Source organism: Rattus norvegicus, chromosome 7 (genome assembly GCF_036323735.1).
Source record: "Rattus norvegicus strain BN/NHsdMcwi chromosome 7, GRCr8, whole genome shotgun sequence".
Taxonomy (NCBI): Eukaryota; Metazoa; Chordata; class Mammalia; order Rodentia; family Muridae; genus Rattus; species Rattus norvegicus.
Genome location: NC_086025.1, coordinates 54015939 through 54160117, shown reverse-complemented (window position 1 = coordinate 54160117; position 144179 = coordinate 54015939). Strand labels below are relative to the sequence as shown.

The window sequence follows — 144179 nt, the reverse complement described above, 5'->3', positions numbered from 1 at the left end:
CATTAGTAGAACTCTTCTTAAAAAAAAAAAAAAAGAGCAAAAAGGTTACAACATCTGTCCCCTGCCTCAACCCCTAAGTCTGCCTTACTTTTCCAGGTAAAACATGAACATGTTATTAGCACTTAGACTTTTGCTGTCTACCCTATGGAAACATTTAGACATTTCAGGTATGAGATGATTAGCATCAGGAAGGAGAGACGGGAGAGTAGTGAGGTTTTGTGACGACCATGAAATCACAGCACGTATGTGGAAGGGCTAGAAAGTGCACACTCCCTCCAAAGCATCGTTTTACTGAGTGTCTGTGTAAGTTTTTCACAGACGTGTCATGTTACACACACTCATCCCTTCATCCTGCCTTGTGTTTCTCCCCTCCCACGGATCTCTTTCTCCCTGTCGATCACTGTACCGGTACAGAAGGATTTGTAAATGATCCGTGTTGTTATCTTGCTTCGTTTCATTTTACTCTTTGCAGTTTTTGAGTCATCATGCAAATAAGTTGACTGGCCCTGCTGGAGAAGGAGCTAGAACCCAACTGTTCCAGCCACGCGGCGAAGGCACTGAATATGGAAATTCAGATATTTTAGATCCTCCAGCAGCACAAAGTCCGACATTGTAGACACAGGAGAGAGAAGCCAGTGTGCCCAAATTGCAGTGTATGAACAAACAAATTACTGGTTTTGTTATTTATGCCCTTATATTTAAATTACTAGTTTCGTTCTTGTGCTCCTATATTTTGAGGCAGGTGTTTGGTTCCTGCACTAACTGGGACCAAGCCTACGGTCTGCAGTGAACGCTCCTGTGTGTAGTTTATCTTTGACAATAACCTAGGGGCTAAGGCTCTATCTCAGTGACAGAGTGTATTCCAGCATATAGGACGCCCTCCCTGCTTATAAACCCCAGCACCCAAATCAACATCAAACTGAAATCCTGGCAATCTAATAAAGCTAAACACGCACCCAAAAGAACGTCCCAGAAATCTCTTTTCTAATCTAAGCAAAACAAAGACCCATTCACTCAAAGACTTATATGCCAATGCTTAAAATAGCTTTATTCATAATTGACAAAAAATAGGACCGTTTGTCTTGGTCCATTTTATACTGCTATAACAGAATACCATAGACTGTATAAATTACAAACCACAGAAGTTCATTGTCTCATGAGATGCCCAAGATCGAGGCATCTTGATCGGTCATAACACAGCAGAAGGGGAGGCAAACATATGTGAGACAGACCAAAAAAACAGATTTGAGCTCATCTTTCTAGTAAGAGCCATGTCCCACAGTAACTAATCTGTTCCTGTGGTAATGGTCCTAATCTATTCAGAGCAGAGCACCCCAGTAACTTAGTGACCTCATAACCTACCCCTTTAAAGTCCCACCCCTTAATGCTGTTGCAGTAGCAATTACATTGCAGCATACTGGAAAGAATATGAAAACCACGGCATGGTCCAAAAACTCATCAACTTAAGCGCTGTGGTTTATCTATGCAACCGCAGATGCATACAGCAGCACAGAAGAGTCTGAAAAACAATACATTGATTGCAGACACAAAAATCTACATACTCTTTGATGACATTAGACACCATACCCTATGATGACACGATACACTTAGATGACATTTTGAAAACCATAAAACTATAAAGACAAAACTCAAGTCACATCTGGGAGTGTGAGGAATGGTCCTGACCACAAAGAGTGCCAGAGAACCGAGTGTGTCGGCGGTGAAGGGCGTAGTATCATTTGTGTGACTGCACCCATCTGATGAAGCTCATGGGATTGTACACCTTTAAGAGTTAATTTTACTATAATCATACCTCCATGATCTTGACAAACGATATAACAAATAAAATTTTCCCACAGGTATCAAACTACCAAAGTGTTCCTCTCGGTGCTTCTTTTCTTCCACTAGACTTAACTTCCAGGTTCTCTCCCCCAATATCTTTGGGTGGTAAAGGCTAGAAATCATTGTCCAGAGCTATTGAAAACCCAAGAGTCATCCCTAGAAGTTGTGGGCTATTAAACAAGAACTTCAGTGTTGGGGTGAGATACTTCCTTAGGCATTTGGTCAGGGGAGCCCAAAGGTCCCCAATAGTATGAGCTCCTGTCATTCCTATTAGGGCTGCTCAGTAGAACTAGGGTCTCGGGAAGGGGAGTGATTTTGCCAGCTATAGATAGTTGGTTTTTTTGTTTTTTTGTTTTTGTTTGTTTTTTCAAGTTTGTAATGTTTGGAATTCTGGGAACTTTTCAGAGGCTATGTAAATGCTAGAGCCCTGCTAGGGGGTGCTGTTTGGCTACTGATGGTTGGGTGCAGTTTGTTGCAGTTGTCAAGTGTGTTGAACAAAGAGACAGGAAGAAATTAGAATCCCTGCCAGGGAAGATCAAAATTGCCCCAAGGAACTCGAAGCCCTTAATCAGCAGGTAGTGGTCCAACGTTATTGACGCTCCCTTTCTCCTCTAACTTTCTTTCTCTTCTACCTGGTGTTGGGGGCTTGGAAGAGAGAAGGGTGGAGAAGGGTGGTAGAAATAGCAACCCATAGAGTAGACAAAAAACCATGCTGACTAGATTTGAGGCCCACGGTCTCATGAGGGCCCCGTGGCAGGGGAAGACGAAGGCCCTAGAGGAAAGTTTACATTGTTACATTGACACAGCCTCAAATTGATGTCCTCTCCGTCTCAGTCAGAGAAGTCTCTTTCCCCACAGTGAATGCTGATGAGAGCAGAGACTCATCCCTGTACAAGATGTGGAAAACAGATGGCGTGAGTATTCAGTCCTGAAGAAGAATATCCCCCTCTAAGGCTCCGGAAACATGGCGGAAGGGGAAATGGAGAAACGTAAGAGCACGGCCACTGCAATCACGGATGCACAGCAACAGATGCTGGGACTGGGTCCCACGAGATGGGCCTGTTGACAGGCAAGGCTGGAGGAGGGCTCAGGGAACCTTACACCCCATTGCTGAGCTATCTGCTGGTTACAGATTCAAGAAGAGAGGGGTTGTTGCCGTCAGTTGTGTATCCACGGGGGACCCTATCAGGCTCCCCTGGATAGTCCCAATCCAGTGTTACACAGACGCGCTGGTTAAGCTAAAAGGGCTACAGAAGAAAACCCAAACCCACGATCTAGGAAGTGAATTAGTAGGGAAGAAGGGGATTAACAGGATTGGACAGTAAGAGAGGGTGAGAAAGAGCTCATCAGAATGCATTATGTTCATGTATGAAAGTGTCTGGAATTAATTATTCAAGAACTCAAGCCTTTTATGTGTACAACATGGATGAGTCATATAACAAATTCTAGGGCCTTTCCTTTTAAAGCGTCTATCTGGGGTTTAGAGAGATGGCGCTGTGGTTAAGAGCACTTTCTGCTCTTGCCAAGGACCGGAGGTCATTTCCCAGCACTCACATGGTGGCCCACCGCTTTCTTTAACTCTAGCTCCAGGGGATCTTATGCCTTTTCTGGCCTCCTTGAGTAACAGGCACATACATACGTACATACATACATACATACATACATACATACATACATACATACATACATACATACATTCAGTCAAACAACATACACATAAAAACAGAAACAAATCAACTGTGTCTGGATTACCATGTGCTTTGGCATCTGCCCCTATCACAGCAGGTATTACTGTGCTAATACTGTTTTGCATGCTTTTGTGCACATTATTGTGAAGTGATCTTATGTATAGAAACTTGTCTATTCTGGTGTGAGTCTCTAGGAAAGAAACTCCCAGCCACAACGTTAACACTTGAGAAGTCCTTCCTTTTCTAAATACCTGGATCACCACCTGTTGCCATGGTTCATCTGCAAAAGAGCTTACTTAGCATTTTTCCACAGTGCAATTTGCTGGGATTGAATTAATTCTCTTGGTTTTCTTTGATATGAAAATGTGCTTTTGCCTTTATCTTGAAGGATATATTTTTGCAGTTTATGGTTTGGGGTGTTATTTTCTTTTCTCTCTCTTATTTTTTTCTTCTTTTTTTTGGAGCTGGGGACCGAATCCAGGGCCTTGCGCTTGCTAATCGCTCTACCACTGAGCTAAATCCCCAGCCCCGGGGTATTGTTTTCTTTCAGTCATTAAGGATATTCTGTTTTGTGGTTTGTTGTTGTTGATGGTGATGGTGGTGGTGGTGGTGGTGATGGTGGTGGTGGTGATGGTGGTGGTAGTGGTGGTGGTGGTGGTGGTGATGGTGGTGGTGGTGGTGGTGGTGTGTGTGTGTGTGTGTGTGTTTTAATGTCACTGTTACTGAGGAGACAAGAGTCACTTGTTTTGTTGCCTTGTATACAATGCCATTGTCTTCAGGTTTCTTTCAAGACTTTCTAGGTGTCTGGTGGAGAAGTCACTGTGACTAGTTTTGTTGTTTCTTTGCCTACCCTAATCAGGGCTTTCAGAAATCTGTGATGATATACGTTTCTTTCTTCCATCAAACTGAGGAAAAGTTCAGCCATTATTTCTTTAAATACTTGTTTTGGTCCTTTCCTTAAAAATAATTTTCCCTTTTTAGAAGTTATATTAGTCAATAGGCTTCTGATATTATGCTTCAGACCCTTGAAGGTGTATTCAGGATTTCTACTTCAGCTTAGATAATTTCTATGTCTCTATCTTTGAAATATGTTCCTATGCTGTTATGTATATTCTGTACCAATCATATTTGATGAATATTTTATTTCCACTGTTATATGTTTTTTTCTTTCTTTCTTTTTTTTCCGGAGCTGGGGACCGAACCCAGGGCCTTGCGCTTGCTAGGCAAGCGCTCTACCACTGAGCTAAATCCCCAACCCCCACTGTTATATTTTTAATTCTACAAACTTTATACTATTTCTCAGCTGCGATTTCCTATCTTTTCACTCATCATGAACATATTTTTTCATTACATCTTCGAATGCATCTTTTAAAATCTGTTTGAAGATCATTGTCTTCTAGTCCCCAAATCTGGATCTTCTCGGAGGTTGTGGTCTATTAATTGTCCTTTCTCTGAGTCCAATTTCTTCATCCAGTTACCACCCACTGAACTATGACATACTGTAGTAGAGTTATTTTAGATTCATTTATAATTCTCAAAAACACTGATTGGTTTAGAGTTGGGCTTGACTCAAACTATAAACATTCTCCCCATTGAGAGAAAACAACCTTCCTCTAAATATTGTGATTTCAATTTTAATTGACTTGTTGGTGTTGGCTCCCCCACAGGGCTGGCTGGAAGTTTCAGTAAAAATATGTCTGGAGCATTTTGTTCTTTCTGTTTCACTATCCCTCCCTCCATCTCCTACTCCTTACCAGTATGTAGCCAAGGGTAGCTCTGTATTTGTGATCCTATCTCAGCCTCTTGGGTACTGGACTTACAAGTGTGGGTTGTTAGCTTCCCTCTCAATCCCTGGTCTCCTTTCTAGTTTCTCCCTCAGTTTCTAGTGGATGTGTTTGCCCTAAACTCTGTCCTCAGACTTTTCAGCCAGCCAAACTGCAGGCTTTATATTGTTTTTTCTGTCTTTCTATCTTGTGCAGCATGGCAACTGCTCTCTGTCTCCACACTAGAATGATGGAAAATTCACCAATGCTGTTTCTTGCATTCACCCCATAATCCTCTATATCTTCTGCTATAGATAATTGAACGGTTCTTTCAAAGGATTGACTTTTATGTTTTATCAGAAGTCTATAGTTGTTATTTATTATATGAGAGTTTTTTGCAATAAACACTACTCAGCCACACCAAAGCTGAAAAGAATTGATAAAGGGAACAAAATATCAATTCAAATATTGGATTTCCCCACAATATACACATTCACAATCTGCACAGGGGCAGCCTCCTTTTCATCATTTTAGGGAGGAAGGAAAGAAGGGGATAAAGGAGGGAAGGAAGAAGAGAGGGAAGAAGAGAGAGAGGGAGGAAGGGAGGGAGGGAGAGAGGGAAGGAGGGACAGATGGAGGGAAGGAGCTGTCTTTTACAAAGGCTGGAAAGTCAAAAAGCTGAGCGTCCCATCTGGAGAGACCATTCTTTCTGTTAGCCCATGGGTAGAGAAAGTAGTAGTGAGGGCTTTTCCTTTCAAATTTCTTGGTTCTCAAACACCATTACTTATAACTTTGTGGATTAGCTCTTAACACATGAAATTTGGGGAAGACATCCATTATATGCTTACCTTGTTCAACTCTTTCCCGCTCAGCAACATTAAAATAAACAAGCTGTAAATATGAATAAGAAGTAATCTGTTATTTCACCACAACAGGACATTATTAATCTCTGTTGATATAGAGATGTGCTTAAACAATGGAAGTCAGGGTAAAAATACTTTGTGATAAATTATAAGGCCACTTAATTATAGACCAAGAGCTTATTTAATTCAATTTACTCATGAATACACTTCCTCCATTTATGTCTAATAAACCCTGATTATTTCATTTGTAGACACATACGTTTCAGATATTATTAAAAAAAAAAGAAAGAAAGAAAAACCCAAACAGTTTACTGAGAGAGTAGATCCCACAATGGTTTTTAAATTTCTAAAACTTTTGTTATACTCACATTTCATCTAATAATTTATTGTAAATTTGTTTGATTAATAAATGTCTATTCTTACATCTAAAATAAAAATAAAAAAAAAAAGAAGTAATCTGTTGCCTTCGGGACTCCTAAAGTATAAATTTACCCAGTATCATACAATGGAGAATATTTTTAATAGGACAAAAATGAACACTGTGTACTTCTCAAGCCAGCATATTCACATACAACACTGTTTCAGGCAAAAGTTAAATCTATGGCTATAAGACAACCAATCAAGTATTCTAACTTTCACACTTCAGATTTCCTAATGTCTTTGACCTGATATTGCAATAGTTAAAAAACAAGGGCAAAGAACCAATGTCAATGTATACACACGGTGTATTTTTATATGATGCACGTTACAATGTGTGAAAACTGGACTGTGGAGCAGATGGGGAAACAGAGTTAGAGCATCATACACCCTGGGTGTTGAATGTTCACCTTAGAAAATGGTACTCTTATGCCAACTGTCCAGAAATAATGAAGATACTATCCGAAGATTTGTTTTCCAAATTTAAATATGCCGTATATTAGTCAGTGTTCTCAGGAAGAAACAGAGAATAAAATGAATACGCATCTATGAGAGCGAATATACTAGGCTGGCCTGCATCATCAGAGGCTGACTCCACCCACGATGGTCATCTGCGTAGCTGGAAGTCCAGGGAGATGAGTGGCTGCTCAGTCCCTGAAGCCAGAATCCCCAGACCGAGCAGAGGCAATGATGTAGTCCTAGAGCCCTTTGGAGAATGGCTTGTTTTAGTGAACAGTGAACTGGTGAACATTAAAAAGCTGAGCTATCGGGGCTGGAGAGATGGCTCAGCGGTTGAGAGCGCTGACTGCTCTTCCAGAGGTTCTGAGTTCAATCCCCAGCAACCACATGGTGGCTCACAACCATCTGTGATGAGATCTGATGCCCTCTTCTGGTGTGTCTGAGGACAGCTACAATGTACTTATAATAGATACATAAATCTTTAAAAAAAAAAAAAAAAAAAAAAGCTGAGCTATCTGGAGCCCGGGTCACCAGGTGACTGACAAAGCAAAAACTTACTCAAAAAGAGCTGAGCATCCTTGTCGATGAACCTCCCTCTTCCACATTCTCACTGCGCCTGGTCTCCCACCCAGCATATTGAGTGGAGCTGCCCACATTCAGTGAACATCTCTCACTGACACACCCAGGAAGGGCTTTATCAGTTTATGGAGTTGGTTTTTTCCTTCAACCTTTACTCAGGTTCCGGGTTCGAAATCAGACTGTGCTGTGCTTTGAATATGCTTGGCCTAGGGAGTGGCTCTATTAGGAGGTGTGGCCTTGTTAGAGGAAGTGTGTCACTGGGGGAGGGCAATGAGACTCTCCTCCTGACCACATGGGAGCCCAGTCAGCTCCTGGAGGCCTTCAGATGAAGATGATGAACTCTCAGCTCCTCCTGCACCAGACCTGCCTGGATGCTGCCATGCTCCTGCCTTGATGATAATGGACTTAACCTCTGACCCTGTAAGCCAGCCCCAATTAAATGTTGTCCTTGTAAGAGATCCTTGGTCACGGTGTCTGTAAAACCCTAACTAAGACAGGCTGTCAGGCTGTGCAAGCAAACCTTTGCCTGCTGGACCGTCTCATTGACCCTTGTAACGATACTTTTAAAACCAGAAGCTTTGAGATCATTTGAGATGCAATTGACTATTTCTGCTCTAAATTGATCAAGACTCTATCGATTTGAAGTGTCCCCCGCCCCAACTTTGACATTCTTTGAAAGAAGCCAATCTTAGTAATTATTTTACAGTCTTCATCTAACATTAGCTCTGTGCTAAAGATGCAGGCGATGCATTGATCATCCCAGACGACCACAAGTGATCAGGAAAACAAAGTACTGAGACCAGTTTGATTTCATTAGGCTTCATCTTAACAGCCATTGCCGTGTTTCTGCAGAGACATTTAGAGTGGGCGTGTGGACCAGATATATCACCTCTGCTTTGCCAAATTGCAGCAGCTTCCTTACAAGCTGTATTTTTTATACCTACAGTTACTTCTGGGAATAAAACTCAGTGCCCAAAGAAGCTGCTTTCACTCTCGAAATAAATGAAATATAATCCCTTAAATTATTAATGGATAAATCTGTAGCACATTGGGCAGACGTAAGGGGCGGGGGAAAGGGGTTTCTTTTCCCTGAATTCCATCACACTTCTGGACCTTTCTTGGAATTTATAACATAGATACCTTAGATGTTGCTTATACTGGGGAATTGGACACATTGTTTATTATTCAAACTAGATATATTGCTACATGTCCTTATTTGCTAGTTTTTATTTATATTCTGCTTCTACAAAGGAATTGCATGGTTATATTTTAGTGTATGTGGTACAATACTGTGTCAACACTTTTTACATTATAGTAAACACTAAGAAATCATGTGGATGTACCCACCTCTGTGTGTGTGTGTGTGTGTGTGTGTGTGTGTGTGTGTGTGTGTGTGCGTGCACATGCATTCATATAGAGGCCAGAGGTGGACATTTAATCTTTCTTGATTGCTTTCAACCTTACTTTTTGACACAGGGTCTCTCTTTAGACCTGGAACTCACCAGTTCAGCTAGCAGAGTAGAAGCAAGCTTCAGGGATCCTCCTGTCTCTGCTGGCCAGGGCTGGGATTATCACCAGCACATACTGTCATGCATGGCTTTTTACACTAACACCAGGGATCTGAGGCTTGCCAGGTCTTTATGCTTGCACACTTACTTTATCAATGGAGCCTGCTCCCCAGCACACTGAACAATCACAATCGTAGTAGATACAGAGGTAAAGCCATGTTTGGCCATAGATGGTTGCATTTTGTTTTATTTGTTTATTTATTTATTTAGTGTGTATAGTGTGCATGTACATGCACACATGTGTGCATATACGTGTGCATTTATGTGTGTGTATCAGAGAATAATTTCCTAAACTCATCTGTCTCCTATTATTTAGGTCACACTTAGAGAGTGCATTTTCCCACTGAACCATCTTGCTGGCTCCATCAGTGAATGTATTTTAAACATTGTTGCTAAAAAACAAAACAAAACAAAAACAAAAAAGCAACCTAATATGCAGGATAATTGAATGCTAATAGGCAATGTCATTAACAATATCAGCTAAGAAGCACAATGAAGGATGAGGATGAAGATTACCCAGAAATTTGTTCGGTACTTTCTCAAGTTTGCTTCTCAGAACATAATGTTGTTATAGGAAGTGAATTTCATCGTGACACACTGTTGGCGACTTCAAGGGTAATGTTAATAGCTACTGGAAATGATTATATAAAAAGGTAGGTATGGGGACAAATAAAGGATTCATGGGTATTTTCTCTCCATCCATGCGTAAGTTTAATCAACCTTCACAATCCCCCAAAGAAATGTGGAATCTTAGTTTTCCATTATTTCCTGTGTGAACCTTGCTTCAGCATCTTCTCTCAAAGGGAGTTTGCTCCCTCGAGTGCTTCAGATACAGGAATTCTGGAGTCGTGGCCAGTAGTCTATAACAATATGGGCTCAAATAAATCAGCCTTATTTCAAATACTTATTTGCTGCTGGATTTATTTTTAAAAATAACTACAAGACTCCAAGGCTAAAAACCACAGAGCCCCACTAATCCACATGCAGCAGGAGCAGAGCTTATTCAACTTCTCATACTGGCCAGCATAAATCATAAGGAAGGGATGTGAACTTAATATAGATCAAACTATAGACATTTAAGCGAGCTAAATATCATTAATGCCTTTCAAAAAACAAAGTCACGGTTGAAGTCATTTTCTGAGTAACCATGTTGCTGGTATTCTTGTGGTCTCAGTCTGTGTCCCAACAAAGTTCAAAGTCCAACGTTCAAAGTCTCTTCTGAGAGTCATCTAATCACTTAACTGTAATCCCCAAAGCAGGTCAGGAAACCAGCTGGGCAAACTCCAAACTCTGCATCTCCATGTCTGATGTCAAAGCTGTCTTCAGATCTCCATCTCCTTTTCATCTTTGTTGACTGCAACAAACTTCTTTCTCCTGGGCTGGTTCTACTCCCTGTTAGCAGCTTTCCTCAGCAAGTATCCCACAGCTCTGGTATCTTTAACGTCTTTGGGAATCCAAGTCAACTTCAACTTTACAGCCTTTTGTTCCAATGTCTGGGATTCACACATGATCTTCTGGGCTCCTCCAAAGGGCTTGGGTCACATCTCTAGTTCTATAGTCTGTAACACTCTAGGCTCTGGTTGACTCTACTCCACTGCTGCTGCTGTTCTTGGTGGTCAGCCCATGGTACTGGCATCTCCAACATGCTGGAGTTTTCTGCTGCAACTAGGCTTCACCAATAGCCTCTCATAGGCTCTCTTCATGGTGCCAAGCCTTAACTTCTTTACATGACCCCTTTACTCCTGGGCCGTCAGCTGAAATTGAGGCTGTACCTGCACCAGTGGCCTTCCGTGGCCTCCCATAGTGCCAAGCCTCAGCTGTTCTTCATGACTCCTTCATGTATGTCTTCAGAAGCACTACCACCTGGGTGACTCTCAAACATTACCAAGTCCAGCTGCAGCACAGATACAACCTTGGCTCTCTCTGGAATGCAGGTTCTTTGTGCTCTCAGGAAACACTTCCCAGAAGGTTTCACATCAGTGATGCTGGTTTCTTCTTGATCATTGCTAATCTCTTAGCTCCAGCTCTAACCAGCATCAATTATTCCAGAAGTCCCTTCTGTTCTTGACTCTAAAGCCAGAGCCACATGGCCAAAGGTGAGTTCTGCTGCTTGCTGGGGCTGGAACATGGTCCCCCTTATTCTATGACCAGCTTTCTGTTTCCCAATTCCCTTACTGCCTAAGCTTGGGTGCCCTGGAACTTGCTTTGTAGGTTGATCTTGAACTCAGAGATCTTCGTGGCTCTGTCTCCTGGGATTAAAGGCATGTACTGCCATGTCTGAACTTAAATTTAACTGTGTTGGATCTTGCCCCAAGGTCACCACTCCCTTAATTCAATTTAATATCCTTGAACACAGGACTCAGCTCCATTTTACTCCCTTTAATACTCAAACCATATATTTTAAAATTTTCCTTTCTAAACTTGTTGTGCTTATTCAAAATACTCTTCATGAGACTTAACCAGAGAACAAAGTCTATGATGGGCATTTCTGAGACTTACTTTGTCAATGCATTTAATCTCTTCACAATAGCTTCAGGCAGACTCTTCAGACAAGCCCAAAAGGCAGCCATGTTCTTCACCAAAATACAACAAAAACAGTCTCTAGGCCACATACTGAAATTCTCCACTGAAACCTCTTGGACCAGATCTCCACACAGCTCAAATCACTCACTGCAACAGTCTTCCATATTCCTACTAGGATGGCTCATTAAGACCCATTTAAAGCATTCCACTGCTTTCCAAATCCAAAGTCCCCAAATCTACATTCTTCCAAACAAAAGCAAAGTCAGGCCTATCACAGCAATATCCCAGTCCCTGATACCAACTTTTGTCTTAGATAGGGTTTTACTGCTGTGAACAGACATCATGACCCTGGCAACTCTTACAAGATTAACATTTAATTGGGGCTGGCTTACAGGTTCTGAGGTTCAGTTTAGTATCATTAAGGTAGGAGCATGGCAGGCATGGTGCAGCAGGAGCTGAGAATTCTACATCTCCATTCAAAGGCAAACAGGAAAAGACTGGCTTCCAGGCAGCTAGGAAGAGGGTCTTGAAGCTCACGCTTATGGTGCCACACCTACCCCAAGCCTACATCTCCAAATAGTGCCACTCCCTGGGCCAAACATATTCCAACCACTACAATAAGTAAGCCCCCAAAATGCTGATTGAATCAGAAACAGGTTTCTGTCAACCATAACCACTGCTATGAAGGTCTTTCAATACAAAGCCCACCCCGGCTATGACGGCTGTGTATCTGCACTCAGTGAATCCTTTGTGATCACAGTGTGCTACCACAGACCCTGGCACCCTGACACTACATGTGATCTTATTCCATAAATCTCAACAGCCTAGTATTTCATTGAGTTTCCTTTTAAGTTAAATCTTTCAGATACATAGAATTCAGTGGGTAGAGGGAAGAAGATGTGGTTAAAGATGTCCCTGGTTTGGTTCATAAAAGGACAGAGTGAAGTAAATTAATGCTGACATGGCGCCCTCTGTCACAACAGCCTGCTGCTCGACTAAAACGGTCACAGGCAGCATATGTGCCGGAGGGAGTAGTGCAGAGGGGTCCAGATGGCCGTGCCATTTGATTTTTAAACAGTTAGAAGGGAGGAAGAAGAAAAAAAAAGTCTGTATCCAGGTCATCCCAAACAACTCTCCTGGGATAACAACTAACGTTGCTGCTCCTAAGCTTTCAGGAATGTGGCTGGCAAACACTGCTCCGTGGCCTGGCAGAGCATCCCTGAAAACTGGTAAGGAGGATGTTTGAGAAAGGCCACCCTGAGCTGCTTTTTCCTCCTACCACTTGGGTTTCCTTTCGCGTAGCATACGCTGCATGTTCTGCTGTACTTTGCCAAGCACATAATAAACACAACCTACCTTTGATCTAGTTAGGGCCTGAGCCTTTGGGTCTTTCCGTATTAAACAGCCTTCAATTTAAATGACTCGGAATTCCTAGTGGGCAACTATGAAATTGAAATGTCTGCTGCAGGGGCATCTCAATTACTCTATCCACTTGAACAGATGGGGGCCAATGTTATCCAGGAAGGTGCGATTTCTAACATAGTTGCTAAACTTCATTATGTCATTACTTACAAAAGGAAAAACAACCCCAGAATTACAAAAGGATGAGGCAAATTGAATCATGATGGTTCTGGGCTACTAGGACAGCAAGTGTGTCCCCAGGGGCGCAGAAGAAGTCTTAGCTGACTATCTGGCTCTGGGTGTTGCAGCATAGATGGGTCTCTGAGCCAACACCTCAAATGTTCATCTCGTCAACATAATAACAGTCTCTCAGTAGGTCCCCTTATACTCAGGCTCTTACAATCTTCCTGCCCCCTCTACTGTGGGGTTCCCAGAGCCTTAGGTGTAGGGATTATGGTGTAGGTGTACTATTTGGAGCTGGGCACGGCACAGTCAGCTGTCCTCTGCATTTGGACTAAATGCAAAAAGACATGTCTTTGATGGAGAGCTGGGAGCTCCAGGATAGTAGCAGGGGACGTAAGGATGAGCATTTGGAATGCAGTTAGAAACGATACTGTTGGAAAAGTTATGGTGGTGGGTTCTCCAGGCTCATCAGGCATGGGCTATTAGCTAAGTACCAGGAGCGAGTGAGCCTTTAATCTCAGTAGACAGCTGTTGGTTTCTCTCAAGATATAAGTGCTACTATGGCACATCTGCAGATATTTTGACCTGCCTGTCATTGTGTGTTTCATGCCCATCATAGCTGCATAAGATTATTGGTGATTTTCTCCATGGAGAGACAGCTTTTCCATCAGCTCCCAGTATTGTGAGAGCTAGTCCTCAGGGGTGAAGCTTCCAGGCCATTTACTCCAAGTCCTGTATATGAGGTGTGCTGTAGCCCTGGGGAAAAGGACTTATCTCCAAATTCTAGGAGACAAGCAAGAGCAACAATATATCTTGTTTTGGGGTCTCTTTAATTTCCCTGATCAATGTCTTGAAAGGACATGTCTCATCCCTGATGCCACGGGTTTTGTTAGATAGACTATGGTGGCTCTTGCAGGGAGAATTATTACCCTCATTCATTAAAAATATTATTAATTATATAATTATAGGGATAATTGTATAATTATACAATATATTTTCAAATATATTTAATTTTTACAAATATATAATATAATTATATAACTTCATTAAATTATACACACACACACACACACACACACACACACACACACACATCCTGGTTTGCTTTCTACTGGTGTGATAAAGAACATGACCAAAAGCAACTTGTGGGGGAAAGGGTTTAATTTGGCCTATACAACTCTATCCCAGTTCACCATTGAAGGATGCCAAGGAAGGAACTCGAGCAGGGAAAGCCTGGAGGCAGGAATTGAAGCAGAAGGCACGGAGAAGTGCTGCTTGCTGACCTGCTCCCCATAGTGTTCTTAGATTACTTTTATAACTCAGGACTTGCTCAGGTATCACACCACCCACATTGGGCTGGGCCTTTCTTTATCAATCATTAGTCAAAATGTCCCACAGCCTTATCTACAGGCAAATGTAATGGAGACACTTTCTCAATTGGGGCTCATTCTTCCCAGATGACCTATCTTGTATCAGGTTGTCAAAAAACCTAACCAATATCATTGGCCCTTTATCAAACTGGAACACAAATACATCACTATTAAACTATAGACTTTCCCTTTCTGTTTGTCTGAAAGGTCATGTCAGTGTCATGATATAAAACATAGAATAAATAAAAGTCCTGTAGTCTTTTATTAAAGATGGTTTGTTTTGTTTTGTTTTTTATGTGCATAGGTGTTTTGACTGCATGTATGTGGTGTGAAGGTGCTGGACCCCTTGGAACTGGAGTTATGGACAGTTGTGAGCAGCCATGTGGGTGCTGGGAATTGAACCTGAGTCCTCTGGAGGAACAGACAGTGCTCTTAAACTGTTCCATGTCTCCAACAACTAAAGACCCATAGACTTAAAAATTCAAATACTTTGAAAGCTTGGTCTCTTGACAATATGTCGTGTCTCAACTGTGGACTCCTGTAATATAAAAATAAGTCACATGCTTTCTAATACAAGAGGGGAGACCCAGGGCACACAATTAGATCAAACAGAAACAAAAGCCAACAGTGCAAATGCCTCAGTGTCCTAAGTCTACAACTCATAGTCTTTCGGGCTCCAAAAGCCGTGGGCAGCTCTAGTTCTCTGGCTCTGCTGTCCACAACGGCATGGGTAGCTTGTATTTCAGGTTTAGGGTAACTCTACTCCACAACTGGTGTTGTCCTTGGTGGCTAACACACAGTCCTGGGGTCTCCACTGTCACCGAGGCTGCACCTTTGCTAGTGGCTTCTCCTGGCCTCTTAAGAGGGCCAATCTTCAGCTGCTCTTCAACGAGTCCTTCAATCCTTCCACTCTCCACCAAAACCCAAACCAGTAGCATGTGGGAGACTCTAACACACAAGTTTGGCTGCCGGCTGAAGATGTATCTTTGGGCTCCTCTGGCCTTCTGTATCCTGACCCTGAAGAAATGCTTCCCTGAAGATTTAACCTCAATGCTGCAGATCTCTCCTTGGTCATGGTTGATTTCTCAGCCCTAACTAACCAGCACTGGTTGTCTCAGGAAAGCCAAAGTTTCACTGCAGTGGTGCTGGTCTTTTTTATTGCAGCTGATTCTTCAACCCCAACTGACCAGAAACCACAGAATCTTGCATATGAGATATCACAAAAACAGCCCTAGTAGTCTTTGAGGGGCTCTCAACTTCACTCTGAGACTGTGAGATAGGCATCCATTGTCTCCATTGCTCCAAGCATTCTTATTTTCCAAGATCTTCCAAAAGTGATCTACTAAGCTTTGATCACTGATGGCTTTTCCAGCTCACAGCTCCAAACATTGCACAGTCTTTCCCCCAAAACATGGCCAGGTCTGTCAGGGCAATAGCTCAGTCTCTGGTATCAATCTCTGTCCTGGTTTGCTTTTTCTACTGCTAGGATAAAGACCATAGGCAAACCGAGTTGGGGAGGAGAACTTGAATTGGCTCACATGTCTTGATCACAGTCCATCGTTGAGGGAAGCCAAGAAAGAAGGAGAGGAACCTGAAGGCAGGAGCCGAGCAGAACAGGGGAGGGTGCTGCTCACTGGCTCTCCCCATGGCTTGCTCAGCCTGCTTTTTTATGCCACTCAGGACCACCCGTCCAGATGTGACACTACCTACAGGGCCCTTCTGCATCAATCATTAATCAAGAAAACATCCAGTGTAATGAGACACTTTCTCAGTTGAGATTCATTCTTCCCAGATGATCCTAGCTTGTATCAGGTTGACAAATGGACAAACAAACAAAAACCCCAACAACTAACCAGCACACAGATGCAGAAATCAAACCGAGAAATTGTATGCATCTTGGTTAGGGTTTCTGTTGCTGCACCAAAACACCATGATGAAAAGAAGGTGGAGAAGGAAAGGCTTACACATTTATAGCACTGATCATCACTGAAGGAAGTCAGGACAGAAACTCAAGCAGGGCAGGAACCTGGAGGCAGCAGCTGATGCAGAGGCCATGGAGGGGTGCTGCTTACTGGCTTGCTCCACATGGCTTGTTCAGCCTGCTTTCTTATAGAATCCAGGAGCACCAGCCCAGAGATGGCCCCACCCACAGAATGGGCTAGGCCCCACCCCATCAATCATTAAGAAAATGACTTACTGCTGGGTCTTATGGAGTTACCTTCTCAATTGAGGCTCCTTCCTCTCAGAGGACTCTAGCTTATGTCAAGTTGACAGAAGACCATCCAGCAGAGTGGTAATTTTACTTTCAGTTTCCTGGGAGAACCTCTATGATGTTTTCCATAATGGCCACCCAGTCTAAATCCTCATTAGCAATGTACCAAGATTTGTACTTCTCTCATCTCCTGGACAACAGTTATCTTTCGTTTTGTTGGGAAAAAAAAATCATTTTGACGTGTGAAGAGTTAGCTTAAATTACCAGTTCCCTAACGATTAGTGGTGGTGAGCATTTTTTCACATAATCTTCTCCTGAGAAATGACTGGTATGTGTATGTATGTGTGTCTTTGTGTGTGTAATGTATGTGTGTCTGTGTGTGAGTCTGTGTCTGTGTCTGTCTGTGTGTATGTCATGTATGAGTGTGTCTGTGAGTCTGTGTGTGTGTGTAATGTTATGAGTGTGTCTGTGTGTGAGTCTGTGTGTGTGTGTAATGTATGAGTGTGTCTGTGTGTGAGTCTGTATCTGTGTATGTGTGTGTATGTAATGTATGAGTGTGTCTGTGTGTGAGTCTGTATCTGTGTATGTTTGTGTATGTAATGTATGAGTGTGTCTGTGTGTGAGTCTGTGTGTGTGTGTAATGTATGAGTGTGTCTGTGTGTGAGTCTGTATCTGTGTATGTGTGTGTATGTAATGTATGAGTGTGTCTGTGTGTGAGTCTGTATCTGTGTGAGTGTGTGTGTGTGTGTGTGTAATGTATGGATGTCTGTGTATTTGTGTGAGTGTGTGTGTATGTTTGGGTGTGTCTGTGTATCTGTGTGTGAGTCTGTGTGTCTGTATGAGGTATGTGTCTGTGTGTAATGTATGGGGGTATGTGTGTGTCTGTGTGTAGTATGGTTGTGTCTGTCTGTGAGTCTGTGTGTGTGATGTATGGTGTGTCTGTGTATGTGTGAGTCTATATGTGTGTGTGTGTGTGTGTGTGTGTGTGTGTGTGTGTGATGTATGATTGTACACAGGCATGTGGATTGGAGGCCAGAGGACAACTTCAGATTGTTCCTGAGGGGGTTGGGGATTTAGCTCAGTGGTAGAGGTAGAGCACTTGCCTAGCAAGTGCAAGGCCCTGGGTTCGGTCCCCAGCTCCAAAAAAAAAAAAAAAAAAAAAAAGAAAAGAAAAAAAATAATAAGGGCAATTTAATATTATTCATTCTTCCAGTCATTGAACTTGGAATATCTTTTTGTGTGTCTTTTTCAAATCCTTCCATTGGTGTTTTTAGTGCACATATCTGTCTTCTGGTTAGATTTGTTTTGATGCCATTTATTTTGGCTGTTATAAATAAGATTGTTTCCTTAAATTCCTTTAGTAGTAATTCATTGATACTATACAGAAACACAACCCTCTTATGTATCATGCAACTTTATTGGGTTTATTGGTTCTGGCAGTTTTGTTTGAGAGTTGTTATGGCTTGAGTCAGGAATGTGTCTCATAGGTCCCTGTTTTGTGAGCTTTTTTGGCCAGCTGATGGCTTTATTCAGGAGGATGACTGTGGGTTTCACCTTTGAATTTACAGCCCAGACCTGCTCCAATTTAGCTACTTCTTGTCCGTACTGTGAGCACTCAGTACCACAAACTCCTGCCTACGAGAGACTAAGCTGCTCCTGTGGCCATGTTTTCCCTGCCATGATGGACTGAAGTGGAGCGCTTTGGGGACCCTTCTAGAAACATGGCAAGAATGTGACATTAGGCCAGGACAAGGAAGTAGACTCAGATAAGAATATTTACATTTGGGTTAATACAAAGCTCAAGGTAAACTCAGCAGAGGAATGTGTGGCATTCCTTTTATCTTGGACATCCTGATAAGCTCCCAGAAACAGTGATCATGGGACTTTGTTTATTGCCTTGCTTGTTCCTTGACCTAGAACTGACCTTGTTCTTCACATGTACTTAGAATGGTATAAAAGCAGGCTGGAGAAAAAAAAAACCTGCTTCAGCCTCAGCACTGGCTGGAGCCATGTTATAATGTTGTCTAATTATCTTTGTTCCAGTCTTGCTCCCTCCCTTGAGACCCAGTTGACTGACTGAGCTGGCTTGGTCAGAATGAGAGCCTAGAAACTGTAAGCCAAAGTAAATCTTTCTTCTCTTACCTTGTTCTTCATGCATTTTGTTACAGTGATTTGAAAATTATCTAAAAAAAAAAAAAAGAAAAGAAAAGAAAGAAAATTATCTAATGCAAGAATCTTCAGGTTTTCATATAGATAAGGCCATATCATCTACAACCAAATGGGTTTTATGGTCCAGGTTCTGCGAAGGTGTAGCCTTATACCTAGTTATGTCATGAGTTCTTATCAAAAAGAATGATGGAGTTTATCAAGTGTCTGTTCTGCATCTGTTGAGACGGACATACAGTGTACCACATTTATTGATTTGTATAGTTTACATCCCTATGCAAAAGAATGAAAATGGCCCCTTGAATCACACTGCATAAAACATCAAGTCAAAGGAATTAAATACTTGACTGTATGACCAGACACTACAATATATATATATATGGCGTTGTATCCCACAGACAAATCCTACCGGATCATGGTATTTGGTCATTTTAATGAACACTTGAATTAGATCTATTAACATTATTAAACATAAAAAATGTTCATCATAAATATCTTCCTACTCAATAGTCTATTTTTAGATATTGGGTACTAATGACTTCATAAGATTAACTTTTTAAGTAGCCTAATTTTTGGAATAGTTAAAAAAAATTAGCATGGATTCTTCATTAAATATTAGGTAAAACTCTCCTGTGAAACCATCAGATCTTTTATTTCTCTCTTTTGGTGGGGTGGAATGGGCAAGGCCATTATCAAGACTTTTTGTTTTATTTGTATGTAATCATAATTTAGTCTTGGTAAATTGCATATTTCTTGGAATTTATTTCTTCTAGATTTTACAACTTTTAGCAAAGAACTAACCATAGTCTTCTTCCCCCTTTTCCTCCTCCTCCTCCTCTTCTCACATCTGTGGTATCAGTTACAATGTCTTCTTTTTGAGTTGTAATTGTTTTACTTTAACTAAGTCTGTTTATTTTGTTAATATTTTTGAGAAACCAATTTTTATATCCTTTACTCATTTCCATAGCTTTTTTTCTTTTTCAGCTCAGTCAGATTTTTATCATTTCCCTCTTTTTTTAAAAAAATACATTTTTTATGGCTTAGATTTTTTTCACAATTTATTTAAATTAAGATAATGTACAACTTACTTTTCCAATAAGATGAACTATAGAGTCACAATAAAAAAAAACCCAAATATGGGCACAAGAAGGTATTGTTTCTTAGCCCTAGTTAAGAAACTTGTCTAACACTGAGATTTGAAATTATCTTTTACATATAGTCAAGATAAAATTTTCTAAGTATTACTCCAGGCACTAAAATCATATTTGATTTTACTATGCTCTTTTTGCAATAATAATAAAAATAAAATAATAATAATGCTTATTGAGAATTTACTATATTCTAAGCAAGCTTATAAATTTATTTCACACACAGACATATGTCTGATTGCACAAAATAATATTGTTTCTCATATTTTACAGCAGGAAACAGGTGCAGTGAAGTCAATATTCAGTAGCTGGAGAATTGAGTAAGAATTCAGGGCTGGGCTGGAGAGATGGTGAAAGAACCTAGCTCGAGTCTCAGGATGGCGCGCCCCAGGAAACACCGATCCCGGACGAGCCCCCAAATGAAAGATCCCCGAAGAGAGACCCTTACTCAAGTCTTGGGAAATTGCGGACCCCAGACACAGAGAGACCATTTTGGATGTAATAAGCAAAGGCGAGGTTTATTACGGAGATCTATTACGGGGATCTCCGGGCCGACACGTATCCCCCTCAGGAGACAGAGGTGTCGACCAGACTTTTAGAAGCAAGGGGCTTTTATAGGGTGAGGAACAGGGGGTTGGGGAGAGTCGGCATGGCTATAAGTGATTGGCTCATTCAAACATAGCAGTGAGATTACAGCACAGCAGAAGAGTACGTGCTGACTGGGGCGTTCAGGATTTTAGGAGCTAGGGGCTTATCAGGGTTTGAAGGACATCTGGTTAAGGTGTGACTCTGAGTAAGCTGGGGGAGGTGTCCTTCTGCCAGATGGTTTACAAATCAATCCCAATAACTTGGGCTGGTTCCTGCATTCCTTTTCTTTATCTTTATGGTCTGTTAGTCCTAGCGGCAGGGCGGGGCTGCCTGGACTTGCTTTTCACAGTGTTTAGCCCTGAGTCTGTGAATTTTGAAACTTATTCTTTTAACTTCATATTTTTAAACCTTAAATCTGTATAATTTTCCTTTCAATGGCTCAGTGGTTAAGAGCACTGGCTGCTCTTCCAGAGGTCGTGAGTTCAATTCCCAGCAACCACATGATGGCTCACAACCATCTGTAATGTGATCTGATGTCCTCTTCTGGTATGTGTGAAGACAGCTACAGTGTATTCACATACATAAAATAAATAAAAATCTTAAAAAAGAATTCAGGGCTTTCTGACTTCATGGTCACATGTTCTACCTATGTCACACAGCAAACATGTATTAACTTTAATTTTCCTGTAATTAAAAACATTCTTATCCAAACAAACACTTCATCTGATACAAGTTATTTTATCTTAAAAATGGAAATTGTTAATGTCCCAAATATTTAAAAATATTAAGTTCCATCTTTTTTTAATTTTATTTTTTTACTTATTTAATTTACATCCTGCTCTCTGCCCCCCTCCCTTTCAATCCCTCCCACAGTCCTTCCCCCATCCCATTCTCCCCTTCTCCTCTGAGCAGGTGTGGGACCCCCTTGGGTATTCACCCACTCTTGCACTTCAAGTCTCTCTGAGGCTAAGCACATCTTCTCCTACTGAGGCCAAACAAGGCAGTCAGCCCCGCTAGAAGAACATATCCCATGTACAGGCAACAGCTTTTGGGATAGGCCCCATTCCAGTTGTTCGGGACCCGCATGAAGACTGAGCTGCACATCTGTTACATGCGAGGAGAGGCCTAGGTCCAGCCCATGTATATTCTTTGGTTGGTGGTTCAGTCTCTGAGAGCTCCAAGGGCCCAGGCTAGTTGATTCTGTTGGTCTTCCTGTGGCGTTCCTATCCCCTTATTAGTTGTCCATTCACTGTGTGGCTGCATCTGTCTGAGTCAGCGGCTGGGTGGAGCCTCTCAGAGGACAGCCATGCTAGACTCCTGTCTGCAAGCATACTGGAGTATCGTTGATAGTGTCAGGGACTGGTGCTTGGGTCCTGGGATGGGTCTCATTTCCCTCTTTCTGCCAATGTTGGGCTTAGTTCATCAGCCTGTCTCTGGTTCCTTGACGTGTGGAGGTTATGCTTCTTTGAGACTTCCCCCTAGTGCAGCCATTCACTTCTTCAGCCTTCCACCTTAGAACTGTTGTTGCTGTATCTGATATGTTATTGGATCTTCATTTCCATGGGTCTGATGGTTTGGGGGTACAGTGTATTTTCATTTCCATTTGTCTAATGATTTTTGTTAATTCTCACACATTTATGAACTGTCCAATCTCTCTAGTACTAACCGTATAACCTTTCACAACACAGAAGTATAACAACTCAGAGGATTATGGCTGGAAGGTACTCAATATAGTTTCAGTCGTTTTAAGTCCACATGTCTGATCCATTCTGGAGAATGTCTGTGTGCCCTTGAAGAGAACATGTACTCTTGTAACCACTGAATGAAAAGTTCATTTATATATGCTAGTTCCATTTGACTTATATATTTTAAGTTCAAGGTTTTCTTGTAAACTTTGTTTCTGTGACCTATCAGTTTTTAATGTGAGGTGCTGAGATCTCTTAGTATTATTCTATTTGTCTCTTGAGTGCCATTATTGTTTGCTATATTGATTTTGTTATTTCATTGTTGATTGCCTATCTGGTTATAATTATTGAACCCTTCTGATGACCCTTTTATTATAATATTGATATGATGACCTTTGTTTCCTGTGAGAGTTTTTTGACTTAAACGTATTTTGCTGGACATAAGTGCAGCTCCTCCTGTGCTCCTGGTTACTATTCACATAGAAATACCTTTTCACTTCCCTTCATATCAGCCCATGGGTCCCCCCAATGCTGCAGTCTCACATAGGCAGCATGTAATAGAATTTTGGTTATTTCTCTAACAAATTCTGTTCAGCTCCTATGTATGTGTGTTTATATTTAAAGCAATCATTGTTAGGAAGGATTTACATTTCATTTCATTTGCTATATTCTGTTTTATATTTCCTTTACTCCAGACATTAACTTCCCTTTCATTTTGGTGATTTTTCAGTGCTGTTCTCTGCTTCCTTTACTGTATGCCTGTTGTCCACAACAAAGGTCCCCTTTCCTTTGGAGCTGCTGTGAGGCTTACATAAGCACTTTCCAGTCTTTATATTCTACTTTGAAACTATAATACTTAACGTGACCATGTATTAAAACTTCATTTTCGTGCTGGAGAAATGGCTTAGTGACTAAAGTACAGATTGCTTTTATAGAGCGCCTGAGTTCAGGTCCCTGCACCCACAGCCGGTGGTTCACAACTGTCTACAACTCTAGCTCCTTGGTATCTGTCACATTCTTCTGAACTCCACGGTTACTTGTACTCATACGCACATATTACATATAGCACATATATACATAGATACACACATATATGCATAATTAAAACTATAAAAAACAAAACTGTGGTGTGGTGAAACATGATTTTAATTCCAGTCAAGTGGAGCCAGCCTCTGTGAGTTCAAGGCCAACCTGGTCTGCATAGCTAGTTCCAGGGCAGACGCACACACACACACACACACACACACACACACTCACACACACACACACACTCACACAAATGCACTCAAAGAACACAATCAAAGTCTGTTGGCAGATGTCAGAGAATTTGTATGGTTAAATTGTCACGTGCTGTTTGCACTTATTGAGAACCGACTTTGAGAGTAAGCAAGGGCCCCTTGTCTGAGTCCAGCATGTGAGTGTCTTCCAAGACTCTCCCTGCCGCAGGGAGGAAGGAGAACAACAAACAGCTGATGTATTTAAGACACTGTGCCCTTGAGAATATCTAGACTGTAAACCATTTCCAACAGAAGTCATTATTGTTTATCCCACCACATAGACACCTGTGGTGGGAACGGGAGGCCAGAAGCTCCTCTGTGGAGAGAAAGCTCTCTGTTTGGAGCGCCCAACTAGAAGGTCCAGCTGGACTGTTTTTAGCTGGGAAGCCCAGTTGTTTCTGCTGGATGTTGTAAAAGCCTCTTTTGATGGTTTTCTATCTGCACTTGCCATTTGTTTGTGCCCTTGAGCCCCACCCCCACCCCAGGGGAGATGCTCTGTTCTGCCCTGGACTGTCAGTCAGGAATTCCAACTGTCTGGCTTACTAGGGCTTCTCCAGTCATTTCTGATGTTATAAGTGCATAAGATAATGTTAGTTTTCTGCTACTTCCTATTTTTTAATTTTACCTTTGTTTGCCATATGCTTAAAAAACGCACTTATTTGGATCCAAAGTACAACTACTACAGATCATTTTCTGGACAGAATACAGCTGGGCCTGGGGTCTCAGGTCTGTAATCCCAGCTCTTGGGTTGAGGCTAGAGAATTAAAGGCCTGTCTGGTCTATACAGTGAATTTCAGGTTAACTTGAGTGTGTCGAGTAGCAGCATAGCAGGTGCAAGCCCTAGGTCCACCCTGTCACAGAGCAGATAAAGAAGCCAAACAAACCAATATCATTTCCTGATCCCTTTGCAGTATTTATATCATAATTTATATCTTTTGCATATTTTGTATCCATCAATGAATTGTTATAGCTACAGTTTTGGTTTGTTTATTTCTTGTTTCCTTTTGAGGTAAGAACTCACCATGTAGTCCAGGGTAACCTTGCATTTATGACCCTTCTCCTTCAGCCTCTCAAGCTTTAAAATGGTAATAGACATGCATCATCAGATATGTCCTATACATATATTTTACTTTAAAATTTTATTCTTACATTTTTAATTTTTGATTCTTTTTGAGATAAAGCTTCACTATGCTATCCAGGATGGTCTTGAACTTCTCAGCCCAAATGATCCCCTTGCCTCAGCCTTCTGAGTAGCTGGGACTACAGTCATGAACAAATACTACTTTTTAAGTTTTATACTAGAGTTAAAAATGGCTATTGCCATAATAAGAAGCTGTAGTGGCTTTTCCTGGTTGTCAACTTGACTATATCTGGAATGATCTACAATCCAGAATTGGAGGGCTCCCCTGTGATCCTGATCTTGAGGCTGGGAGATACAAGTTTCTGACCTGGATCTTGGCATGGAGATCTTGAGGCATAGTGGCTATGAATCCCAGGAGTCTAAGGCAAGGAGATCTCTGAGTTCAAGGTCATCTGGGACAAAGCAAGTCCAAGACCTAGGCCTGGTGGTACACACCTTTATTCTGGGCCACACCTTCTGCTGGAGACCTACATAAGGACATTGGAAGAAGGAAGATGCTCCCTCTTACTCCCCTGCCTGCCTTGTGGGACTGAGCAACTGCTAGATCCTTGGACTTCATTCACAGCCGCTGCTGACCGTTGTTGGGGAGTTGGACTACAGACTGCAAGTCATCAACAATTCCCTTATGATATAGAGACTACTCTAGAGAACCCTGACTAAGACAGAAGCCTTGGTGTCATGAATCTTATTTTTGTTATTTTAGAGATGGGGATCAAAACTGGTTCCTTATGCATGGTAGGCAAGCAATCTACTGCTTAATTGTCTCCAACATCTGCACTGAGTGTGTTCTTGTTTTATAATACATTTTATACTTTCCATGCTATTTCTGACATTTTGTTTCAACTGGAAGAACTTTCTTGAGTGGTTCATATACAGCAGATGTAAAATTTCCACAGCTCTTGGTTTCCTAGGAGAGCCTTTACCTCTTCTTTACTTCTGAAAGACAGCTTTGTCCGGCACTGCACTCTTGTTGGGCAGCTGTCTCTATCATCTGTCTGTCTGTCCGTCTGTCCATCCACCTACCATCTTTTCTTTTCCTTTTCTAACTAGCTGTCTGTCTGTCTGTCTGTCTGTCTGTCTGTCTGTCTGTCTGTCTGTCTGTCTCAGTACTCTGAATACATCATTCGCTGTGCACAGCCTACATCTCTGTTGAGTTATCCATTGGTCATCCCTGTGGATCCCACTGTATATAATAAGCCTTTTTAGTTGCTTTAAAGATTGTCTCTTTGCTTCTGAGAGTTTGATTATAAGACATTGTGTTGAGGATGTTTCTGCATTTGACTCAGGGTCCTCTGAGCTTTATGGATCTGGGCATTTGTTTTCTTCTGCAGAGTTGGGAAACTTTTTGTCATTTTTCATTGGCTTTCTTCACTCTGAGTAATTTCACACAACTGGCCTTCAACCTCAATGATCCTTTGTGTTGCTTGATCGAGTGTGCTATTGAAGCTATGTATGGATTTTTTTGCATGTGTTATTCAGCTACAGAAAACAATTACATGGTTTCTATCGTATTGATTTCTTTTTGTTCATGTACTGCTGTTCTGATACTTTTTAGTTTTGTTTTCTCTTGAACCTCATTGATCTCAAAGATGGCTGGTTCAAATTTCTTTTATCAGCAAGTTTATTGGTGTCCATTTTTTCATAATTTGTCACATAATTCTTTTGATGGAGTATTCATGGTCCTTGCGACCTTGTGTTAGTAACTACCCTCACGGTATTAACAGAGTGACTTTGGGAGGACAAATCTCCTGCCTGTTAGACTGCCCAGAAATTCTAAGATTGTCCAGAAAAAAATACTGGCAATTACAGTTTTAGAGTCCTCAGGAGGACTGGCCCAAGTGACAAGGTCTGCTTGGATGGATCTGACATGACACCATGGGGACAGCCTGGTCCAGAAGTCCACTGAGATGGCCCAAGTGATTGAAACTTTGTAGGGATGCCTAGGACTTACACCCAAAGGGAGCAGCATGAAGCCTGTCTAGACAAGTCCAGAAAGGGCTGTCGTTTAGAGTTTTAGTTAGGGTCACTCTTGCTGGGATGAACACCACAACCAAAAGCAACTTGAGGGTTTATTCCACTCACAGTTCCATGTGACAGATTCATCATCAAACTGGGAAGGCAGGAACTCGGAGGCAGGAGCTAGTGCAGAAGCCAGCGAGGGTGCTGCTTACTGGCTTGCTTCCCACGGCCTGCTCAGCTTGTTTCCTTATAGAATCCAGCAGCAGCAGCCCAGATTTGGCCCCCCCTATAATGAGCTAGGCCCTCCCAAATTAATCATTCCCTACAGGCTCATATACGGCTTGGTCTTAGGAAGGAAATTTCTCAATTGAGGCTCCCTCCTCTTTGATGACTCTAGCTTTTGTCAAGGTGACATAAAACTAGTCAGCACATTTAAGTTCACGGAATAGGATTGGCCCCAATTCCATGGGAACAGGGCTGTCTGAGTCATCAGAGGAAGGTCTTCAGTCTTGGGGATATGGAGTCTGGAAGTGTGTAAAGTGGCTCAATACTAGGTCTACTGGGGCTGGCCTGGGGTCTAGGTTGCAGGCTCCAGTTTGCATTAGGGCAGGCTTGACACTTGGAAAGGACAATAAAATGTCCTGGATTGAGTATTTTATAAAGAACAAATATTTATTTTCTTACATTTCTAGTGGTTGATAAGTCCAAGATAAGTGTAGTACCAGTAGTCTGGCAATGTTTAGTGCTGCCTTTTGCCTCCGAGGTAGCACGTTATGATTGTACTTTCTGGAAACAGGGAGAGGTATTTATCACATGGAAGGAAGGCGGCAGAAGGGCAAGCAAGATGAGCACTGGTCAAGACCTCTAGGCATCTTGCTATCTATTGCATAGAGAGCTCTTGGGACATACCCACTTCCTAAATGCCTCCTTGGGTTTGTATGCACACGCGTGTAGGTGCACAGGCATATGTGTACGCACGCATGTGAAAGCTAGAGGACAACCTTAAGTGCCATGTCTCTGAAGTGGAAACTTAAGGGCTCTTTGGAAAGTTGGTTGGGTAGTGTTTTGCTGTGAAGGAATGTTTTGCTGAGGAAAGACACAGGAGAGAAGATGTTCTGCTAAAGCAAGCACATGAAAGGACTTCTTTCATGATGCACATGATGAAGGATTCTTTGCTAACAACGCCCATGTATTGGTCCACCTTACATTGAATAGCTGTGCTCCATTTGTCAGGACTCCATAGAGAGAAGTGCACCAACAATCTTCTGGTGGTGTGCTGCAGTTTCTCGATGCTTCAGCAGACTCAGGCTGATTGGCTGAGTGATGTCAGCTGAGACAGATTCGTGTGCTGAGAAAAGACCTGTGGAGGCCAGGTGATGCTTGGAGAGAGTGTAAAAAGGACTCCATGGGCTTGAGCTTGGCTTCCTTATCGGGCTGGCTGTGCAAGGCTTGTGGGTCTCTCATCTTCACTGATCTTCGCTTCCCTGAGAGGCACAGCTGAGAACTTCTCCTGGTCCCTCCTGCTGACTCTTGCTGAGGCTGAGGCCTGGCTGTCTCTGCTAGGAAGTGCCACTGCTGCTGGTTCTCGTTTGCTATCCTGACTCTACCGAACTGGGCTGCTGGTGCATCCATGAAGTCTTTGCGAATGAATGGAGCTGCCGCTGCCTGCTGACCTGTGAACCGAACTGCCGATTTCCAGGCAACACAGAGAGGAGGTGCTTCAAAGAGCCTTTCTAAACAGGTCCACTTCCCCCCCCCCCCGTATCCTTTCTTTCTCCTGTGGTGGGTGGTGGGCTAAATGGGAGGTTAAAGTGTTTAAGAACCATCATTAAAAATAGGTTTTTAAAAACATCAAAGTTACCTTTTCAAATACCATCTACCTTTTGTTTGAGAGTCTCACTGGCTTGGAACTCACTCGGCTTCTTAGGATGGCGGAGTAGTGACCCCTAGGCATCTACCTGTGCTGCCTCTCCAGTGCTGGGATTACACGTGCACACTGCCACACTTGGGTTTCGTGTGAGTTCTGGGGCTCAAGTTTGGGTCCATGTGCTTGTAAGAGAGAAAAGTACTCTACCAACTAAGTTATCTCCGTATTTCCAACTCTTCATCTTAATACCTTTACATTAGCCAAATTCAACACTGAAACTTTGTGTGGACACATTTAAGTCATGGTCCACGAGTGACACAAACTGTCCTCCTCGTCCCTCCGATGCGCCACTCCTTACTTCCATGCTGCATTCATGACCTCTCACCCAGGTTTGTTTTGACCTTGGGAAAGCAGTTTGGAGTGGGGATAGTCATTTGGACTGACGTTTCTCTGAGGAGATGAGCTGTAAACTCTTATTGCACCAACTTGCTGATGTCAGTCTCCAACAATTTAAATATTCTAATCTAGCAACAATTTTTATTTCGTTTGTCAAATATTTGACTTAATTTACCAGTAGGTGGCACTCCAAAGTTAAGTTGAACATATTATGAGTACCCACCTTCAATCCCCTTCCCCGGGGTCTTGGTTAGCTAGACATGGTTCCGTGCTTTAGAGTGCTTGCTCTTCTTCTAGAAGACCCAGGTTTCATTTCCCAGCATCTACATGGCAGTTCACGACCATCTGTAACTCTAGTTACAGGGTACCCAAAACCTTATTCTAGCCTCCTTTGTAACTTACACATAGCCTTATTTCATATCCCATCTTGATAGTAACCATGTCAGACATTTTCGTGTCTATACACACTGTCTCAGAAAGCTTAGGTGGTTTATGTGTCTCGCTCACTGGCCAGCAGATCTTTGAGACAGTCGACCTCAGTGCTCATCGTCCTCCGTCATGCTGACCACCTAAACTCGCCAAGCTTCAGATTTACTCTGTTGTATCTTAATTGCAGTATAGGCAATATTTACAGCACATAATTACTGTTTTGGTTTGAATGTTTTGTTTACTGCAAAATTCATGATGAAACTCAATTCCCAGTGCCACAGCTTTGATGGAGGAGAATTACAGAGATGATTAAGTCCTGAGGGATCTGCCCTTATGAATGATTGGGATTAACACAGGAGAGTTCTGACACTTCAGTTGGATTTAGCAACAACTGAGATTAGAAAAGCACATCCCTGGATATGTCTGTGATGGTGTCTTCAGAAACAACTAGATCTTGTTTGTGTCTCTGACATTAGGAATGGATTAATCCCTTCATGATGTATGGTACAATGGCATTACCAAAACGTAGTATAGGAAGGGGAATATAGCTAATTAGGAGTATGTCATTGATGGCAGGCAATGGGGGGTGGTGGAGGGGTATACCTTGACCTGGCCCAAATTAATAAAATTGCAGATGAAAAGGGAGATGATTAGCCAAGCATGGTGACACTCCCTTTAATCCCAGCATGGGGGTGGGTGTGAGGGGATGGATAGAGAGGCAGGCAGATCTCTGAGTTCAAGACTAGCCTGAACTACAGAGGAAATTCCAGGACAGCCAGAGCTACACAAAGAAACCCTGTCTCAAACCCCCATTCCTCCCTTGGGTGGGTGTGGGTTGTCCCATTGGATTCCAAAAAAACGTAAAATATCACTCGCAAATATTTGAATTTTCATACTGAAAAGGATTGGATCTAGAAGAAATGGATAGTTTGTAGATCAATAACTCAAGGAAGAAATAGAGAAAAATGACTCCACGGAGTTCTCATCTGACCTCTACATATGCACAGTGGCATGTGAATCCCCCCAAAACAAGTCATAGCCAAGAAAAATACTTTAAAAGGCAAACAGTCATTTTTGATCTACAGATTCAATGTAACCTCTCATCAAAATCCCAATGACATTATTTACAGAATTAGAAAAACACGATCCTAGTTAGAGCAGAAGGACCCCAACTAAACAAAGTATTTCTAAGCAGGAAGATCAATGCTATAGGCACCATTATGCCTGACTTCTAGCCACCTGAGAGCCACAGTGGTAAAGATCTCATGGCACTGGCCCAGAACGAGACATGGAGTACAATGGAGTAGAAAGACCCCCCCCCCCAATAAATACACACTGCCACAGTTACATAATTTTTGAGGAAGGTACTTAAAAGAATCATAGGACAAAGGCATTTCAATAAATGATATGAAAGAAACTGGGTGTTCACATGTAGAAATAGAAGAATGAAAATGGATTCACCTCGATACACACAGACACACACAGACACACAGACACAGACACAGACACAGACACACACACACACAGACACACACACACACAATCAATCAGTCAATTAAAATGGATCAAATACTCTAATGTATGACCTGAAACTTTGAAACTGGTAAAGGAAATATGGGTAAAAGCAGTTCACTTCATGATATAGACATACAGAAGGACTACATTCAAAGAACTTTGACCTTACAGGAACTAACACTTCTTGGATACATGGGATTACATGACAGTAAAGGCTCACGAGGAAACTATCACCAGAGCGAAGAGTCATCCTGCAGAATGTAAAAATGTCTTTTTTAAAAAAATACATTGGGAGGTTAACATTAGAATATAGAGATGCACACAGAAACAAATCTTGCAGTTACATTTCTCAAAAGTGACGCAAGTGACCAATATTTGAAAAAGTGTTAAACATCCTTAGCCACTATGAAATGCAAATTAAAACTAATCTCAAGAGTATTCATCTCAATGCAGAGTGGCAAGAGGATCTTTGGGAGTTCAAGACCAGTCTGGTCCTCATAGTAAGTACCAGGCCAGGGCTACACAGTGAGACACCATCTTTAAAAAAAGGAGGGCAAATGAATGTGGGGAAGGAGAATCTCTTACACACTGCTGGTGAGAGAGAAATTAATGGAGCTGCTATGGATATCCACATTGACATATGAAGGTTTTTTGAATACCGGAAGTAGCGACTAGTATACAAACTACTTACTATATATTAGTCAAGGTTCTCTAAAGGACAGAATTTATAGTATGAATCTATGCTGTTTTTAAAAGGGGGGGCAGAGGTGCGCCGGTTGTCTTCCACCGTGATGGCTGTCGCCGCGGCTCCCTGTAACTCCTATGCTGGTGGCAAATACTGCTGTGGGTGCTGGGCCTTCCGGCCGCGGCCTGGAGGTTGCACAGGACAGTGGTCACTCGTGGCAGGAGGAGCGGCCGGTCCCAGCTCTCCAGGTTGGATCTGTGTACCTGAATGAAGAGGAGGCTGCACAGGGCCATCGGGGCCAGGCAAGAGTGGCGGAGCCCTCTGAGGCCTCTCTGGGTCCCCGCGGAGATCCCATGGTGGTGCTGTCGGTGATTCCCGGGGCAGCTGAGGACTTCCCGGGGCAGCTGAGGACCAACGGAGCACGGAGGCCCACGATGGCACCTGCAGTGCGCTAGGAGATGAAGACCCGCGCTGCGGCGGCCGAGAGAACCTCTTCGGCCTTCAGGGTGCAGGCAGCTCCAGGATCGGGAAGAGGAGTACTATGCTGAGCCTGGAGTGGCAGAAGCCAAGCCTGTAGCCACTGAGGATGCCAACAGCACCAACAGCCTCAAGTCCCCCAAGGTGAACTGTGAGGAGAGGAATGTGACCGGGCTAGAAAACTTAACTCTGAAGATTTTAAATATGTCCCAGAACCTCATGGATTTCCTAAACCCAAATGGTAGTGACTGTACGCTGGCCCTCTTCTATACCCCATGGTGCCGATTCTCTGCCAGCCTGGCTCCTCATTTTAACTCCCTGCCTTGCACCTTTCCAACACTCGGCTTTTTGGCCCTGGATGCATCTCAGCACAGCAGCCTTTCTACCAGATTTGGCACTGTAGCTGTCCCTAACATTTTGTTATTTCAAGGAGCCAAACCAATGGCGAGGTTTAACCATACAGATCGAACCTTGAAAACACTGAAAATCTTCATTTTCAATCAGACAGGTATAGAAGCCAAGAAAAATGTGGTGGTAATGCAGGCTGACCAAATGGGCCCTCTCCCCAGCATGTTGATAAAGACTGTGGATTGGCTGCTTGTGTTTTCCTTGTTCTTTTTAATTAGTTTCATTATGTATGCTACCATCGGCACTGAGAGTATCCGGTGGCTGATTCCAGGACAAGAGCAGGAACACGCAGAGTAGAGACGGAACTGAACCCGAACAAGAGGGGTCTTAGTCCTTCGTCTGCGGACTTAGCATTACAGCGGCTAACGTGTGGACTTGCAACGGAAGTCAGGTTCAAGAATCGTGTTCTTGTTGAACTACTGAAAGGCTGAAAAGATTTCATATAAATGTGTTTTTACTGAGACAATTAGCAGATGCAAAGTATCCACTAGAATTGACTGTTCTTGGTTTTTTGTTTTTTGTTTTTTTCCTTCTTTTTTTTTTTTTTTTTTTTGGAGCTGGGGACCGAACCCAGGGCCTTGCGCTTGCTAGGCAAGCGCTCTACCACTGAGCTAAATCCCCAACCCACTGTTCTTTTTAATACTTGAACATAACGAATGAATTTCTCTTCTAGTGTTGTTAAGCAGGAAAGTGCTGTATGAGAGGTGGAGCTTCCCCGGGAAGCATGGGCTAGGACAGGAAGTGTGGGACAGGATGGCGAAGTGTGCATCTACCACAGGACCAGGTGAAAAGTAAAGTCACTGAAAGAATTAAAAAAAGGGGGGGGGAGGGGCAGAAAGGGAGGGAAGTAGAGGGGCATGGGTAAGAATAAAGTATTAATGACATACTTAAGAAAATGCCATAAATTTTGCCAGCAGAGTGAAAAGGGAAAAATCACATTTAACAAAATTTATTTTCCCTTCGAAAATAAGTGAAGCTGCTAAACTCAATGGATTAGTTATGTCTAGAGCTCATGCATCTATATATCTATAATCTATATCTATCTGTTGGATTTATTAGCCTGGCATATAGGCTGTGGTCTGGCTGGCCCAACAACGGCTGCCCACCAACAGAAGATCCAGGAATCTGTAGTTGTTCAGTCTACAAGGCTGCATGTCTCAGCTGGTCTTCAGTATCCACTGGACTCCAGAAGAATTAGGCTGTAATATCAGTGAAGGAATGGACTTGCTAGCCAGAGCAAGCAGGCAGAACAAGCTTCTTTCTTCCGTGTCCTTTATATAAGCTGCCAGCAAAAGGTGTGGTCCTAATTACAGGAGGATCTTCCCACTTCAAAGGACCAGATTAGAACTGGCTCTTCTCACCTCAAATGACTTCATTAAGAAAAAAGTCCTTCATAGTTGCCCAGTTGTTTGTGTTTTAATTCACTTCAGATGTAGTCAGGTTGACCACCAGAATAGTCATCATAGTACCTAAAGGACTCTATATATTCTAATAATGAACTTGCTGAGAGCAAAAGAGGAAAAAGGTTCCACTCATAATCCTCAAAATATTTATTAAAAATACTCAGGAATAACCCTAACCAACATATTAAACACAATGAATTTATTATCTATTCAGATGTTCATCAATAAATGAGTAAAGAAAAAAATCAAATTTTTTCCAGATGTAAAGGAAAATAAAATCATGACCTTTGCAGGTACATAGATAAAGGCCATTCATTATGTTAGGTAAAATCAGCCAGACTCAGAAAATTTTCAAGCCACACATATCTGATTAACTCAGGGTCCATCACTATCTTACTTAGGGTTTACTGCTGTGAACAGACACCGTAAGCAAGGCAATTCTTATAAAGGACAATATTTAATTGGGGCTAGCTTATAGGGTTAGCTGTTCAGTCCATTATCATCAAGGCAGGAGCATGGCAGCATCCAGGCAGGCCTGGTGCAGGAGGAGCTGAGTTCTACATCTTCATCTGAAGGCTGCTAGCAGAATACTGACTTCCAGGCAGCTAGGGTGAGAGCCTAAGCCCATGCCCACAATGATACACCTACTCCAACAGGGCCACACTTTCAAATAGTGCCACTCCCTAGACATAGCATATTCAAACCATGATAACCACTTTTTAGTATTACTATATACTGGCACTCAAACCTGCTCCAGTGGGGCTGTTGCCTACACTGAGGGAGTTGGCACAGGTAGTGCTTGCTACGTTCAGCAGCCATTACCATTACCAATGCTACTATGGCTGTGAGGAGAGGACACATAGGGACAAAGGGAAGAGCTGCATTTTACAGATAGGGCTGGCATTGGTGGGCTATCACTAAGGAATCACATTGGAAGTTTGTGGGCAGAATGAACCCTTATTGTTCATAACCTGGTGCTTGAAAGTATATGCTCACTATGGGGAATGGTGACTCACACCTGTAATTCCAGGCCCGGGGAGGCTGAGGCAGGAGGATCATGATTTGGAAGCTAGCTTGAGCTTCAGAGTGAAAATGTCTTAAGATGAGAAAAAAAGTATAGGTTCTTGAATTTAGATTGTCTGAACTTAAATATAGGGTTTGACACTAGGTCAGGTTCTTTAAACTATATTTGGTAAGAGGAAATATTAATGTTTATGGCATATAAGTTTTTACAAAGGGCTTGGAGAAAGAGGAAATATTGTGACTTTTACAACCACTTCCCTGTTTCTTTGATAAGACATCATGACCGAAGACAGTTTATTTGGGCTGACAGTTCTGGAGGTCAGAGATCTTGGTAGTAGGATGAAGGCATCAGGCAGGCATGTTACCTGGAATGGGATGCTGAGAGCGCATAGCTTTTTCATGCGTGTGTGTGGTGTGTGTGTGTGTGTGTGTGTGTGTGTGTGTGTGTGTGTGTGTGTGTGTTTTGAGCTAGTCTTACTGTATAGTTCTAGACGGCCTGGAACTGACAAAGATTCACCTGTCTGCCTCCTGAGTGCTGGGATTAAAGGCTCACACTGCCATACCCAGTAAGAGCTCACGTCTTGAAACACAAATACAAAGCAGAGAACAAACTGGAAGTGGCGAGCTCAGAGCTCATCCCCAGTGATATACTTCCTCTAGCATGGCCACACCTCCTAAGCCTTCCCAAACAGCTACAGCAGGCAAGCAAAACACATTTTAACATTTAAAGTTATACTATCAACCAACTAATCCAGGTATAATATAGGCTCTTAAAATCACATTTTGCGGGCTGGAGAGATGGCTCAGAGGTTAAGAAACCCGACTGCTCTTCCAGAGGTCCTGAGTTCAATTCCCAGCAACCACATGGTGGCTCACAACCATCTGTAAAGAGATTCGATGCCCTCTTCTGGTGTGTCTGAAGACAGCTACAGTATACTTATATAAAATAAATAAATAAATCTTTAAAAAAAAAATCACGGGCTGGAGAGATGGCTCAGTGGTTAAGAGCACTGACTGCTCTTCCAGAGGTCCTGAGTTCAAATCCCAGCAACCACATGGTGGCTCACAACCATCTGTAACAGGGATCCGATGCCCTCTTCTGGTGTGTCTGAAGACAGCTACAGTGTATTCATATACATGAAATAAACAAAATCTTAAAAAAAACATTTAAAAAAAAATCACACTTTGCTTTCTACACACACTCAACAGAAGTTATTCTGAGTTGAGAAAGGTCTTTCTACAAGCATAATTCCAAGAAGTTATAATAAATATTGTTTATACTTAAAGAATATATTACCCATTTTGATTTGAATATGACCTTTTGGAATTGGAATGGATCCAAACAATGGGCAAAATGCCTGATAAACAGATGGATGTGCAAACTCAGTCCCAGCAGCCCATGGCCAAAGAGGCACAACATTACAGTAGCATGGTCTTGCTACTGGTTATCTGCTCCTTTAGTAATTAAGTCTATTAAAAATGGAAAGCGGATTCTGAAATCTATGTTTACTTTGTCTTCAACATGGATTTATAGATGTTCTATGTCCAAATAGTCTGGGTATCTTTTAAAATCAACCACTCTGCACCGGATGAGGAGCGTCTCTTTTTATACTAGTGCTAAGGGGCTTTGGCTGTAGCTCAGTGACAGAATACTTACAGAGCACACACAAGGCCGTGAGTTTATCCCCAGCACTGAAAAAAGAAAAGTTACTGATGAAAAGCAACTCTAGATGCTAGACTACATGATGGTTCTAGCTTCTAGTTTCTTCTCTCCAGGTCAAATTCAGAACTCAAATAATGCCCTTGTGCTAAGGGCCAAGCACATGGGGCTATTCTTGCTTCCTGGAGTTCTATTAAGATATAGATGCTCAGTGACTCGCATTCTTTTCTCCTTTGGGTTTCTAGTTAATCATCACATCACAGAAGACTCCTTTCACTGTCTTTAGTATTAAACATGCCACACTCTGATCTCCATCCTCTGCCTTGTCATTTTGCTGGTGATTAGCACATCTAATGTTCCAGAAGTCTACTTGCATTTTTTTTTCCTTTTCTGTTGCCTGCCTTAGTGTCTCCAGAGTTTAAGTCCACAAGGCAAGGTCTTTGCTGAGAGAGCTCTTCAGTTTTCACAGTATATTACTAGAATGAGGATCATATGAAATTTCATTCAGTGATCCAGTTTCTCAAGGTCAACAGTAAGTAGTAAAATACACGAGAGTAATTTAGGTGTGTTGAAAACTGACTTAGTCACTGTTCCATTGCTGGGTATAGATACCATGACCAAGGCCATTCTTATAAAAGGAAGCGTTTAATTGGGGCTGGCTCACTATTTCAGAGGCTCAGTCCATTATCGTCATGGAGAGGAGCATGGCAGCATGCATGTTGCTGGAGCAGTTACATCTTTCTACATGGGAGGGGAAGGGAGAGAAGCAGGTAGAGGGCCAGCCTGGCATGGGCTTTTGAAAACCTCAGAGCCCACCCTGTGACACACTTCCTTCACCAAGGCCACTTGTAATCCTAATACTTGTAATCCTTCCAAACAGCTCTGTTCCCGGATTACTAAGCATCCAGGTATATGAGTCACCAGGGGCCATTTCTATTCAAATCACATAGACACACAGACACACACACACACGCACACACACACAGCTCTATATTTACAGTATGTAGATATCTGCAACACTTATTTATTCATGCTACCATTAGAGAGTAGACTAAAGTTTTAAACCAGAAGCCGTCTAAAAGCTAAGCTAATTCGGCATCCCTCCAACCCCAAGTTTGAACAGTTTATCTGTATTTCAAAATGTAAACCCTAATGCCGACTACTCAGGATCCACTATGAGAAATGTTTCTCTAGGTTCAGCACCTGCTGCTTCTCCTGTGCCTTAAGAGAGTGTTTGCTGATCTAATAACTGAGTTTGGTGTTCTTAAACATTATACTTTTTTTCTTTTTTTTTTTTAAGAGGGAAGAGCTATTAATCTGCTATAATAGATTTGATTGAAAGGTTTCTGGTTAAATCCCACTTTCCAAATTATGAAAATGTAAACTGTACCAGCTTGGTTAAGCACATTGCAATTAAACTGCTGACCTTATCAGTTCTAAAGTCATCAGCGTGTATGACAAACATAAATTGTTTTAGTTACCTAATGATTATTGACAAGGGTAATAAAGTAATTCTTTGATATAGAACTAGAGTTCCTTCATTAAAATATAATTTTTTACTAATGAGGCCAAAAGAATGTTCTATGGAAACCATGACAAAGCCATGATAATGCTGGACCTACAGAAAAGAAGCCTTTAGACCTGCAGTCCTTAAACAGAATGGAAATGACTTTCTCCTTAGGAACTCTGAGTTTGTGTTTGTTGTTTATTAGGATGTAACAGACGGTGACCTCTGAATTTTTAACACAGCACTACAATTTTAATTTTAAGAAGGCATGCTAATAATTTTATAATTGTAGACATTATAATGCCAGTAAGTACTGTTGAGCTCTTGTAAGAGACAAATGAGAAGCTCTGGATGTTGAGGTGACAAACCTCTGGGACTATAACCTTACTGTCCTTAGCCATGTTTCCTTCCATGAATGCACACACTGTTTAGTAGGGAGGCCCCTGTGCTTCCGTCAACCACAGAATCAGATCAGTTTGATGAGTTTTTAAAACACTGATGACTTGACTTTAAGAAGGTCATGTACACTGGGGCTGGGGATTTAGCTCAGTGGTAGAGCGCTTACCTAGGAAGCACAAGGCCCTGGGTTCGGTCCCCAGCTCCGAAAAAAAGAACCAAAAAAAAAAAAAAAAAAGAAGGTTATGTACAGAACCAGTGCATTTTCCTGAAGAGTATGTGTAAGGAATGAGAAACGATCTGGCAGCAGACTATGTAGGGAAGCTGGAAATTAGTATGAACGGCTCCATCTTCCACATCTACAGTTTCAAACTAAAGTTCATATGAAGCTTTAGTTCTGCCCAGAGCTCATGGTTTGGTTATGTTCCCACCAGGAGAAACAGGATGAACACACTGTCCACTGCACTTCACTCACTGCACTGACGCCCAACTCAGTGACTCTCTCTTGACTGCTCTTAAATACTTTCAACTAAGTGCTTCTCAAGGACCTGGGCGGATCCCATCTGACTCATTCTGACAAATCTTTCTCTGATTCATCACTTTGTCTGCCTCTCAGTTAGACATTACTTTTAAACATGGCTGCTTCTTTCTACAAACTAATTTTACCTTAAGTATATGTGTACTAAGGGCGTGTCTATATTCCAGCAAGAGAGATTAAAGTGTCTGTGCACTTCAGACAGATCACACAGCCCTAGGACTTTAGATGTGATCTCTTCCCAGAGCAGAGGAATTAAAATTCCTTTATACACTGTTTTCCCCCAACCCATCTTAATTTAGAATTTAACATAAGTTGAGGAATAGCATTACTGCCTGCCATTGTGTCTTGTGACTATAACCAAACTCTTAGGAAGCTGAGGCAGAAGACTGTTATTTGAGGCCAGTCAGGGACTGAGTCCCGAGGCAGCTTGTGTGAGTCCAGATCTAGTCTCAAGCAACAATAATGACGACAATGTCAACCCCTTTAAAAGCTTATATTTATGTATATGTGTATGTGTGCACCTGAGCTTAAGCTTACCACCTGCATGTAGGAACCTGGAGAGGCCAAAAGGAGGGCACTAGATCCCTTGAAACTGGTGTCATACGACACTTTTGAGCTGCCATCTGGATGCCAGGAACAGAACCCAGGTCCTCTACAAAAGTGGTAAGCTCACTGAACCACTGAGGTATCTTTCCAACTCCCAGTTCTTTATCTTTAATAAGAGTGTAGTGTATTTGCTGTATTCAAGTATGCTGAACATTGCTAACAATGCTATTTCCAGTGCCTTTCAAGGTGCAGTTCCTAATAGTCTCACGATAAAAAAAAATTAAAATCACTTTTATCTATCTATCTATCTATCTATCTATCTATCTATCTATCTATCTACACACACTCATTTTGGCCATATTTTGGGCTTCTGTCTACACATTGTGTACACATACACACCCGCACGCGCGCGCGCGCGCACACACACACACACACACACACACACACACACACACCTGACATTTAAAAAAACACACCCTGCAACCATATATCCATGAATCCTGTTTCATTATAGAAAGCACTTGTCCAAGTCCCAGTATACTTGTTCAGATATAGGCTCTCAGTGGTTATCATCTTTTATGTCTGTGTGCTGACTAGTTTTTATGTCAACTTGATAGAAGCTAAAAGAGGATACCTCAATAGAGAAAATAGCTACATCACACTGGACTGTAGGCAAGTCTGTAGGGCATAATTTTGATTGATGATTGATGTGGGGGGGAATAATGCCACTGCGGGGCAGGTGGTCCTGGATCATATAAGAAAGCAGGTTAAGTATGCTATGAGAAACAGGCCAGTCAAAAGCATTTTGTGTCTTTCTCTCAGTTCCTGCCTCTCTGACTTCCCTTTATGATGGACTACAACTGTAAGCTGAAACAAACCCTTCCTCCCCAAGTAGCTTTTGGTTACGGTATTTACCACAGCAATAGAAATCCAACCAGGACAGTCTGATTGTCTACCTTTGCCCCTATAAAACAAATCATAGCATAACACTGTATGTTTTATCAACTCTATTTACCTGTGTAATCATGTCATAGGCAAGAATTTGTATATTTCAATCAGTGTTATATGGCAACAGCCAAGAGTGGAGCCTGTAATACAGGATCTGTTGAATGAATGAATGAATGATTGAATGAATAATACTAAAAACAGCCAACCAACTTGTATAGGGATATAAATATACAGTATGCTATTATTTTTTGTAAAGCCAAAACTAACCGTGTTAATTCTGTAAGGGGCATCGAATCAGTCACCTGACACCTAAGCTTCATATACATCAGCATGCTCTTGATTCTTGCAGATCTTTAGTTCAAATGTCACCTCCTCAGGGCTGTCACTAAGCACTGTAAAATCTACAAAAGCAACTTTCCTCCTTGACACTCTCCAGCTCGTTTCTTTTGCTGAATATTAAATATTTGTTTACTGTTTACATTCTGCACAAAACAGGGCTCCTATCTGCCTCCTACTTTCCTGTGCTTGTATAAATGCTGGGCACATGGTACAAATTTGTCAGCATGGATGCCCTGGGACTTTGTATGCATTCATGTTGTCCATCATAAAAAAGAATAGTCCAATTGTCTATGTCCAGATCTGAAGTTGGGAAGCAATCACCTGCTTTATTCTTTCACCAGTAAAACAGACAAAACAGTTTTTCATGCTTCTTTTCATGGTAATATAAGGTTGGTTTGCCTTCATATGTTAGGTATTATTGTATCAAATCAAATTCATAGAACTTAAAAGATTAATCTTAAGTTTTGCATCGTATGTATTGTGTCAGCACCTGCATGTCAGAGGAGGGCTTACAGGCGTCGGCCCTCTCTGCCCCGCACATGGGTGCAGTGGGTCATGCTGACAAGACCTTTATCAGCTGAGCCACCTCACTAGTCCTTACGATGTACTCCACCACACACAGTTCAGACCAGATAGCTCGGCTAGTAAGGGCACTTGCTGCCACTGCCAAGGCCGATGACTTGAGTTCGATCTCCATGACCCACATGATGAGAGAAAGCCCATTCCTGTTCACATTGAATGGAACACACCCCTCCACACACACTTCATGAACAATGGGATGAAACACAAAACTCATATCACCCATCTCTTCTGGGTGAAAATGTATTAATTTTATTTAACCAGTTTAAACGGATGTAACTTCTGTTAAATTCTTTAGCCAATGCTAAAACTACAAAGATAGTAGAAAATACTTTCAAATTTCAGAACTTTCTGCAGGTGAAGTAAAAACCTGAGTTTTGAAAGCACATTCCAAATGAAATATATAACTCCAGCATACATGTATTTAAGTACTTGCCTATTTTGCTAAAAATGTTTTGACTTATTGAGAATTTAAATAAGAAAAGTTTCCTTTCACTTTCCCCAATTCTAGGGTATTATTGTACCAAATATCAAATTGAATATTCACTTTTTTCAATGATGGCTCTTTTACTGATATTTTATATAGATTCTAAGATTTTCAGCAAATCAAGTTCTTAGAATAGACACAATAGAGAACCAGTCTTTAAAGCTTCATTCTGCAGCTCAACTGGAAGCTCTTGGGATCTTTTCCTTTCACCTACTGAGTGCAAGGGGCACTCCAGTCATTTGGAAACTGTGTGGGAGAAATCTGGCTTTCAGATGCCAATCTCTTGTTTGTGGTATAAGGAACAGAAAACCGGGCAAACATCTGATGAGGATGCCGTATTTACCAACTGTATGCATTGATTTTTCTGAGTGTTTCTGAGGATGTTTCATGATGGAGGCAGCATGGCTATGATGAAGTAGCCTCATCCTAAGGCTGTGATAACACACTCTGCCCAAAAGGAACTTGGGGAGGAAGGTCTTATTAGGCTTACACTTCCAGAGCTCTCTGTCCTCCATTGAAAGAAGTCAGGGCAGGAAGTTGAAGCAAAAGCTATGACAGTTGCTGCTTGCTGGCTCATGTTTAGTGTTCTTATGCAGCCTAGGACCACCTGCATAGGGATGGTGCTGCCCACAGTGGGCTGTACCCTCCTGGAAAATTAAAATAATCCTCTACAGATATGCCTAGAGGCCAGTTGGGCAATGTCTCAGTCAAGGTTTTCTTTCCTCTAAATGACACTAGGTGATGTCAAGTGGCCAAAGTTAAGTAGGACAGCTACCTTCCTAATGGTGGGCCTCTGGATTGTTCACCTCTTGTTCTTCTTGCTGCAGCCAGCCTTCATGCTAACTACACAGTTTAGTTTACACACCTCGCCTGGAGTTGCCACGCCATGGTAATCTCCCATCGTTGTCATATTAACTGATAGATGTATGGGCCATGTTCTTATTGTCCTGGCCTTTTTGAAGTCAATTTTTTCCTACTTAGCTCCAGTTCAAGCTGTGCCAAGCAAGTATCAACAGAGAAATGCATCCTTGTCTTACCGTCATTAAGGCGTCCCGATCTTTACAAGTCTATTCATCCCCCTCCCACACACCTCAACTGGATACTGGGGAGTCTCTGGCTACCACGCAGCATTGCTGCTTGTTTCTCTCTTGGGCCTGGCATATTTGACTAAAAGTGAGTAGAAGCTGAGCTGGTGCTAGCACTGCTTGACTTCCAAGTTGTTTAATTTAGGATGTAACGTGTTTGATGTAGTTTATACTCAGAGCAAGGGTACCAGCACAACTCTAGCCAGCATTACAGTATCAATTTATGCAGAAAAAGATTGGGCTATAACTATACTATAGTGATAATGCTGCCATACTATCTTTTTGGAGGTATTAGAAAAACTTACTCCCACAAGGATTAGAGAAATACCTCATCTAATCCTGTTCAAAGTGTCTTCTGTAATGATTCACACCTCATACTAAAATTAATGGTAGAAAATTCTCAATCTTGATATACAGGAACCCAGAATTAAACCTTTCAAATATAGTATCTTCAGCAAATAAAGATAGCTTATGGCTTTATGATTAACCAAATTTTCTATAAAAAATTAGCATAGTAAATAACACATTAAATATATTAAAGTTCTTGTAATGAGACTTATCCAGTATCTTATGAACCAATGTCCTGAGGGTCTGAGGGATGAAGTTCAAGTCCTTTCTTTCTATTCTCTATTGTTACCTTTCTGTTTCTACAAGGAACCACAGAGTCACAAGTTTTTGAAGTTAGACAGTGATTTGTATGCTATTTGTTCATTGTAAAACAGAACCAACCTCTTCCGCTATACTGCACTAGAGCTAAGAATGCACTTTCGCTGAGTTTCTCCTTTTAGCAGAAAGCAGGTTACACCATGGAGCAGGTCCTCACATTTCATAGTTCCATTTTATGATTTATTTTGTTTTGTTTAAAGATGTATTTATTATATATGCGTACATTGTCGCTGTCTTCAGACACACCAGAAGAGGGCGTCAGATCTCATTACAGGTGGTTGTGAGCCACCATGTGGTTGCTGGGAATTAGGACCTCTGGAAGAGCAGTCAGTGCTCTTAACCACTGAGCCATCTCGCCAGCCTGCCTTGTTTTATGATTTCTTATATATACCAGGAGCAGATGCCAGGTTTGTGCCTGATTACCACTTCTCTGGGGTTTTGTTTGGATATGGTTTGAGTGTCCCCCTCAAGAGTTCATGTGCTGGAAGAGTCACTCTCCTTACGGTGATGTCGGTGGGCAGCAGAACCTTTAGGAAGTGGAGCATCCTGAGGGGCTGTAAGGTCATGGGAATGCTGGCTTCTATATTGCTATATCTATACAATCATGATGCTATCTGTTGTAAAGCCCACCCTAGAGCCAGGCCAAGGCTCATATAATGTTCATGAACATTCAGAACTGTGGCTGAATAAACTTCATTTCTTGCATATTATCCAGTCTCAGGGACTTTTTCTCATAGCAATAGAAAAGAGGCCAGCACACGGATGCTTACAGAGACCCATTTCCCGGTTGTAGGCCATTTCATTTAAAAGGAAAGGTTTGGGGATGCCTGTCAAGTGTGTGGCAGGTTCAGCAAAATTTGTACACAGAGTTAATAGAAACTAATCTTTTACCAATACAGTGTTTGTAAAATTCTATTTTTTTTGTGTGTGTGTGGTTTAATTCTACTCTTTGCAAGAGTAGTAGCTAATTGTTTTGTAGGCAGTGCTTTTAAAACATTTTAATGGAGGCTATAGGTTTACTTCATATGACATGAAGTTGTATTGTCTAAGTGATGTGTGCGTGCATGTGTGTGTGTGTGTGTGTGTGTGTGTGTGTGTGTGTGTGGTGTATTGGTTCAGTAAGAGTGCTTGCCTGAGGAAGAGAATTCCGATTCCTTGTCTAGGTACATAAAAAGCCAGATGTGAGTACACATGAATGCCTGTAATCCAAATGCTGGGGCTGGGGTGGGCAGAGAAATGGATGTCCGGGGTTTGCCGACCAACTAGTTCAAAGATATGAGCCCCAGGTTCAATGAGAAACCCTTGCTCAAGAGAATAAGGCAGAGGGTGGCAGAGTAGGACATCAGACGGCCTTCTCTGGCCTTACCACATCCACACAGGCACATAAGCCCACAGATGGTGGACAAACACCATTTGCCACACAAGTGCACCTTCCTCCCACAGTGCTAGGTCTTTTAAAACCCTGTTAGTAATTGCAGATGAGATACCATCTCATAATCTGAAAAGCTGGCTTAACACATATATTAAGGTATTACAGTAGCAAAATTACATGATCACTAGCTGACACAGTAAGAGCCAATCATCAAGAATAGATACACTTCATTTTCTAGATGATTTTTATGTACCAACAGAAAACAGAATGTAGGAATTTACATCTGCTGTTTCTTCAGTGACTATGTTTAGGGTATTAATTCATTGCACTTACCTTTTCTGATGTCTCACTAGTTACTGCTATTCCTTTATTTAGTTAAGACTATGTGTGGTCTTTTATATAAAATATTGCTATTTTAACCATTTGCTGTTGAAGATTTACTTTGCTTCCCAATCAATAGATGCCATGCAACATTTTTACAACTCAAAATCATAGTACTGTTTTTATGTCGAATTTTCACATAGCTTTGGAGGCTAGGCACCCCCCACCCCCGTGTGTGTGTGTGTGTGTGTGTGTGTGATCATCCACCATGTTTCAACTTAAAGGTTTTAATCTTTGCTTTCCACATCTCTGCTGATATGCTAAGATATTCTTTAATAGCTAATTTTTAAAACAACTTTAATAAAAAAATTATTAAAAGATTATGGACCACAAGGAAGACAACTATGTAAGCGAATCATTTCTCTTGATTTGAATACTCATGGTTCTGTTTCATTAGAGTTGGAGAAAGCTATACAATGAAACTTATGTTGAATGGGTTGTTGGCAGTATTGCCATTGCTTGTGTCTGGATCAAAGTCTTAAAAATAATAAAACTGGTGGGAAAATTGAGCAATCAGCACTACAGATATTCCAGATTCAAGTAAACTTCAGACTTAGTTCCTGACACCCATCCCCCCACCCCCTTTTTTTAAGACAGGGTATCCCTACACAACTCTGACTGTCCTGGAAATCATTAGAGACACCAGATTGTCCTGGGACTCAGGGACCCACCTGCCTCTGCCATCTGCATGTTGGGATTAAACCTGTATGCCACCACACACAGCTGCTATCTGAATTTCTAAAGATTTGGGTTTACAAAAATCATAGGAATCACTATGAACTTAAAGCACCTTCACTTCAACTTTGCCCAATTCTGCCTTAACTAGATATACGGGAATGACCTCATCACGGGATTTTCTGCCTCTCCAGTGTTTTCTCTGCTGTGCAGCTCTTAATTTCTCACAATTCAATTTCTGACTCTTACTGTTTTTCTGTTCTACTGCAGTTGTTTTCAGAAAGCCCTGGCCTGTACTTTCAAGTGTTCCCTCTAGGAGTTAAGGTCTTTGACCCATTTTGTGAGAACAGTGTTCGTTAGGGTTTTATGGGTGTGGAGAGACACTGTGTGTGACCAAGGCAAACATTTAATTGGGACTGTCATACATACAGATCATCATCATTATGGCTGGAACCATGGCATCGTGCAGACATGGTGCTGGAGGAAACTATAGTTCTACACCTTGAACCAAAGGCAGCCAGGAGACTAGATTGGTTTCACTGAGTAGCTTGAGCATAGGAGCCTCAAAGCCCACCTCCACAGTGACACACTTCCCCAACAAGGCCACACATAATAGTGCCACTCCCTATGGGTCAAGCATTCAGTCTATGGGCCAAACCTATTCAAACCACCACAAATAGGAACCTAGTTTTCTTCTATAGCACTTGAACATCCAGTCTTCTGTACCATTCGCTGAAGAAGCTATCTTTTCTCCAATGTGTATTTTTTGGTATCAGTGGTGGTAATTACTAGCAGAATCTGAGAAAACCCCATTTGTATCTATATATGTTATAAATCACCCATTGCCATTGATACATTTCTATGTAGCAGATTTAATTACACATATATGTACTGTACACACACACACACACACACACACTCACTCACACTCACAGTTTGCTCTGGGTTTCTGGTCCATGACACAAAGCTCCTAAATCCCTTACAAATTCCCGGAAGACAGCGCAATGTTTTGTTCTAAGGAGGTTACTCTTGGTGGCTTTCCCAGTAGCTTCTGAATGGGTGCTGCTGCCTCTGGGGAGAAGACAGGCTAACAGTTGCATTGATTAGTCAACAATGATGGTATGGCGTTCATGTTCTGAAGCTTCCACAAAACCCTGTAGGACTGCAAGCTCCTGGAGGTAGCACACCTGAAGGGGCATGGACTCGACAGGTCTCTCCTTGCAGCTCTCCCTATGTATTGCCTCCATCTGGCTATTCATCAACATCCATTTAGCATTTTTTTTATAATAAATCAATGAATATAAGTGTTTCCTTGAGTTCTGCGATCAATTAGAGTAAATTAATTGAACCTGAGGGAGGAGCCTGGACTCTTGATTTATAGATATCAGTCAGGAAGGGCGGTAACAACTGCTGACTGGCAACTGGCATCTGAAGTGAGGAGCAGCAGTCTGTGGAACAGTCCTGACCCACGGGATGTGATGCTATCTCCAGGTACGTAATGCCAAAACTGAATCAGGGTTCATCAAACTGCACTGTCCTTTCCACCCTTTTGTTGCTAACTGAGCCAAGGGAGAGCAGTGACTAATTTAAACATTTGTATCAGCTCTTGCCTGGCATTTGCAGCACTCCAAACTTTCACTAGTTCCTCTAATTCTGGTCACTGGCTCACCATCTTTCCTGTTCTCCTGTGTATTATGGACCAAACCTTGCCACCGCTGAACATTCTAACTTTCATTTCTTCAGAAAGTGTATTGAAAATCAGTCTGTAAAGATGTAATTAAGGTCAAATGAGGTCACATGGGTGAATCCCAAGCACCTGATGTCTTTGTAAGCGTTAGTCGAGTTAAGCAGAGGGAGAAACATGTGTAGACACCTGAAACAAACAACTATAAGTCAAGAGGAGAGGTCAACATCATTTTTAATGGCTGAGTTCGTTCATTACATGGATGTTGCCTAGTGTAGTCAACAATGGAATACATCCTCAAGCAATCGTTCTGTTAGACACATTCTTATTCCCTTATAAGGCACTTCTGGAAGAGGGACTGAGCAAGGGCTCAAGGCTTTAATAGGCTACTCTAGAAACATGCTTCTAGTTTATACTCTCAGCAGAGTCAGAAGCCCTGTTCTCTGAACTGTCTTCAGCACTACTGTAATGTGTTAACATCTAAAGACTAAGACTGAGTTGGGCTTACTGTTAACCTTTTGTATGGGACACTTTGAGCTCAACAACTGAAGTTCAGTAATTTCTAAAATCAACCAGCTTCAGTGACAATTTCTGCCCTAAGCACACCAGTGTTGGGATTTGACCTGCTATAGTATGCAGTGTCATTTATCTTGCTCCCTTTCCTTTCTGCAGTAAGCTTACAGGTTTCCTGGGCATAGGGGAATCTGTCTTCATTACCAAGGTCTGAAAAGTCCAGATATCTCATCAGCTTACACTACTTTTTCCTAGCTTGGATTTTACACATTTTGCAATTACTCCTATAGAAGATAACATTAGAGAATAAACAAGAAGGGACCTACCTGAGGGAGGGTGGCCAAGAAAGGCCTGCCAGAGACAATATAACCCAGGATGACCTTTTCTTCCACAGTCTAGGTTACCCTCAAACACATAGTAATCCCTTTGATTCAGGTTCCCAAGTGTTGGGATTAGAGGCATGTGGCTCAGTGTCTAATTCTAAATAGTGGATTTGATAATTAAAAAAAAAAACCAATTTTTTCCTTAGAGCAAAACTTGAAAGGAATGTAGTGCAGATACCATGTTTGGCCCCACAAAGTCCCAATTCCTCTATGTATATGTTAAACTGGCAGGCAGAGCACAACACAGAAAGGAGCGAAGGGATGAAAGGCACTTGTTTTTATTCTAAGGGTTGTTCTGGAAGAATATCACATGATCAGGATTAGAGACAGAGGGAGAGATTGTAATCATCTGGTCGATCAGGGCTATCACGTGGCTAATGAAGTAGGCTAGAAAAAGTCTTTACTCCAGGTAGCCATGTGCCCACATTTACTACTCCGAAAGACAGGAATTTTGGGGGCAACTAATGATCTGTGCTACAGACTGTAAAGACTGTCATGTGGAACATGACAGAAAGGAAGCAAGAAGGATGAAAGCAGTACAGGAAGAGCTGGACTGTTAGTCTAGCCGGCCACCTGGGTTTATTGCATATATACATATGGAAGCTCGAGGAGGGTTTTAAAACACCAAGGAACATAATTGAATAAAAACATTCAAATGATGCTTCCGGCTGGTACACAGGAACAGTTGACAGGAGTTTGGGGAACCTACAGTGTAGATATTACTACATTCTAGAGAGGGAAGGTGGTAGCTCAGAGAGGGGGCTGGGAGCGGGCTGCTGAGAACATTTGTAGAGGGTTCCTGGTACACGCTGGTAAGATGGATGCAGAGAGAGAAGTTACAGAGACTTTCTAACTCTATGCCTAAGTTGGCAAACAGGTATTAATGGAACTCAGGGGGTGAGGGAGAAGTGAACCATTCTTTCTCAGGCAGTTAAATTTGAGATGCTTCTCCTTTTTATTCCTTGTCATAGCAAACATGCTAGCTAGTATTATATCCACATTTTTTTGGTTTGTTTTTTTTAAGGGAGGCCTTCCCTTCTGCAAATATATACAAACTCATTTTCTTTTCCTTAATAAAGCATTTCCCCTCAATCCAATTAAGAAAATTTTCTGTGAGGTGCACAAAAAAATTTAACGTATTTCAAAAATCACATAAATATACTTATCAGTAGGAACTATTTTTCAAGCAAAAGTAACAAAATTATTAAACCTGTTCAATACCAAAAATATTAAAAAAGCATATTGGTTAAGTATGATCATTATCAACAATTGTTATGAAGCTGCTTCATTGGAGACAGATCTTATGAATATGTTGCCCAGGCTAGCCTCAAACTGTGGTTGACTCTCAGGCCTCACTCTCCACAGTAGTAGGATTACAACAAATGTCACCACACCTGGCTTTGAAGATGAAGTCGTTTTGTTTTGACAAGGTCTCACTATATATATAGCCCTGCCTCACCTGTGACTAGCTATGCAGACCAGGCTGACCTAGAACTTAATTTCTTTTTTTTTTTTTTTTCCGGAGCTGGGGACCGAACCCAGGGCCTTGCGCTTCCTAGGCAAGCGCTCTACCACTGAGCCAAATCCCCAACCCCTGACCTAGAACTTAGAGATCTGCCTGTTTCTGCCTCCCATGTGCTAGATATAAAGACCTGTGAAATTATGCCCTGAAAAGAAGTTTTTGATGCAACAGGACAATTTAAGATTTTTCTTTTTTCTTTTTTCTTTCCGGAGCTAAGGACCGAACCCAGGGCCTTGCGCTTGCTAGGCAGGCGCTCTACCACTGAGCTAAATCCCCAACCCCAATTTAAGATTTTTATGAGTGCATACATCATGTTGAGCCATTAATACAAGTTCTTAGCAAATGTTAGGTCATTCATTGAATGCTTTCCTAGCATTCCAGTTCCACATATTAATTTGCTCCACACATTAATTAAGAAAATGTTATCTCACCTAGTAAAACCCAATCATAGTAAAACTCAGACCTTCTCCACTGAAAGCAATTTTTAAAACTTGGACAAAAATGTGTTAAGTTAATATAGGTAAGAAGAGTAATGAATTCAAATATTTAATGTTATTTAATGTGATAATGCTACTATATACACATAAAGGGCTCCAAATAATTAGTAGCCAGATTAAGGTGCTCTGTATTACATGCATTCATACACAAGAACTGTACGTGCCTAGAGGTATACTCAGTCTTTGAACACACTACCTTACAGCAGTAGATGTTAACTTGAGAGGAAGAGAAAGCAGAAGAGATAGGAAAGCACTCTTGGGGGAGGGGCCATATAGGACTGTGTAGTTCCTTCTTGAATTTCCCTGAAGTAAAACCAAAACAAAACACAAAAGGGTAAAATGGAGTATTTAATGAAAAACCCAGCAAAATAAACCTTTTCTATTTGGCTATACCAGTTCCTGTTGATATTTAAACAAATTTACATATCTACTGTTATGCATATTTGCTGATAAACCAAAATACCTTCAAAACCTTGACAAAAGTACTTTTAATTTCATCTTGGGTTTTATCTTCCTTTTTCTGGCCTTCAACTATGATAAACCGAAGTGATATATATTGGTTGATTGGGGTGGGGGATGGGGCTGGAAGAAGGTAATTTTAAAAAAATAAAACAGCAGAAATTTTATTTACTTCAAATTAGTAGTAATCCACATTAATAAGTTCTACCACTCAAACAGGAATAGCAATGCGTTATGAAACTAGTAACTTCAAAACACACAGAGGCTTTTTTCGCAAGTTTAGTAACCATAAAACACGAAGTTTATGGATGTTCAAAGGAGTAAAGTAAGAGTATTACAGCAATGAAAACGAATTTTACTTTCAGGGATTGCACTGTTTTGGAGAACAAAACCCTGGAAGTTCCCACCACAGCCACCGTATTTTCAAAAGGTTTAGTGGATGAGCCAGCTGATCACTAAGGTTTACAAAGGGCGCGCCGGGCGGGAACTAAGTAAAATGCCATAAACATCGGACGGTTAGATTAAGCCCTCCCCGTGGTGCTTTAAAAACACGTTCCCCTTACTTCCTCTCACCAGGTTTGAACCGAAAAAACATATGAAAAGGAAGAGGGGGGGCGGCGATCAGACGCCCAGGTTCCAGCGGAGGGGAACTCACTGCTCAGGGGGGTGCCGGCGGCGTGCGGCGGGTGTTTGGGGGTGCGCACCCGGGAAGCGCAGGCTGCGGAACGACGATTGGACCTGAGTACCGCTGCCACTGCGCCGGCAGGTAGTAGTAGCACTAGCCCGGGGACAGACTGCAGGAGGTGCTCGGGGGCGGGGTGTCCGACGAAAACACAAACACAAACACGCTGTGCGTCCCCAGGTGGGCGGACCCACGCTGCCTCAGCATTTCCCCGCCCCCGCCCCCGAGGCCGCTCTCGGACCCCAGGCCGCAGCTCCTGGTGTGGCGGTCTGGCTTGGGAAGCCCGGCGAGGCCTCGGAGGCCCCACTTTCCGTAATCGCCACAAGGCAGCGCCGCACCTCCGCGGGAGGTGGCGGGACGCCTGGCGGAAGCCCGGGAAGGCTCCTGAGGAGCGCCGTGCTTCTCACCGTCGACCGGCGTTCGGGAAACACTCTGTCCTTGAGGCGAGCATCGCTCGCCACCTTCTGCCGCCGCCTTAGAGCGAAGTCGGAGCGACGGGGGTCACGGCGGGGGTCAGAGGGTAAAGGTCTTGCTCCCAGCAGCCTCCGCGGTGGATACGTCGCCATCTTGGATCCGCGGGACAAGAAAATTCATGCGGTGAGTTTTTGGCAAATTTTCGGAAGTCTGGCAGCGGGGCGCGCGGCGGGGGAGGCGGATTGAGGGCCCCCTCAAGGCGGGGGAATGCCTCGGGGCTGGTCCGGTCGCGCCCGGGGTCCGCGGGTAGCGTCCCGGCCCGCCGCTTCCCGTTGCTTTTGTCTCGGCTCCAATCGAGAGAGGGAGAGCGGAGCGGGCGGGGAGGGGGGTGGCGGCGCTGGAGGAGGGAGGGGGTGTGTGGCGGGGTGGACAAGACGTAAAGCGTCGCCGTGCTCGGGCCGCCGCCGCCGCCGCCGCCGCCGCCGCAGCCGCTGCAGCTCCGGAGCCTAGGCCCGGTCCTGGCTGCCCGCGACGGGGCTTTCCCGGTACTCCGCTTCCCCGGCTCCCGCCGGCGCGGAGCAGCCACTGCCGCCGTGCTGCTTCCTGGGGTAGGAGAGAAGGCGGCAGCGGCAGCGGCAGCATCCGAGGAGCCCCGGCCGCTTTAGACGGCTCTGCCACGTTCCCAGCAGCTGCTGGTCCTTGAATCTTCCCATTCTGGCAATACACGCGCATCCTCCGCCACTTGTGTGTTTTTGTTTGTGTAAGATGGGGACATCGCACTGGCTAACGGGCCTCAGGAGCCTCCAGGCCCTGAGATACCGAAGGGCCTTGCAAGGTAGAGGGAGGAGAGCAACTTAAGATGCTGCTTCTGCCACCGTACCCGGAGAGGGAAGCTTCTCTTGTGGTGTAGACTTGAGTTCGGATGGTCCTGGGGCAGCGGAGGAGGAACCGGAGACACTCTGAAGTTGCAAGCCCTGGTTTCTACTTCCGCCGGGCCCTCTCTACCTTTTGCTGTTTTAGGTCTTCACTTCAAAGTTTCATAGAAGAAATAAGTTGGGTTAAAAGAAACCCGATAGTTCTTAATTGAGGTACTGTTTGCTTAGGAGAAAGCTTAGAATCCTTGTTATCTGTAGGCCCTTAGGGGAATCTAATTGTACTTTTCTTTTCGTAAAATTATTTCTAAGGTTTTGTTTTTTGCATTTACTTTAGACCCCATTAGTATGTTATTACTTCCAAAAATATCTTACACACTTTCTTGGAAATCCTAGGGGACATCTCCACTTTTCAGCATCTGGAAAAACAAGTGTTAAGAGTGTTTTGCTTCATTTTCATTAAATTCTTAGCCAAGAATTTCTCTTTAATCATCTGGACAGTTCCTAATAAAATATAGCAATATGATCCTTAGATTCTTGGCGAATGGTAGAAAGTATGATACTGAGTTAACCAAATCTGTTCACAAGGGAGACATTTGATGTTCAAAAACACATTTTTCTATTATTCTCCATAGTGAGAAATTTTAAGGAGATGGAATTGTGTTCTTATAGATTTCCCTTTCCAAACAAATAAGTGAGGGTAATTTATATGGAGCGAGTGGGATAGAAATTTAAACTTTCACAACAGTTTATGTTTGGAAATGCTTGGCATATTCAACACAGTTCCTTCTCAAAAGTCACCTTTGTAGTTTTATAAGGTATTTTATTCCAAGTTGGAAGTGTTGTTTAAAAATCCAGTACACTGAAATGACTGTCTACATTCACATATTGTCTGTGTTGAGGTTTTGTGTCTTTGATATGTTTTCTTAATGATCCAAGATCATTAACAAGGATCCTTATGCTCTCCTATCTAGTCTGTTGTTATCTTAAAGCTAAAGGAAAAGTTCAAAATGCACAATTTCTTTTACTTTTCACTTTTACTGACTTTGCAGGATCCTTATTTTTAAAATGGAACCTTTTCATTTTTTAAAAAGTGACTTTTTTCTAAGTATTTTATAACTCTAGACCAGAAATAAAAACTGTATTTAGCTTTTTTTTCTTTGCATTCCTGTTAATGCTTTACTAATATACAGAAGTTAAGGTAGTGCATGTGTTGACAGAGCACTTGGGTTCTAAGATACAGTCTAGAGATATCTGTAACCCTACCAGATGCTAGAGGCTGAGAGTCATCTGCACATCAGTAAATGCAGCCTTTGGAAAATTCTGTTTCTAAAGTGCTTTAAAATAAATTTGTTTGGTGGAAAATGAAGCAGATTGATGTCTGTGAGTGGTTTTTATCCCAGCCATCTGAGAACTCTTTGATTTGAAAATGAAATCAAGCTCCAAATGATATGCTCCCTAAAATAATAATCACCTTTATTTTCCCTATATAAAGGTGGGTGCTTTTTGGTTTTTCAGAGATGCCTTAGATTTATTAAAACTTCAAAAATAAATATTTTATACTGCTGGTAAATTAGAAATACCAGTAATCCTTCTCTGCTCATTTCTTTTCTTTTTTTTTTTTTTTCCCCCCGGAGCTGGGGACTGAACCCAGGGCCTTGCGCTTGCTAGGCAAGCTCTCTACCATTGAGCTTAATCCCCAACCCTTGCTCATTTCTGAAGTAGGTGCTAATATTAGCAAAACTTAAACTTTAATGAATCATTATAGAATTTTTTTACACTCTGTGGGATAGTATAAGTTTTTTTTAATGGACAAATTTGCTTGGTAAGAATGTTTGATTTTTGTGTGTAAATAGAGTTTGAGTAGATAGTAATACACTAGTAAAAATAACAGTATAATTTTGTAGTCTTTTGAAGTGATATTAACTAGTAGTATCTTTTGATTAAAATTTTAACTGTCAAATGTCATAGCTGACTGGATAAAGGCAGTTGTCAGTAAGCTTGATTACAAAGTTTGGTCTGAGAGACCCACATGATGGAACAAGAGAATCAACTCCCCTAAATTGTTTTCTCTTGGTATCCACACAAATAAATAGCCACATATAATAAAAAAATTTAAAAATGTACTAGAGTTCATTTTGGCATCACACATTTAAAAGCAGGCTGTAGATCGTGTATGTTTATTTGAGCATACATTGGAGGAAAGGAAAGGGTGATAGTAAAAGTAAGTATGACTTTCTTACCTGGACTTTAGTGGCATTTTTAAGAATTATGTGTAAGTTATGTGTAGGTGTGTGCTCACGTGTGGATAATGTGTATATGAGTGAAAGTGTCTACTGAGGGTTCAGAGTCTCCAAAGCTGGAGTTACACTTATGAACACTTATGAGCCTCCTAACCTGGAGGCTAGTAGAGGCTAGGAGCTGAACTCAGGTCCCCTGAAAGAGCAGCAAGTGCCATCTCTCCAGCCCCTCTAGTGGATTTTGTAACACAATACACAGAGTCAAGGTACTAGAGGTTGGGCAGTTTTAGAGGCAGAATTCATCAGAGTTGTACTGTAATTTGAGTGGATTTGCCAAGAGTGATGGATCAAAAGATCTAGTTCTAAGATAGTAGTTCTTGTTAGTTCAGGTGACTGTTCTTCCTGACCAAGAATGATTTCTACCTTTGATATTAGAAGGAATTGAATTTCATTGTAACATTTTCAATCTGGGAAAAAGCTGTGCTCAAGTTGGTATCTATTGTAGAAATTTACACTTAAGGAATTAAAAGGAAAATTTGGGTTTAAGGTTCTAAAAATTATTTTAAAACCTTTGCCTTGTATCAGTTTATTGAACTCTAAGTAGTATTACTATTTTTTTTCTTGAATCTATAGTCCTTCGATTTCTACTTAAAAACTTTTAACTTAGGATGGATCATGCTATAATCATGGATTATTATATAATATATAAAATATAATATAATAATCATGGATTATTCATCAGTATCATCAAGGATGTTCTAGAAATAGAATTTTTACTATGTTTTCTGACAGTTTTTTTTCTCTGAAATAAAGCTGCAGACACTTGGTTATATAACTTCAGGGAGGAATGCTGCATTATGAGGTGATAAAATGGTCCACATTGTCTAACCTTTGGGATGAGTGCATGGCTCATACAACATGCAAATGAAAAAACTGAACTGTGTAGAAAAATTTCAAAGTTTCCCTTTGCTAGACACATTTTTATAAGATCAAACTTAGGCATTTAGATTGAGTTAACTGTTTTGAACTCATTTGCTCCTTAACTCTAAATGTTTTTGTCTTTTCATTCATAAGCCAGTGTTTGCATGTGTAGCTCTGGGTATTGAGAGGGTAACGTGGCCCTCTCTCTGTTACTCCGTAAACTTATTCAGAACTGGACTCTCATCATTTTCTTCCTGAAATCTTTTCCTGACTTCCCCAGTCCTCTGCCTGATTATTACTGAGTATGTCACCATGGATCTTAACTCACATTTCGTTTCTCTTCCACCATGACCTCTACAGGGCTGAGCATGAGCCAGACAGGACTCCTGTCTTGGTTATTTTCCATGCTTTGTGTAATATATAGTAGTTAGATTCTCAAGAATACACTTCAAGCAAAACAGTTGCTGGCTTAGCTGTTTCTTGAATCTCTTTTTAGAGTTTTACTTTTTTCTTAATTTACTGCTTTACCCTTTTGGAAAATAGGTAACTAGCTTTTTGAGAACTGTCTTGTAGAGTCTGTGTGAAGCCTTGGGGAAGAATATTAGTAATACAGTGTTAATATTCTTTTGCTGTATTTCTAGCTGTACTTTGCACAGCCACAGGCATTAGTAGAAGGCAACTTGCAGTACTTAGAAGGTAATTGTATTTACAAAACTCAGCAACAACCTACTAGAGTTACACTATTTGATATTAGATTCTTTTTGTTTATTTTTCTTCTACCTACAGAGGTGGAATTCTCTAGTCTTTGTTTTATTTTTGATATGCTGAGAATCAAACCCAGGATTTTGGCAGGTACTGGGTAAGTGTTCTGTTTCTGAGCTACATTGATCATATAATCATCTATCTTGAATCTCATAGTTCTTAGGAAGTTAGGTAAGATCCTTTAATACATCTTTAAATCTGGTTTTTAAAGTATATCTGGCACATTTCAGCCATAATTGTTCTCTTGACCAAACATCTCACTGGAATTTTGTTATACTTGGATGTAAGAAAAGTTAGCATATGATATATTTGTTTTGTACTTTTGATACAAGATCTCACTATGTAACCCTGGTTGTCCTGTAACTTGCTTTGGATTACAGGCATGTGCCATCATGTCCTATTGAGGGGCTAAAATTTTGAGAACTAATTTAGCCTTTCTGGGTCTGAGTAAGAGACCCTTAAATTTGTGTGCCAGCTTTTTCTGGGTCCATTTTAGAGATACAGAAAACAAAAACAGCATAAATGATTTCCAGGGCAGCTCTGAGAGATCCTATGGTAGGTAGATAGGCTCTGAGCTTGGCTGTAATTTCATATTCTCAAAGTAGTGCTTTGAGGATGTAGTTTTTTAAAATGATTTTTGTATGAGTATGCATGTCTGGTGAGAAATTAAATAAGCTATAGCCATTCTGACCTATATTGTTTAGAAGTTCCAGACTTATTCTTGCATTTAGAGGAAATAATTTATAGAAATCCTTGTCTTGCTTAGTGTCTTCCAGAGACTTGAGTTACTAAAGACATATATATATATGAATTTGATCTAGTATGCAGGATGCTCGTTCTGTTTTTGCTAGATTGAAGAATTTTAATGTGAGAAGAATAGGGCTCCACTTAGCTGGGTGTGGTGATAACACCTTTGAGGCAAGCAGATCTCTGTAAATTTGAGGACAGTCTAGTCTACCCAGCAAATTCCAGACCAGCCAGCATTGAGACCATGTCTTAAAGGGAAAAGAAAAAGTAAGTTTCTACTCAATAAATCTTTCACTGTGCCAAGGAATGAATGATAAGCAAGCTTTTTTGTATATTTAGGCAGTTTGGGTAGCATTGAATAGACTTGCCTTTTCCTCACCAAACATCCTGACAAACCTTTTAGAAATATAGCTCCATTGTGTATAAGCATCTGGACAAAATGTAATGACTGATTATGTAATAGTGTGCTTGGGAGAGGAACATTTGGTTTTGTGTCATGTCTGCCAGGAAAGAGCTTTTATGTCTTTTTACATTATAAATGTTGATTCTCCTGAACACAGATTTTAGTTGGTTTTGGTGGGGTTAATTTACATTTTATGGCTCAGTAAGACAGTATCAGGCTTACCATGTCATTGGAAAAGATCTAATTTGTTTGGCTTCACTACTTCATATTTTAAAAATAACAGTTTGCAGAGCACTTTTACAGTATTTTAGTTCTGTATGGTCATCACCTTGGTGTTAAAGTTAAAAGGAGTTTAAATTTAACATTGGCGTTTTAGAGAAAGAACAGTTAGGCTATTTAGTATTAGAAATAAGGAACTACAAAAGTCTTTTCGGTCTGGACTCAAAAATCTCATTTTTTTCCCATTTATTTTAGTATTACTTTAAGAAAAGTGTGGTCTATCAAGTTATGTCCGTATAAGTGGAAAGTTTAGTTTTTATGTGATCATCTTGTATATTTAGGGTAAGAAGTTTGATAGTGGCAGCAAATTTCTGTTTCAAGTTGGATGCTCTGATAATATTCCGAAGCTGCTCATATTTAAAAAATTATAAACATGCATTGAGAAGCACTGAAGACTTATAAGTAGTAATATTAAAATGAGACTAGGCAGTAATCAGTCTTTGATGACACATTTTACACATTTCCCTAGTGTGCAGTTCTGAGAGATGATATGCTGGTAGGGAGATAGGTAGGCCTTGAGCTTGGCCCTAATTTTGTATTCACAAAGTAGTGCTTTGAGGGTGTAGTTTTTATGATTTTTGTATGAGTAAGCATGTATGTTGAGAAACTAAATAAGTTATAACCATTTAAGCTGTATTGTCTTAGAAGTTTGAGGCTTATTCTTAGGTATGCCAGACAAAAACTAAGGTCTACAGCAAAGCCAGTTAACTGTGCATCTGAGTTAACAGCTTCCAAAGTCTTCAAATTCAGCAGACATTTTGTATGTGTTCTCGTGTGTGTGTGTGTGTGTGTGTGTGTGTGTGTGTGTGTGTGTGTGTGCGCGTGCGAGAGAGAGAGAGAGAGAGAGAGAGAGAGAGAGAGAGAGAGAGATTTGATTGTTTGCTCCATGTTAGACATTAATTCTGGGTATATGTTAAGGATCTATATAAGTATCTACCTTTAAGCTAATGTTCTGATTAGCATTGGAAGAAAAAAATAAAACAAGTACTTTAGAATGTTAGAACTTTTGAAAATAAAGGAGGCTAGGGAACAATGCTGGCAGCTGTTGGTGAAATGGGACTAAGCAGTGTGGAGAGGATCTGGCCTGCTTTGTGTGGGATCCCTTGAACAGAAGTATGATAAGGAGGAGATGATCTAAGACACAGGTGAAGGATGCTCAAGGAAGACGGAGTAGAATGCCTTTAAGTGGGATCAAGTTGTTCATGCTTTGAAGAGAACAATAAATTTCATGAACAATAATGCTTTTTGCATAAATGAGGTGAATTCTCACCAGAAAAAAGAGTGACCAAGACATGATCTTGTCTAAGAGATGTAAGAGTAGATCCTGTAAGCTTAAATAAGTTTTAGCGGGATGTGTGAGGAGTGGGTAGTGTTTTTCATGAAGAATCCTTGAAAATAATGTCTAGGTTTGACAGAATTGGCATCAGTCTATATTAGAGAAAATTATATTGGAGGACAAATGTAAAATGACCTGATTTGCATCTTCTAAGAGAGATGAAAATATTTATTATTATATACAGGGTTTTAATTTTGTGGTTATTGTTAGGTCACTGGTGTTCCTTAAAACTTAGTGGTGTTTTCATGTTTAATGAGACCCCTTGGGTAGTAGTTCAGCAACTGTTACTGTGCCCTACCTTGCACTATTATGTTTGCACTGAATAATCTCTCAGCATTTGCAGGTTTTCTGTTACATGCTTTAGAAACACTGTAGAATGGAGAGAACTACCTTGCTTGTTACATTGGTTTCAGGGCCATAATGCTTGGTAGGCTCTGAAGGGTGAATTGTCTTTCATAAAATGGGGAGAATGATAGTGTAATCCTCTGTAGTTCTTTAAGGAATTTTGGGATCACATACAGGTTAGCTGAAGGTAAGGTATGATGTAGTCATCATGTAAGAGGCTTTTTCTTTTTTAAAATCTTCAACCTTAGAGCTTTGGACTTACAAACCATTTTTTAAATGGTCCCCACTCCTCCCCGCTTAAACAGTGGGAGTGATTAAATCTGTTTCAAGCAATTTTAGATTCTTCATCTGACAATTAAAATTACAAAATCCATAGTTTATTTGTCAGTCTTGAAGGATTATATTATTTCTATTGGACAAATATTTTGTGCTGATGTTAGCAAAGGTTTTGTTAAGGAGTTTTAAATTTGTAGTTATTATCTTTTGGAGAACTTACTGTGATACATACAAAGTAAAGACACAATTCAAACTTTTTATATAGATGGAAAGAACAGTTAAGTTTGGGGCACAAAATTTCAATGTTATTTGACATAACACTTTGAGTGGGTTTTCAAAAATCTCTAGAACTAGTCACTATTCTGACTTGGGTTATGTGACTGATCCTCTCCAAATCTCAGTTTTCTAATTTTTCAAATGAAGGTAAACAGCAGTAGTTAGCTACCTGAGAGTTGAAGAAAGGACTGAGAGTTCCTGTGCTGTTTGTTTGGGTTTGTTTTGTTTTGCTTTGCTTTTTTTTTTTTTTTTCCAGAGCTGGGGATGGAACCCAGGGGCTTGCGCTCTAACACTGAGCCAAATCCCCAACCCCTTGTTTTGCTTTGAAGTATTTGTTACATTGAAGATCTTCCTAAACCGATGAGAACTATATACAATTCCCTCAGATTGTAACTAAACTATTGAGTCCTCAGTAATAAGAATACAGTCTTACTTTTATGCTCTAGACATAACTTTTTTCCTGCTAGGAATTTTGTTTAGATGACACTAGATGAAGTTAGATGTGTGTTTGAGGAAATACACTTTAATTTTAGCATTGCTCTTTCTGAAGCACTTTGCACAATTCAGGGCATATAAAAGTCGTGAAGAAGTTTCTAATTGTTGTTGACTTGATTATATCTTGTGTGTCAGGAAATAGTATATATCTATTTGAAACGAAGGAATACTATTTGGAACTATTCCACATTTAGAAGGTGGGTTCTAGCCTTGGCTAAGTTTCATTAGCTATGGATTGGAGCACATCCATTAGTATTTGAGGAGCCACAGTGGGAGGGGATTGCTGATGGCTACTAAGAAAGGAAGGGAATTTGGTTAACATAAAGCATGTTGAAATATACTGTGCTGATGATTCCTGAGTGAGTTGTACCAAGACTAGCTTTCCTATGTGAGTGACCGTGTTATCACACGTGCTACTCAGTGTGGCTGTTGTATTCATTTAGTTTTACCATTCAAGAGTTTTGTTTATTGAATATCTGGCTGATGGACTTTGGGAGAGGGAAATTCAGAGATTATTGGAGAGGCAAAGCTATTTGGAAATATTCATCTAAGTAAGCCACTTGACAGTGTTTGTGTGACTTTGCATGTTAAAGTGCTGGTACTTTGTATTTGAATGTTACTTGACATAAGCCTTCTTTCTTGAGGAATACATATCCGGACTATTCTTTGGGTTATTCTCACTTTTTTTGTAACTGTATTTGTGTACCTTATTGTTGGGCACTTTTTTTTTGTGCTTGTTTTTTTTTTTTTTTCTTACCTCACCCTACAAAAGCCATCTTTTACAAATAGAGTATTAAGCCTCTCCGTGCAGTGGTTTGAAACTATTGTGTACATTCCTTGTGTGTATATGTAATATATATGAATAATTTATACTGACTTTTATTTTTAAATCTTGAAGGCTTCTTTTGGGTGCTGAAAGTTTTGGAGTATTACAAATAAATACCATATAAGGAAAACAGAATGGTACCAAATAGCTGTGGTAGCAAAGTAGGAGACTGAATCCTGAGAGTTGGGAGGAAGTCACTGCTCTCTCTCCTCGAGGTGAGAAGCTGGTTTTACATGCTCGTTAGGATTTCTGATTGTCTCATCTTACAGTGTTCTAAGAAATCCTGAACCTTCAGAAACTAAAATAGAAAAGAACACATAAGTTTTGTATTTATAAAACTTAGAAAGTATAATTTTACTTGTAGATTCTGGTCAAGATGTACCTTTTTATAATTTTGATAGTTGTGTCTACATTACCCCGTATTACTTGATCAGGCAGGAAAAATAAGACTATAGTACCCGTGCACACTTGCTGGTAACAGGCAATGCTTCGCCCACTAAAAAGATATCTAAGCTGACCCTTGGGAATGATCTTACTTTCCCTCTTTTCCTAATCCTTACCTTCTAACCTTCTCTATGAGAAACACTGCCATTATTAATTTTTACTCTCTGCCTTCAGCACTGACCTCAGTCTACTTACAGAGTGGAAAATTTTAAAAATGAATGCATAATAATTAAATTCACAATGAAGCAACAATACACCTGTGCCCACACCAAAAAAAAAACAAAAAACAAAAAAAACTTCTAAATTTATGAGACAGATAAACCATAAACTTCTCTTTAAAAGTAAACCACACAACTCCAAATCAGCATCCTCCAAGAGGATATATGTAAGAACACTTCAAACTGTCAACTTGAAAGCTTAAAATGAGGAAATTTATTCTTTTCCTGACTCACCTAAAACAATGATCAGAAAAGATACAATTTTAAAAATAGCATTTAGGGCTGTAGAGATGGCTCAGTGGTTAAGAGCACTGACTGCTCTTAAAAGACTTCTTAATTCATGGATGTTAACTAGGAATTAATTATGTGGATAGTTTAAGATCCACAGTATATTAATGAGGTTTAATTAATGAGGACAAATCTCTATGTTAAAGTGTCAAGACATTAAAAAAAATGTAGTGAATATACAAGCATTTTTGCTTTTCTGACAACCATAAATGCTACACTGCTCTTCCAGAGAGCCTGAGTTCAATTCCCAGCAACCACATGGTGGCTCACAACCATCTGTAGTGGGATCTGATGCCCTCTTCTGGTGTTGTCTGAATAGGGTGACAGTGTAGCATGTAACATTTCAGAGTCTGTACCTGACTTAAATTCCATACTGAGAAATTACAGGTTAGTAAAGAAACTAGGTGATTAAAATTTAAACTAAGAGTACCAAGTAATTAAGACAAAGCAATTTAGTGCTGATTTCTAAGACTTCATTCTAAAACTTTTTAAAAAGGAAGTTTATGTTATATAAGGATTTTAGTAAGATGTTTTTATACAAGTTTTTTTCTCTGTTCAAAACTCAATGCTTCTAACTCATAATCCTTAGGGACTGATGTTTTTAGTTTTATGTTAAATTTCTTAAGAGAGTTTACATATTACATCAAACACTATTTAAATGATCATACACATTTATATGCCTGTGTAAATATCACTGGGGCTCAAATACTGAACATTTCTGTCACATCTTGAGTAATTCTAGTCAGTATTCATTTATAACCTAGGGAATCACTAATTTGCTTCCTGTTGGTGGGAATTAGTTTTTTTTTTTTTTTAAAGAGGCTTCATATAGATGAAGTTGTAGCTGATAGATTCTTTCTTGTCTGACTTTTTGCTTAACGAACCTTTTTTAAAATTAATGTTACTCCATGCTTTTACTTACTCAGTGTTGGGTTGCATTTTGTTAGTACTGTTTTGACTGGTCCCTGAAATGCTTTTCAAATGAGTTTCTGTTTGGAACAGTAAATAAGCTCCCTTTTTCATGGCTGAGCTACTTTAAAAAAAAAGTCAATGTTAAAATATCTAGGCTTTGTGTTACTACACTTAACAGTTATGTGTCAGTTATGAGAAGGGGAGCCGTTAAGTTAAAGTGTACAAGGTTTATAGCATAGTTCTATTCACCCAAAAATAATTTTTCTTCCCACTTTATTATTTTGGCATCATTTTCTAAAATGAATTGAATATAAAGTTGAAGGTTTATATTAACCATCAATTCTATCATAATCTTATGCTAATATGTTTTGATTACATGCTACAAGTTTGAAAACTGAAACTGAAAATTCTCCAACTTTGCTCTTTTTCAAGATTGCTTTGGTCAGTCCTTTGAGTTTTCTTTTGACTCTGAGGATTAGCTTGTCCACTTTTGCTGAGAAGCCAGCTGGAATGATGCTGTGTAATTTGTAGGTCATTGGGGTGTATTGCTACTTCTCTTCTCATCTTCACATTTGGGCGATTTTCTGTTGATAGAGTTTTTCAATTTCTTTCTATCTTTTGCAGCTTTTAGAGTATAATTTTTGTGCATTAAGTTTAAGTATTTTAATTTCTGATGATTAGGAAATGGAATTGCTTTCTTAATTTCTTTTTGGGTTCAGTGTTTTTGCATGAAAATGCGATTTTTATATATTGGTATATATGCCTTGTACCCATTGAACTTCCTCATTTAAACCATTTGATAAGTAAAAGATTATGAAAATCCACACTGCTATGAAACTGCTATAAGAGTCATTATACTAGTGAGCGCCTTAGCATCTTCTGTAGATCCAATGCCATCTGCAGCTAGAGGCTATCACCTCCTCTCCAGACCTAAGCACTTGATATTTCATTTTGTTGCCTAATGATTCTGTCTAGGATCTTCAATACTGTGTCGATACAAGTGGCAAGAGTGGGCAGCTTTATTTCTTTCAGTCCCATTTTTAGGAGGAAAACATTCAGTATTTCACCATTCATTATGTGCCTGACTATGCTTTCTTTAAACCATAACTCTAAAGAGGCCCATTACATTTGCTTGCTTGTTGGGTGGGCCCTTCTATGCCCTCAGGCTCATGTGCAGGTTAGAAGACAACTTTGAAGGAATCCATTCTCCTGCCTTAGGGATCCTAAAAAGACTTGGTTCCTCCGGCTTTAGTGGTAAGCACTTCCTTCCCCCTGACCTATCTCTTTGTCTTTCTTTCATAAATACAGTTTACTGATTCCAGGATGTTCCTTTTGGATGGGAATATTTTGTTGTTGGCTTGGTTTTAGATCTTGTATCTTGCTGTATACACCCAGGATGTCCTTTTACCTGGCTCTCCTACTGCCTTTGCTTCGCAAGTGGTAGGATTAAAGTTCTATATCCTTTGATGATTGTATGAGTTCTGTCCTTTTTTAAAAAATGTACATTAAATTGCTTAATATTTATATGTTGGGCAAGTCTCGTTTGTGGGACAACCCCATCTAGTTTATTGCTTATATTGAGTCATAGTTGTAGTTCCCTTCCTTGTGGCTAGTAACGCTAGTGAGAAGTCTTTGGGTGGTCGTTTGTTTTGAAGTAATACTAATTTTTTTTATTCTGTTCTATCATTCAAGTCTTCTGGGCGTGTGCCTTCCCTGTTAAAAGCTTTCTGTTATTAATGTAGTCTCTTTACTTGTGATAGGTCTAGCTTTGAATGTCTCATTTCTTCTGTCAATTTTGATAGCCTGATATTTTAGGAATTTGTCCATTTCCTTGGCTTTCATAGTTTGCTAGCGTGATCCTCCTTCTTTACCCTTCTCTTAGTGTAATTATGCTGATACTGAGTCTTATTGCTTTGTTAGTTCTTTGTTTAGTTTTCTTGGCTAGTTTAGCTCCAAGTTTGTTAATTTTGATTTCCCCCTAATAACCAACTTTAAAAATTACTAGTTGGTTTTTTTTTTGTTTGTTTCTTATTTCTGCTATTATCTTTATTTTTCTCTGTGTTTGGTTTGTATGGTTTGCTCTCTTTTCCCTAGTTGCTTGAGGTAGAAATTTAATAATTGATTGGAGGTCAATGCACTCCCCCTTTCTCTCCACCTTCTACTACTTTCTACTACTTTTCTACTTTACTTCTTCTACTCTTTCCTTCCTATCTTTGTCTCTTACCCTTTCCTCCCTCCCCATGCTCCTGCTACTGATCTACTGAACTACATGTAGTCTCAGTTTTTGGATATCTTTTTTAAAACCTTAGACATTTACAACCAAAAAATTTTGTACAAGCACCACTTCATTTATATAATGCAAATTTTGGTATCTTGGGTTTTTTTTTTAATTTCTTCAAAAATATTTTCAATTTTGTTTTATGTCCTCATCCTTTAATGGTTAGTATTTAGAATGGTGGTATTTTAACTTGTAGAAACTTGGGATTTTTGCCAATTTTGGGGATTTTTCCTTTTGTTATTTTATTTATATTTTACTGTACTTGTATAGCCTTCTTTTTTGGTTTAAAACTTATGTAATGTCTTGTCTGCAATTATCCTGAAGAATGCATATTTTGCTGTTTATTGGCTGTTTTATAGAGGTTGACTTGTCAGCTCTGGATGTTTCATATCATTGTTAGCCTCTTGTTGATGAGGTAACACAGTCGTCTTAAGTTACTACATTCATTATTTGAAATGGGTTATTAAGATTGTCCGACTACTGTTGGCTATTTCTCACTCTTCTTCAGTCTTGTTTTACTTCATTTATTCTGGGGTATTTCATCTTAGGTTTGCTTATTTTATTCACATACACACGTAGATACTGCAATTATAGATTTCTGAAAGTCCAATCTTTTTATCACACGCACACACACACACACACACACACACAAACACATAGCTATACATACTCTGTGTACATAGTATACATACTCCGTGTGTGTGTGTGTGTGTGTGTGTGTGTGTTAAAATTGTGCTTGTCTGGTAGTAGTAGTCCCATCAGCTTTATCATGGCTGCTATTATCCTTGCACTTTTCTCCTCCTCTGGGATGGAATGGGCTAGGGTCTTGTTATGTGGTGTGTTATCTGGCTGGCTTCAACCTCCTAAATTCTGCCTCAGCCCCCCAGGTGCTAGGATTACAGAAGTGTATACCAGCATTTCTTTTATAGGACACCAGCTTAATTCCTTTAGTAAATTGCACAGTATTCCTCATTACTTTTTCTTTTGTGTTGCCTAGATTTTTACCAACTTGATTCTTATCCAATAAGAAAAATTTACTCTAAGAAAACTCAATTTTTTGCTCCATAGCTACCTTGTCATACTGATGGGCAGCTATGTATTCTATATATGTCCTCCATAGCTTCCTGTACCACTGCATACCACTTTTCTTTTTCTAGCTTAAAGAATTTGTTTGTTGTTGCCGTAAATATGTCTTGATTGTTGCTTCTGGACATTGCTCCAGTTGTTTATCCTACTTGTAGTTAACTGTGCTTCTTGGACTTCAGATTAATGTTTTTCATTAAATTTGAAGTTTTTAGCCTTTTCCTCAAGGGTTTTTTTTTTTTTTTTTTTTTTTTTTGTTCTTTTGCTCTTCACATATGTGGGTTCTCTTAACATGTCATATATTCCTGAGGTTCCTATAGTTCTTAATTCTTTCTTGGGGCAACACAATATTTAGTCTTATAGCTGTTAAATTCTCTTTTTCTAGGCATTGTCATTAGTTGATGTTTATTCAGTTCCTGTTTGCCCAGTTCAAGTGTACTATTGTGCCTTTTGTGCAGTTTTCATTTCACTGAGTTTACTTGTCAGTTCTATACGCGTGCGTGTGTGCATGCATGTATGCGTGCATGCGTGCTTGTGTTTTAATCAAGTATTGAATTCGGTGTTTGCTTATTTGGTAGTACTGGGGATTTGAACATGGGGATTGAATCTTGGTCTTCACACATGCTGGGCAAACACTCCATTATGAAGCTAGATCTTCAGCCTTCTTTTACTTTTTTATTGAAGCAAGGTTTTATTCAGTTGCTCAGAGTGACCATCAACTCACTGCCTAGTCTAGAAAAGTTTTTAATCAGATTCTTATGTCTGGGCCTCATCAGGACTGGAGCCAGAGTCACCCTCAAGGGAAGCATCTCTTTGTAATAGACAGAGACCACTGCAGAAAGACACAGCCAGTCAGCTTGTATACAAAGCTGCAGAGTCCAGTCCCAATGGACACACCTAAACCACTTACTTACCTAAGGCTCAGGGGACATTGTAGAAGAGGGGACAAGCAAGACTGTAAGAGCTTTCTTACAGTGGCCTTGTGTCTCCCAGTAATGTTGAAGCTACATGCTTCACTCACCAACATGTCTGCCTACACATGAGCTGAGCAAGGGCAGCAACATGCAAAGTGCATGGCAGAAAGGTCCAGGAAGCCTCATCCAGCCAGAGAACTACAGGTGACCAAGGAATGCTGAGAGAAAGTCTTCTCCAGGAAAGCACACTAATTGGATCCCAAAACCAGATGGCCAGCTGTGAAAACATACATGTGAACGGTGTTACATTGACTGAGCAGGTTGTATTTAGGGATATGTATGTGTGTATATGTGCATACACGTGTATGCACAGAGTAGCAATTAATGAAAGAAGTGGCCATGAATTTGAAAGAGCAAGTAGGGAGTATGTAGGATTGTTGGAGGGATGAAAGGGAAGGGGAGTGTGTTTGTAATTTAAAATTACAGTTTAACAACATTTGAAAAATAAGGAGCCGCCTTCTTCAAGAAAGCAAACGAAAGCAAAGCAAAACTGGGATTAGAAGTCAACCACTAGGCCTGGCTTAAGATCTTTTTGAAAGATAATTATTTGATGGGATGTAGTCCTAAGTCTTTAATGGGTCCCCTGAATTCCTGACCATATTTATGATGGTTACTTGGAAGTCCCTGCTAAGTCTGACACTGGGCTGCTGCTTAGCTTGTGGATTGTTCTCTATGCTTTGTAGCCTGTGGAGGGCCAGGTATTTAGTATATGGCAGTAATTTTGCACACACTGCTCCTCCTTCCTGGGCTTCTTGCTGGTTTATAATGGCTTTGCTGTGCTATTTCAATGAAAGTTTATATACTTTGCAGTGGGAAGAATTTGATGTCATAACTCTGGAGGATGAAGTCTTGGAGATACTGACTGGCGTGGTTATCCTAAGACAGTGTAGTCTGTGTATCTTTCACTTGTAGGTCTCTTAAATCTCTTGGTATCACACCCAGGTATCCATCTTCACCGTTGTGCTAATTATGCTGTTGGTTTTTTATGGTTCTCAGGAGGTATATATTGTCTGTCTGATTGAAGTTTGACCTAGGATGGGCTTTTTTTTTTTTTTTTTTTTTTTTTAAAAACAAAACCCTTGTCCAGTCTTTGGTGTTACCCAAGAAGGCCCTTACTAGCTCTTTCCCCCAATTTTCTTTATAGTAACCCAATTGATCTTGAATTCTAGTCCTTTTAGTTATTGCAATGCTCTATGTTTTTGAGTGTACTGTAGGCTTGAACTTCCCCCACACTTCTTTCCAGGTGAGTTTAATTCCTTTGAAGAGAGTTTCACTGCTCTCTGCTTTTCTAGAATCTGAACCACTATACAAGCTTCTGTCTATCTGGCTTATAGATGTGAAACCTCTATGGTGTGAGTGGGTTGAAGGCAGATGGTGTGTGTGTGTGTGTGTGTGTGTGTGTGTGTGTGTGTGTGAAGACAAATCTCTTCATATATGTCAAGGCCACTGAAAGACGGTGGAGAGGCATGCATAAGAAATTCTGCCCACCTCTCCTGGGGGGAAGTATAAAATAGAAGAATTATGCTTATCCCTGTCTAGCTTCAAATGAATGAGACTCAAACTATGGTTTGCTTATTTGGCTCTGCGCAATTACTGGGGGATTACCCCTAATCTAATTCTCTAATAGTAGTCTGGCTACCTCCCCAACTGTGCACCCCAAGTACTCGATGCTTGAATCTTCCTAGGTTATTTCTGCTCCAGCAGTCCGGTGTCCTGGGGTTGGGGGTGGGGTGGAGCACTTCATTCTGGCATGTGGTGTTGGCCAGTCAAGATTGTTGGCCTCATCTGTGCTCCTTCTCTTGCCCTCACCTTTTCCCCTCTCACCTGTGGTCCCTACCCTCGACTCCCAGCCAAGAAACTGAAAACCCGCCCACCTCTATTCTCCCCAGTAATTGGCTGTAACCCTTTTATTTAACCAATAGTTTTAAATTTGGGAGCAAGGTTTGCACAACAAAAACTTGTGTTTGCCCAACAAAAGCTTGTCTTGCAGCACCCAGATCTTGAGGTACAGATTTAGCATTTGAATACATAGCAGCACCAGACCAGCCTCCTATAGGGAAGCACTTTATAGACGGGAATGAACCTTATCTTTTTCTACCCAGAGTAGATCTTGGTCTTCTACAGAGGGAGGGGGTTGGTCCAAACTAAGATTCTTACCATATTAAGAGAGATTTAGTAGATGATCTGCAGTGATTGTGGGCTAGTTTCTTTTGTTATATTCATTAGAATGATCCTGAGAGAACTCTTTCTTTTTTTTTTTTGAAAAATTTTTGAATAATGACTTTTTTCATTAATTGAAATTTAAAAATTAAATGAGCCTATTTTCTCTGAAGACCTCCTAGGCATTTTAACTTTATATGCATCATTTGTTGATTTTTTTTTTATTTTTACTATATGCTCCATAGACATACTCGTATTTGAATTTTTATCATCATTTAATGTTTGGTGTAAGAGTGATTAAAAATGAGGTATTACCTCCTGATTTGTTTTCTGGAGTACATTGTATCTTTAAATATATTAAACACTAGCGAAATTACTTGAGCCTAGGATGGTAGTGATTGGTTTTTTTAGTCAGTTAAATAATTCTAATAGATGCAAGGCTGTTCAGATCTTACCAGTGAATTTAAAGGGCAAAGATATTTCATTTAAATTGTCTATTTTAAGAGTTGTTCTTGTATTTCTTATCCTTTTGGTGCCTGGGGGCTCAGGAGTCATGCATTTTCTGTATTCCTGATATTGATAATTCTGATTGTTAGTCTGCCTAAGGTGCATTTGTTTTTGTCTATTTAAAGCTAAGGTCTAGATGCTATTTTCTTCATAGTTTAAGTTCTTTCAGTTTAGTGTCTTCCCCCAATCTTTTTCATTTCCTCTTTACTTGCTTTGGATGCATTTTGCAGTCTTAGTAGTTTCAGGAAGTGTAATCTTTGATGGTTGACTTGGTCTTTTAAATATAAGCACTTAAAATTATACGTTTCTGCAAAGTACAGTTTACCTGTATTTCACATTTTTTTTGTGTTTTTAATCATTGATCTGTTTATCCTCTATGTCCCTAGGTATATTTCTTTGGTCTTTTAGAGATTGCTCTAGGAATTACTTTGCTTTTGGAAGTTAGTTTACTATAGCCGCACATTCATCAGAAGACATCCTTTGTACAAATTCAGTTCTTTAAAATGTATCATTAAAAAAATATGTATTAGTGTGATCAGAATTTCTGCCACACCATACCACCCCCAGATTCCTAGTCATTTTGATCATTGTGGAAAGAATTGCAGATGACACATAGATGCCTTGACCAATGGGGACATGCGCTTAACAGGATGATCGGGGATGCCGACCCCTGGCAGCACTGTTAGCCCGCACACATACATTTTCTCCAGTGCAAGCAAACAGCTTTCCCCAGGAGCTTTGTTCAGTCCACGTGGTTGACAGTCTTACTTGGATTTGCTCGTTATCGGAAGGCCACCGGCTACAAGTAATCTTAAGGTTTTGATAGATATCTAGTGACCTTAAGGGCAGTTCAGAATGTCACTTCTCCTGGGTCAGAGGTATGACTCAGATTTCACTCTTTGCAGTACTGAGTCAGCAGTTCAGTCCTTGGTTTTACCAGCTGATGCTTATGCGGTGGTCTATTCCCAGTAGCCTCCACACTTGCCAGTGTCTAACTAGCCCCCCGACCTGACCTGACCTGACCTGACCTGGGCTGTTAGTTTAGTTGAATGGTAGAACACTTGCTATGTCCACCATCTTTGATAAAATCCTCAGCAAGTACGCATGCAAACACACACTTTTTTTTTCTTCCTTTTTGGTAATTTACAGTGTTCTTTAAATGTTTTTCTTGTGCATCGTTGTGTATGACTTTTCTCTCCTATTTCTGATTTCTGTTTATGTAGCCTGTTGTAACTGAGAAGAGTATTGAAAAATCAATTGAAAAGTTATATGTCTTAGTTTACTTTCAGGGTTACTATTTTAGTTAGCTTGAAGCTCTCTCGTTAGTTACATAGAAGACCGTATGTCTTGACCTGAATTTGGTCCCTAAACCCCACAGTGTGTTGTTTTGTTTTTTTTTTTTAAAGGCAGGTGTAGTGATGCAGGTTTGTAATCTCAGTGCATTTCTGGGGCTGCTAGTTGGCCAGCCAGCCTAGCCTGCCTCTTGAGTTTTAGTCTAGTTAGAGACCTTGTTCCTCCTCAACAGGAAAGTATTCTCTTTCTGACTTTCTTATAGCCAGGTTACATCAAAGATGATATAGTCTGGATTTTGAGCCAGAAATCTCTGATTCTATTTTATCTGGCTGCCACTAATTAATTATATATTATTCTTTAAAACAAGATGTTTAAACTAATTGTGTTCTGAGAATTATCCCCGAGTTGTCTTATTGTAAAGATTTTTAAACCGTTTTGTTTCTCGAATGGGTCTTGAGTAAAACATGCAGACTCTTTTAATATATGCAAGATAAATATGCTTCTGAAAGTTTATTAAATTAGAATATTGGTTTAAAAATAGTGATTGTATAGTCAATGGTGTGCTTATTACCACAAAGTCTAATGAAACATTGTAATGTTTGCACTAATACTGGTGTAAGTGATAGTTTGAGATTTGAAGCAACTGAACTGGTTGGAAATATCTTGAGTTTAGGTGGTTAAAAAAAAAAAAAAAAGACAGGGGTTGGGGATTTAGCTCAGTGGTAGAACGCTTGCCTAGCAAACGCAAGGCCCTGGGTTCGGTCCCCAGCTCCGAAAAAAAAAGAAAAAGAAAAAGAAAAAAAAAAAGACAGATGAAGACAGCTGTTAGGATTGTAAGATCCTTACCTATGTTTCAATTAAGTAAATACCACATTTCAGTTAGTGTGTTAGGAAAGTAAAGGTGTAATTTCTCCTTTGTCCCTTCTTTAATAAGTCGGTTACTGGGGAAGATGGGATTACTCTTGGATTATATTGGTTATTTATTCTTAAATGATATGGGAAAAGTAGAAGGAACAACTATAGCATTCACAAGGTAGAAGAAATTGGGGAGAGTCAGCAGGAAATCTGTTATGGTGCCAAGCAACTATTAAAATATGGAGGAAAAAAGGTGGAGCCTGGTGTTTAAACCTTTAAGGTATTTATCTTTAAGTGAATTAAAATTGGAAAACTTAAAAGATGTGATTAGTAGAAAATCTGATCATCACAGAAAGCCTGATCCTACGTCAGAATATCAAGCGGGAATAAGAAGACCAGTTTCTACATCATACTATCAAGGGCAGTAAAAAAAAAAGACAGAATTTTTTAAAACATGATTTTCAGTAACTAGCTTTTAAAATTAACCTTCTGATTGCTGTTCTTATTTTTGCCAGACAAAATGTTAATGTTGCATTCCTTTAAAGGAAAATAGTGTTTGCAGTTGAAGTCAGTAAAGCAGTCAGTGTAATTTGTGGTTCATTAATTTCGTAGACTATGTATGTAATGTGGGATGCTTTAGGCACTTTCGATAAGAACGGTAAGCGCAATAGACAGAGCCTCTGAAAGGGACTTAGATACGAAGGATCGTGCAGACAAAACAACAGGACAAAACCCAGACATTGGATGGTCTGTGAAGGCCTTTGTGAAGACAGACAGTTAAGGAGAAATGGCAGTGTTATGAAGGTCCTTGGCATTGAAAAACTGAGCTGAGATCTTTGGAAAACAGACTCCAGAGACCTTGAGTTAAAACCTGCCTTGGAGGTGGACTGACCCTGCTCCTCTTCCTCCTCCTCCTCTTCCCCTTCTTCCTTCTTCACTTCTCTTCTTCCACAATATCATAATCTCTATCTACACTCTCCGGCTTCTTTCCTCTCGGGCGTTACTACACTACACTTTGGTTTAGTAGACCTCTCTTTACACTGTTCTTTCACTCCTGAGCTGCCAGAGTGGGAGGGATCCCAGCCTCAAGTGCTTCCTTACCACTGCCTGACATTTTTGCTCATTTATTGCTTCCTCTCTCTTCACTCTCAAAAACAGTTTACATCTCTTCTCCTGCCTTAAACCTCTGACATCTCCTTTCATAGCTGTGTTTTGAGCTGATGGCTTTGTTTTGTATTTTAGTAGAAAACCGAGTAACCAGAGATCAGTATACTTCCAATAATGTCTACTTACTTAAATTTACTCCTGCTTAACTTTCTTGTAGCAGTATACTCTGTGTCTAAGTCTAGTCTCTTAAACACCCCACCCACATTTCCAAAAAAAAACATCTGGATTCTATCCTACCATCTCCCCCCTCCATGGTTATTTTACTGTTACTGTGATAAAACACCGTGGCCAAGGGATAAGAGTCCCTCCGCTGTGGCAAGGAGGCATGGCAAAAAGCAGTGGACATGGGGCACATGGGGCTAGAGCATGATGCTCAGAGCTCACACAGAGCAGAGTGACCTGGGAATGACAAGGGACTAAACTCTCAGCCTGGCTGCAGGGACATGCTTCCTCCGACAAGGCCACACTTTTGATATTTCCACAAACTATGCCACTAACTGGGAACCAATGGATCAGATTTATAAGCCTATGGGGAACACCCAATCAAAGTCCCACATCTACTATATCAAACTTTTTGTGTCTTACAAACTTCACTTTAGCTATCCTTTCAACCATTTATTTCTTTTGCTCCTTGTATGACTCTCTGTAAAATATTTCTGTTTTTATCTCTAGTTACTCTGTTCCTACTCCCTTGTGAAACTGTGTAGTGCTGTTTTAGCTCTATTGTCCAACCAAAAGTGTTGCTATGACCTGACCATCAGATGACTTCTGGTAGTTAAATACATAGATTAATAGTTTTGTTACTTATTTTTAATGAAGAACTTTTAAAACAGTTGCTTTTTCTTTGAACTGGTTACCCCAATTTTAAGAATACCTATACAATTGTCTTTATTTAGTGTTGCCCGAAGCCAGAGCTTTTGTCCTGTATAACAGAGGAAACGGGCCACACCCAGGTTGTGCAGGTTGTTTAAACTCAAAGCGGCTTTAAGTACTAGGGAGGCTACAGAGGGCTTCTCCCTAGCCTTAGGGTCCAGTGCATTCATTTGTAAGCACAAGGTTCAGAAAATGTTGGCTTTTTGTCATTTAAGTTCAGTAGGACATCCTTGTGTTTCATTTTATTTGAGTCAAAATTTGAGTATCTTGAAATGCTGAGCCTGTTAAATACATAAATCTGAATGTTAGTTGACCAAAATTTCTTAAAATTATTTGTGATAGAACTATGTAGTCAGATTAAAAGAAGGCTATTAAAACTACCACCTCAGAGATGCAAACAAAGTTAAGAAATACTAAATTATGATAACCAGACAGATTTGCTTTAAAGGGACTATATTGTTGGTTAACTTTTGCTTTTCTTTGTCAGTAAAAGCAACCTTTCATTTTACATATTAATAATTGGCCTTTGAAATCTGAAATTATTAAGATAAAATATCTTCTATGTGGCAGTTTTACTAGACTTGCTATGCTGCAACTAAAGTCCAGCTTCTCTTTGTCTGTTTTTATGTACTACTTAGTCATCAACTCGGATTTTGAAAATATTTATCTGTGTAATCAAACTATAAATTAGTTGTGACAACAAGAGAACTTGACTTTTTGAGAAAGAGTTCTTGATAAATACCTCATGTTAACTGTATATGGTTAGTTTCAACTGTCAACTTGACAAAATGTAGCATCACCTGGGAGATGGGCTTCTGAGCTCATTTGTGAAGCACCATGTGAGTGGTGGGAATCAAACTGGAGTCCTCTTGAGAGAGCAGCCAAAGCTCTTGACCACCGGGCTTCCTCTCTAGCTTCCTCTGAGGCACATCAAGTTTTAATTATGTTAATTGAGGTGAACCCACACACAGGTGGCACCTTCTCCTGGGCAGAAATATCTGCTGTTGATTGTGGATGTAATGTGACCAGCTCTCTCAAGCCTCAGCCATGGTGACTTCCCTGCAAAGATGAACTATAAACCTAGGATTGTGAGCCAAATGACCCTTTCTCCTTTAAGTTGCTTTTTGTCAGGTTCTTAACACAGCAACAAGGTGATGTCTATTTTTTGATGTTAAGGTGTGTTTCTTGAATGCAGCAGAGAGATGAGGCATGTTTATATCCGTTTGGTTTGTCTGTGTTTTACTGGAGAATTAAGAGCATCAATTCTGAGAGCTATCAGTGAGCAGTGATTTGGTGGTGATGTTGTATCATGAAGTGTGAGTTTCCCCTCTTTTTTGTCTGAGGTTATTTTTTCTTGGGTGTGGTTGAGGTCTTTCAGTTGTAAATTTCCTTCTCCCACCTTTTGTAAGGCCAGATATGTAGATAATTCCTTAAATTTGGTTTTATCATGGAATGTCTTCTTTTCTTTTTTAAATTGGATATTTATTTACATTTGCAATGTTCCCTTTTCTGGTTTCCTGTCCATAACCCCCCCCCATCCCATCTCCCTCCCCTTCTTCTATGAGGGTGTTCCCCCACCCAACCACCCACCCTATCTCGACTCCCAGCCCTGAATGTCTTATTTTCTTCGTCTACTTTAATTGCAAGTTTTGCTGGGTACAGTATTCTGGGCTGGCACGTGTGGTCTTTTAGAGTCTGTAGCACATCTGTCCAGGCCCTTCTGGGTTTTAGAGTCTCCCATTGAGATGTCAGGTGTTAGTTAATTCTATTAGGTCTGCCTTTTTATATTTTACTTGGTCTTTTTTCTTGCAGTTTTTACTATTCTTTCTTAGTTTAGTTTTTTTTTTTTTAATTTTAGGAATTTCTTTCTGGTCCCGTCTATTTTGTGTTCCATATGCTTTTTATACTTTGATATGTAGCTCCTTTGGGTTAGGGAGGGTTTTCTTCTATGATTTTTCTGAAAATATTTTCTCTGCTTTTGATATGGTTTCTTCTTTCTATATTCCTGCAGTTTTTTGATTTGGTTTTTTTTTTGTGGGATCCCATATATTTTGTGCCTGGCTTTCTATTCTTTTTTTTTTTTTTTTCAGTTCTTAAAAACTGTTTTAGTCATTTCCTTCCACTGTTTGTGCTTTCACAGATTTTTCTTAAGGGATTTATTCTTTTCCTCTGTCAGGGCTTCTGTTATAGTCATGAAGGCAGTTTTAAGGTCTTGTGCTGAGGGCTAAGTTGGAATACTCAGGGCCCGCTGCGGTACAGTTGTGGGCCGGGCTGTAGTGGGAGCCTGCTGTCCTGGCTGTTATCAGTTGCGCTTTTATCCTGGCATCTGGGTTTGGGAGGGTAGAATAATAGGTGCTAATATCTGGACTTTTTTAGTTGGGTGCTTTGTTCTTTGGTGTGACACCCCCCCCCCCCAAGTTCTTAGAAGGGTGTGTAGATTATCTTCAGATATTTTTGGGGTTCCAGGTAAAATGTGTTTCTACATGTTGGGAGCTGACACTTAGGGATGGGAATCAACTTAGAGGTGAAGAGGAAGGTTGAAGGGGTCACAGGAGGGAGGAAAGCAGGTGTTCCATCACGATCTCCTTAGTCCCTTGGGAATGAGGGCAGAGAATGAGGAGAGGCCTCAACAGAAGGTCTGCTACAGAGCTGGACTGGGGATGGAGTTTGGATATGGAGAATAGAGAGGAAGATTTGCAGTTCACTGACTGCTTAGAGCCTCCGGCTCCCAGGAACTAACTGCCTTTTGGAGTTTGGGGCTGGGTTAAACATGAGTAGGGAGTTGGAGGAGATCCGTGTGATCCACTGGAGATGGGATTGCTGGGATCTAGGACTCTAGCAGGAAGGTGTGGAGGTGTTTTCTGTAGAGCTAAGGATGAGACTGGAGGAGTCTGCCTGTCTCCCTGGTTCAGGGTGACCTGTGGGTTCTCAGGCGCTTCAGTCTGAATTCATTCCCATAGAGTGATGCATTAAAGATTTGTCCATGTTGCCTACGTTAGTTTTGTTTTATTGTTGAATAACATTTTATCATTGAAATAATCATGTTACTCATTTACTAAGAATGATACCCTTATTAATATGAGCATTTGTGTACTGGTTTTGATGCGGACATAAATTTCAATCTGATAAATAACTAGGAGATAGAATTATGTAGTTATATAGCAAGCCAATGTTTAGGGTTTTTTTTTGTTGCTAAAACTCTCTTCTGAAATAGCTACTTTAGTTTTTAAAAGGTCTTAGTTGAATTTTAGAGCTCTTTGATGGTGATTCTTTTCTTTCTGTTCTTAAAATGCTGTCAGTGGGGGCCAGTCTTCCAGTTGTCTGTCTGTCTTACTCTGTCCTCACCCGTGCACTGAAGCCTTGGAGCCAGTGACGTTTCTTTCTGCTGTCAGTATTTGTCATTGTACCAGACAGACCTTGCATTGACATGCTCATTTGAAAATCTAGAATATATTTAGTGATACCTGCTTTCACATCCTTGCCTAGCAATTCCACCGTTTGTCTAATTGCTATATTTATTTTCACTTGTTATATTTCAACTTATTACGAGTTATACTATATATTTGCTGTTGGGTTCTTTTATGCTAGTCTGTTGGGTTCCTTCATGTACTGTTGAACTGCTTGAGAATTGCAAGTATGTTACTTACAATCAGGCTAATATCTCTTTTGAGTTAGGTCCCTCCACAGTGTTTTTCTAAAGCTTACCTGATCTAATAGTTGAAACTTTCATTAAGTTCTGAACAGGAAACCTTATGAACTTTGAGATTGTTTCTCCTGTTAATGTTTTCTTCTCTAGACTGAGGCTTTTTCATATGTAGATACAAGTCATCACCCTGCTTAAAATCCATTAAATTTCTATTAAAGGCATTCTCTGTTCAGGTCCTTGGGTTCTTTATTGCTGAAGCCTTGATCTTTATTTACCTTGCAGATTCTAGTTGCCTGTTTCCTCTGTCTAACTTGGAACCCTGAACTCTGATTGATTGGCTTCCACTCTGCCCTTCCTACTGTGACCTGGGAGCACTGATAGAACTCACTTCATTGGTTCTGCTCTCTTTATATCCTGAAATGATTACATGTCAAAATGGCTGTCTCATATAGTTTGTCTGGTTTAATGTAGATGAATAAAGCTAGTCTTTTTGTTTTGTTTTCTTTCATTGAAGGTAACTCTGCTTATTAGAAAAATTTCCCTGTAATTTGACAAACACATACTTTTATGACTTTGGACTATTTGTAGGACTTTGTGGGAAAACAGTATACACCTGCTTTAGGAGCAATGACATTCTTGCTCCTGGTTGTCACTTTTCACAGACTGTCTTAGGTACATATGTGTAATGTGTATGGCAGATCATTTCACTCCCTGGATGTCAGTCATCACCACAGTGCATTATTCAGTACAGCATAGGGCGAAGTTAGTGCTGACAAATGGTCCTTTTTCATACTTGCTAAGAGTATTATTAAAGTAGTACTTAGCACATACATCTTTATTCCTAACTGTCCTTTTTTGTATAATTAAGATGCTGTTAAAGTTGTGTAACACAAGTATTAAGTTACCTTGCTTAATTTAAGATTTTAAATGTATCTTTTGATAAAATTTGCATAATATGAAAGTGTATTACTGGGGCTGGGGATTTAGCTCAGTGGTAGAGCGCTTACCTAGGAAGCGCAAGGCCCTGGGTTCGGTCCCCAGCTCTGAAAAAAAGAACCAAAAAAAAAAAAGTGTATTACTATATGGGATTTTACTCAAACAAAATATTTTTAAGGAGAAAAGCATTCTTATTCTATAACTAGTAACTCAACTTTTAGATTATTGTTCACTGAATTCAGTTAGTATTAAAGTAATGTAGATCCTATCTTAAAACTTTTTTGATACTATTAAGCACTAACACTACAAACGAGATTATTGGTTAGGAGCTATATAATGAAAAAAAATTTTTACAGCCAAGCCAAATATGTGTTACACTATTGTTATGGAAAAACCAGTTCACGTCATAATTTTGTTTTTAAAATACCCTAATTCCTGATTCAAAAATATAGATCTATGGTGGAGTGGTTGCCCAACGTTTGCAAGGCTCTGTTCACTGTGAAGCATAGCATAAATTAAATAATGAACGCAAAGCAGTTTAAATGATGACTACATTTATAGTACTAAATATACTAGTGGTTCAGTAAATCCTTATTTTTGAGAAACAAACTTTATTCCAAATGCACATAATTTTTTTTTAATGTGCAGTTACAGTTTTGCTCTAGAGTCAGGCATCTTGAAGTATTTCAGCTCAACATGTACCATGATGGTCAAACTGAGTAAAATCATCCTTTCACAACTTGGTAATTTTATTATATGGATTCCTTGTAAAACTTTGTCAATGATGTTATTGACTAAGCCTGCTTAGTCAGTCAACAGGTTCTCCAGGGCAGAAGCAAGGATTAAAAAGAAAAGAGACAGTTAAACAACACTGTAGTATGACCCCAGCCAGTTCTGAGGCTGAGGTGGGTTTATTTTTTCCCAATCTGCTTGAAGCCTACTTCTTTGTTCTAGTCTAAAATCAGATTCCTGCCTGAGCTAACTTCCCTGTCCTGGCCCAATGTCAGATTCCTGCCAACTGGCCCCCAAAAGCTCTCTACATGTTAGTTTTTCATTTAAAATTTATTCTTTTAGTGGATTGTGTCAATGTATATATATTTGTAAACCTTTGTATTGTCCTCTTCAGTAACACTGGCTTGAGATTTTTATTGTTTTTAAATTGCAGGCCTTATTGGTTACCAGTACTTAACTGCTTTTGCAGAGGACTTGGGTTTTGGTTCCTAAACCCCATCACATGGCTCTTATCACCCATAACTTCAGCCCTAGAGGACCTGATATCCTGTTCCCATGATCACATACCTATTCACATACATACATGCTTATATATAATTTAAATACATAAAAATTTGAGGAGTTTGTGTATGTGGTTAATGTATGTGTGTGGTGTTAGTGTGTGGGTATAGACGGTGTCTCTAGGAGCCACATGAGGTTTCCTCAACTAGAGTTGCTGTCACTGAACCTGAAGGTCATTGACTGAGCTGTGCTGGTTGGCAGGTCAGTGAGCTTCAAGGATCTGCTTGTCCACTCCTCTTCCCCCTAAGGCTCCTACATGGATTCTAGGGATGGAAACGAGTCCTGAGCTTTGGAGGCAGGCTCCTTACCTACTGAGCCATCTCTACAGTCCTTATCTAACCCATGGATTAGAAATTTGATGCTTTTAGTGTCTCTTCCTAATATACATTTTATTTTTAAAAAAATTTGAATGCAAAATTATAATGGATAACAACATTATTTAGTAGCTTTGTAAGAGTAAATGTTTTATACTGTTATGGCTATTCGTACTGAAATGTATCTCATACATTCTTATAGAACTACCTTGAAATCTTTGAACTTCTTGAATTTTACTTTATAGTTTTGAAACAGCATAATTTTTCTCTCAGTTTTGTTTTTTTTTAACCTGACATGTACAGTGTATATTTATTTTGTGCATATTTACCCAGGTTAAGAAATGAGCATCATTAATCCCCCCCCATGCCAAAAAGTGAATCCTATTGTAATGTGTATGAAATTGGGGTGTGAAAAGCGGGTGCTTGTTCTCTGTTGCAGTTATGCTAATGGAGCCCTGAATCGGGTTTTAATCTAATAATTGTTTAAAATGCCATGCACTTCCTTCCATCTTACCGCATGGAGATGAGCTTCCTGACCGACAGGAATGATACATGAACACACGATGCATTCTTACCATCCAGGATAGGCAGTGGGTGGGGACAAAGGGTTAAATGACTGAGTCTGAATTAATTGGTTATTTGGAGAATAACCAGAGAATATTTAAGAGACACAAAAAAGTTTGGGATAAGGTGGGGTTTTTGTTGTTGTTTTCCTTTTTACCTTTGTTTTTCTGCGTTTCTTCTTGTTGTGTAATGTCTGGTATTGTGACGGCAGTGGAAGCAGCTGTGAACGGACTGACTGTTTCATATCAGATAATCTCTACCTCAAAGCCTAGTGCTAGTTGCCTGCTACAATACCTGGAGGGAGGATGGGACAAAGTCTAAGACAGTGCATTTTGGGTTTGTTCTCTATGTATTTTGTGTGCTAAGTTGAATATTTTTGTTACTGTTATGTATATTTACATGTTAGTAATTTTGATGGCTTTTGGATAATTCCACTCTAGAGGGAGAACTGGTGGGCGGTCCTTCCTGTGACACGACCCTTGAGTGACAGTTCTATTTGATTGCCTCCAGTACTGTGAGGAAAGGACACGACTCTATGGTGAGGACTGATGGACATACATTATCTGAGAAAAGAAACTACCAGGTAAGATGTTTTTCCTTCCCTTTTTTCCATGTGTCATAGTACATTGAACTGTTTTAACATAGAGTTGGAACTAACAGATTACAATGAATACAATCTCCTGAAAATTTGTGGTATAAATTTAAATATTACATAATGGAATCAACAGCTTGAATAATTGTGAATGTTTTACAAAATACTAAAAATATATTGGTATATTTTTAGTAGCAGAACAATTTTCTGACATATATGCCAAAATTTACAATTATCTGAGATACATGATTTTTGGCTGGATTCAAAGGCAGTAGTTCATAAAGTATTTTATGCATATTCCTGAAAGAATGGAGTGTAAGTTTGGGGTTATATTTTGTATAATAGAGTGTTAGAGAAATGTATAGCATTGGATAGGCTATAGTAGAAATTATAAGTGAAATCTAGAAATCTATGATGACTCAGACCTGTTTCATTTGTCACTAATATGCTGTCCTTACAACATCAGATTGTTTCGTTTTGTTTCTTACTTAACACTATCCATTCTTAATATAATTATGTAGGGATGCTCAAAAGATACTGGAAGCGTAACAGTTCTTCCTGAGCTTTCAAAAGAAGGTGAACTTTAAAAGGTAGTGTTATTGAAGTGATTTTTTTTTTCTTTTTCTTTTTTTTCGGAGCTGGGGACCGAACCCAGGGCCTTGCGCTTCCTAGGCAAGCGCTCTACCACTGAGCTAAATCCCCAACCCCTATTGAAGTGATTTTTAAAGAAAGAATGAATAGTTAGTGTATGAAGTTAAGTTTTAAATGAAAACTTACTTCATTTCATTCAATAGTGAATCAAGTATGAAATTGTGAAGTAATATTAAATTCCAAATAAGTTCATATAGGAGTGAGATGTTAGGCTTCCTGTGCAGACATGGTTCCAGCCTGTTGCTCCTTTTCACCTCAGGAGTTTGTCCTTTGAGACTAGGACAGCTAATGTGACACACAAGCTTTGGACAGCTACTCACACACTCAGCATTTGGTGGAGTGCAATTAATCCTTTCTTCCCACACATGGAGGCATGAATAGTGGAGAGAACTGAAAGTGAGTTTTATGCTGTGTGTCAGCAAAGAGTCTTTGGTTATAAGACTTGGATTCTGTCTTGGAGCACCATCCCCAATAGAAGATGCTTCTGTATCTAACCTTCCTAGAGCTTTTACCCAACTTGATGTATGAAGTTTCTGGCCAGCTTTTATTATTTTGATTAGCCAGAGTAAGCTGGGATTATGCTGAATCAATTCTCCCTGTAACTCCTCTCTGATTTGTCCTCATAAACTGGACTAGCCTCTGCTGATTATTATTTGTGCTTGCTCTGTAGTTCTTCCTACCTGAGAACCACTTCCAGCAGCTTGTACTTGTTAGGTTTGATTGGTTACACTTTTTGGACCTTTGCATCTTTGTTAGGTTTTGCTAAATCACTACAAGAGTACTGTGATGGGCTGTGTGGCATTTCAGTGTTCACAAACATCCATCCGCAGGGTGAGCATAGACCTTCCTTTGATTTATACATTGTAGCATAGCTAATTGTGTCATGGAACAATATGTACACTTCTAGAATTTATACTTATGAAAGGAGTAAAGCAGTTATATTTTGCCAATAAAGATTGACTTACTTCAGTTTATACTACTGTAAAAGTGCTAAATTCTAGTTTTAGTATGCAAATAATACAAGTTTTTGAGCTTGCATGAAGATGCATTCTTGATTAGACCTGCTGACTGAATATATTTTTTTACTATTTGCCTTTTACTGTTACATAGTGGTGTCCAATGTATATTGAAAAGTCTTTGAAAACAGGTCTGGATTGTAAAATTATTTTGTTTTTAAGCCTCCTCTGAAAAGAATATGTGCATAGAAGACTGGTTTTATATCTAGCATTAAGATTAATTTATTGAGAGTATATGGAGAAGTCACAATGTTGAATCACCAAAGTAAAATTGTATGTTTTGGTAACTCTTAGGAGCATATATATTCTAAGGTGAAACTAATTTGGAGTTTAAAAATTTTCACTTTATAAGCATTTCCTTCTTTTCATTATTAAAGTAGACTTTCTTTGTGTCTATATAACTTCATTTATTTGAGAGCTTTTTGGTTTTGGAATTTGTTTCTTTTTTTTTTTTAAAGATTTATTCATTTATTATATATAAGTACACTGTAGCTGTCTTCAGATACACCAGAAGAGGGCATCGGATCTCTTTACAGATGGTTGTGAGCCACCATGTGGTTGCTGGGAATTGAACTCAGGACCTCTGGAAGAGCAGTCGGGTGCTCTTAACCACTGAGCCATCTCTCCAGCCCTGTTTGTTTCTTTAAGCATCCTGATAATTGCCTAATACTTGAGAGTAACAAAAAATATTTCTCCAATTCTCATTTCCATACAGACCTTATAGACTCAGTTACACAGGAGTTGAACTACTGGTTTTTGTAGTTGTATTAACTTGTATGTTTTGTTTGTCAATAAGCCCAGTTAGGCATTTGAATATAGTAGATGAAGTTTGTTTGCATAAATAACTTAGTTTAGAAAAGCAGTCCTTTTTGAAAGGGTCATCAAGCTTTTTATAAGAAAGTGGGCATTGTCAGTTTTAATTTTTTTCTGTTTATTCTTCCTATAATTTATACTAATTTTGCCATAGCTATGAACGTTCAGAAATTTCAATCATCTTAATTACCACTTTGATTCTTTAATGGCTTTCTCTGATTCTCAAGCCCTAAACATGGCACCTACTTGACTTTGCTTGGATGTGTTCCTCCAAATGATTTTATGTGCACCTATGCCCTCAATAGCTCTTCTCTAACTGCCTCTGCTGGGCTTGACTATTAGTAATTTAAAGCCGACTGAAGGCTCTGTGTGCCTTTACCCCAAGCTTTTAACAGTTTGGATCTCTGAAGGAATAGTATCCTTTCTTCATGACTCGATAATAATTTGATTTCCATTTTTCCAGAAGCTTCCCTGTAATGGACTCAGGGCTTTTGTTCCAATTGCTCTCAAGTCCTATATACTCGTAGATTGGTGTTGGCCTTAGTTCTGAACAACCATCTATTTTCTCTCAATTTCCTGTACACTTAGACTGTTCGTTCCATAGACAGGAACTACAGATGGCTGCTTAAACTCATTTAAGTTAAATAATATTACATTTTTAGTTTGCCAACCATGCAAGGCACATTTTAAATGCTTAGTGTATACTTCTGCTGGTGGCTACTGTACTGATCAGTGCACATTAGACTGCCTCCATCATTATAGAACTGCAAGAGAGCACGTCTGTGTGCATTTAATCAGCTTGTTGAAAACTACAGCTGCAACTGTTTATTTTGGCACCACCAGTCCTTAACGTGCTACCTGCTATACAGGTAAATGTTCAGTGAATATTGTTTGAATAAAACAATTACAATAAACAATACAATAAATAAAACAAATTACAAAAACAATTACAAAAACAAAACAATAAAATAAAATTACTGAAAAAGTGAGAGGAAGAAACAGGGCAATGTGCTAGCTATCTACTAGTGCATTTCCAAGATTTTTTACACTGAATGCAACCTTCCTTACATTTATCTTTTAGCAATAAAAATTAATTTTTTCCTCATAAAATGTTGAAGAAAAGCACTAAGTCCAATATGAATATTCACCGTTCTAACTTTTTTCTTAGTGCTTTACTTTGTAGTCTTTCCTGATGAGTACAAGTGCAAATGGGTTTGCTGTTTTTTGTTCTGTTTTTATTTTTTCTTAACAAATACGTATCTTCGCTTGTTATTTTTATGGAGATATTGCCATATCTCATTTCTTGTTTTATTTTTCAGAAGTGGTTATTAATTTGAGTTTGGCATTTCACTCCTTTTTATATATATATTTTTTACTATGTATGTAGGTTTTGATATTTACAGGCACGTGCTTCTTTGTGGCAGTATTTTGACAAGTTATCCCTTATATTCCACTGTTTCGAGTAGGAAAAAAATGAGCTTTTAACTGACTTAACCTTCAGACACTTTCCCAAGGTAAACACTTCACACTTGACAGTGTACTATAAAGTACAAATTAATCTAATTAATAAACACATAAGTGGTTAGGAAGAAGTGTTTGTACTTGGTAAGTTTTAAGCATTACTATATACAGACTAACATTTTATACTGCAGTGAAATGTAAGTATAAACCATGGAAGCACCCTGTTTCATTTTTCTAAGTCAGTGTGAAAAGTCTGTCTGCAGGCCACATGCATCTTTGGTTAGTTGGTGTCTCAGAGTTTTAGTTGTACTAGGCAGCTTGGGACTTCCTTTGGGTACTTCTAATGTGTTTAGAAACACAAACATTTGTGCATCTTTGAATATGTAAGGTATTGATAAAACAGTGACTATCAGAGACCACTTAGTATAAAAATCTGTAGGGATTCTTTTTTAATGAGTACTTAACAGTAGGTCTGATGCCTAGAGTAGTACAGAGGTAGGCTTTAGTCCTTGTTGCTGTTTGCATAGGATGAAGGTAAGTAAGAGTAAGAGTAAGCAGGTGAAAAAGTGAGTCACACACACAAGGCTGAAGTAGTCAACTACCTCAGTATTCTCCTCTTGGCTCTCGAAAACCTTGTTGACAGTAGGCCCTAAGCATTGTCCCGGTCAGAGATACAAAACAGTGGAGTGGAATAAACTCAAAACGAAGACGTTTCCTGGTTGGTTCCTTTGCATCTGTGGAGCTGCTAATGGGGTGGTGCAGAGTAATAGTAATACTGATGGCGGCGTGAGGCTGTTGGCGGTTCCTGCTGCAGTCACTGCTCAGTGTCAGATGTCACTTGGAATTTATAACCGAGATTGGAAAGTAAACCTTGGTATGTTTTTGGCCACCTGTCCCCCTTTCCCATGTTTTCCTGACTAACTAACAACATCAGGTTAAATGAATTCCCAAGTTCCTCAGGGTTGACTTACTGCTACAATATGCTAGCCTTCCTTTGTGGTCCCTGCAAACATTTTTCCTTCTGAAATCATAAAATGACATCAAGGTTATTGTTATTACATTTGTTTAATCCTGCATGCGTGCACACACATAACATAGTGCCTGTGTGGTGGCGGTCGGGACAGCATGCCAGAGATGATTGTTTCATTTTAACATGCTCCTGGTTATTGAACATAACCAGGCTCTGTGGCAGGTGTTTTACCCATTGAGCCATCTCAACTGCCCACGACATTTGTTTTCTAGAAAACTTGTTTACTTGTAATAAAACTCATGGTTGTTGCCCACCCTTAGTATCTTGGTATGTGTGTGTATATATATGTGTGTTTAATAGTTCCCCAGGACCAAAATATTCTGTTAGGTATGTCTGTTAAGTCTAATGTCTTACTGTGATAGTGTAAATGCTATCAGATACTATTTTGTTTCCAAAGATTAAAAGTATCAGGTGGCAAACTTTGTATTCATTTTGTGACTGTGACTTCCTTTTGGGAATTTAGACCCTAGGCTTTGCTAAATAGCCACACCAAATCCCATTTAAGTGTTTCTAATAAAATTGGTGAGATGGCATCTTTGGAAGCCCCAGATGAAATTAGATGAAAACAAACAAAATTCCCCATGTATTTTTTTTTTTTGGTAGTTAAATGTTGACATAGAAGTAGCTCAGTGTTGATTGGTCATAGATCAGAGGCACACAGAGTGTTTAGCGGATGGCCACTGGTTAGTGTGAGTAGATACTTTGACATCAGAATAGATCCCCCCCCCCATCTGTTACATAACTAAGAGATCCAGGGAAGGTTAAAGTAAATGGTGCAGCCTCGCTCTGTTACCCAATGTGAGAAAACTTTAAGTGCTCCATACCTTCAAAGACTAGAATCATAAGAATGCAATAGATGGACAACAGGTTGAGAAGAGAGGGTCTCAAAAATGGGAGGAAGAATAGAGCCAGCAGTGCCCAGAGGACAAGCTGTGTATTTTTCCAACATTGGATGAAAATAATAAAAGAGAGACTAGCTAGGGAAGCTAGGGAAGTTATCTGAAAAATCAGTACTGCAAATTTCTTGAATAGTCAGTTCCCAAGAGGTCCGTTAGGCATGTGTTTGAAAGTGTACCACCAGTTTTGAGCTCATACACATGATTAGTATTTGTTGGACATTGAATGTCACAATCTATTGAGCTAGTATTGAAGACATGTTTCCCTAGATTGAGAATAAACATACTTTTACAGTTTTCTAAAGATTTTACATTCTCCCTTTCATATTTAACTTTGTCTGAAATTGACTTTCTGAGTTAGGATTCCAGCATCTTCTTCACTCAGTCAGTTCTCCTGTAACTAACCACTACCCGCCTTCTGTCTGTCAGAATCGTATGTTATGTTGTTTTTGGCTACTCTGTTAAGCTTGTGCATGCCTGTAAATGATGTTGTTTTCATGTTGTCATATTTATGTTTGGTATTTATGCCATTAACCTTGGCCTCAGTTTTAACTTTGACAATTCACTCTGTGACACATTTTGAATATTTTTAAAGACTCCTCCAACTAAAAAAACCCCAAGTTTATGAGTAGAATTATACTGACTCTGGGTTGGAGAGGGTGATCCTTTTACAGTTTCTTCCTATCTGGAAATTCTATATTTTTCTCAAATTCTTACTTTTTACACATACCTTTAAATTCACTCATATTTACAATTAAATACTTTGATTTGTGGTTGTAAATGGTACATCAAAAGAGTATATTGTATAGATGCTACTGTAAATCAAAATAGCTAATTTTTTAAATTGGGTTTTATATCCATTGTTGCAAAACTTTTATTCCTAAAATTCATCAGTAGTTTTGTGTTTTCATATAAGAGTCATTTGGAAATGATAATTTCATTTTGTGACTAGCATTTCTAAATTGACTAGTACTTTTGATAAATCAATGAAAAGTTTTTGAGAAGTAATCTTTTGTTTGTTACTTACCTTAGGGAAAGCTTTAGGTGGTCACCATTTTTAGGATGTTGATGTAGTGTCTTATATAGACATAGATTGATGTGGCAAAGAATTGTTGCAAGGCTCTTCCATTGGTTTCCCCTGCTTCCCACCCACCTGAACAAGGTCTTGACCATGTTGTCTTGGTTGTCTGTATGGCCCGGCTGGCCCAGCTATGCTCCAAGCTTTCCTTGTTGCTCTCCTGAGTGCTCCGGTGACCCCTTTGTGGCTAGAACACATAGTATGATGCCAGTTATTTGTCTACGTGTTCGCAATGTTGGGATTCTCTCTTTCCTGTTTCCCTGCCATGTTCAGCAGTCCATTAATTCTGGAAATGTTCATGCTTATTAATTTTTACTGTTCTGCTCCTGTATTCCCATCTAAGAATGCTACTGGATATGAGCTAAAACACTGAGTAGGTGGGGTATGATCAGGTAGAGGTCACTTCCTGGAGTATTGTTAGAACTCAGTGTCTGCTGTACAGTGTCTGACACACACACACACACACACACACACACACACACACACACACACACGTCTGTTTTCTGGCTTGGACTAAAAGCTTGCTTTTAAGGAAACACCTTAAAACACCTTTGTTACAGACTTTCATTATTTATTGCTTGAGGCGGAGTAATTTTGGTTTACTGCTTTTCGATATCCATAATTTAATACTTTGACTTCTTTCATTTTCCTTCATTTTCTACCTTTCCTGTCTATTCTTTTTCCTTTCCTGTTTTTTTCTCCCCCATTTCTTTCTCTTCACCCATCTCCTGTTTTGTTTGGGGTATCCTTTTCTTACTAAAAAGAGTTCTCTTTTAAATGTATTTCTGGTAGTGATGAATTATGTTAGGATTAATCCTGTGTGTGAAAATTTTACCCTCATTTAAAAAATATCTTTGCTCAGTAAGAAATTGAAAATTGGTAGTTTCTTTTTAGCATCTTAAAAATAGGATACCAGCCAGGCGCAGACCGGTAATCAGTGCTTGGGACTGAATTAGGCAGATGGAGAATGTTAGGTGTACCTGTGCTGTAAGACCCCGTCATCTGCTGCCCAAACAGCATTTAAGAATGACACTCCACTATCTCCTGACTTACTTCTAGTGAGAAAAAAAGTTGTTGGTGTATATCTTTTCTCTTTGGATACTACTAAGGATTAAGAACATTTCTTGTTTTATTATGATAAATTTTTAATGTATGGTTTTGGTTCTGACATAATTTTTTTCATGACTCCAGTGCCTGGAATTTCTTGTGTTTGCCGTTTTTATCTTTTTTTTTCCTCGTTTGTTTGTTTCTTTGAGTTTTGTTCTGCTTGTTTGTTCACTTTGGTCCTCTCTGGAATGTTTCTTATGCTTTGTTCTACGGCATTCTACTCACATGCAGAGTCGCCCTGCAAACCTCCCTCCACTCCCTGTTTACTGCTCTTCCCCTTGCATGTGTCCTTCAGTGGGACTTTGAGCACTGCGTCTCCCTGCTCTGATGTAGCATGCCGGTGCTCTGCCTTCTTTTGCACATGGCATTTGATTATGACATTGTCCACTAATTCTTTGTCATTGGAAATCATAGACTATTTCTGTTGAGTTTTGGAAGTTTTCCTACATGTTCTCCATCTGACTGACTTCACTGCTCCTTCACATAGCGTGCGCCCCCCCCCCCCCGCCATAGTTTTGTTCTGTTGTCATATATTTCTTAGTATTTGTGTTGAATTCTTGAGGTTAACTGGAGGATAGAGTTATATTACTTAGGAACATTTGATCCTTGTGAGACCCTTCTCTTGTCTCTTGTGTCTGTTTCTACCTCTGCCCTTTTTAAAAATCATTAAAGAGAAACAATAGATTTTAAGTCGGGGCTAGTTTTCTTCAATTATTAAGCCAGTATTTTTCTGTCCCTTGAATAAGTGTGTCTCTGCTCTGGCTTCTGGGAACCAACCTAAGCGGTGTGTGTTCCAGTGGTAGCCTTTAGGGTTGGTTTCTTTTTCTTTCAGATGGTTCTCTCTCCTGCGTTTATGGCTTCTTTCCATGCTTGCTGATCTTTACTGCACAGAAGACTTTTGGGAACCTTCACCAGTTCTCCCGAGCTGTTTCTCTGCAACTCATCCTGTCTAGCTTTTTAGCTTGCTTACTTTAGATGCCTTGGACTAATGACAGAGCTCTAATTCTCTGATTTGGCTCCCTCCTTCTTATTACAGCCTGAAAACTCATTGAGTTAGTTAGGAAGGTCAGTTGTTGCCCCTGTCTGAAAACATAGTATATTTTCTCTTAATTTTTTTTTAAGTGAGGATCAGGCTGTGACCTAACAATCTTCTTGCCTCTGTATTTTATCCATTTTTAAACCGTTTGGTAGAAGAGGTTCCTGTTAGTCCATCCTGGTTGGACTGGAACTCTTAATATTTCATTCTTTGACATGATAAATTAGTTGAGAAGCTAGATGAATCATTCTGAATAGTAAGAATAAGACTTTGTGTTAATGCTTTTGACTCAGATGCTTTCTGTGTAAAAGACACTGTATGATATACAATTCAAAATTGACACACCAGATATGAGCACTTAAAAAATACCATTTGGAAAGAAACATACTACAGATTGATAAATAAAATCCAAGTTGTCATGTCCTGTCTATTTAGTCTAAAGCCAAAAACCAGACAGTTTTCTTTGAGTTATCCTACTCCATGTTCTTGGTATGTAATAGGCTCACAAACAGTTGTCATTTGTTCTCCTGGATGAAGTTACAGTGTTTCTTAATTTTTTTAATTAATTTATTCTTGTATATATTACATTGTGACCAGTTTTTTCTCCTTCCTGAAGTTAAAATTTTTAATGAAAATTAGATTTTTGTTCAAGGGAAAAATGTAAAGGCCATTCGAAGAGAAGAAATGCTGAAGTCTGGAATTTGGCATATGGAGTTTTAACTCCTGTCAGGATGACAGCACTGTGACAAGGCTTTAAAAATGTGATAGGTAGAATAGGAAGTGAGACATTATTACCATCTCTGCTGCTGTCCTGTGGGCTGATTGTAGTCATCTGTGAGTGAGATCTTCTAAGATAATTGGCTTACTTTACAAAAGCACTTACATTAACAACTGTAGCAGGGGTAGTGAGCAGCAGGGCTGCAGCATGCCTGGGTGGACACCATCCTTAGTGGGAAGTCCTCTAAACACCATTGGTTGTCACCATGATGATGTTATCCTGTATGCCTTAAGTGTTTTGAAGTTCTAATTTAAAGGTAAAAGCTGAAAACCTATGTGAGATTAAGTGCCTCTTTTCCTTTTGTCTCAAATAAAATTACAGTTTACTCTTTAATTACACCTCGAGGTTTGTTTGCTTTTAGTACAAACCAGCATCACATACAAATAAACCTCTTACTTACCAGTATTATAATTTCCCTGGTTCATTAGTATGCAAACACTATTTTTATGCTGAAGTAGTAGTTTACAGGTGAGAAAGCTGGTTGATGGACCAACTTAATCAAGGTCAGGCTCACCCCACCTGGATTAAGTGTTGGCATCATGTGCATTAGCATATTGGAAACAAGAAGGGCACAACACTGTTGTGATGATAAAGCATTCAAATGCATATTTCAGTTTGATTATAGAAAACATTCAAGCCAAAATCAGGAGACATTCTCCAGTGTATGTGACATGACATTGGTGTTAGGAAAGACATAAGGACTAGGTAAAGTCTCCGATTTAAAACAAAACCAAATTAACAGCAACAAAACCAAGTAGAAAACTCACTGTCAGTAGACAAGCTAGTGAGTGAGCAATGGAAATAGGTGAAGCTGGGTCTGTGGGGAGCTAATAAGTGCCAGGTCTTTCCACTGGGACATCCATGTGAACAGCCAGAGGAGGGGGCCAGGAGCACAGGGAAAAGAGGGGAGAGTAGTAGCAGAGGAAATTGCAGTAAAAAGGGTAGGCTGCAGGCAAGGAGCCAGGACTGGTGCAGGTGGCCACTTTAAATTCTCTACTGCCTTTTATTTGCAGTGTTCCGCTGTAGAGAAAGTTCTGAAGTGTGGTATGCATCGTCTAGAACTTGACATAGCAGGCGCTGAATAAACATTTATTAGATTCATTTCTGTGACCAAATATTTAGATGAATTTTGAACTATCTTCCCTCATTGAAGGAATACTCAGCGTTTTTAACTGCATTACACCCAATTCAGGATTCTCATGCAGATAAAATTTTAGAATAACATGCTCTTCAGTGATAGCCATATTATTATCATTTTGAAGTAACACATGTATAGTAGAATGCCTTCATCTCTAAATCATTAGCTTCTATAAAACAAATGTATACATGTGAGTGACAGTGAGTTCTCACTGGGCGGTGTAGCTGAGTGACAGAGCACTGCCTGGCAGTGCACAGCCCTGGGCTCAGTCTCTAGCATTCTTTACCCAAAGTGAGAAAATGATATTTTATTTAAAAACCTCATCTTCTGTTATCAGAGTGTTTTAAAATGCTGGTATCAAATTTACAGTGACCCTCCTATGTCACCCGCTATAAGTGTGCACCACCTCACCCACATTAAAGTACTTTAACATTTTATTTTTTGATTAAAGTGACTCTCTGGTGGACAGGTCCTTATTTGTTTTTTATCCGTGTAGAAACACTTAAGAAATTAATTTCTTCTCAGGGAATATAATTAAACCAAAAGGCCTCTCATTTTTAAGATTTTACTGGTTCTGTCTGTAATCCAACTTTCATTCTGTTGACTGATGGTGTTAACATGATCAGAGCATAGAGTTACTGTACTCAGAGAACAAGAGTATGTCAGGAGTGGCTAGGTAGCATATTTGAACATGCTTTACTAGCATGATTTGCTGAAGGCCAGGTAAGCCCTATCCTTGCATATTTGGGAAAGTGTTCAGAGCTTTGCCCTTTTTGGTTGTTTTAATTAGTATTTTGAAGCAGTCTGAAAGATGATTCTGGGGTTGGGTAATTGAAGAGATAAACAGGGAGTCATAATGTTGAAACTGGACATTCAGATCTTTATAGCATGATTTCCTTATTTTTCAAAGAGCAGAAGAATCCCATCGTTTATCATGTTCTGGTTGGACTCCTTTCTTATCGTTTGCTGGAGTTTGAACTTCAGAGCTATGGTGTCAACCCTGCTGTAATATCTCAGGGGAGCTCCTAGTGTGGGGCTGGTGCCATGGCTCACCCTCCAACCTTTCCTTCTTCACTTCAGCCTCCAGCTCTGAGCTTTCCCATCCCCAGAGTAGCAAATGTTGAAAGAAGTTGCACAGGTAAGTATATGGCGGGGAAAGCTGGGGTTAACAGTGCTATATTCATTGGTATTTTGAGGGTGGGTGGGGCCGTCTTGCCAGTGAGTCATTTTGTTTAGAATTTTTGTGTGTGTGTGTTCTTCGTAAAGCTATTGTGTAAATGGTTAGATAAAATTCTAGTGTTCAGAAAAGAAGCTAAGTAAACAGGAAAGACAAATTCATAGACCACCAGTTTGCCCTACAAGTCTGGTGAGGTGGCATGTCTCTTTAACGTTTCTTAATGCTTCTCCCACCTTTAAGTGTATGCTGTCTTTCCCGGGGTGTTGAGCAGGTAGCTGTGGTTTGACTCCCCACAAGAGAAATTTCAAACATGCTTTCCTTTGCAATTGTGACAGGAAGCCTGAGCCATTCTGCCATTCTGGGTTTGAAATGGTAACAAAAGTAAGTAGGATGCAGTTAAGGCACGGTATCTACACACAGTCAGCAAGTGCTTTTGAAGACTATTTGTTCCCTGTAGTTCATATCTTGTGATGTGCAGATCCTTGAGCACACAAGACATTTGAAATTAAAACCAGGAAAACAAATTCTTCATAAGACCTAGGATAGATAGTTGAAGTATTTTCTTGGTGTTACGATCTTTAAAAGACAAAATTTTCAGTGGGTTATCTCTTTTACGTTCTGAAGCTTTCCTTTTTCTGAGAGCCATGTAGAAACACCTCAGCAAAGGATCAGACTAGTTTCCCATTCCTTTTGAGACATGTCTTTAAGTACTTGAAACAGCTTCTTTTTGGTGCTTAGATGATTTGTTTTCTAATTCTAAACTTAGACGCTTTTCTGCTGTTAACTTGTCTTTTCATTTGTATTTTATAGTTTTATACTCTGTATTTAAGGAAGAAATACTGAGTAAGTTTGGGCTATCCTAGGAGATTTCAAATCAGCGTTTTACAGTGCTAGTTAGAGTCGATTTTTTTTTTTTAAAGTGGGTAGATAGATGGACCACACATTTTCTCCCATAGATTCACAGTATTACGTGATGTAGAACTTTGGTTATATAATTATTTTTTTCTAAACTGTTTTAATGATTTGGATTTGGATTTGTATAAGGCTTATTGATAAGTACAAATTTAAGAAAATGTTAACACACACACACACACACACACACACACACACACAATGAGTTTATTCAGTTTGAATCGTGAGCAGAGTTTAGGAGGAGGCGTTTTGGTGGATGCTCTCCGGAGCACATGCGCTTCTATGGCGTATCTGTTTGGAAATGCCATCCAGAAAGACCACTCCAGGCACCAGATGCCAAGTTTTAGATTCAGAAGATTGTCTCTTTTCACCTTTGCTTTTAGACCTTGAACAAACTTACATCTGTATAATTTATTCAAAAACTTAGAGACTATTTCTGAAACCCTTAGAAAGGACTATTAAGACCTGCATTTTCCAAAATTTTAAAGCACGGTGTTTGCCAAGGCCCTGGATTTCCGACAAGCACCTTTCCAGTCAGTCTCCTGCAGTTCTTCCCTTGCCGCCTTCAGCGTTTATTTCCCCATGGTTACTTATCTATCGGACAGTTTGCATTTACAGAACAGTTACTGAAGCAGTTTTGATTTGTTTTGATTTCTAGACTATTAATTTGACTCAAATTAGAACTAATTTTTGGTTGAAATTTGGGTGGGGCTTCTCAGATATAATAGAACTATTTGTAATAATCGAGACTCAAGATAGCTGATAGAAAACCTCAGTATGTTGCTAAGTCAAAAATCTCTTAGATTACAATATTGCAACAGTACAATATTTGGCTTAGTTTTAATGACCTGGAATTAGGCACCCATGCAGTAAAATTTAATCTGACAAGGATCCTCATCATAGTTTTCAATGCTAATTATTACTTGTTAGTAAAGTTGGATAAATTTGTTGTTTGTATACCTTTTCCCTACTTAGTAGATAGGGGAGAACCTGTGAGTTTGTGGAGTGTATTCAACTGACAAACGGAGGTTAAATTCTATATTAGCAGTCAAAGTAACTTGCCAACGTACCCCATAAACAGTAAGAAAGGGGCAGGTTTGCCATTCTTTCCACACCCTGAGCACTCCCAGTGCAAATTCCATAGTAGGAGGGACACCGGGAAGCATGCTCATGCAGATTTGGGCTCAGGTGCCTGGCGTGCTGTTTTGTTCTAAGAGTTTTTGTTCTTTTCTGGGTTTTTGTCTGTTTTTGAGACAAGGCCTTTGTTAGTTAGGCATGCCAAAACCTCCAGGGGTGGGGCTGCAGAAGCATCGACACACCAAACTCTAGTTACTGCCTCTGGTTACTGTGATGGGACAACTGATTTTATGATAAGAAAAGGAAGCCGTGGTAGATTGACTCTAGATGTGTCTTACCCATTTATCATCAGTGTTTGGATGATTAACTTCATAATGAAGTTTAGTGTTTTGGGTGCAGTCATCTTAATTTCCTGAAGGATTAAATTCAGTTCACTCTAGAAAGTAATAAGTTAGTTTATGAATGTAGGAAATGGATATATGTTAATTTTTGCATTCATTTCTACTTGAAGTTCTCCTTGGATAATTTTTTCCTTCAAATCCTCTCCCCATCCCCTCTTCCCATCCGCAACCTCCATCCTCCCCTCCAGTCCCACAGTGCTGAGAATCAGACCCAGGGCCTTGCTAAATATCAACCCTACAACTGAGTGACAGCCTCAGCCCAGGGTTTGTTTGGTTGTTTGTTTTGTTTTGTTGTGTTTGTTTTTGTCAAATTCAGGTTGTTTTTCTCTGCCACCCGAAGTCTATGTGCAGTGCAGTTACTTTCAATTACTGCAGTACTCTCTGTTCAGTTATTTTTATGCTAAAACTAATGTGAATTTTTAAAAAATGGATACGATTGGTGTTGTGTAGACTGTTGTCTGTGGTATGTAACAGCCCATTTTGTACAGTAGTCTTTCTGCAGAAATCTGTGATTGTAGCCACCTTACTTTGTTGCTCATCACAAAATAAGGGCCTTCCATTTTGTTGATGATTATGTTGACCCTTAACACCCTTCATATTTTATGAAGGAAACAGTCTATAAAGGATAGGTTGTATTTATGTTTGATTGTGGGTCTGCTATGGTTCCTAAAGGAGAAATGCTTAATAGATTAGGATCAAAGCCTGTGTGTGTGTGCTTACCGAATGCATAGCCTGGAGCAACCTACTTACCTTCCAGTCCCGAGTCTTTCTAGATACAAAATAGGGAATACTAATTGTTTGCTAGATTTGCACCATTGTAATGATGGTACGAATGAGCTTTGCTGGATTGAGATAGGTCTTCACTGGGTAGCCCAGCTGTCCAGGAACTTGCCATATAAACTGGACTGCTCAAATTTAGAGATCCAACTGCCTCTGCCTCTAAAATACTAGAGTTTGATGTGAGCCCCACCTGACTTTGCCTGAATCAGAACTGATAAAAGAGTCATTTTATCAATTAGGGTTATGATAAAGTGCTTTCTTTTCACTGATTAAGAAGAGCAGACCCTGTTAATTTAGCATTAAAATTTCACAGAAGAGTGAACTGTGAGCAAGAACACTTTAGTGATAGCCACGTGTACAAAGGCTCTGGGGTACAAAGGAATTTGAGCAACTGAAGGTTTGCCCATAGTTTAATAGTGGGAGGGAAGGCTTTTTTGAAGAGAGGTCAGAGACATTGCTTACAGAGGGCTTTTATGCTTATTTGTTAAAAGAATTTCGATCAGATCCACGAACATAAATTTTCACTTAAATTGCTTGAATGGAGGAAAGTAGATTTAAGGAAAATGAAGAACAAATAGAAAAATACCCGTTTGGATGTTACTGGTGTGCCTTGTGCCAGTAAACTACAGCAGAGAAAGAAAGCTGTTGGCGGTGTAAGTATTTTGGAGTTTGAGTGGCTTGGACCAGTTGCTGAGATCACACAGGCAACTGTAAAGTGGGCAGGAGAAGTTTGTGTGGTTTCTTTGCCTGTACTCTGCCCTGTTGACCAGCACTGAAGGGCTTGCTTTTCTCACCCAGCATTCTCCTCCAGGACTTGTTGTGCTCGCCATATAGAAAGGGTTTTGTTTGGCTTGGAATTTGTTTTTTTGGAGTGAGGTTGCGGGGTAGGGTGTTGTTTTTGAGTCAGGCTTCATGTAGCCAAAGCTGGCCTAGTCGAATTCCTAGTTGAACTTCCTGCTTCTATCTCCCAAGTTGCTGCAACACCTGGGTGGATTGAAAGTTCCATTTTCCCAGGTTTCTCTCCCTGCTGAGCCCTTTCTTAAGTGTTTTGTCTTTCTGGACTTGTTCTTCTCCCATTTTACTTTGTTTGATTGGTTAAGGATTTGTTCAGACATCACACTCACTCTCTTTTCCTTAGACAGGCTCATGACCTTGTATTTGTATTTCCAAGTTCATTCACAGATTTGTCTAGCCAGCTTGTCAGCTTGTTCAAGACTACAGCTTTTATTCAAGTTTTGTCATTATCCAATGTATGTCGGTTTTTCAGAATGCTGTAGTGAACCTTCTTGAACATAAACCAAGATACATGTAAGAAGGAAACACAGTAGTCTAAAGTAGCACTTGCTGGGTATGTAGGGAAACGGAAGATCATGAGCTGCTGAGTCAGTTTGAAGTTCGTCTCCACGATGCAGTTACACTTTGGGAACACAGATGCTGAGTGGCACTGTCAGTGCTTTAGAGCCTTCAGTTAGGACTTTGTATTTCCAAGTTTTGAAATCATTGTGTATTTGTTACCAGGAAAGGAATTTCAGGGATCACTTCTGTGCCAGTCCAGCCTTTGCTAGCATTCTGGGATTCGGGGAAGATTGGTCTCTGGAGATCTCCATGACGGGCATGCTGTTTGTTAAGCATTGCTGTCTTTTGGATAGAGACATAGGTAGTCTGTCCTGCATTTCCTAGTTCTGTGCTCTGGCTTACTGTGCTGTATAAAGGCACAAGTGCATTTTCAAGTTAAATTTACAAAGTTCTCTAGCTTTACTTCCCTGACCATTTAAAAAACTTACAGCCTTACTGTCACCCCCTTTCTCCATCACAGTCTTCCTTAGATTCTTTTCTGAAATTGTTGGTTAGATTATCTAAACGTGAGAGTTTTGAAAGTTGTTTTGTAATTATTCAGACTTACTGAGGATGGCTTTGAATTGGTGCACTTAAATACTAAGAATACCACAGGTGGGGACTGGAGAGACGGCTCAGAGGTTAAGAGCACTGGCTGCTCTTCCAGAGGTCCCAAGTTTCAGAAGACCCAGAGTTCCACAACCATCTATAATGAGATCTGATGCCCTCTTCTGGTGTATCTGAAGACAGCTACAGTGTACTCTTGTATATAAAATAATCTTAAAAACAATAAAGAACACCACAGGAGTTTGAATCGGTACTGTGCCTTTCTAAGTGATAAAATAGTACAGTGGACAGTCAGGCCAGCCGAGTGCCTCCGTTCTGTCCCAGCATCGTTCTCTGTACTTTTTGAGATGAAAGAATTCTTTTTGAAGAATGAGACTGGTAGAGAAAATTTAGTAATTTTAGTGTGCTTTTAAAAATATATAACTTATTGAGTCAAAGGAGTGATGAAAATGTTATAATTAAATGTTTCCCTAACATTTTGGTATATAGCATCATTCCTTGGGAATGTTTGTGCTTCTTATAATCTGGTCTGAGAATCAGGAAGAGTCAGACAGTTTACAGTGTAAGCCCCTGATCAAAGAATGTAGCAATCCTTGTTTCTGATATAAAGAGGAAGTGTTACTTAAACTATTTTTTTAATTATTTACAAAATTGACTTTCCTTTATATGATATATCAAGATGTTTCATTATAACATTAACATACACTCTCTCATTGATAGAATGTGGTTTCTAAATGCCCTTTATTCTTTGCAGAAACAAAATGTAAATATTTTTCTTTTTAATGCATATCCACTCATCCTTATCTGCTGCTCCTCTTCAGAGTATATCTTTTATGCAATCACCTCTCACCACATCTACCTCCTTTGTAGCCTTAGCCATCATCCTGTAGCACTACTTTCCTAACTCGGTCTTCCAACTTCCTTCCTTACACGGGCTGTTTTCACACATAACTCAGGATCAGTTATAAACATACAGTAAATCCTGCAGGCTTACAAAGTTCTATTTGATAAATAGTAAGTAGCCCTTCCTGGGACTATATTACTTAAATTCCCACACACAGTATGAAATGCAGCCTATAATAAATACATCAGTCATACCACAGAGGGATTTGTCTCTGTGTTGAGAGCTCACCCTACAATCATTGCCCTGTGGCTTTTATTCCCCCTCTTTTTTTTTTTTCCTTTCCATTTTTATTATGCTTACTCATTCTAAAACATCTTGCTATCCTGGTCCCTCATGAGTAGAATGAAGGCCTGCTCTTTAAAATTAATGTGGCTTTAAGAACACCCCCCTCCCCCGCATTTCTATTTTGCCATGGATCAGAAGTATGTCATTCCTGTACTTAACTCTTGTCAGGGTTCACCTTTGGGGCACAGTGACTATTCGAGTTTTGTTATTGAAGTCATGTCCTTCTCTTCTTCCTCTTGCCCCACTTGTCTCCCTTTACATCCCACTCCTGTACTCAGTTGAGAAAAGGCAGCATTGGTAGGGATATGCTTTTCTATGTTTTATGGGAGACATTTGCATGGTATTAGGGTGATTTATTCTATATAGTTAATTTCAGTTGTGGAATTTTAGGAATCTAGAACTGGCCTTAATGATATTATGTAAAAATGTTCAAAGAAAAGTTTACTTTGTATTATTTTGAATTCATTCATGTGTGTAAATTTAATGGAGGATGCCTGGATGTTGAACAATGTCTGCTACATGCTTTTCTCCGTGTTTATTCTGTCTTAGAAGTAGAGCTCATTAGCAAAGGTCCTATAGAGAAAAACTTAAATATTTATTTGTAGTGTTTGCAAAACAAAATAGCAAATGTACTGGATCTAAATTTTTTGTGACTGTTCATTTTCTGAGATTAAACCTAGGAAAGGATGTTTTTTGCCTCTGTGTAAGAAAAGGCACTTAGAAGCTTGATGGATAGGCATTGTCTTAATTAGGGTTTTACTGCTGTGAACAGACACCATGACCAAGGCAAGTCTTATAAAGCACAACATTTCATTGGGGCTGGCTTACAGGGTCAGAGGTTCAGCCCATTATCATCAAGGTGGGAGCATGGCAGCATCCAGGCAGGCCTGGCACAGGAGGAGCTCAGAGTTCCTCATCTCTATCTGGAGGCTGCTAGCACAATACTCCCAGGCAACTAGGACAAGGGTGTTAAAGCTCATGCCCACAGTGACACACCTACTCCAACAAGGCCACACCTAATGATGCCATTCCCTGGACTAAGCATACAGAAACCATCACAGGCATGTCTGGTGCTTCTCTGAAAATATTTAGCTCTTGTTTGAGTTAGTGACTAAGACACTAAATTTGATTTGAGTATACTTAGAAAACATAATGTTATTCAAGTCTCTAAACTTAAATACATTGGCATGAGTGAGAAGACATATTGGCCTTAGTTTCCTCCTATGTCTAGACTAAGTGACACCTTCTTATAATCCCAGAGTTCTGAGGCGAAGACGATTGGGAATTGAAGGCCAGTCTGGGCTGTATAGTGAGAGCAGATACAGAAACAGAAAGCTCATGTTGGCCAGCTGATAGTTTTGGAAACTTAAAAATTGGCATAGATTTTATAGGTTTTGGTGTGAGCTTATAATTGTTAGTGTTTTTATAAAAACTCTAGAAGCAAAAGAGTAAGCAGTAAACAAAATATCATAAATTTGTACTGACATGATAAGTGTATTTTATTGTATGTGTAGATAGTTGTGACATAAAATCCTGGAATGCCTTTGCATGGTGATTAGACAGTGCTCTCCCACCATAGGCCTTCACTACCCTTCAGCAGCTCCACAGGAGATACAGTACTTACACGGTGTTTGCAGTGTATGCGAGTACTCTGACATTTAAGAAGAAAAAACTGCATTCGGGAAAATTATATTTGTGGTTTAGTCTATAAAAGTTAGCAGAATTGTTTGCATCTTCTTGTAGGAGCAAGGGTGGGGTGGTGAAACTGTACCGTATAGTCAGACTTCACTCTTAGTTAATCTGTCTCAGGATCACAGCAGTATGCATTTTGTTTCTATAAGGAGTAAAGTAAAGCCGGACTTTTCCAAAATACTACTCTTGATAAAAGTAATATTTTTGTTTAGGTGACAAACAGCATGTTTGGTGCTTCAAGAAAGAAGTTTGTAGAGGGGGTGGACAGCGACTACCATGATGAAAACATGTACTACAGCCAGTCTTCTATGTTCCCACATCGGTCAGAGAAAGATGTAAGTTACGCTGGGTTTCCTCAGCAGCGGTGCCTGTGTCTAATTCCCTGAAGAGGAGCATGCGAACTCCAGGGGATTGTCTGTGCTAAGCATAGGTGTAGGTCCTGGGGACAAAAAGATAAACCCCTGCTTTGTCATGGGAAGTATTAGTTACTGTCCTGGGATTTTATAGCAATAATATTGTTATAGGAAGTACTCAAAGACATGGACTATAAAAACTGTCACTTTGAGGTAATCTGGGTTTTTTTGGTTCATGAGAAGTATTTTTATAGTAAAGCAAGTGTACTTACAAAGCTAAGCAAGCTTGTGTGCACATCCTGGCTGCAATCCTAGCTTGCAAGTTAGGAATGTCGTCCTCCACAGCTACAGCAGAGACTACAATCTGTGGTGCTGTGTAGATTGTGTAGTACAGACGTGCGCTCTGGGAGACTGTAGGTCAATGCCTTCCACATGAAAATGTTGTCAAATGTGTAAGATATGTTTAAATAACAAGTCATTTTAATCTAGTTTATACATCTTTTAGTCAAACCAGTTATATCCTGATGCTCTGTATCTGTTTGACTGCTCTTTTCCTTTCAATACTTTATAAATTTGCTATTTCCTAATTTCTTTAGCAGTTCTCAGCTGTTTTAAATGTTTAAAATATGTTATGTAACAAATGTCCTTTTTTAATTAAAGCTAATTATTACCAAGTCACTGACCAATTCTTAGAAGGTCACAGATTGGCTCAACCTAAGTTACCATTAGGAACCTATTCCATTTCCTGGGTCCCAGCCTTTTGTCATTATTGTTATTTGAAAAATTTGTTGTTTCAGAAACAAATCATCAATACCTTATTTTCCCTTGAAATTTGTGTACATTGGCTTTATTTATTTGGAGTCGTGTCACCTAGTTTAGAATGGTCCTTGACTGTTAAGCTATTTGATGTGTATTATATTTATTTACATGTGTCTGATTTAAGAGTTGATGCTGAAGATTAAAAAGGAGTGTAGTTTGGTGGTGGAGCAAGTTCCTAGCAAAGCCTTTGGCTCAATTGCTAGTATTACAAAAACGTTTGGGTGTAATATTTGATAGTTTCATTGCAGAAACTATAAAACTTGTGCATTTTACTGTGGATATGTATTAAAAGCAACATTTGCTAGAAAAGTATAATGGATATGCTAATGGAAGGGTGTAATTAATATGTGGAGATTTAAATTGAAATTCAGAATTGAGCTTATATGGGCAATGAATAACAAAGAAATGTCTGTCAGGGATAGAGAGATGTCTCAGCAGTGAAGATCACTGGCTACTCTTGAGAGGATCTGGCTTCTATTCCTAACACTCACGAGGCAACTTACAACAACCCATAACTCCTGTTTCAGGAAATCCAATGCCCTCTTTTGACCTCCTTGGCACTGTATGCCTGTGGTACACAGACACACATGCAGGCAGAACACCTATACTCATAAAAACAAATACTTAGAAAATAGGAAATGTCTGCCTTCCAGGACTACTATGACTCAGTATATCTACTTTACCCAGAGGCCATATATTAATACTATTCCAATATAGTTGATTGTCACAGAAGTGACAGGACATTTTCCTTCAGGAAATTTTTGTTATTAAATTAAGTAGTATAATAGGCAGATGAAGAGTAAACTGAAAAGCAATACAGATATGCTTGCGTTCTGATGTTGTCTGTAAGCAAGGACCTATCTCAAAACCTGTTTCTTGGCATAGAGGATTGTTGCTATTGCCGTTACCTTTTTCTTATTACAAATAATACAGTCCGACTTTAACTTTTAAAAATATAGATACATAGATCAGAAACCTCAAATCTAGTTAGGACTAATTTACTGTTAGAATTGTAATTTTATACTTCAAATATTTTCACCAGAATTCTTATAGTGAAAATTCCTGGAACATAGTGCCATCTTGCATCAAAATGTGTGTAATAACTTTTCATCTCATCAGCATTCCCCATATCTTTAAGACATGTAATAAGTCTTGACTTATAGACCAAAGTAGTTTATTGTTTTGATGTAAAAGTTTCCTTTTTCATTGCCGTTATAGAATACCAAAGAGAAGTACCGTAAGGATCTGCTCTGACTCCACAACTGAAGGAGATACACTATCATGGCAGGGAAGGTATAGATAGCCTCAGGAGCCAGTGGTGTGAGGGAAGAGGTTGGCAGCCAATCACAGCGAGCCACAGTCAGGACACAGAGTGTGAGCAGCAGAAAGTGGTACCTGGCTATAAAACCTCAAGGCCTCTTCCCAGTGATTTACTTCTCTAGCAAGGCTCTGCTCTCTAAGGGTTCCCCAACCTTTCCAAACAGTGCCATCAGTTGAAGACCAAGTGCTCAAACACATGAGCCCATGGCAGACAATTTATATTCAATGTATCAAAACAATGTACATATATTAGAGACTCTCTAAATGTAAAGTACAGATTTAATATACACTGAGTGACGCCTTTCCCAAATGGTTAATGACCATATGTAGTTCTTGTATCACTCAAATTTGTGACTTCTTGTATTTCTCTTGATATGGTCTTGACCTCTTCTTTTATTGCAAGTATTTTCACAAAATTTCCTCCTTAATTTATTCTTTTTATATTACGTAGATATTAATCGTTTTATTAAAATGATCCTTCAACATTTTCTCTTTAAAATAACATTGATGGTTGATGCACAAAACCTAAAAGTTGTACATATTAAGGGAGCACCATGTGATGTTTTAATATGCTTACATTTTGTAATGGTTAAATCAGCCTAAATCGTTTCTGCAAACAGCTTTTGTTATTTTGTGGCTTTCTGTTTGTTTTCCTGTGTGCTGAGGATTGAACACGAGGCCTGTCACATACTAGATAAGTACTCTACCACTGGGCCATACCCCTAGCCCTAGGGGTTTTAAAAAATGTTTTCTGGTTTACATAATTCTGGGATTTTCCTGTAGCCAGTCTTTTGCTAGTTTGTGGGTTCTTTTTCCACTTGTCTCCACCCTTTTTTCCATCCTTTCAACCCCTAACACTAGATAAGAGACAAAAGGGGCAGCAGATGCCATCTTTAGAATCACTTCCTGCTGCTTAGTGCTATGTTTGATCTTTGCTATCAGGATAGCTGATTTCTTGTTGTTTCTTTGAGTATGACTACTTAAACCGTGACCAGCAGCAACCAACCAAGAACCAATCAACAACCCTCACCCCTTTTATGGCCCTAGCATTTATATACCCTCTGATTCCAAATGTCACACAGTTGCAGAAACTTATCATCCCTGTTAGAGCACGAGTCAAATCATAGTTACCTGTTGTGCACAGTATCTGAAGCAGCACCATATATCTCACACCTGGCATTAAAATGAAAACATATTCTTAGAATATTTCTGTGTTTTTTTAAAGAAGCCAAAATTTCAGAATTCTCACTATATTTTCCTATTTTATTTCATAACCTGATTTATAACTTATGCCCATTAGAAATGTATCCTGATTTAAGGTGTAAACAGTGAGGTGGCAGATACTTGTCTTTTGTGGTGTTATCCAATTGTCTTTATACCATTTATAAATGACCGTGGGCCAGAGAATTCTTTTCTGTAAAAGCCAGGTAGTCACTTGGCTCTTGTAGGCTAGGAGGTGGAGTGAAGGATGCTACATAACTGCAGTGTAAAACTCGTAGTCATGCAACCTACAAAGCAAGCAGTGTGCTAGATTTTGACCATAGAGAGTGATTTGCTTATCTTTGAATTTTAGAATATTTACTAAATGGCTGAGTGAAATGGTTCCCTTTAGTATATCAAAGTTTCCGATGCTCTTGGGCAAGTTTTTAAAATTATACTGAGTCTGTATCTAGGCTACAGTAGTTTGAATTGCTTTGGCTCTATAGACCATTTTAAAGACTTGCATAAGGTCTCCTATATCCCTTTATATGAAAATTTGTGTCATTACTGCACATTAGTGCTAATTTCAATACCGACACTGACTTCCTTTCAGAAGGATCATTTTTGACTGGTAGAGTAGCTCAGTAGCAGTCTGTTGTGCTTTTTATTCCAATCTTAAGGAGGGTCCTGTGTGTGCAGATGAGGGGAGTGTTCCTCGTGGGATTGAGTCAGTGTGGTTACTTGTGGAGGCCAGAGGTCAGAAGTCAACCTCAGTTATTCCTCAGGAGCCATCTCCTTGTTTTTTGAGTGTCTCTTATTGAGACCTGGGCATACAGTTCAGGCTAGGCTGACTGACCAGCAGTCACTGTTCCACTACCCACCACACACTGGGATTATACTGCCTCACCATATCTTGCTTGACATGTGCTCGCTGGCACCTTTGTGCAGCAAGTACTTTAGCAACTGACTATCTCCGACATCAAGGAAGGCTTTGTCATTGATGTTTTCCTGCCATGTTGAATTGCTCTTCTGTTTGTGAATTTACGTGTAGTCACTTGCTTTTTGCAAAGTTTTTAATTGCTTTGGTGACTGAATGTGGGCTGTAGAAACCTTAATGTGAGTTTAAATTTCAGCTACATGATTTATGACCTGTGTCCTAGGGCAAAGTAAGCAGTTTGAATGTATGCACCTTGTCTGGAACATAGGAACAGTAGTATATAACTAGCTTGTGGTAGTGTAAGTATTGAATGAATAATAATTAAAAACTTAAAGAAAAATAACAAATGTTCTTCAGGTGCTTTTAATATGATTATTAGTATTAGTCCATTTATTCTCTGATTTTCAAGTAATTATGTATATCCTTGCAAATAATGGCTATTTTGTGTCATTTCTGGAAATGTTTTCAGATATAAAAATTTAATGAGAACATAACAATAAATAACATAATTTTTAATAATTTGTTTTAGGAGACAGGTCATTGTGCGCCCCAGGCTACCTTGGGAACCACTATGTAAGAATAACAGAATTAAAGGTCAAGTCATTTTTGGCTAGTGGTTGAGTGAATGTTGACGTCAGTTTAGTCTGTCATAATGAAACTTTTGGAGTAGGGGATTGGAGAGAAAATAATTCGACTTCGAATTAGCTCTTTAAGTAGAATTCCTTAAGCCTCTATGATGTCTGCAGAAATAATTAAAGTTATATTAAATACTATTATTATACTGTCACTTTAAAAAAGATTAAAAGTTTTTTTTGTTTTTTTTTTTTTTTAAATCCAAATTTTGGCTTGCTGTGGTGACACACACCTTTAATCCCAGCACTTGGGAGGCAGAGATGGGTGGATCTCTGCGAGTTTGAGGCCAACCTGGTCTACAAAGGGAGTTGCAGGATAGCTAAACTATACCTTGTCTCAAATAATTAATTAATTAAATGAAAAATATTCTGCTTATTCTAGTCATAGAGCAAATATAATCTCCCCATCTGTATAACTTTAAAAGTATCTTTAACCCTTTGCTAGTTAAGTCACTAACCAGTTCTTTCGAATGACCTTTTTGCAGGCCTTTAATTTTTAAGCATGACCTATAAGATATATGTGATTTCCAATAGAATGCTGAATTTGCTGTTATAATACCAAATGAGTAAGAGTTTGCTGTGTGCCTAATACCCTAACCTATCAATGAGCTCACACCTAGTCTTCATTAGTATACCTACATCCTTTACAGATACTAATACTGACTTCCATGCCAGTAAGAATAGTCTGTTGCAATCTAGTATAAAGTAAGGATATCTTTGGTGACTGTTACTCTCTTGATTAGTACTAACTACATATAAGAAAATGCTCGAATCTGATTATTTCTTCTTTCTCTTCCTTCCATTCCTCCCTGGATTTGGCACCCCCTTCCCCCACTCCACGAACTTTGTGTGGTTTTCTCTCTTTTCATGTTTTCTGTCTAAATAATATTACCTGAGAAGGCTTCCCTTTGATCACTACTTCATAATAACTTTAATTTCAACTATCAGCATTTTTCCCAGTGTCTTCTAAATTCTCTGGATTTCAAAATTCCATAGTTCTTGGATCATGTTTGCTGCCAGTGGGCCTGATCACCTGGGTTTGAACCCACATAGTAGTCAGAGAGAACTGACCCCCCCCCCCCCACACACACACAAATTGTCCCCAAACCGCCATTTGGGAGCTGTGGGATATATTACAGCCACACACATACACATATGCACATAAAATAAATAATAAAGATGAAATTTAAACAGCTTTATTAAAGATAAGTGCATAGCATTTGTCACTGCCTGAAAGTACCTGGTTATCATTTAATCCACTAGAATTTAAGCTTATCAGGGGCACGGATTTTTGTCTATATAGTTAGACACATGCTTTTAGAATCTATAGTAATTAGTAAATAATACATTGTTTTCATTGAAGAGAATGGGAATAGATACTGTTGAAAATTATTGGTAGATTAGAATGTTAAAGATCTTTGAAATCACTTTATAAACTATGGTCTGGGTGTGTATGTCAGATTTGTTAGTTTGTTTTAGGAGAAGGTTCATTTTGCGCCCCAGGCTACCTTGGGAACCACTATGTAAGAATAACGGAATTAAAGATCAAATCGTTTTTTAGAATTTATTAGCAATCTCATCTTCAAACAGTATTTGTAAAGTGAAAATGTAAGATGGAGAAAAATGATAGGTCCATGAAGCACCCAGCTTCACCATGTGGACAGACAGTTAGCAGATGTTTAGCCATCAGTTAGTAGTGCGCGTTTCTCAACCCAGAACAAGCACTAAACCCCCAAAGGCCCACTTCTACATTGTAACACACCGTGACTCTGATAAAACTTTCTTCAGGTTTTCCAATTTTGAGTTGTTTCTGTTTGGGAAAGCACTTGGATTTGGAGTTTTGAATTACTGAAATCGATAGTGGCAAAGGGGTGTGTGTGTGTGTGTGTGTGTGTGTGTGTGTGTGTGTGTGTGTGTGTGTGTAGTTTTTAAAGTATGTTTTAAGTTGGAGAATAGTGTTTTGAGAGACAATTTGAGTGACTCTAGAAGTGTCCTTGCTACAGACTCCATATGAATGCATATGAAGAACGTTTTGAATTTAATCATTGCTGCAATCAATTGATTGTATGTCTATGTCTTTCTATAAATTCATACTTTAGAACTAACCAGAAAGGAACTCAGACAGCATCATATATAGGAACTTGCACTAGCATTCTTTTTTTAGTAAGAGCATTGTAATCTTAGTAGTGTGTTATTGAGGAATTCATTATTTTACCATTTTTAAACTGTTGTTTCTGTAAACACTCTACTGTATTGCATTCAAAATTGTCAGCTTTTGTAACTTATTAACTATTTTATTTGTGTCTTCTGTCCCATTCCCTCCTTCTCATTTATTTTAGTGTAGTACCTCCTCCTTGTTCTTTTGCTTCTGTTTATTAATTTATTTGGTTTCATTTTTTAAAACCATTGCATTTAATTTTTTTCAGATTTTTCTGCTTGTATAAAAGTCACCATCCCTTTTAATAAGTTAGATCAGACTTTAGAGGATAATTTTTAATTTTTTAATATTTGTTAGAGAATTTTTTTTTTAATTTTAATTCCATCACCAAACTGTGTTCAGCGTTTTTTAAGTTAAGTACTTTGAAGCTAGAATTCTGAAGCCTGCACCATGGGAGATGGATGAAGGAGGACCGTGAGTTTGAGGCCAGCCCGCATTGCACAGTGGTGTTCTGTCTTAAACAACAGCCAAAGCTATAGTCTGATGTGCTGGGGAAAGGGAAAGGGGCCCCTTAACAACTTAGGGAAAGAAATAACCGGGCCCACAGTATTGTAGCTGCTGCCTTTAAGTTTTCGTTGTGTTGTTTGGCTACAGTATATAGTCCTTGAGAGATGTAAACATTGCCATTGCGTGGTATTAATTTTAAACTGGGGACATGATAGTTATTCTATAGGTAATGTAACACTTGATCTTTTTTCACTTTTTGCCCTTTTGAGATGGTAAAGCTGGGGTGTCTACTACATTGCATTCTCCACTGTGATGCCTTGATCTGAGATTTTATGTTCTTCTAAGACATTGGATTTTATGATTAACGTTTACCATTTCAATACATAACTTTTTTGAGGTCTTTTAATAGTTGATCGTTTGCCAGGATCCGTTTCTGATTTTCCTTAAGCTGTTATGTCTGTGAGATGTACTGTTTAATGACTTCCGTGTGTCAGTGTAGAAGGAGGTATTTACTGTCGTGCAGTGTGGTGAGTGTTCAGTCCCAGCGTCCTCTACTTCATACTGTTGCTCTTCTCATACTTCCCCAGGGCTCAGGTTCAGCACACACACCATTTATGTATTTCTAGCCTTTGTGAGGAAGTACACTAAAGTGTTTGTTCTTGGCATTAAGTATCCAGTAAGTATACATTCTAAGATGTCCATGTGAAGATTTTTATTCATCATGAGTTATGTGTTCATGTTGGCCAGTGTCTCATGTGAAACATCTGGACACACTTTGTTTTATAGCTAGTTATGGTAACAACTTCACAATTCCTAACTGTTGTATATAGACCTTTGTCACCAGCTACAGGATTATTAAAAATTGCACATCATTCATTTAATTGTTTTTGCTCAGCTTGGAAATGAACTTTTAATATGTGTATAAAATATTTATAGTTAATATGGTGACAGTAGTGACTATTGCCCAAGCTGAAGAATTTGATTGGTCATGTTTTGACCTATTTGATTAAAGGTCATGTAGTTTAAGTTTATTAATAGTCTTGAATATACACACTGGATGTAAGAAGGGATTTTTGACATTAAAGAATACCGTTTGGAATCTTGTCCCCAGCATTCTTTTATTTCCCATTTTTATATTCTTCAGTAGAATTGAGCTTTCTCTTCTTTCCTAATCACTTATCTGGTCACCACCATTTCTTACCATGTGCTTTGATTACGACATTAACGTTAACAGTTAGCTGTATATGGTTGGCCTACAAGATACTTCTCTGTAGCTCCAAGTGTAACACCTACAGAAATTGATCCTTCATCTCTGGGAGAGTGCTCTTTTCCAGTCATGCTGCACTTCTGTGGTAGCACTTGCAATGCATTGCATAATATCTCCTCTTTCCCTACTAGCTTATAAACCTCTTGATGTCATGGCCCATGTTTTGCTGAATAAAAATGTTTCAGTGGTTGTATAAAATGAAATAATGAAACATTGCTTACATGTCCTCATGTATTCAGCTTAAATATGTTTTATAAATGGCACTCCTGCATCTCTGTCTGTAAAGAAATACAAAAAGAAACAGCCTTTTTTGTGAATGTAGCATACCATTAAAGAATGTATAGTCTACCAGGAAAGTTTTTGTAAATTTGAAGGCACTGTACAGCAAGCTTCATGAAGTCAGTGTCACTGACTAAGAAACTCTAAAGCAGATGCCATGTCTGGGGTTTTATTTCAATTTTTACTTGTTTATTTTGCTCCGCTGATGGTTTTTCTCCACTTTCATAGGTGTATGGATATAAAAATCAACAAATATTTTTACAAAGTACAAACTTTCATTTTGATAACAGGCTAATTTAAAATGTGTTTAAATGCACTGACTAAAGTCAGTGTCACACATAAATTAAGCTGACTTTGAAAGGTTAGCTTTGTATTTTTTTAGTAGCCACATTTTTCTTTTTTGACGTTAAGTAATAGTGTTGTTATACTTTAGTGTAACTTAAAAACCCTCATAGTATTAATTATTTCTATTTGAACAATTTCGTTTTATCTGGTTGTGGTAGTCATTATAAGAAATGTGGGACATATTACATAGTTGCTTCTGTTTGACCAACAAGGACTTGGGTTGGGTCTTACATTTATGGTATGAAACATAGACTTGTAAGATGTAACTACAATATTCTGTCTTTCTTTATGCTCTAATATCATTAATTTGTTTCTAGATGCTGGCATCACCATCTACATCAGGTCAGCTGTCTCAATTTGGGGCAAGTTTATACGGGCAACAAAGTAAGAATTTTGTACTTATTCTGGGATACTTTATGTTTAAGAAAAAAAGAAGAACCAATTCTACCTTTGTGGATTTACAGAAATGCTTAACAAAAGATAGTTAATTTTCAAAATTATATTTTACTTATGTAGTGAACCGCATTATGTTGAGACTTACTAATTCTCAATTCGTTATTTCATGTAGCATATGTTGCAGTTTATTTTGATATTATCTATACATCTATAAATTCTTTTACAGTTTCTCAGAAATTTGCTAAACAATTAAAAGTACTCATTCTTGTGCTTTTAGTAAAAGGAAGTCAAAGATTGTTTTCCTTTGGTTGGTTTAATGTATTATTTAGATCTTCAACTATTTATTGCTGTCAGCCCGTTATTTAGCAACAGTTTGTGAAATACCTTTCATGTGGTAGAAAACTATTAATTTATATTTGTTTTGCTATGTTTTTTTCTGGTTATAAAACCTAAATTTTTATTCATAGTTGAGTTTTTTCTTTATGTAAGATTTTGTTTTTATAAAGATTATACTTTTAATGCGCTTAGCACAGTGCCTGGCGCATAGTAAGTGCTCAATAAATGTTAGCTATGTACCATCACTTAGAATTATATAAAATTAAATTATAAAATTTTTTATTTTTTTCAAATTAAATTGCCAAAATGTTACATATTAATAAGATTTTTATTTTATTTTATTTTTTAGTGTAAAACAATCTGTTGATTTCTCATTAGTGTTGTTAATGAAGGCTGGGATAAAGTGTTCTAATTTGCCATCAAACAGTAGAGGGTAGTGTATCTAATCACTTCATCCATTTCAAGTAAAAATCAGTTTAGTTTGGAACTTGCCTTGTGAGGAGAAGCAGGTTTTTGCTAAGTGCCTGAACAGCGTGTCCTATCACTTCACCCTGTGCATTGATTTCAAGGTTTGGGCAGTGGGTGGGGAATCCTTATTTTGTATTAAAAAAAAAGCATTGTTTTCATCTTTTTTTCCTTGTCTTTCATGGTTTTCCTCTTTGCTATGAGATAGTTTTAAATATAGGATTAGAATATTGATTTCATATTTAAGCAAGAACATTTTAAAGGTTTTTATTAAAGAGTGGAGTTCCTTCTTTATAAATGTTTTTCTTACCTGTTTCAGGCAGCATTATAGCTTTATATTAGCTCTTGTTAATCATGGTAGAATGAAGATATAAAATGGATAAAACATATATTCGAAGAAGCGAGGGTTTGTGGTGGTGATTGTAACTGGCTGTCTAGTCCTATAAGGTTTTTTAAATTGCAAATAGGATATTGCTTTGGGGGTGGATTTGGTTTGGAAGGCAGTAATGTCTTTGGCATGACAGACATTGACTAATTTTACTTTGTGGGAAGGACATATAAAGATTGACGAGTGAGAAAATTATTTTCCTTAGAAAAAATATTTTAGAGATAACTAACTAGTTTTAAAAGAAGCCATGTATGTATAAGGAACATTTTTTGTTGTTACTGAGACTTGGAGGGGGGTCACACGTTTCACTTGTATGTTAAAATGTGAGGAGCTAACCCTAGTGAAGGATAGAAAGGAAGAATTAACAATATTAATAATATTGCATTGGCGATATTATTCTTATGCCAATTTATTGTAATTACACAGGAGACTAGTAGAACTTCAAAGTACTTTTTTCACCTCCAATCTACTGAGTGCTATCTTTAACTCCCATTTGTATTTTACAAATTCATTAGTGATTTACCCTATTCAAATCTCTATCTGGGTTTTTGTTGTTGGTATTGTTTTTTGTTGTTGTTTTTTGGGGGGGGGTCTTTGGGGGTTTTTTTGGTTGTTTTTTGCTTTTTGCAATAAAGTCTTATTGTTAGACATTCTATTCTAGTCAGGAACTCAGATTTTCCTGCCTGTGCCTTCAGCCTGCTAGGATTAGTGTGGCTTGTTTTTATTTTTGGGTGCTGTATATTGAGCCCAGGCCTTGCATATGCTAGGCAGATACTTTTAACACTTAACTCTATACTCCCAGTTTTGCTTTTTCTTAATTTTTTAAAAGTTAAAAATAGAGGAAGTGAAGAAAGAAAGCTATCTTTCCTAGAACTAAAAGTTAGTGAAACTAAACAACTGGGTAGGGGTCATCTTGGAATTGATACAAGAGTGCTTGAACCTATATTTTGCCAGATTGGGGTAGAAGTGATTATGACGTAAGCATATGAGGTATCCAGAAAATACTTGATTAGAGGATTGTACGATTTCAGGCCCTAGGTAATCACAATTGTAAACATAAGACCTCACCCAAGGGTTTGTGTGGCCAGCAGTTGATAACAGCTAGGAGGCATATTTATTGTATTTAAGTTGAATGATGTTTTCTAAGTGTGTTAATAAGTTTTGAGTCAGTCTTACAGCCTTATATGTTCCTGGGCACTAAAATTACTGGATACAAATGGACAAAGAACCAGGAATCCGTTTCTTCTAGATCTTCATTGCATTGAAATGAAGTTGTAGAGTTGGAGCAATCTTTCCTTACTCAGCTAAATATTTACAATCTTGGAAGTGGGAAAAGGAAAACTTCCTCTAGTGTCTCCTAGTGTGTATCTTATGTGTAGGCAGTTAGTTTACTAGCTTTCCTGATGGACCATAGACATTTGTGTCTGGATTCTGAAAGGTTCCAGGCTGAGAAAAGACATGTCTTCCTAGGATTTAGAGTCCTGACTTGTGAGTGGTGGCATAGTACCTAGTTCTAATTGATCCTCATCTGAGATTGCAATTTACTCCGTAGAGCAGGAGAGCATAACCGACATGGTTTAAAAGTGATGATCCTGACATTGTGAAGCTCAGGGAAAGTCACTTCCAGTTGATTTAGGAATTGAGTTTGACGTGCTTGTTGTGTGCCTACTGTACATGTCCTACCATCCTAGACACTAGAGAGATGTATGTGGATGGAACCATTCTCCTTGATGCCGTGAGCTTACCGTATAGTAAGCACACTGCTGTTTTTATTGTGTGTCTCGATTGTCTCTGTGTCATTAGGACTATGTTTATGAAAAGCACTTAGTAGATACTTGTTGTTCCATAATGAGGAAGATAAGGTTCTCACAGATATTGTTGGAATAGGCCTTTAGATAGTTTTAATGATGAAACAGTTCAGGGAATAGGGAACTTTCTGGTTGTCAATTGGTTTCAGCTAATAATAAAGTATAATCATTCCTTTCATGTGGATTAGAGATCAAAATTGTATCATGAAGTTTCCCCCATATCTGTTTTTCTGTGGAAACTCAGTTAATTAAACTGATTCACTTTTCTTTGCCATCAAGATCATTTGTCATGTCCTTCAACTGTCCTGCACATATTAAAAACGAGGGGGAAAGCTGGTATTCCAGTATTTACTGAGTATTAATCTTCACAGCTCCATGAGATGTTAAGGAACTTGTAAGGTCTTGTAGGTGGCAAGCGATGGAGCCAGGATTAAGGTCCTTTGTAAGAGTAGTGATCTGATTATGAACTAAGAACACAATTTTTGAAACTCAAGAGCTGAAGTCATGACCCCAGTGATAGTGCTGAATCCACAGATGCCCAGAAGGTACTGAGCGACTGCCTGCTGAAGCTGTGGCATGAATAAGGTTCTGTTCCAAGACCTAATCAACAGTGTAACAAGTGACAGAGTTCCTGCTTTCCACAGTGCTTGCATGTAACTGGCAGAGTAAACACCACTGAGGAAATACTGCAGTTCTTGTACTGAGTAGGACAAACTATCACCCAGGCTCTCGAGATGTGTGAAGAGTTCACACTGTACTACATGAATCACTCCTGTCTCAGGAATGAAAATGTAATATGGAAACGTAAACATGAGGACAGTTGTTCCTGGATCGGTCTTGAAGGAGCTTTTTGAGTACAGGAAAGCTAGGAAGGTGTAGTAAGTCCCTTACTGACAGAGGAGCAGTCAGCGAGTCTGTAATGAATGAGAGGATATGAGTGAACAAGCTCATGGGTATCTCAGATCATAGGGAGGAAGCCTTGGAAACATTTGCTGAAGAGTTCAGACTGGGCTGCAGAGCTGGCTCAGTCGTCAAGATCACTTGGCTCTCTTTCAGAGGACCCTCCAGGGTCTGTTCTTTGCATCCATGTGGCAATTGCAACCATCAGTAACTGTGGTTCCAGAGGATCTGATATTGTTTTCTGTCCTCCAGGAACCAGAAGGACACATGGTAAACAGACATGAACAGGCAAAACATCTGTACACATAAAAAAATTAAAGTAAAAGAAGATTCCAGTCCACGTCCTGATTCCATGTAAAGGCAACTAGGGCCAGCCTGATGATCTAAGCTCCCCCTAGAACTCCCTTGGTAGAAGGAAGAAACAGTCTTACAAGTTGTCCTTTGACCCCTACATACACACAAAGTAAATAAAGAAATGTAAAAGAAAACAGTAAATTGACTAAGTTCCTAATTACTATTTAATTTGCTAATCTGTATGAATAGCAAAGGTTTTATGATGCCACCTCATTTTTAATCATCACTTTGCTTTGTGGAAAGAGGACTCAATGGGGAAAGAATGAGAGTCAAGACTTAGTTTCAACGAGAACATAGGAATTGCACTACTGACTGAGAATTAGTCAGATTTGGGACAGTTTGGAAATAGCTTATATAGCTTATTGTATACAGTTTGAACAGAAAATTAGCATATTTATAAGATTTGAGACCTGTATCACTTTGTGACAGGTGCTAATAATCTATACATGTCATTTAGGTTGGGGAAATAAACAAAGTTTGCTTGCAGAAATGTATAGTGCTGTGCCATGAGAATTGGTCCTGCAAAGCTACTTTTGTCTGGTATTCTCGGGTTCACGACAGCTTCTTGTTCGTAGTTTTGAATTTTTGAAACCGGTTTGCTTTATTCATTTTTCCCATCTGATATTCTTAGTTTCGGTAAGGCATGTTCTCCTTCAGGTCTGTAATTGGTCCTCTTTGATTTTTCTTCCCCTTGTTTCCAAGGCCTCCTGAGCATCAGGGGCTGTAGGTGGCATCATGTACCTTGTCATGTGCCTATGCAGACTTGACTGTCAGGCTATCTCTAGCCACCTGATTTTGCAACATTTCCACCACCATTTATCTCCCCACTTAAATCATGGTCACTATTGCATTCATACAGCCTCCAGGAGACTGTTTCTAGTCCTAAGCCTATGAAGTATTGTGCATGCCCTCTTATTTAACCCTTAGATTTATGTATGTACTTTAGTTGCACCAGAGAAGGAAAGGCATTCTTATCTTAGTCAGAGAATGTAAATAGTGAAGTTACAGGGAAAAATTGGAGAAGAGGGGGGAATGAAGGAGGATGATTAATCATAGAGTGTCTGAGCAATGAAATGTTAACTAAGGTTAAAAGAACTTTCTTCTGTGGGGTCCTTAACAGAGTTGTAAAGACTTAAGTTGTGTACTTAATAACATAGAATACCCGAGACCCTTGCTGTATCTTTTGAAAACACCTGGATGGTTTAGGGGCAGTAGTTCTCAACCTGTGGGTCACGACCCCTTATGAGTTGAATGACCCTTTCACAGGGGTCACATATCAGATATCCTACATATCAGGTATTTACATTATGATTCAAAACAGTAGCAAAATTACGATTATGAAGTAGAAACAAAAATAATTTTATGATGGAAATTTGAAGAGCTGTGTTAGAGGGTTGCAGCTCTAGGAAAGTTGAGTTATTCTGTAAAGAAGAAGCAAAAGTTAGCAGCTTGCTCTAAAAAACTGGCAAGTAATGTTAATTGTGAAAGTACTTTGAAGTCGAAACAGAAACTGTATTGATGGCTTCCTGCTTCATTGCTTGAGATCTGGTTTTCAAAAGGCTTGAGTTTTTATGTATATGTTTATGTGTGTGTAAGTTTATGTGCACTCGTCTATGCAGCCTGCAGAGCCAGAGGGTGTCACATTTGTTGGAGTTGGAGTTACAGATGGCTGTAACCTTTTAACTGTGGCTGCTGAGGACCAAACTCAGGTCCTCTCTGAGAGCATTACTAATGGCCCTGAGGTGTCTGTCTCTCTAGTTCGCTGCTGTGATGTTAAACGGGGTAATGGCTTGTTTTAGTTCCTAGTTTATAACTTGGTGGAAATTTTTTTATTTTGTTCTAAATTCTTTGGATTTTGTGACAGAAATACCATAATGAAATGATTTTACCTAGAAAATTAATGCAGGAAAGGTTGTAGATAAAGTCATGGAGATCAAGCCCCGCTTTAGACTATGTATGTCTTTTGTGAGTTTGGGCACAACAGTGAATTTCTATAGAAGTCTTGATCCTTGGTATAATGGAAAGAAAGGCCTGATATGGGTGCCAGGTATTCAGGCATTTGGTGCTGTAACTGAACTTTCCCCTTTGGTTATTAATACAGTTTATCTTTAGCAAGGACTTCTTTAGATAGCACAACTTGCTGTAAGTATTTAAGATACTGGTGTGAGGCTGCTCTCTTAAAAAAAAATCATGATATACTTAAATTTTTCATCAATTACAAAAGCTTAGTGTGTGTGCATTTTTGAATCGGGGCACACTGGAAGACAGCTTCGAGAGGCAGTTCTTTCTTTGTACCACTTGAATTCTAGGGATAGAATTTGGGTCAGGGGGTCAGTCCTGAGGACAGCGTTACCCACTGGACCTGTCACCAATCCCTTGGAATGCTTAAATCAATTTTTTTAGGATTTCTGAAAAAAGGATCCATGAAGAATTTAGTTCATTATCAGCATCATATCAAATAAGAGGTAGGAATTGATTTAGAATATATATATATATTAGTCTTCCTGAAAGAAGTTGATCCAAAGCTATAACTTTTTAAATTCATTTTTTTGTTTTTTCATTCCTTATGTGTAAAAATGGGGATAAAAGAATGTCTTCCTTATAAAGATTGTTTAGGAATTAAAACAGATAGTTTTGGTTAACCAGGCAGTGTCCTCCCAGACAGAAACAAACTTCTGTACGCGGACTTGTCTCCTTACCTTTTGTCTTTCACTTACACCACCAACAGTCAATGAGGGTTCTATCTGTAGCTTGTATGCTCTGTTCTTGTCCTGATATTTTATAGAGATGATTTTCTGCTAGATTAAATTTTCTTCCCCCCCCGAACCTATCCAGTTAGTCATAGTTTGACTCAAGTAGCTCAAGTGTAATAACTTTCAATATACTTTGTCTTCTAAAATTAAATTTCTGTGTACTTTCATTTAGGGTTACTGTTTTAAGGATCTTCAATTTTTAAGTCAAATTTCAGCTAACCCTATTAAATATTTAAGAATTGGTGATACCGTTTGTAATATGTATTTTCTTTTCATCTTTCATGAATATTTCAACAAAATAAAAAAGATGTGTTACATTTATTCTTTGTTTAACCAAGGTTGAATTTGGAGGCTAAAATTCAAACACACTCTTTACTTCCTATTGACCCCCTTCACTACTTATCAATATAAGTTAATTAGCATTGTCCAGTCTTTAATTGAATAAAGCACATTACTTGTTGTTTTCTTGGCCAGAGTGTTTGCAGTATTCAGATTATGTACACTATTTCTTCTTACAGACAGAAAAATACACATAGGGAAAGTCACTATAGACAAGAAACAAAGTCTTTTTGTGGGGTCTACTAATTTCTTTAAAAGGGCAAAACAGTGAAATTTGAAGGTATGACTTAGAGTGGGTAATTAAAGTAAGGAGAATAAGAAGGAAGGAAGGAAGGAAGAAAGGAAGGAGAGGGCTAAGCTGAAGAGAGAGTGGACAGGCAGCAGAGAGGATGGTGGGAGAGGAGAGGGACAGCCAACAGCACAGACACATCCAAAGGGAGGGAAAGTAGACAAAAGGTCTTAGGCACTCACGCTGTGAACACCGTTGTTCTGCCTTAGTAGTACTGCCCTCAAGAACACGAGGAGTTAAGAGATCCAAATTCTAGCCCTAGTTCTTTGTGTCGCCTCGGAGAAGTCAGTTGACTTATCTGGGGATCAGATTTCTTATCTGTAAAATGTAGACAGAGTAGGGGGTCTGTAACATCTGGAAGTGTGTAACTTTGGCGATGAGTAACTGGCAAATGCACACCTGTTGGAAGTTTTCATCTAGAGCTGACTTTAAGATACTGTGTAGAAGTAGAGATTAATTAAGCACCTGAGGTTAGGAGCCTTTTCTGTTTTACTGCTATTTCCCTAGCAGCTCAGATGATGTTTGCCACATACTGGGCACCTAGGAAATGTGTCTTAGGGAAAATGCCATTTCGATGGGTTTATTGTGGGAGACATCCACAGCACCTCCAGGGAAACTGTATGATTGAGGGAGGGCATAGGCTGGCTTTTAAACTCTGTTCTTCCTTATTTTTGTCCCAGGTTTAGAGAAAATGACAGTAGGCAGTAGCATTCCTAAAGTCACAAGCAGTAGAGTGTCTAGACACAAATAAAATAGTGACAAGATCACGTATGCTAGGCCAGTCCCTTCCAGATACTTGGAAGTGTGAGGTTGACCGCTTTCAGCTGGCTCTCGGTGCAGTCTCTGAGCACTCTGTGATGCCAGAAGATAAATTCTGCAGATGTTTGGCAAAAGTACAGTATGTATAGTACTTCACTTACGTGGAATGCATAGACAGAGAGAAAGGTCAGTGTACGTAGTGCTCTATTTCTGTGGAAGTCATAGACTCTTCAGGTCTTTGAAATGCTTAGACCCAGAACTGAAACCATAAGGAAAAATACCTTCAATCCCCACCTCTAAAGTCATTGTTTTCTGATGAGTTATGTCGTGTTTTATTTAACTTCTAGTTTAATATAAGTTTGATTGACCAGTGTATCAAATAGTTAGCACGCTGCAAACAAAGCACTGAAACACGTGGCTCAGAAAGATGGAGAAGGAAGCGAGGCATTCGTGGACAGACAGGGCGGTAACCTGAACGACACTGTGCCTGGAGAGAGGACAGGGAAAAGGGGGCAGTGTAGGACACCAACTCTCCATCCGAATCGCAAAACAGTTCACACGGCCGGAAACAGTGAACATGCCAAACACTTCCAAAGACGTTTGTCCAATTTGACTAATACTTTTGAACTTTATATCAGAATGGCAAAACACAGTAGTCTTAAAAAGTATACCTGTAGAACATGTCTATCCCTGTATCTGGCTCCAAATGTGCTTGAAAAATATAGTGTCATTATACTTTGAAATACTTTTAAATCATACCAGTTTTTAAAATTATACCTATATCAGATTAGGGTTTTCTTTTTAATAGCTGCTAAATATTATATGTTGGGTTTTTAAAAATTGTAATGTTATATGTATTAATAATAAATTTCTCTAAAATGAATTTACAAAGGATAATATAATATTAAAGATACCATGACAAAGTGGGAATGATTGTCTTTTCTATGTACATTAATTGTAAATTAAAACACAATATTGCAGAATTTCTTAATGGCATATTTGCATGTGCTAGTTTCACAAATATGCCCTTAATGAATTTGAGAGCAACATCCATTTGTATTATGTAACACTTTATTTGCTATAATTATTTACATAATTTATTGTAAAATAGAAATACGAAAACTATAAAAACATAATCAAAATATTAAATTTCAGACTAAAATTTTTGTTAAAATTAGAGTCCTTTTGCAGTGAGTTGAATGATAGGTCATTTTAACATGTTTTAAATTGCCAACTCCAGAAGATGGACATCAATTTCACTCCTGATGGCAATGAGTTTCCTTCTTCTGAATTCTCTTATTAGGTGCACTAGGCCTTCCAATGAGGGGGATGAGCAACAATACCCCTCAGTTAAATCGCAGCTTATCACAAGGCACTCAGTTACCGAGCCACGTCACGCCAACAACAGGGGTACCAACAATGTCACTTCACACGCCTCCATCTCCAAGCAGGTATTTATTTATTAACGGACCAGAGTATTTTCAGAATGTATTTTATAGAGTAAGCAAGCTTTTAATTTTTTACTATGGTCATTAACTACTTGATTTTCTGGTTCAGTGCCTTGCACTCAGAAAACAGTACCTATGTACTCATTTTATTTCATTGCAAAGTGATAGCATTTTGATCTTGGAGCTAAGCTAGTTGTTATCTGAATAGATCAAGGTTTAATTGCCTCTTGGGGAGCTTATACAAAAAGCTGTGTACCTCTTCCTTAAAGATGTGTGACTTAGTCACTCCCAGATAACTGTCTTCCTTCTTGCTCCCTCACCACACATCTTTCGTTTACTTACAGTAAAAGAAGACAGATAACATAGATTATGTATATTATTATCAAGAGGGCAGAATAATTGAATGAAATTATTCTAAATATATATATATGGAAAACTTTTATAATTTATATCATAGTTGTCTCAATAGTTCTCTGATGGCACCTTTTTTAGTTCCACTATAAAGTTAGGGATGCGGCTGGAATGTGTATTTGCAATTGTAGGGTTAGAGCAATTGATTGATTGTAGAGACTTTAATGAGTGATTCTAGAGAGCTTATTTAGTATAATGGACTTCTTTTTCAGGGGTATTTTGCCTATGAATCCTAGGAATATGATGAACCACTCCCAGGTTGGTCAGGGCATTGGAATTCCTAGCAGGACAAATAGCATGAGCAGTTCAGGGTTAGGTAGCCCCAACAGAAGCTCGCCAAGCATAATATGTATGCCAAAGCAGCAGCCTTCTCGACAGCCTTTTACTGTGAACAGGTAAGATGCTCACTGATACTGCATGTCCTTGTCTTTGGGGTGTCCATCCTCCGGTTTGCCTTTCCATGTGCAATACTTTGTTTTTGAGTTGTGGCTTCTGTCTCATAGGTGTGTTTTAATCGTATATTTGTGAACAAAGTTACCTGTCATAATTCTTAACCCTCCACAGACTCAGAACATATTCCCTTGGAAAGATGGTTTTATTTTACATAAGATGTTAAAATCTTTTGTTGATTGGAATTAGAAAAGGAATGTTCTTGGGTTGTCACCAGGCACATTTTTATTGTTTTATCCTTTTACTATTAGGTAAAGTTTATCCACTGTGTGCTAAGAGTTCTGGGTTCATGAATATGACTGGAGGAAGACATGCTGGATTGTGACTGCCATACCTCCATTGTGCATTGTATAGCTGCCTGCTGAGCTAAAATACTCTGGGTACTTACTAAGGAAACTTCACAAGTATATGTAGACTATTTCAGAACAGGGTTCTTTTAAATTTTATGTCTAGAGATTGAAAACAGAAAAAATTAGCTGGTGATTTTTTTTTTTTATTTTGTATTGTAGGAATAAGAACAGTGACTCATTTTGCTAGTATGTTGAAGCTGTTGGGGTAACAGGAGAGTTATATCTGAAATTTAAAGGTTTCTTGCAAAGCAGCATGAGTTTGAGTCACGTGTCACATATGTGTTTATACTTAGTTTCCGTGGAAACTGTGGCAGAAAGGCCCTTGTGTAGTTGTTGCTGTCCCATCCACCTCACTTTCTTCTTGTCAGTCCGCACTACAGTGGGTGCTTGGCATACTTCCTGTTCAACCTGTAGCCCATAAGCTCCAGTTGTTTCATGTAGGCTCTACAGTATTCTGTCATTTTTATCTAAGTTTTTAAGAAATTATTTGCAACATGTTATCACAACTTTTGATAGCTTCTCAGCTGTGTTGCTTAGGCTTTATCCACTCTGCATTCCTGTTCATTAAATATATTTTAAAATTTTTACTTTCTTGTATTTCACATTTTAATTATTCAAAAAGTACTTTGCAAAAAATGTCACTGTAATAAAACTTGAATTTCTGCTTATGTGTACGCCTTATAAATTGTTTTCACTATGAGAAAGCTTCAGTTGAGTACTAGATCTGTGTTTGAAGGTGCCTGTACAACCAGCAGCTCTAGTATAACAGCAGAAATGTTTGTTGACTCGCTATCTTTGCTGTGGACTATTGGTCCATTAGCCGCATAGCTTAGCAAGAGGTGGCTGGTTCTACTGCATTAGACAGAAAAGTTACACTTGTCATCTTCAGAGGCTTAGTCCTGTTCTGCACTGGGATACTAACCTCTGAGAAGACCATTTAATGATAAAGTTTCTTTGTAGAATCTTGTTAATAATTCTTATCGACATCCTTGATTATCTGGTCTTTTGAATACAGTTTTTTTTTTGTTTTGCTTATGTTTGTACAAAAAGTAGTTATTTATAATTATTTGCAGAAATCAAGTTACGCATTAATTCAAAAATGGAAGTACTATAGGGAGGTTTTTTTTTCTTTCTGTTAAGTAGATGAAAACTAAGCTCTATTTAAGATATGAGTGATGAGTTTTAGAACACTGAATTCAGTTTTCTAAGTACCTAGTCAGTTTAATTCAGGTCAACTCAACATTTATTGAATACCTTGAAATTTTAACACCAGGGGGCAGAGAATGAATAGGACATAGACTCAGGGGAAAGAATAGTTGGGAAAGACCGGGTTGTAAAGAGAAGGCTTGCACTGAAAAGCAAGCTTTACAAGTCAGGAATGAATGGTTTGGGAGGGAAATCTTAAACCCTACCTGCATACTGTCGAGGTTGGTGCATTTCCCCAACAAGGTAGCTCACTGTCAGCTCTGAATGGATTCTTAATCTCTGTTCTTCAACAGTAATAACCAAGTTTCTTTTTCGGTTTTTAAAATTTATTTGTTTAAATTGTTTCTTTCTTGTTCATTGAAGAATTTTAGAGAATTTTTAAAATTGAAATAAAGATTTTATTCTCAAATTAGCATTGGTTTTGAAACATATTGATGTTTTATATGAGGAGACCCAAAGCATATACTTTTATTTTTCTTCATCTCAAACTTAGTGTTCTTACTGTATATCTAAAATTATTTTCTATGTACCCAGTATGTCTGGATTTGGAATGAACAGGAATCAGGCATTTGGAATGAATAACTCCTTATCAAGTAACATTTTTAATGGAACAGGTAAGCTTACTCTGGAGCTAGCACCCTAATGAAAGTACAGTAGAATTCTGAAATACAAGCAAGTCGGCGCACTGGTCTCTGAATAGCAGCAGGATTTTACTGTTTTAAACAGAATTTAGTTTAGTGGAAAACTGTCAGGGATAGGATTTAAGAAAACATCAGAAAGTAAATGTTTTTTTCCCCAACTTGGCCTTGCACAATTATTATCACAGTTATTTTGTAACATCTAAAGAGAGTAAATACTAATTTGGACCATATTTGTGCCTCAGAATCTTGGGTTTTTTCTTCAAAATGTTTCCTGTCCTTTGCCCTATCACTGAGTGTTAACAAGAGTGTAGACTAGGTTGAATGGTAGGACATTTTGATTTTAGATACATGGATTGAAGAGAATCTGTCAATCGTAGGACGCACTTCATTTTTAAAAATAGCTTTAATGAAAATTTTCACATTTAATCCTTAAGAATTTTGATTCAGTATTATCTATAAGATTGAGCTACCTGGAAACTAACTTGATTTTTGGCAAAAACTAAAGTCTGTTGGTTTCTTTTAGCAACTGCTTTAGCAGGAAATAAACAGGGAGTGAGTGGTAGGTATTGCTGGCTTGCCTTGCCTCTAGGTGCTTTGGTGATGAGAAAATAGTGGTGTTGCCATGGTTATAGGACCAGAGTTAGTGTTCCTGGGCACTCTGTACGTGAAGGTGGCAGTAAGAGGAGAGGTTGTAAGGTAGCATGCATACGCCGCAGGAGAAGACCTAAAGGAAGCCCTGTGGTAGCTGTAGGCTTCTAGCTTCTGCATGTTCTGGTGGCTTGTTGAACAACTGAAGCGGACCAGCCAAGATTAAAACCATTGACAGAATGGAAGTCTATAAGCATTTGAAAATTATAGTTTTCTGGGTGTGACTTTAAAATCCGTCAACCTTCTAATTCTTAAGCAAAGTCCTATACTTGATCACCTTTAAAGAGCACACTTTTCATACCCAGTGTGTGAGGTCTGGCTGCCTCTCACATTGCAATTCAGTGTTTTTATATGCTACTATAAAGTCTCAAAATTTTAAATTCTTGGATTTTATACTGGAAAAATTATTTTCAAGACTTAAGTTTCTAGTTGAAAAATTATAAATTGTTGGTTAAAATATATTCTCACATAATACTTGACATTTAGACATGGAAAGATCTAATGTTATGTATTAAAATTTAATTTTTACTTGAAGAAGTTTATAATTAGTCATAATATGAGAGATACTAACTTATAAATTAATCAGTAAATAAAATTTTAATTTATTTTGCTTTATTGTATTTTTAATGGAAATTAAAAAAATAATTTATGAGAAATGGCTTATCTTGACCTTTATAGTTGTAATTTTAAATTATCACCTTCCTTGGTTTAATAAGTGAACTTACTTATAGAATAGTAGTTATGATGCTTTTAATTGTGAAATTTTTCAGAAAAATCAAAATTAATTGGAAAGCAGCCCTAAATCTATACATGCTTATAAAACAAGGCACAAGATAAAGAAGAATGATTGTATACAGTTAAATTGTAGGTAGAAAATTAAGTGGTTCAAAATTAGAATACAGGTTAAGAACATGAAAGGCTGAGAGAAAAATAATTAAAATAGCCAAAGTAGAGAAGTTGGGTTAAATGTTTATGTCTAATGGTAGCAGTTTAATATAAAACAAATACATACATCTTTATTCCATATATTTATTGAGCGCCTACTGTGTAACAGGCAATATAAAGTTCTGGGTTTTGATCTTTATTCCCCACCTACTCCTGATACTTAGGAGTCCATCCTTGCATGGAGCTAACAAACACATACATGTGTACACATTTTTGTTTCAAACTAAAGTATATATGACAGAAGTCCTCAGGGCTTCCTCTGTTTGCCTCAAAATCTTTCTGGACTTTTGCAAGAGCTAATGTCATCGTATCTTAGAGTTGAAGCTCCCAAGTCATCTAGATCTTGCTCCATCCAGTTTGAATGAAAAGAGCAGTTACAGCTAAACAGTGTAGTTCTTGTTCCCTAAGAAGCACTAAGTTTTATTGCCCTCTTCCAACAGGGGGAAATAATGTACAACTCCTCTCTTTTTCTACATCTCCAGACTTGGGTGTTTTAAGATGCTGGCTGTAGAATGCTTTCCTCAGTTATTAGGGAATTCATTCCATGACACAAAATCAGTCCACAGAATCCACAGTATGTGTGTCCACTGTCATGTGCCTACAACACCACACTGCACTATTAAAGAAGACGACACTGTTGTTTCCAGTGAGATGTTTGGCTTTTGTGTGTCATTGTAGATGTTTGTGGAATCAGTAACAAGTATTATCTCTTATCATTTAGATGGCAGTGAAAATGTGACAGGATTGGACCTTTCAGATTTCCCAGCATTAGCAGACCGGAATAGAAGGGAAGGAAGTGGCAACCCAACTCCATTAATAAACCCCTTGGCTGGAAGAGCCCCTTACGGTAATTCATATTCTTAGTGATGGCCAACTAAAGGTTACAGTCATGTGTACTACACACATGCGTGTTTATGTGTGCATGCTTGTATGCATTTATGTTTCAAACCAGGTTAGCTCTATTTTGTCAGAAATCTTAATTTGAAAATTGGTTTTTCTTTCCATATATCTACAATAGCAAAATTGAGTAGTAAACTTTAGTACAGAAATCTAAGTACTTGATTTCATTGCTATTCAAAAGTTATTTCTTCTATTCTATGTGCCTTAATTTATTATATGTGATTGGTTTTGTGACTTGGCTTTTGTTAGTTGCCTCCCCCTCCCCTTTAAGAGAATATATCCCTGGTGACTAATAATAACTGCGTTGAGATCTCTCTCTGAGTGAAGAGGTCTCCTGAGTCACACTGGGGCCTGGAAGACTCATGTCAGGAGGAGGGTAGTCTGAGGGCACTTATTCAGATAGGACATTTATCAACGCTAATGACCGCTGTGTGCAGCACTGGCTATCCTGCCATCCATGTGGCACACGTTTCTGCATACTGGCAAATGCCCTCTTGAAAAGCCTGTGAGAACCAGTGCTTATGATTCTGTATTTCTGTAGATTCTTGGCTATGATTAATAACCCAGTCACTCTTTTTTACAGTCTATAAGTTAAGAGATTCGGGTAGTAGAGCCTGAATAACAATGTTAAGAAAAGCATTTGCAGTGACAGTATAACAACGGAGACAGAAACATTTGTGATGTCAGCATAGCTAGATTGTTGTTACTCGTGGATGAGATCTGATAGAGGCTGGGATCGAGGCAATGATTAGATGAATTTCTTCATCAGTTATTTTAAAATGGAGCTAATATTTTCTCCATAAGGGTTTCAAGTTCCATACTTCTGCATATGAATAGAAATAATGTGTGGAGGAAAAACTTTATTGATCATGTATATCTTAAACCTTCCAAATCTGTTTTCCCAAAATAAGAGAATGTGCTGTGCCCTGAAGTTGCGTGCCTAGCTGCTTGCTTCTCAGTTGAGACGCTAATGTTGTTAACCTTTCCCCATAGGTCCTTTCTTTCATCCCTTTAAACATTCCCGTTGCTCTCCTTGGACCATCTCTAGTTTCTCCATTTCCTTCTTGAATTGTGGAGCCCCAAACTGGATTTTGTTCTCCAATAAGGGCCCGACTAATGACAAGTATAGTGGGAAGAGTATTTCCCAGTTCTTGCATGTTTTACATCTGTAACATGGAGTCCAAGAAAATGAGAAATAAAGTGGAATTGTTTTATAATTGGTTGCAAATTGCTCACTCTGTAAGTCAATTTTAAGTAGAATACTGACATGTTCTTTTAAATTTTATTATATTCATTTTCATTTGACAGCTAACTGGTGTTTATGGCATGTAGTGAGATATTTAAAGCTAGCCTATAAGCCAGCATTTTAAATATTATTACCAATATATCAAATACTATTTTAAGCACCTATATAACATTAGATTAGAATTACAGGATTACCACTTGTTTTCCTTGTATGCTTTATATGTTGCATTTTTTTAGCAGTAAATCAAAATTTCATTCTTTATCATTATCCTGAATATTAATTTTTGAGTTATCAGTTCACGTGCTTTTAAAAAGAACTTTTGGTATATTGTGATAAGCAAAGTTAGCTTCTTATATAGTTTATAAGACAGTATCACAGATTCAATTACAGCTTTCTTGATTATTTTCATTGCGTAGTTGGAATGGTAACAAAACCTGCAAATGAGCAATCCCAGGACTTCTCAATACACAACGAAGATTTCCCAGCACTACCTGGCTCCAGCTATAAAGACCCAACGTCGAGTAATGACGACAGCAAGTCTGTAAGTAGCTGAGGACATGGATGTGAGGGATATAGTTTTCTCCCTTTAGATTTGCCCTACACTAATAGCTACTGACTAGATGCTGCCACAGAACTATTTGAGCACTGTAATAATCTAACTTCTGAAGAATGTAGAAAGCTTTATAAATTAGAAGATAGCCATTTTTTTCCTATTTCATATAGGTTTGCAAATTTCTGTTGAACTTGTCAGTTAATTTAGACTTTTATTGTAGTCCCTGTCAGCTGGATCCCATGAAGTTTGATAATATAGACTTCTAAGGAGCTGTGTTTTTCTTGAGTAAGTTTTCTCCTTGAAGAATCTTTATGCACATTTTTATACCTGTGTTGATTCAGCAAACTCAGCTTCTGATTTAACAAGTGTGTTTATTTCAACATTTATGGCAGAGAGCTTTTTTCTTTTTGTATGTATGATGGGCTTAAAGAAGATTGTTGGGTAAGGACAGAAATAAGTGTGAATATTGAAACTTGATACATTCTTAGTTTATCGTTGAGGTTGCTTTGTAATATTTTTAGTATTGTAGTATGTAATTACTCTGTTATGTAGAAGTGTGCATCCACAAAGCATAAAACCCTGAGAAAGACAAAGATATTTTTCATGTTTTACTCCCTGTGATCTATGACTGAGATCTTAAAAAAAAAAAAATACTAATTTTCTCGGGATTTCTTGCCCTTTAAATGCTCAGATGTAGACAGTAGACACGGGATTTGTTTGTTTTCCATGAGGCAGTTATGGGGATACAATTTTCGAGTAGAAAACAGGTAATTACTACTAACTTAAATACAATAGTGGACGACTAGCAAGATGTTGATGAATTTAAACTTAGATATTTAACACCTCTAATGTCACATTTTCCTTTTTCATGCTAGAATTTGAGTACATCGGGGAAGACGACTTCAAGTACAGATGGGCCCAAATTTCCTGGAGATAAAAGTTCAACAACACAAAACAATAATCAGCAGAAAAAGGGGATCCAGGTGTTACCTGATGGTGGGACTCCATAAATATGTCAGATATTTTAAAGTACTTTTTTTCCTCTAATTTTCTTAATATAAAGTAAAAATAACTGTGTTTTTCTTAACCAGGTCGAGTTACTAACATTCCTCAAGGGATGGTGACGGACCAATTTGGAATGATTGGCCTGTTAACATTTATCAGGGCAGCAGAGACAGACCCGGGAATGGTACATCTTGCTTTAGGAAGTGACTTAACAACATTAGGCCTCAATCTGAACTCACCCGAGTAAGTTTTTCTTCCATGTTTGTACATATCTTCTAACATATAATAGATTCTCATACTGTTAGCTTTTTCTTTTGAAAAATGCCAGGCAGGCATGATCCTGTATCCTGTGCTACCCCAGAGAGCCTCAGACTTGTAACTAATCTCCTCATCAGCCTGCTTACTCCTGGGCCATTCCTTCTAGCTAGTCCATAGAGCACTGTCACTGAGAAACACCAAGGATTCATGTACAAGCCATTTGGGTCTCTCCCGAGCCACATCTTTATCCATCTCATAGTTCTTGTCATTATTTGGAACTGTGGGCTCACCAGAAATTTAACTTGTTGCCTGATTTCTAACTATCACCATTTCCCCTGTCTCTCTTGTGGCTGCGACTTCTGTATCATTTGATCCTATTGGGACTTAGAGCTCTTCTGCCTTCCTCGGTGTTCTTATCTCTTCGGGTCTTTGATGAGCTCACTTCCTTCTCACCATTAAATTTTATGGTCAGTCATAATTGCTCACTTGCATGACTGCCCTTCTCACTTCTTACCACACTTGCACCTTGGAGTCTGTATCCATCGTTAAACCTGTTTGTTTCATTCCTGACCACCTTCTGGTTGGACTACAGAAAAGCACAATTTTATTGTCTGGTCTTGCTGCACACTCATGCTCAGGAACTTAAAACTGAGTCCAGAATTTTACAGGCACACTCCTACCTGATGGCACGACCCCTTCAGAACCTTTTGATTGCTTTTGGGTGTGTTTGTGTTGTTGGCTGGTTGTTGTTATCCTGTGTGACTGTTTTGCATTTCATCAAGCCACTAATAGTGTTTCCTCCTGTCCATAGCTCTAATAATAACCTGCTTCTATTTCTACTTTACAAAGACAGGTGTAAGCAAATAGAAGAGGGCATTAACCTTGTCCTGCCACCAGTCTAAATCTGACATGCCCTTGCCAAAGTATTTGGTCCATGCTTCCTACTTAAAACTTTGTAAAAACTCGTGAGTGTGCATCTTGACTTTTTCTCCTTTCCCTGGTGCTGGCATCCAAACCAGTGTTGTACACAGTAAGCAGGCATTTTACCTCTGAGCCATGTCCCCCACACCCGCCAGGACTTTGGAAATGGTTTTGCTGCTGTAGTCCAGTGTGACTCCTTAACTAAGCATTTCTGCTTCTGTCTGAGCGATGATATTACAGACACATGCCATGATTTCCTTCCAGGTTACTCTGTTTTGTCAATTCCAGTCAGTAGAGATAACTTATTTTTCCAATCGTATCAAAATACATGATCTTGAGTCAACCACCTTTAAGCTATCATCACATTTTTAATTCACTATTTTGAAGCAAACCATCTCAAATGAATCATCTTGATTTTTCTAATTTGTCTTCTCTCACTCTATTAAACCCAGTTTTGCTAAGATTCTGTTCCCATGGTTTCACTAAACTGTGCATTACCAAATGATCTCCCTAACTTCTGTGGACCATGATCTGCTCACTTTCTCTTGGTGCTCACTCCTCACTTGATTTTGAAGACGTCATTCTTACCTGATAGCATTGGTTCATTCCTCAGTCTCCCTTTCACACCACCTCTCCTTGACCTTTGGATTAGGCCTCTCTGTCCTCTTGATGATCTTATCTAGACTTGTGCTTTTAAGGACCACATAGGTTGAAAATTCCAAACACATATTCCCATTGAAGACTTTTTTCTTGAATTTGAGATTTTAGATACCTTTACTAGCTAAATATCTTTTTAAGATTGGTTTAAATCTACACTGTGTCTATGCTCTCTTGGTCTCCATTAATACTTTCAGAAACTTGACACCATCCTTAATTCTCTTCTTCCTTTTCTCTCAGATGCAGTCTTCTAAAATAGGTACAGAATCCAATCCTATTCTCATGAAATTGCTACCACCCTGGTTTGTTGCCTGAATATTCTGCCAGCGGGTCACTCGGCTGGATCCTTGCTTCTCTTCGTGCTTTTTGTATAGCTTTATAGGTAGCACTTAAGATCATTCTTTCTAATTTAAAAACTCCTCCTTGACCAGCAGCTCTGCCATGTTTGTTCACATCATCCTGTCTTTCTTGTCCCTGGCTGCCTTCTACTGCCTTTCATGTCACGTCCTGCCTCAGTTGTTCTGATATTTGCCTTGACTACTACAGTGTTCTACTAACTAATTACCTGTGATTATCTCCCTCATATCCTTGAATATTTGTTTAAATCTAAGCTTGTCAAAACCAACTTAAACTGACCACCCTATTTAATTATACAAACAATATTATTTATCTGTTATACTAATTACTTGCCAATGTCCAGTTCACCATACACTTAAACAGAAAGTAAGTTTTCCAATATCAGCAGCCTTCATTTTGATCCCTTGACTTATTCAGAGCACCTTGAACAGTTCTGGGGGCATCTAATAGGCACTCAAATCCATATTTAGGGAATCTGGCTGCTCCTCATTGCAGGCTTGAGTGAGGGGCATGGAAAGTAATGTAATTGGAGAGTAGTGTAGAAATGAATTTAAAGCATTGTTAATTATAGCACATTTAGAGTAGACCATTTAAAGTTTATGCCTAAGTATATTTCAATGTGATGTGCTTTATTTTCTATTCTAAGATAGTAGAGGGAGCACTCCTGTGTTGTTTTTCTGCTATAAAGTTGCAGTATATTTAATAAAGGAAACCAGGAAGGATGCTTACTTTTATATTTGAGTTATTTTTTCCATTTTCCTGAAATTAAGTTAGTAATAGTTTTCTACTTCATTCTTTAAAGTGGCTTCTTTTTTTTTTTTTTTTTTTTTTCTTTCTTGTTCAGAAATCTCTACCCCAAATTTGCATCACCCTGGGCTTCTTCACCTTGTCGACCTCAAGATATAGGTAGGAGAATCTATTTCTATTCAGAATTGTTTTAAAGATATTTTCTAAGAATCCGTTAATAACACTTTTGTTTGTTTTTTTTTTTTATGCAGACTTCCATGTTCCGTCAGAATATTTAACAAACATTCACATTAGGGATAAGGTGAGTGTAGCTTTCTGTCCTCAGGCATTCATTTTATCTTCTGTCTTGGTAGGGCTTTAGGTTCAGACGGTATGCTGATCTACTAGTAATCTTAGGGATATGCCTCTGAATGCCATTCACATATGTATAACAATTCTATTTTCTTTTTATTAATAATATTAATGCTGTAGGTCTTATTTTTTTTTTAACCAAACAGTGTTAGGAATGATAAAATAGTTCCTGTAATTAATAATTATAACCTTAAGTATAGTGAATGGAAATAAACTAACTTGGAAAATATAGTGATTATTTTATGCCCTTATTCATAAGAGATTTTATCCAGATAAAATGTTTTTAATAGGACAACCCACAAACACCCTTTTGAAGTTACCTGACATCTTTTTCACTGTGTGCTGTACCAGTGCTGTAGACGTGAGGTCACAGTTGCCTAAGTGTTCCATAGCCTTTCTTAGGCCAGTGTGAAAAAGTACTGGAGAGTACAGTGCGTTCACAGCTGCCACCAGAATAGGAGGACATGCTGGGGGGAGACTGACTCACTGGGGTGCTGCAGAAAGGCCATGGCACTGACTGTAGGGAGGGTCAGGTAGACCCTGTATGTGGGTGGATACTTCAGAGGCTCTGTGTGAACAAGAGGCTGAAGATGATTGCATGTACCCTGAGTTTATAGTTGTGTAGGCTTTTTTCTACCTTGTGGAAGGAAATGTGAAAAAGTTTCCTTTTAGGCATTCAATTAAACAAAATATGAGTACTGTCTCGAATTTTTATGCTTCTGCTGTGTGATGTGCTAGGAAGAAATGATTTGTGAACTGTTGCATGTAGAGTCAGCTAGCACTTACAAACCTGTGTGTAGCTGGAATTCCGTGGGATATACAACTCAATTTTGAATTTAGGATTGGGGTTCAACAAATAGCCGTGTTTATTTAAATGGAGAAACTCTTAAACTCTGACTCGCTGATAGTTGTCTAAGCTAAATAAAGGATTTCTGTTTGTCCTTTGGATTTTTATTTTAGTGGTAACAGTTGTTTTTTGAAATTTTTACATTTGTTTTACAACTTAGCATAATTTGTCTTTTGTAGCTGGCTGCAATCAAACTTGGCCGATATGGAGAAGACCTCCTCTTCTATCTCTATTACATGAACGGAGGAGACGTATTACAACTCTTAGCTGCAGTAGAGCTGTATGTTAACGTCTCATAGCACTTTCTCCTCAGCAGATCCTAGATAGTCTGAAGGCTTCTAAAATGATGATGGTTATGGGTTTGTTGGGTTTTTTTTTTTTTTTTAATTGAAAATTCTTCATTCCATGAAATGTAAGTTGTTAGTGGGGATGTTGTTGGGGTTGAAACAGCAGCTCCAGACCTCTGCTTCATTCCTGGGTCAACAACAAAACAGTATAAAGAAAAGAATTTGAATTATCTCCATTTTTAGTAAAATGAATTTTGTTTATTTTGAGAGCATAGTACAGCTTTATAATCATTGTTCTATAAAAAGAATTTTAAACTTGATGTCAGCTATCTGAAGTGACATGCGTGGTGAATTGAGTTTTTATGAGTTATAAAGCAGGACTCATATAGTGGTTCTTGTAGAATCAGATGTTTATGATGAATAGACACAGAATCTCATTATTTCATACATATCAGTGGTTACTATATAGACAGTATTCTGCATGTCTGTGCCTTTAAACCAATACTAAATTGTCAGTTTTTTAATTTCTCAGTTGAGAAAATTTACTTTACTTTTTCCCCATTTCCCTCTCATTTATGTGAAATGAGGTTAACACCTACTGCTTTTAATCTAGTCACAATAAGTAAACTTAGTGACTGTCTCATCCGTCTGTAATGTCATTCCTGTCTGTGAACTAGCGAACTGTTTGCAGGAAAGCGTGTATTTACATGGTGGTTCATCACTGTGGGACATCTGTCCCTTTGGATGGTGCTATCCCAGTCTATAAGTGCTGTAGATCATGTGCCTGGCTTCTGGTGATCTCTTAGATTCTGACGATTTATTGTTTACATTTAAAAATTTAAACTTTACCAAATGGATATTCTATTATAGGTATAAAGTTGTGTGGATTTAAATCAGTGTTTTACTTGATAACTTAACTTACCTTACAAAAATCAATGGATTGTTTCTCAGTATATACTTCAATTTCTATTATTCAGTATATTGTATCTTTCTTTGGTCTGCCCAAGGTTTGTTATATCTTTTAAATACTCATATACTTTTTAAAATATTATGTCTACATTATGTGTATTAAAGAATGTGCTTTTGGAACAAAAGAAATTATCTTACTATATATAAACAAGTTATATTTAATAGCAGAGCCAGATAAAGAAGCATGCATACACACACACACACACACACACACACACACATGTATAATTTTTCTGGTTTTGTGTGGGTCACAGGAGAAATTAATTGTTTCTTTTTTAAAAATTGAAGTTTTAACCGTGATTGGAGATACCACAAGGAGGAGCGGGTATGGATTACCAGGGCACCAGGCATGGAGCCAACGATGAAAACCAACACATATGAGCGAGGAACCTACTACTTCTTTGACTGTCTCAACTGGAGGAAAGTAGCTAAGGTAGAGTCCTCCGTGTGCAGTGTGTGGATATTGTCTTTAAAGAGTGTCCTTGGCTTCCTAAGTGGAACAGTGTGTGGTGCATAACACGTCAGATTTCACTTCACTAATAGGAAAATCATTAAATTTGGAAAGAGATTTCTATGACTTAGGGTCGGAATTATTAATATTTAGATTAATTTATGAATGCCAAATTATTAAACAAAGCTACTCTCTTATAGTCTCACCCAGTCACATGTTTTCATTTTTTTTTTTTTTTAACATGGGGTGAATTTTTTTCAAGCAGAAAGGTTCATTTGAAGATCATTGAGTGCAGGAGAGTTGGTTATCCCTATGTGTGAACACTGAAGAGGAAATGGGCTGAAAGGAAGGTTAATTATTTAGTTGCATTTCGGTTTGTAATTTTGCTTTTTTACAAAATCACCTTGTCAAAGAAAATTCCCCCCTTTGAATTGTGTAGATCTCTTTGTCGGTAGATACTTCACATTTGACTCTTTCTCTGTGAGTGTGATGACGAATGCGACCTGCATTTAGTTACAGAGAGTTCCAAGCCCGTTTCTCTCTGAGTGATTGTTAGTATTACGGAAGCATGAGGCAGTTTTTAAAGTAAATTTCAACAGAAGAGACGTATTTCTGACAAATTCAACAGAAGAGACGTATTTCTGACAAATGTAAAACCAGACTGGGGTAGCGGGTTAGTTGTTGCTTGGGTTATCTTTTCAATGTACTAAATTGAAAGGATGTTTACAATTTAAGACAGTGTGAAGTATACCAGATACAAACCACGGGAAAGGTTGATGGCCTTCTGGAAGTTCTTACAAAGCTTAAAGAAATGAAAAAGATGAGTCTGGTAGAAAATACAGAAGAGGGTAAAAACTGGTTTTGCTTTTGGTTTAGGTGTTTGTAGGTTTCTCAGTGGTAAATGTCTTTACTGTGTTTGTCATTTCAACAGTTACAGTTATTGGAAATGTTTCCGAGAGCGTGTTCTTCACTTGCTTTAATTGAATGTTTATGGAGACACAGTGCGAATGAGTGCGCTCAGGAGTGTTGAGACACTGTCTGTGAGGCACTGAACAAGTGGACATGGTTCTCAGTGTGCCCTCTCAGCCACCCCACGCTGTTGGAGAAGTAGGCCACTGAGAGAAATTACTTAACAGTTGTGGGTAGCGTATTGCTTATTTTCAGGATTTTAGTTAATAATGCAACTGGCTGGGCGCAGTGGTGCATGACTAACACTGTGACAGTGGAGAGCCAGGCAGGTCTGGGAGTCCTAGGCCACTTGGGTCATAGAGTAAGACCCTAGCCCAACAAAAATAGTAATAGTAATAATAATAATAATAATAATAATAATAATAATAATAAGAAGAAGAAGAAGAAGAAGAAGAAGAAGAAGAAGTCACATTTTGACATTTTATCTGCTCATCCTTTCTTTTAAAGTGAACCCAAATAATTAGCAAGATATGGTTTACTCTGTAATATTGCTAATATAGATTACATATATAATTACTAAGTAAAAGTTTTTCCTGTTCATTTTTAGATGTAGCTTTCTCAAAGATTTCAAATTGTAGACTTCTCTTGGCTTAACTTAAACTGACAAATATTGCAGGATTTCTGGTACATAATATATTTTGTGTATGATATAGATGATTATTTTCATTAATTTTACTGGTACATATCAATACATACCTTAATAAACTTTATATGCATTTCTTTACATATTTCTAGTAACTATCTTTAACATACTTTGTGGCTTCCTAAAATTTAAGTATGAACTTATTGTAGTTAAGAGAAAGCTGATATTTTCTGAACTTAGAACAATGATAACATTACTTTTATAAATGCTAAGTTTTGAGTCCAGTGGGTCTAGTAACTTCGTGAGAAAGAAAAAAATACCCTGTATTTTTTAATTAATTAGTTTACTTTATGTGCATTGGTGTTTTACCTGCTTGCATGTCTGTGTTGAGGGTGTTGGATTCCCTGGAATAGGAGTTACTGGCAGGTGTGAGGTAGCTACCATGTGGGTGCTGGGAATTGAGCCTGAGTCCTCTGGAAAGCAGCCAGTGCTCTTAATCACTGAGCCTAATTTTCTTAATAGGAACACTGAGTCGTGAAAACGTTGCTTTCCGGGACTGGAGAGATGGCTCAACGGTTAAGATCATTGACTGCTCTTCCAGAGGTCCTGAGTTCAATTCCCAACAGTCAGCTGATGGCTCACAATGATCTGTAATGGGATCTGATGCCCTCTTCTGGTGTTGTCTGAAGACAACAACATTGTACTCTTATAAATAAAATAAATCTTTAAAAAATAAAAAACATTGCTTTCCATGTATCTAGAATTGTTTTTAAGCTTTTAAAAATCATCCTGTAACAAAATTTTCCACTAAAAGCAAATATTTTCATAGACCCTATAACAATACATAATGTTAAAGTATGCCTTGAGAAATTAAATGTTCTGTTTCTAAAGTCTGTAAAGAAAATATCTTAGTTGCTATGAAGAGGCACCATCATCATGGCAACTCTTATTTATAACAGAAAACATGTAATCATGGACTGGCTTACAGTTCAGAATCAGTCCATTATCATGACAGAGAGCATGGCAGGAGGCAGGCAGATAAGGTGCTGGAGAGGAACTGAGTCCTTATTTGATGCATAGACAACAGGAAGGAGGGACTGGGCCTAGCAAGGGTTTTTGAAACCTCTGAGCCTACCTCCAGTGACAACACTTCCGCCAGTAAGGGCACACTCCTCATCCTTCTAATCCTATCAGACAGTTCCACTCCCTTGACTGAGCATTCAAATAAATGGGCCTGTGCAAGCCAGGCCGATCTTACTCAAGCCACAACAGAAGCTTTGCCTGCATTAATTTATAAACTGTTAAGTATACTTTTGCTAAGGCCACTTACTATTCTAAACATCAGATGTGATAGACAGAGCAATTTCCGTCTACATTCTGTCCAAGAATGTATGTATCAACAGTATGTGTGTATATGCATATCAACATATAAAAGATGCTATCAAAGGGAGCAAAGAGGTAACAATGATAAAAGACTTTAAGAAGAGTGAAAATATGGAGAAGACAGAAGACCAAAAAGTTACCAGTACTTCTTTTGTGTTTGTATTAGACAAGATTTGACCTATATAATTTCTTAATATCTCTTGAATATTTTAACTATTAAACTACTTATGCTCCCTAGATTTAAACTAGTCTTATTTTTAATACAACATTAACATTGATGAGGTTAATCAGTTTAAGTATGGATAAAATGTGACTTACAGCTTATCATTTGTTAAAATTGCAGGTAAGCTTTTTATGGCTTGTATATTATAGAAACCAATATGCGTTTTCATGTAAAAGAATGGTGTAACTGGAAGATCTTTGCTGATTGTGAGTGTGGAGATCCAGCTTTAGCCATGAGTGGGAGGGGCATGGGCAGGGACTGCTCTGCTGTTTATGGGAGGCCAAGGGTGGTAGCTCTTGTGTTCGCCCCTCCTTGCTGGTAAGCAAGCAGCTCCTGTGCCTCTCTCAGTCATAGTCATGCGACACGGATCTTTTTAAGGAGTAATGTCACCACAGAGTACCTTCATAAATGTTTGTGAAGGCATGTAAAGCTTTCAAAGTTAATTTGCAGGGTATAATGAAGTAAATTTGTTTTGAGTCTTGTATTAAAAGTATTAAATAAAAACTCATAAAACCATCACATGTCCAAGTCTTCAGTATGTCTTATGGGAATTTAAATACCTACTTCCTTCCCAAGAATACGCAAAAAGATTAGATAAAATACAGCTTTGGCTTTAGTTGTTCTTCATACTAGGCTGAGAAGCTATATGTCTAATTGTTACTGTGGTGTCTCTAATTGTGAATACTTGATTTGGTGTCCAGAAGTTGGGTCACTAAGACCTAAGCTTTCTTTTAAACTATTGGACATTTCATTTCATTTAATAGTGGAAACATTTGTTGATACCAACCCCAGTAAAATAAATGCTACTTGGTTAATCTTCAGTAGGTAATGTATGTTGAGGGTTAAAAGCTTAAGTGAGATTTCAGAATAGCTTATGCTTGTTAGATTTGGGTCACAGGGTGAGTAATTTTAGAGCATCTCCTCTTTGTGGTTACAGAGATCTTTGCTTTTGTCCTGTTTGTTTTTGTTTTGTTTTTGTTTTTGTTTTTTTTTTTTTTGGTGGGGGGTTGTCTTTGTTTTTTTGTTTTTTTTTTTTTTTTAAGTACACTGTTGCTGTCTTCAGACACACCAGAGGAGGGCATTAGATCTCATTACAGGTGGTTGTGAGCCCCATGTGGTTGCTGGGATTTGAACTTAGGACCTCTGGAAGAGCAGTCAGTGCTCTTGACCACTGAGCCTTCTTTACAGCTCTTGTTTTTGTTTTTAAGTATACAGTTATATTTGCATCTGTAATGCTGATCGTGAAAACTTAGTATTCTTAAATTTTAAAACTTAAAGCCAGGTGCTGGCACTAACCTGTAACCCAGGTATTCAGGAAGCTGGGGTGGGCAGAATTATGAGTTTGGAGCCAGTTTGGGTTATATAGGAAGTTCCAAAGCCAGGCTAAACTACCCAGCAAGACCTTGTCTTACAAAGAGTGGGGAGGGGCAGCAAGATGGTTCTGTGGTACAATGCCCCCACAAGCCAGGGGCCCTGAGCCAAGCTCAGGGGAAGTAGAAAACCAGCTTCTGTATGTACTGTGCTCTCTGCTTGCCCCACCCACAAATAAGCATTTATAATACAAACAAAACAAGGTAAAAACAATTTGATTTTAAATCAATAATCCAGTTAGCTTTCAGATAATTATGCACCAAAACCACTGTCTAGTTTTTAATGACTTAAGTCATACGCTGTTTAGAAATGGGAGTTCTTGAGATGTGTGTGCTTTCAATTCTTTGTTTTCCTGAGATTTTAGTGAAGTTAAAATGTTACTTTGCTTTTTTAAAAAAATGTCACTAAGGGATATTGAGAAGTGCCTCATTTTAAACATGAACAACATGTCAAGAGTCTTTACTTTTTTTGTACTTTATTGAAACGCTTTATTTAAACACCTGTAACCTTCAGTCTTCTGCATTAGAGCTAGTTATTTCACTTTGATTTCTAAGGAAAGTGCACACAGAACTGTGATGAGAACTGTGATGAGTTTCTGAGTTCCTGACTTTACTTCCAAAAGCCTATGCTGTGCACCTGCCGGACAGTAGACAGAGGGCGCTGCTGTTGCCTGGGCCCTCACCTGATGGGAGAAGAGCGCGCCTAGTATGTGTGCCTCTGTTTGCTCTTCGGTGCACTTGATTTAATTATTCATATAGAAGATATATTTTGACCAAAAAGAAAAACCGCATTAAAAGAGACTAGTGAGATAGATGCCTCAGCAGTAAAGGCAGTTGCCAAGGGGACTAATGACCTCTCCACCATGTTTGATTCCAGAACACATGTGGTAGAGGTTCTATACCTCACAGGTTGTCCTCCACCCCTCTCACGTGCACTGTGTGTGTGTGTGTGTGTGTGTGTGTGTGTGTGTGTGTGTGTGTGCGCACGCGCCTGCCTGTGTCTGTCTACACATACACACTCACAGTAAATGTTTTTGAAAAGCTCACTGTGAGGTAATTTGGATTCTCAGTTCTGCTGTTCTTTTGTAGGAGTTCCATCTGGAATATGACAAGTTAGAAGAGCGGCCTCACCTGCCGTCCACCTTCAACTACAACCCTGCTCAGCAAGCCTTCTGAAAAGACTCCCTTTTCTTGGGGTATGGCTGTCTCAGCACAATACTCGACATAACTGCAGAACTGATGTGGCTCAGGCACCCTGGTTTAATTCCTTGAGGATCTGGCAATTGGCTTACATAAAGGGTCACCATTTGAGGTCCTGCCTTACCAATTATGTGCTGCCCAACAACTAAATTTGTACTTTGTTTTCTCTAGTTTGAGCAGGGTCTGAATTTTCTCATTTATTTTCTTTTTGCCAGCAGACAGACTTGGGTCTATAAAGACAAGCAAGTACACTGACAGAAGTTACCATTTAGTTTCTTAAATGTAAAAAAAGAAAACCCACAAAAGACTCAACAAAATTAGACCACAAAATTTGCATTGTTCATTGTAGCACTATTGGTAATAAAAGAGCAGATGTTTGTGCGTTTTGATGTGGAGATCCTTCTCGTATTTCATTTGGAAAGATGAGCAAGGTCTGCTTCTTTCTTTTTACTTCCCCTTGTGTTTCTGAAAGGCAGTTTCTCCAGGCTTACTGCAAGAATATGACTGTAGAGAGATTACCACAGTCTCTGGTGGCTCCAGGGCTGTGTTGTTACTGAGCTTCATCTTTCCAGAATGAGCAAAACACTGTCCAGTCTTTGTTACGATTTTGTAATAAATGTGTACATTTTTTTTAAATTTTGGACATCACATGAATAAAGGTATGTATGTACGAATGTGTATATATTATATATATGACATCTATTTTGGAAAATGTTTGCCCTGCTGTACCTCATTTTTAGGAGGTGTGCATGGATGCAATATATGAAAATGGGACATTCTGGAACTGCTGGTCAGGGGACTTTGTCGCCCTGTGCACTAAAGGGCCAGATTTTCAGCAGCCAAGGACATCCATACCCAAGTGAATGTGATGGGGCTTCAAGACGTGAACTGAGACAATTCACTCTGGCTGTGTGAACAGCAGCGTTTCATAGGAAGAGAAAAAAGATCAATCTTGTATTTTCTGACCACATAAAGGCTTCTTCTCTTTGTAATAAAGTAGAAAAGCTCTCCTCACTGCAGTGTTGACTTTGATTTGAAATTGTCACATTTCTTCTTCCACATGAAAAAAACACAGAGAACCTCAAGCTTTACAAATACCCTGAATGAATGGTGTGGCTAAATTGCAGTTGTCCTTTTCTGCTTTTTCAGCTGTCAGCAAGTCTGTTAATGGGACCATGCTGGGCACTTTACTTAGGAAGGCGCCCCAGCATTAACTTAGGGGAACATTGGGGAGGCTCTAGCTACATTGCAAGTTACCACCCAACCAAGCTGGGATCCAACCAGAAAGTTTGTTCCGGAAGAAATTGCTGAAGAATTTCATGATAGAACTTTGAGATTTACTTAGTCTTTATGAAACTTATCTTCAGCTTGCTGACCGGGATGGTTCATGTCTGCAGGTGACTGAATTCTTTTGTCATCTAAATAACTAAGCTAAAACTGTCTGGAGGCTAATGCCGCCAAGAAGACTAGGGCTAGGCTATGTGGGATCCGAATCTTCAGCTTTTATTCTTAACCTGTTTCC

At 39.0% G+C, this 144179-nt stretch overlaps 1 protein-coding gene and 1 pseudogene across 15 annotated transcripts; both read left to right on the top strand.

Moving 5' to 3' along the window:
* The first annotated feature begins 31851 nt into the window (after positions 1–31851).
* On the top strand, positions 31852–33101 carry Pdia4-ps1 (protein disulfide isomerase family A, member 4, pseudogene 1; annotated as a pseudogene).
* A 9505-nt stretch (positions 33102–42606) lies between these two features.
* Cnot2 (CCR4-NOT transcription complex, subunit 2) lies at positions 42607–143671 on the top strand. 15 transcript variants are annotated; one of them, XM_039078720.2, is made up of 17 exons: positions 42607–52551; positions 82462–82534; positions 94628–94685; positions 102890–103012; positions 112812–112878; positions 122585–122732; positions 123353–123535; positions 125681–125760; positions 128102–128227; positions 129943–130067; positions 130955–131075; positions 131171–131327; positions 134122–134183; positions 134276–134325; positions 135402–135502; positions 136767–136911; positions 142547–143671. In XM_039078720.2, exons 3-17 carry the CDS (start codon positions 94665–94667, stop codon positions 142631–142633), a joined length of 1596 nt encoding a protein of 531 aa, XP_038934648.1. In that variant the 5' UTR covers positions 42607–52551; positions 82462–82534; positions 94628–94664; the 3' UTR covers positions 142634–143671. The 15 variants fall into 15 exon arrangements, with proteins under 15 accessions (XP_038934648.1, XP_006241431.1, XP_017450230.1 ...); NM_001399555.1 differs by having other exon boundaries at positions 52158–52551; positions 82392–82534; NM_001399553.1 differs by lacking the exon at positions 94628–94685 and having other exon boundaries at positions 52158–52551.
* Positions 143672–144179: the final 508 nt, after the last annotated feature.

What these genes read in the sequence shown, in the direction of transcription:
- Cnot2 (NM_001399553.1), top strand. An exon ending in CACATCGGTCAGAGAAAGAT is followed by an intron (nt 103,013 to 112,811) that starts GTAAGTTACGCT and finishes ATTTGTTTCTAG; the next exon opens with ATGCTGGCATCACCATCTAC. An exon ending in ACTGGAGGAAAGTAGCTAAG is followed by an intron (nt 136,912 to 142,546) that starts GTAGAGTCCTCC and finishes GTTCTTTTGTAG; the next exon opens with GAGTTCCATCTGGAATATGA.